The sequence below is a fragment of the Pyrus communis genome, chromosome 6 (genome assembly GCF_963583255.1).
Source record: "Pyrus communis chromosome 6, drPyrComm1.1, whole genome shotgun sequence".
NCBI lineage: Eukaryota > Viridiplantae > Streptophyta > Magnoliopsida > Rosales > Rosaceae > Pyrus > Pyrus communis.
In genome coordinates this window covers 19,798,362-19,941,255 of record NC_084808.1, presented here as the reverse complement: position 1 = coordinate 19,941,255, position 142,894 = coordinate 19,798,362, and the positions used below count along the sequence as shown (strand labels likewise).

General features: G+C 37.4%; 12 protein-coding genes and 1 pseudogene across 13 annotated transcripts; 11 read left to right on the top strand and 2 right to left on the bottom strand.

The window, feature by feature from the left end:
• Positions 1–2,057: 2,057 nt before the first annotated feature.
• On the top strand, positions 2,058–6,853 carry LOC137737647 (sucrose synthase 2-like). Of its 2 annotated transcripts, XM_068477187.1 has the most exons (15): positions 2,058–2,204; positions 2,305–2,437; positions 2,670–2,821; positions 2,974–3,166; positions 3,392–3,510; positions 3,606–3,822; positions 3,985–4,080; positions 4,178–4,351; positions 4,547–4,663; positions 4,771–4,937; positions 5,186–5,410; positions 5,564–5,885; positions 5,965–6,209; positions 6,291–6,429; positions 6,677–6,853. In XM_068477187.1, the coding sequence occupies exons 1-15, from the start codon at positions 2,140–2,142 to the stop codon at positions 6,713–6,715; spliced, it is 2,403 nt and encodes an 800-aa protein (XP_068333288.1). In that variant the 5' UTR covers positions 2,058–2,139; the 3' UTR covers positions 6,716–6,853. The 2 variants fall into 2 exon arrangements, with proteins under 2 accessions (XP_068333288.1, XP_068333289.1); XM_068477188.1 differs by lacking the exons at positions 2,058–2,204; positions 2,305–2,437 and having other exon boundaries at positions 2,796–2,823; positions 2,973–3,166.
• Positions 6,854–15,330: 8,477 nt separating this feature from the next.
• LOC137737689 (probable acyl-CoA dehydrogenase IBR3) lies at positions 15,331–21,875 on the top strand. Its single transcript, XM_068477235.1, has 17 exons — positions 15,331–15,981; positions 16,082–16,216; positions 16,424–16,564; positions 16,703–16,834; positions 16,988–17,173; positions 17,391–17,468; positions 17,582–17,692; positions 17,957–18,055; positions 18,165–18,282; positions 18,952–19,220; positions 19,331–19,525; positions 19,814–19,956; positions 20,189–20,273; positions 20,351–20,560; positions 20,814–20,966; positions 21,182–21,286; positions 21,459–21,875. The coding sequence occupies exons 1-17, from the start codon at positions 15,871–15,873 to the stop codon at positions 21,648–21,650; spliced, it is 2,463 nt and encodes an 820-aa protein (XP_068333336.1). The 5' UTR covers positions 15,331–15,870; the 3' UTR covers positions 21,651–21,875.
• Positions 21,876–24,731: 2,856 nt separating this feature from the next.
• LOC137737954 (putative pectinesterase/pectinesterase inhibitor 28) lies at positions 24,732–27,064 on the top strand. Its single transcript, XM_068477543.1, has 2 exons — positions 24,732–25,940; positions 26,171–27,064. Exons 1-2 carry the CDS (start codon positions 24,929–24,931, stop codon positions 26,866–26,868), a joined length of 1,710 nt encoding a protein of 569 aa, XP_068333644.1. The 5' UTR covers positions 24,732–24,928; the 3' UTR covers positions 26,869–27,064.
• Positions 27,065–30,821: 3,757 nt separating this feature from the next.
• On the top strand, positions 30,822–33,033 carry LOC137737876 (probable pectinesterase/pectinesterase inhibitor 21). Its single transcript, XM_068477449.1, has 2 exons — positions 30,822–32,011; positions 32,192–33,033. Exons 1-2 carry the CDS (start codon positions 30,982–30,984, stop codon positions 32,878–32,880), a joined length of 1,719 nt encoding a protein of 572 aa, XP_068333550.1. The 5' UTR covers positions 30,822–30,981; the 3' UTR covers positions 32,881–33,033.
• Positions 33,034–49,747: 16,714 nt separating this feature from the next.
• LOC137738390 (probable pectinesterase/pectinesterase inhibitor 21) lies at positions 49,748–52,261 on the top strand. The gene is made up of 2 exons (XM_068478024.1): positions 49,748–50,808; positions 51,243–52,261. The coding sequence occupies exons 1-2, from the start codon at positions 49,770–49,772 to the stop codon at positions 51,938–51,940; spliced, it is 1,737 nt and encodes a 578-aa protein (XP_068334125.1). The 5' UTR covers positions 49,748–49,769; the 3' UTR covers positions 51,941–52,261.
• A 5,668-nt stretch (positions 52,262–57,929) lies between these two features.
• Positions 57,930–62,388, top strand: LOC137738225 (condensin-2 complex subunit H2-like). Its single transcript, XM_068477858.1, has 11 exons — positions 57,930–58,370; positions 58,455–58,554; positions 59,136–59,245; positions 59,322–59,464; positions 59,554–59,989; positions 60,084–60,259; positions 60,334–60,498; positions 60,584–60,679; positions 61,260–61,361; positions 61,498–61,656; positions 61,802–62,388. Exons 1-11 carry the CDS (start codon positions 58,169–58,171, stop codon positions 62,183–62,185), a joined length of 2,073 nt encoding a protein of 690 aa, XP_068333959.1. The 5' UTR covers positions 57,930–58,168; the 3' UTR covers positions 62,186–62,388.
• A 2,959-nt stretch (positions 62,389–65,347) lies between these two features.
• On the bottom strand, positions 65,348–67,259 carry LOC137738028 (RING-H2 finger protein ATL2-like). The gene has a single exon (XM_068477630.1). The coding sequence runs from the start codon at positions 67,036–67,038 to the stop codon at positions 66,148–66,150; it is 891 nt and encodes a 296-aa protein (XP_068333731.1). The 5' UTR covers positions 67,039–67,259; the 3' UTR covers positions 65,348–66,147.
• A 3,393-nt stretch (positions 67,260–70,652) lies between these two features.
• On the top strand, positions 70,653–71,550 carry LOC137738443 (uncharacterized). The gene is made up of 2 exons (XM_068478078.1): positions 70,653–70,824; positions 70,918–71,550. The coding sequence occupies exons 1-2, from the start codon at positions 70,738–70,740 to the stop codon at positions 71,389–71,391; spliced, it is 561 nt and encodes a 186-aa protein (XP_068334179.1). The 5' UTR covers positions 70,653–70,737; the 3' UTR covers positions 71,392–71,550.
• A 4,603-nt stretch (positions 71,551–76,153) lies between these two features.
• LOC137737738 (uncharacterized) lies at positions 76,154–78,900 on the top strand. The gene is made up of 3 exons (XM_068477289.1): positions 76,154–76,903; positions 78,118–78,359; positions 78,447–78,900. The coding sequence occupies exons 1-3, from the start codon at positions 76,421–76,423 to the stop codon at positions 78,694–78,696; spliced, it is 975 nt and encodes a 324-aa protein (XP_068333390.1). The 5' UTR covers positions 76,154–76,420; the 3' UTR covers positions 78,697–78,900.
• Positions 78,901–95,567: 16,667 nt separating this feature from the next.
• LOC137738442 (uncharacterized) lies at positions 95,568–96,478 on the top strand. The gene is made up of 2 exons (XM_068478077.1): positions 95,568–95,729; positions 95,829–96,478. Exons 1-2 carry the CDS (start codon positions 95,643–95,645, stop codon positions 96,309–96,311), a joined length of 570 nt encoding a protein of 189 aa, XP_068334178.1. The 5' UTR covers positions 95,568–95,642; the 3' UTR covers positions 96,312–96,478.
• A 3,177-nt stretch (positions 96,479–99,655) lies between these two features.
• Positions 99,656–105,451, top strand: LOC137738441 (probable U3 small nucleolar RNA-associated protein 7). Its single transcript, XM_068478076.1, has 9 exons — positions 99,656–99,784; positions 100,028–100,101; positions 100,328–100,393; positions 100,471–100,560; positions 100,760–100,892; positions 101,586–101,704; positions 102,771–102,838; positions 103,614–103,662; positions 104,291–105,451. The coding sequence occupies exons 2-9, from the start codon at positions 100,051–100,053 to the stop codon at positions 105,332–105,334; spliced, it is 1,620 nt and encodes a 539-aa protein (XP_068334177.1). The 5' UTR covers positions 99,656–99,784; positions 100,028–100,050; the 3' UTR covers positions 105,335–105,451.
• A 228-nt stretch (positions 105,452–105,679) lies between these two features.
• LOC137738440 (lipoamide acyltransferase component of branched-chain alpha-keto acid dehydrogenase complex, mitochondrial-like) lies at positions 105,680–107,916 on the bottom strand (annotated as a pseudogene).
• An 18,174-nt stretch (positions 107,917–126,090) lies between these two features.
• On the top strand, positions 126,091–128,109 carry LOC137736428 (protein DETOXIFICATION 55-like). The gene is made up of 2 exons (XM_068475696.1): positions 126,091–126,223; positions 126,316–128,109. Exons 1-2 carry the CDS (start codon positions 126,176–126,178, stop codon positions 127,822–127,824), a joined length of 1,557 nt encoding a protein of 518 aa, XP_068331797.1. The 5' UTR covers positions 126,091–126,175; the 3' UTR covers positions 127,825–128,109.
• The last annotated feature ends 14,785 nt before the right edge of the window (positions 128,110–142,894 follow it).

Genomic DNA, 142,894 nt, shown 5'->3' with positions numbered 1-142,894 from the left:
CAAATCTAAGCAAATGTTAGATGGGCAAGCCATTTTCAGAAATGATGAAGGAAGTCATATAAAATCTCAGAAGCGCAAGAAAGGGAAATTTCTATAGGCAACAATTTTCTGAGTGTTTCTGAACAAAATTGATATCTCTATTAAGGGAGAGGCAACATGGCCACTTATTCAAAAATCGCAGAGATACCGAATTTTGAATTTCAAAAGCTGGATTTCCCTGCATGACGTCTGTCAACATTTCTCAGACGCAATCTCAGCTCTTGGATATCACGTGCAATTTTATCAAAGATCTCTGATAAAGTTGAAAACGCGTGAATCTTACTGTTCTAATTACACCACAGTTGCTGACAAGAGTAAAGACACAGCACTACTACCTGTTATTGGGAAATCCCTACATATGTTAACCTCTGTCCTCCATGGCAAGGTAGAATTGAAAAATATCTAACTCTTCCTCATCTCCAAGAATGCATCTTTGACAAAGTATCTCGAAATACTCAGTTTTCTTCCTCTCCGAAAATACCTCTACAAACAAGTCACAATAGAGCAAGAGTATCTCATATCATTAGGGACGAGAGCAAGAGTATCTTATATCATGCAATCTCTATGTACTTTCTTTTGCCCTTGCACTTACCTGCTAAGACAAGGACAGAGAAAACAATATATCGGAACCTTCACTCAAACTTTCACTGCCACCAAGAAGTGATGGGCCATTCAAATGCACGGTTTGCATTTAACTCCTACATCAGCGAGCAACTACTACAAGAGAAGATGCCACACATGCATGGGGAAAAACTAGGGAACATACCACTTCTGCAAGATGAACAAATAAGGTAAGTGAAAATGATACATTGAAGCATGTGGAGACAAACACAACAAACACATGTCAGTTCATCCCCGACAAAGCCCAAGATGAAGCTCCTCATGGTCCAATTTCATTCAAGATCAAGCCTAGATGGCATTTGAAGAAATCACAAGTCCGATTTAAGATCAAGTGTCCACCACCGTTGAATCAAATTCAGCTCTAGATAAAATAGATAAATTCAAACCTTTGGAGGAAGTCTAGCAGAAGGCCCTCCAACCCAGTTCAAGAACAAGCCTGTGGAAAGTTAACAATAAGTAAAACACTTCATTCGGCAACTATCACCACTAAGAGACTAAAGTAGCAGGATCAATGATCAGCCTAAAGAATTTGAAATCAGGGGGAGCATCAAAAAATAGATCAAGATTTTAATGAGGCAACTAATGTCGATATGTGGGTATTCAAGGGGGAGTGTTGAAAATAATAGTGGGTAATGAATGTCCACATAGAAACTGAAGACATTGGGTAGATTTTCAATGCCCATAAAAATTAATCTTAACTTAGGAGATGAAGGAAGATCATATTGTCAAAGATGTGTGATTGGAGTTGCTCTATAAATAGAGCACTCCGTATGCTTTCAATACAGAGCAGAGAGAGAAAGAAAGGAGGGAAGAGAAAGAAAGAGAGGAAGAGGAGATGAGAGAATAAATAGAGTTATCTTTGTACTCCTATTATTCCAAATTATAATGAAAGCACCACTGCTGCCCGAGGATGTACTCCAGTCACACTGACTGTAGATAAACCTCGTAAATTTTGTGTCTTGTTTTATTTATTCCACTACACACACACCGTCGATTTTACAACATTGTGATAATTTTACACAAGGCATATAAATGCTGTTTTTATTCCCGGTCAAATGATTCGGGTGGTTTTTTTGTACCCGACAAACCCAAAAATTACGTTAGAGCCCGTAATTTCATAAGGCCCAAATGCAGCCCAGTTCACAGCCATAGAGATCTCCGCCTCGACGCCAAAAACTTCCGTTATGATTTCAAATCGCGAGGGAGGAAGCGTCAGGACTCCTCCAGAGGCATGCATGCAGCCGCTGAAACCCCGCCAGGTGCCCCTTCACATTTATCATCCTTTCACTCTTCTCTCTCTGATCACAGCAAAACAATGGCCGTTTTTGTTTCCTTCCTCCCCTCTCGCTTTCCTCTTTCCCTATTTATATTTGCTCTGCGCCCCTCCTCTCCTCCTCACCTTCGCTTTCACATCTCTCCCTTTTCTGATTTGCTCCGCCGTCAACCTCTTTTGTCTCGCCGGAGCCTCTAGCCTCAGCCATGCGCAACACCATTCAGGAAACCCTCGCTGCTCACCGCAATGAGCTCGTTTCTCTTCTCTCCAGGTACATCTTTCTCACCCTCACATTGCATTTCAAATGGAGGGTTCTTTGGGTTGGAATTGAGTGGGGTTTTGAGAAAGTTGAGGTTTTGTTGTGTTGGAAGGTATGTTGCTCGAGGAAATGGGATTCTGCAACCCCATCAAATGATAAACGAGCTCGAAAGCGTGATCATGGAGGATGAAGGCATGCAGAAGCTCAAAGATAGCTCCTTCAGCAAAGTCTTACAGTCTGCTCAGGTCAATTTCTTACAATTTTTTTTTTTTTTTTTTTTTTTCTTTTTGGGTCCTTTTAGGATGTTGCTCTAGTATCTGTTTGTTTGCTGAGAAATTGACAAATAAATGTTGCAATTTGAAGTTACAATTTTTCATTATTTGGGACCAAGAAAGCTGAAATCTTCATTCTGCATGGCTAGTGAAAGTTGCATTTGCTGTTCTGGTTTTCTGAGTTTGGTCTTTGCTTGTTATCTAGGAAGCAATTGTTCTGGCTCCTTTCGTGGCTTTTGCCCTTCGTCCAAGGCCTGGTGTTTGGGAGTATGTTCGAGTTAATGAGTATGAACTCAGTGTGGATCATTTGAGTGTTGCTGAATACCTTCGGTTCAAGGAAGAGCTTATGGACGGAGAGTAAGGGATCTCCTGTCTTAATCCTTGTTACTGAATTTTGTAATTTATGCCGAGTCTTTCAACTTACTTATCTGGAGAACTAGACAGTTTTTATTTCTTCTTTCAGTTCAATTATACATTAATGCAGTCTTGAAATGAAATCATTGTCCTAGGTGCAACGATAAGTATGTGCTTGAACTTGATCTGGAGCCATTTAATGCATCATTCCCTCGACCAACCCGCTCGTCATCAATTGGAAATGGGGTTCAATTCCTTAACCGCCACTTGTCTTCAGTTATGTTCCGTAACAAAGAAAGTTTGGAGCCTCTTCTCGATTTTCTTCGTACACACAAACATGATGGACATGTAAGTTTGAGTTTGCTATGGGCTTTGCATGAATGAACATTCCACTTTTTCAGTCATCATGCTAATTCTTTTGGCCCCTTGGTTTATTTTACTGGTCGTGCATGTTTTCTCTTGCATTCAGATTTAGTGCAAGAGCTAAAGCCATATTTGAAGTAATATGACAATAAGGTTGTGAAATACTCGTACCTTTGGACTGAATGATATTAGTTGTAAAATTTTGTGTAGGCAATGATGCTAAACGATCGGATTCAGAGCATACCCAGACTTCAGTCTGCTTTAGCAAAGGCAGAGGAATATCTTTCTAAGTTCCCGCCAACTACACCATATTCTGAATTTGAATTTGAGTGAGCGAATGATCTAATTCAACACTTTCCACTCCTTAGAGGGATAATATGATTGCTTTAGATGGTACCTTTAATCTTCTTTACATTGTGTGCAGCTTACAAGGAATGGGATTTGAGAGAGGGTGGGGTGACACAGCACAACGGGTGTCAGAGATGGTGCATCTTCTCTTGGAAATTCTTCAGGCTCCAGATCCCTCTACCCTGGAAAATTTTCTTGGGAGGATCCCTATGGTGTTCAATGTTGTCATAGTGTCGCCACACGGCTACTTTGGCCAAGCTAACGTCTTGGGTTTGCCCGACACTGGAGGGCAGGTATTGCTTACTTCTGACTATTTAACATCCATTTGTTTGTTTTGGGTTCCTCCTTTCCTACATCTTTATATATGTCTGCTAGAATATCAATAGGTCCAATAGTTTACGAATCTTCTTGTCCTAAAACCATGAAAATGTTTTATCTTTTATTACTGATGGCAGGTCGTTTATATACTGGATCAAGTGCGTGCCCTGGAGAGTGAGATGCTTCTTAGAATACAAAATCAAGGATTGGATGTTATTCCAAAAATTCTGATTGTAAGTTTGCTTAACCGAAAGTTCATGCTATATTAGTTGACATAAGGTGTTGTGTATATTTTATACGGTGTCCTGTCCTTTCACTTCATGATTGTAGGTTACCCGACTGATACCGGATGCAAAAGGGACAACATGCAACCAAAGATTGGAAAGAGTCAGTGGTACAGAATACACACATATCTTGCGGGTACCTTTCAGGACTGAGAATGGGATACTGCGGAAATGGATTTCAAGGTTTGATGTGTGGCCTTACTTGGAGACCTTTGCAGAGGTAAGCAGTCAAAAGTATATAACTTGTTTTCTTTTTCTTTTTGGGTGTGCTCTTGTTTAATCTCCCCTTATTCCTTTTTCTGTCCCCTTTTTCACTGCTCGAGTACTTCACTTTTATGATGCACACTGTTGGGTTCTTAATAACTACTTACGGGTTATATAACATACTCTTTTTCTCGTATTGTGCGATTTCTAGGATGCCTCGAATGAAATTGCCGCTGAGTTGCAAGGTGTTCCAGATCTAATCATTGGAAACTATAGTGATGGAAATCTTGTTGCAACTCTGTTATCTTATAAACTGGGAATCACACAGGTGAATTTTAGTTTTTTATTCATTATTTCAGATGCAAGACAAAGATTGGTGGAATAACAGTGTGCATATATTGGAGTTAACTTGTCAAAACTGAATGCTCCATGTAGTGCAACATTGCTCATGCATTGGAGAAAACAAAGTACCCAGATTCTGATATATTTTGGAAGAAGCATGAGGATAAGTACCATTTTTCAAGTCAATTCACAGCCGATCTCATTGCAATGAACAATGCAGATTTCATAATCACCAGTACATACCAAGAGATTGCTGGAAGGTTTGATTGTTCGTCTAGTTCTTTGGAAACATGAATTCACTATATTGTTCGTCTAGTTCTTTTTAATCTACGACCTAGTTTATCACTTGAAATGTAGTCATACGATGTAAGTTTCATTTATGGTTAACAAGTTCAAAGGCTTATCTGTCACAATGAAGTTGCAGCACGTGGCCCATTATTCTTCTCCCTGGATTCTAGTCACTTTTGTTTCTTGCACTAAACATTAATATTCTTGTTCATTATCTCAGCAAGAATAACGTTGGACAGTATGAGAGCCACACTGCCTTCACTCTTCCTGGGCTGTATCGAGTTGTTCATGGAATTGATGTTTTTGATCCCAAGTTTAATATCGTCTCCCCAGGAGCAGATATGTGTATATACTTTCCATGTTCTGACAAGGAAAAAAGGCTTACTGGTCTACATGGGTCAATTGAAGAACTCTTATATGGTGCTGAGCAGAACGACGAGCATATGTGAGTACCTTCTAATGTTAAGTAAAGAACTTCTGAAAAACAATTTAAGCCTCTTTTGAGTGGCATTGAGATTTTATAGATATCAGGGTTGCAACTTACATGTACTTCATTTTCATCACTCAATCATCTGATACTCTTTTGATGGTGATGCAGTGGGCTGTTGAGTGATAGATCAAAGCCTATTGTCTTTTCCATGGCAAGACTTGATAGAGTGAAAAATTTAACTGGACTTGTTGAGTGCTATGCTAAGAGCGCCAAGCTACGAGAAATGGTAAACCTTGTTGTGGTTGGTGGTTACTTGGATGTCAAGAACTCTAGGGATAGAGAAGAAATTGCAGAGGTTGAAAAAATGCATGACCTCATTAAGAAATACAACTTGAGTGGTCAGTTCCGATGGATAGCAGCACAGATGAACCGTGCTCGTAATGGTGAGCTCTACCGCTACATTGCAGACACAAAAGGCGTCTTTGTGCAGGTATGTGAAGTAGATATATGATGGTTTGTTCTAGTATTAAAATTCCATTTTTTTTAACCCATCTTCTTATCCTTTTCAGCCTGCTTTCTATGAAGCTTTTGGCCTCACCGTCGTGGAAGCCATGACCTGTGGCCTTCCTACTTTTGCAACTTGTCATGGTGGCCCTGCTGAGATCATTGAGCACGGTTCCTCTGGGTTCCATGTTGATCCGTATAACCCTGATCAAGTGGCTGAACTTCTGATTGACTTCTTTGATCAGTGCCAGAAGGATCCTGGCCACTGGGAAAAGATATCTCAAGCGGGACTTAAACGAATTTATGAAAGGTTTCATATGTTTTTGGCAGACTTTTGAAAAGACAATCTTTGTCAACCTCAGTGTAATTAATCTCAAGCTCAATTCTGTAGGTACACTTGGAAGATATATTCAGAGAGGCTGCTCACATTAGCTGGGGTTTATGGCTTCTGGAAGCATGTGTCTAAGCTTGAGAGGCGAGAGACAAGGCGATATCTGGAGATGTTTTACATTCTCAAGTACCGAAATCTGGTTAGTAATCTGATAATATCCTTCCTAGTATTACTTCATGCACAAAATGGCACTGGCATTCCATGGATTCCGTATAACTCATGAATTAGTTTTATTTAATAGTATAACTGAAAAAAAACTTATGAATTGATTAATTACTGCACCTTGCAGATTCGACTCTTATATGGTTAAAGAGAGTTGATTGAATTGAAATGGTAGACATCTCTTTCCTTGATATGCTGCTGACCGCATTTTGATCATCTTTCAGGTGAAGTCCATTCCGCTGGCCGTTGAAGAGCAGCATTGAACTGTAATATGTGCCAATGAAGCTGTCTGTCTGCTTGTTATCGCTTCAGTATGCATTTGTTTCTGGTGTTGCCGATCCTGTCTAACTGCTATGGACAGGACCTTGTTATTTCTTCTCGTTTGGTTTAAGATGTTGTAATTTCCCTTGGACCTTTGTAATGTGTGGTAAAAGAAATCCGAACGTCGTGCTCTACCTTTAATAAGTTGATATTTTGGTACTGAATCTCTGGGTTATGGACTTCTGAAATTTCACTCCTTCTTGTAGCCTGACACATTCAAATCAATGTTCGTTTCATCAACATTAGATGTTTATCTTGTGAGACTACGAATTTGAATCATGTGTTGGTTAATGAAAAGCGTTTCATATTATATATAGCGAAAAACATAAAATGCTTCTAGATTATGCAAGTGCTTTTTGGATCGATGCTTTTCTGGAAAGCACTTCTAGAAAAATCACTCTAAAAGGTGTTCATGAACAAACGTATAAAAATAGTCTCAAACGGCCTAGAAGGATAATAGAAACATCTTTCTGATTAACAATCTTTTGATTCAAAATATTGAAAATTCCTGTTTATTTTTAACGATCAAATTACACATACATCCAAATTATTAGACTAAATTTGGAGAGAGGTTAAGTTAAGTTATTTATTTATTTTAGAGAGAGGGGCAAAACTTATCTATATAGCAGAAATATCAGGATCGTTTTCTTAATTACTTTTTACATTTATAATTTTACCCTTCTATAATTATAATTAAAAAATAATTCTCTATCTCCTTATTTGTACTGCTCCTTTTTCTCTTCTCCGTTTTCTTTTTCATCCTTTACCTCTTTCTTCTCCTTCCTACCCTTTCTCTCCTTCTCTCTTTATCTTAACAACTTAACACTTTTAGTTCTAAATAAAATTAAGAATTAAAACAAACAATGAAAAATGCAAAAACGAAACATGAAGAATTAAAATTTTAAAAGAAAAATTCTATCAGCTAACACCCTAACCTTGGCAGGCTCCTATGACCCAACCCCACCATCGACCACCCCACGCTCTTTTTATTTATTTTTTAGGTATTTGTCGAATTCTCACGAACTTATAATGAGCTGTCAATTTTTTCATGAACATTAATTTTAGCTTATTACCCTCATACTTTTATAATCGCCATCTCCTAAACTTTCATTTTAGCCAATTACCCTTCTAAATTTTTATAATTAAGTGTTGACCTTGACCAATACTTAAAGGGTCGACTTTCATGCTTATTTATTATTGTTTAAAAAGGGAGATAAGAGGTTGACAATAAAAAGGGGGATAACGAGTTGACAATGACATCGTACTGATTTTAATGTCTTTTAATATAAGATCTGGTGGGATCATGGGATTTTGAGGTTGTCCTTGTTTAGGTTTTTTTGGGCCAACGAGGTTGTCCTTGTTGAGTTGCACTGCATTGTCTTATTTGGTGTGTGAGGGTCATGGAATCGTGGAATTAGCAAAGGTTTCACGTTTTTGTTTTTTTTTTTTTTTTGGAAAAGCATACTTTAGTTTTCATTTTTCATCCAGACTGTTTTCATAATATTGGATCCTCTGAGATTGAAGCAAAGGATAATAAGTTCATAATTTTTATCCGTCCATAATTCAAAAAAAAATTAGTAACACCTTACAAGTTTGGACGAAGGGGAATTTGCGAATAGCAAACTCTCTACACTTCTCAATCCCAATGGTATCAGCCAATGGAACACGGCACAAGTCCCCAAATTTCTGTCAAGATTTGGTCACTTACATCGAGGACTTGAATTGAACACTGGGGTTTTTCGTTACGTAAATTCTTCTTTTGAGGGTCTCATCGTGAAAACTGGATTTTTGGGTTGCCGCCGGTGGGCTGGGCTGCGGTAGGGTGGATATTTTTCTGTCTGTTTTTGTCTTTTTATTTTTTATTTTTTTCAATTTTATTTAGAAGTGTTATGTTGGGAGTTGATCGTAATTGACCCTTTTATCACAATGGTGAAAAAATATTATGCCCTTGCATGATGGTATGAATTCGAACTTCGTCGGTGACTAACTTAACATTTAAGGAACTAACGCTATAGTTGGGAGTTGATCACATAGATAGACGTCAATATTCAAAATATGACGTATAATGTGATAATACATCAAATCATTATAACAGTAGAGCCCACCCTACTGGTAAAATGTCCCTTTTTGACGTAATATACCCAAATCGGTATATCCTTTTTTTCAAATGATAACTTTTATTAAATTCTAATAGAAACGTTTACATCTTCAGTAAAAATATTAAATAAAAACTCCGGACCAAGAGCATCCTAACAGAAAGCACCTCCATGCGAGGCAACATATGAGGTTATAGCATGAGCAACAACATTTCCATTTCGCTTGACAAACACAAACCTCACCCCTCCTAATTGAGACGCCAAATGACCAATATCATGGATAAAACACTCCAAAGTAGCATCTACCGCATACTCCCCATTAAGCATACTAATTATCACCTAAGAGTTAGACTCAATCTCCACTTCATCACAACCCATCTCAATACATACCATTTAGTGCCGCACGAATCGCAACTGCTTCTGCCATTGCCGCATTATTGAAAAATAGGCCTCCTTCCCCCACCTTCCGCTTGCTGCAATCCAACAAAGTCCCTCATAACCCACCTATATCCTCCTTTGAGTGTCTTCCCACATCGTGCACCGTCATAGTTAATCTTAAGCACACCATAATTTGGCCACCTCCATCGAACTGATTGTCTAACAAAGATAGCTCCATCCCCATCCTCACAACGGACAACAACTTGCTTTTTAGAATTATGGCATGCTCTTAATTCAATAATTTGCTACCTCACCAAATTAATCCCCTTCATGGGATTAGTTAACACTCCTTTAAACACCATCTCATTTCGACTCTTCCAAATTCTCCAACTAACAAAAACACACTCCTGTAAAAGCTCCTCTTGTCTATCTTCGTCACGAAATCAAGCATATAACCCTTGCCAAGACTCACGAAAATCTTGCCTCGAGATAGACTTCATGTCTAGCTACAAAGAGCAGCAGTACCATAACACACGGCTAAACTCGCATTCAAAAAACAAATGTTGCTCTGTCTCCTCCGCTGCTTCACACATAACACATGAACTGTCCACTCGCATCCATCGTCGGAGAAGATTAACCTGCACTGCTAAGGATTTGTTGAAGCAGCGCCAAATAAAAAACTTCATTTTATTTGGCACTACCAACCTCCAAACATCCTGTCAACAACAGTCAACCTCGTCTTGCCGACTACTACCCCTTGTTCCTTTCCTACCAAGTTCCCCATTTTTCTACATCTCCATGGCAACTCCATACCCCGTACGAATGGTATAATCCCCATTTCTAGAATAGTGCCATATGACTCTATCCTTACACCCCGCTAAAGTTATTGGTAAACCAAGAATAAGATTGCCCTCCTCCTCCTCAAAACTGTTGGAAATTCAAATCAAAACAGGTTGCTATTGTTGAAAATCAATGTCAAAGTTAGGCATTGAAAGTTAGGCAATGTTAGGTATGGTTGAATAAAAATTATTAGGTGCAATTAATGTGTTTTGTGTGGTAATAAATAATCTTAGTTTAATCATTTGGTTTGCTATAAATACCCAAGTTCTCAAGCATTGTAAATCATCCCATCCAAATCCCACTTCCAATTGTGAAGAAGCTTGTAAGCTTTCTTATTCCAATAGTTTGTAAACCTTTTTCATATATCAAAGTCCAAGTGTTTTGCCAAAGCTTGTTGCTTCCCTCCTTTCTCTATTTCTTTCTTTGTCCAATTTTATTTGAGAGTGCAAAGTGAAAGAGGTGTGATAGAGTTTGTAAACTTATCACCCACATATTTTGGTATTGAGTTAGTAAACTGTCAAATACCAACAATTGGTATCAGAGCCAGAATACCATTCTGGCAGGTGCAGCAGTTATGACGTCCAACTTAGTGCAACTCCAAGTTCCCACATTGAAGAAAGAAAATTATGAAAGATGGTGCATCCAATTCAAAGCATTGTTTGGATCACAGGAGCTATGGGAAGTTGTCAGTAGTGGGTATGTTGTACCCACTGCCGAGCAAGAAGCCGTATATACTGCGGATCAAAGGAACACTCTCAAGGACTTACGAAAGAATGACCAAAAGGCGCTGTATCTTCTATACCAGGGTTTGGAAGATTCAACGTTCGAGAAGGTTGCAGAAGCAACAACGAGCAAGCAAGTATGGGATACACTCAGTACAATCTACAAAGGAGTAGATCGAGTCAAGAAAGTGAGGTTACAATCACTTCGAGCAGATTTTGAAACTGCTCATATGAATGAAGGGGAGAGCATCTCCGACTATCACTCAAGGCTCATTGTGATAGTAAATCAGATGAGGAGAAATGGCGAGAGACTCGATGAAGTACGAGTTGTGGAGAAGATACTCCGGTCACTCACATCTAAGTTTGAGCATGTGGTGACTGCCATTGAGGAATCCAAGGATTTGGAGGTGATGAACGCAGAAGAGCTACTAGGATCCCTCCTAGTTCACGAGCAACGCATTCAGAAGAATGCAAGCCCCACAACGCTAGAGCAAGCTTTGGAGTCAACGTTGAATATTGACAAACCAAATAAAGGTCGTGGGCAGTGGAACTCACGTCGTGGGAGCTCATCCAACCGTAGCCGAGGACGAGCCCGAGGAAGAGGTCGAGGCTATGCACAAAATCAAGGTCAGTCTCAGGAGTGGAGATCTACTCGAGGAAAGGCGCATATCCAGTGTCACAACTGTAAGCAATATGGACATTATGCCAATGAATGTTCACATAAAAATGGTGAGCATGTCAACATGGCAGAATCAAGTGGAAATACTGATGAAGAACTTACAGTCTTACTAGCACACCATGATTCCAGTAGCCAACAAGATATTTGGTATTTGGACTCTGGTGCAAGCAATCACATGTGTGGAAAGAAGGAGTTTTTTGCCGAACTCAAAGAAGGGGCCTATGGATCTGTAAGTCTTGGTGACTCCTCAAAGTTGCCAGTTGAAGGCAAAGGGAAGATCAAGATCATCCAGAAGGATGGAAGAGAAGAATACATCTCCGATACCTACTACATACCAGGTATGAAGAGCAACATTCTGAGCATTGGTCAACTGCTCCAGAAAGGGTACATTATACATATGGAGAACATGCTTCTCACTCTCAGGAATGCAAGGAGAAAGCTTATTGCACGTGTTCGAATGTCAAAGAACCGGATGTTTCCGTTAAATTTGAACACAAAGATTGGAAGCTGCAACATCGGTGTAATGGAAGATGAGTCATGGAAATGGCATCTTCGATTTGGCCATCTTAATTTCAATGGCCTAAAGTTGCTGTCAAGTGGAAGAATGGTTCGTGGTCTACCCCAGATTGAAGCCACACGCCAAGTATGTGAAGGTTGTGTGCTTGGCAAGCAAGCACGACTATCGTTCCCTGTTGGTGATACATGGAGAGCAAAGGCACCACTGCAGTTGGTGCACACAGATATATGTGGTCCATTGGATCCCATGTCTTATGGAGGTAATAGGTATTTTATTACCTTCATTGATGATTTCAGTAGAAAGACTTGGGTCTATTTTCTCAAGGAGAAGTCAGCTGCCCTAAAAATTTTCAAGGAGTTCAAGGCACTCACAGAGGCAGAAAGTAACCACAAGCTTGTGGCTGTGAGATCAGATAGAGGTGGAGAGTACACCTCCAATGCTTTCCAAGCATACTGCAAGGAGCAAGGAATTAGGCATCAACTTACTGCTGCCTATACCCCACAGCAAAATGGGATAGCCGAAAGAAAGAATCGAACCATCCTTGACATGACAAGGTCCATGCTTAAGGAGAAGAATTTGCCAAAAGAGTTATGGGCAGAAGCTGTAGCTTGTTCGATTTATTTGTTGAATCGATGTCCAACAAAGAGTGTCAAGAGGATGACACCACAAGAGGCTTGGAGTGGATACAAGCCGAATGTTACACACCTAAGAATTTTTGGGTGTGTTGCATATGCTCAAGTTCCAGAAGCCAAGAGGAGGAAACTTGATGATAGAGGTGAGAAGTGTGTGTTTGTGGGCTATAGTGAAGAGTCCAAGGCATACAAGCTCTACAACCCACTAACTGGCAAACTAGTGGTTAGTAGAGATGTCATCTTCAGTGAGGAAGAGACATGGACGTGGAACAACAAAGAAGTCAGTAAAGAGAAGATCGTCTCCACTGATTTTGAAGAACCAGAAGTTGTACCACCGATTGAGCAACAGCCGGCTCAAACAATCACAACAACTCCAGTGCACAGAATTGCAAGGAGTGGTCCTACATCTAGTGAGGAAAGCAGCTCCTCAACTCCAGTGAGGTTAAGGAGTCTCACAGAGATTTATGGACAAGAAGAAGAAGAAGAAACCAACCTTTTCTGCTTGTATGCAGACCACGAGCCTTTCTCATTCAATGAAGCTGTGGAAGAAGATTGTTGGAAGAAATCCATGGAAGAAGAGATCCATGCCATCGAGAAGAATGACACTTGGGAGCTGACAAAGCTCCCACCAAATCAGAAGGCTATTGGTGTCAAGTGGGTTTACAAGATCAAACGCACTGCAGATGGGAGTGTGGATCGATACAAATCAAGGCTTGTAGCAAAGGGCTACAAACAGAAGTATGGAGTGGACTATGATGAAGTCTATGCTCCAGTTGCGAGACTTGACACGGTAAGATTGCTAATCTCTCTTGCCGCACATCATAAATGGAAAATTTATCAACTAGATGTCAAGTCAGCCTTCCTTAATGGAGTACTTGAGGAAGAAGTGTACGTGGAACAACCGGAAGGCTTCCAAGTACAAGGAGAAGAAGATAAGGTGTATCGTTTGAAGAAGGCTTTGTACGGCCTCAAGCAAGCACCACGAGCTTGGAACTCAAGGATCGACAACTACCTTCACCAAAATGGATTTCAGAAATGTCCATACGAGCATTCAGTTTACATGAAGAATGGTGAAAAAGGGGAGTTCTTAATTATTTGTCTCTATGTAGATGATTTATTGTTTACAGGAAACAATGAGGCAATGTTCCATGAGTTCAAGCAATCCATGTTCAGTGAATTCGAGATGACTGACAATGGATTAATGTCATACTTTCTTGGCATAGAAGTGAAGCAAGAAAGTGATGGTATCTACATCTCTCAACAAAGGTACATGAGAGACATATTGAAGAAGTTCAATATGGACAAGTGCAACACTGTTAATACCCCAGTCGCAACTGGATTGAAGCTGTCCAAAGGAGGAGAGGGTGAGTTTGTAAACTCAACAGTGTACAAAAGCCTCGTTGGAAGCCTAAGGTACCTTACAATCACAAGACCTGATATAGTTTATGGTGTTGGACTCGTGAGTCGATACATGGAAACACCAAGGGAGTCTCATTGGCTGGCCGCCAAGAGAATTTTGAGGTACATAAGAGGTACTCTAAACTATGGTCTATTTTATAATTTTGGTGAAGATGCAAAATTATTTGGTTATTCAGATAGTGATTGGGGAGGTGACCAAGATGAAAGGAAAAGCACAACTGGCTATGTGTTTTTTCTAGGATCAACAGCTTTCTCATGGACTTCAAAGAAGCAATCAATTGTTGCTTTGTCATCATGTGAAGCCGAGTATGTTGCTGTAGCCTCAACCGTGTGTGAGGCAATTTGGTTAAGAAATCTGTTGAAGTCAGTGTGTCATCCACAAGTGGAATCGACTGTGATTCACGTAGATAATGTGTCTGCAATCAAACTTGCAAAGAATCCTGTTCAACATGGAAGGAGCAAACACATTGATACCAGGTTCCATTTTCTAAGGGACCATGTGAAGCAAAAGAAAATTGAACTTGTCTACTGTCACACCAAGGAACAAGTGGCAGACATCTTCACAAAGCCATTGCCAATTGAAACATTCCGGCTACTGCGTGAAATGCTAGGAATGAAGGCGTTTTGATTTGAGGAGGTGTGTTGGAAATTCAAATCAAAACAGGTTGCTATTGTTGAAAATCAATGTCAAAGTTAGGCATTGAAAGTTAGGCAATGTTAGGTATGGTTGAATAAAAATTATTAGGTGCAATTAATGTGTTTTGTGTGGTAATAAATAATCTTAGTTTAATCATTTGGTTTGCTATAAATACCCAAGTTCTCAAGCATTGTAAATCATCCCATCCAAATCCCACTTCCAATTGTGAAGAAGCTTGTAAGCTTTCTTATTCCAATAGTTTGTAAACCTTTTTCATATATCAAAGTCCAAGTGTTTTGCCAAAGCTTGTTGCTTCCCTCTTTTCTCTATTTCTTTCTTTGTCCAATTTTATTTGAGAGTGCAAAGTGAAAGAGGTGTGATAGAGTTTGTAAACTTATCACCCACATATTTTGGTATTGAGTTAGTAAACTGTCAAATACCAACAAAAACACCGTCGAATCAAGTCTACCTTCCAAGCCCCCACCTCTGAATCAATCAACTCCCTCACCATCACAGGCATCTCATTATGTTTCGATCGAACTCTATAAGTGTGAGGCCGTGGAAGCCAAGGGTCATGGCTAACTCGAATACACCTACCATCGCCAACCCGCCATGTCATACCTCCCTCTAGTACCCTCCTCCCCTGAATGATGCCCTTCCACCCCCACGAGGACCTTCTACCCAACTTGGCCTCCATAAACAACCGATCCAGAAAATATTTTGCTTAAAGAATTTGTCCTGACAAGGTACTAGAATTATGCAATATTCGCCGCCCAATCTTCGCTAAATAAGCTCTGTTAAAAGACAATACGTCCTTAAACCCAAGCCCTCCCATCTTCTTCCTTCTTTTTCATTTTCTCCCAAGAGATCCAATGCATTGCCATTTCTGTCCTTTCTTCCTTATTTCGGTATATCCTTTTCTCCCTCGCGTTTCGTCCATAGTGCCACGCGCCCACTAAATTCAACGCACCTCGTAAAACGGCCACGTGCATAAATCCCTGAAAACCAGGGGCGAGTACCTTAATTCTGTACTGGAGAGTGTAAATTTTCCTGGTCCTCTGATGTAATCATCGTTGAATTTTGCGAGGCAAATGACAGCGGCCAGAGCCAGAGCAGACGAAGAAAAAGAAGACTGAAACGACACCATTTAATTCGAAGGGTTTGAACTTTGTTCGAAATGGATCATGGCCGTACGCCTCTCGATTTCGACCTCAACGCCTTGCTATCCTACGCCTCCGCCAACGTTCATGGCTTTCCCCCCTCTTCCTCCAATTTCACTGTCTCTAAGGTTCTCTCTCTCTCCCTCTCTCTATATATAGGTGTATATATGTATTGTGTGCATGCATTTTCTGGATTTTGATTTCGGATTGTGAATTACGAAATGATAGTTCGGGCATGGACAATCGAATCCGACTTATAAGATAGAGGCAGGATCGGGGGCGTCTCTGAAACGCTACGTTTTGAGGAAGAAGCCGCCGGGGAAGCTGCTCCAGTCTGCTCATGCCGTCGAGAGAGAGTTCCAGGTCAGCTTTCCTCTTCTCTCCTTGTTATTTTCTGACTCAACAATCCTATCTGCTCTGTTTGGTTGGCTAGATAGAAATTGTAGGAAACGTAGTTTTTTTTGTGTGACTGATGTTCCTTAGTAATCAAAATTAAAGAATTTATGTTAGATGATTTGCTGTTGGCTGAAAAAGGGTTCATTTTTTAATCCTTTCTGTTTCGAATTACAGGTTCTTCAGGCATTGGGTACTCATACACTGGTTCCTGTTCCTAAAGTTTATTGTTTGTGTACCGATTCAAGTGTTATCGGAACCCCCTTTTACATCATGGAGTTTCTGGAAGGGCGCATTTTTCTCGACGCCAAGCTTCCGGTACCAATTTACTCTGTCAAGTTAACTTAATGTTCGTATTAAATTGGTGTTATAGATTTAGTGGCGGTTCATTTTTTTGTTTTGCCCTATTTAAATTTGATTATTTGATTATAATTTGTTAAATTTGCTTTTGATCAGGGTGTAGCACCTGAGAGGAGGAGGCTACTTTACCAAGCAACTGCAAGAGCTTTAGCATCCCTACATTCTGCTGATGTTGATGCCATTGGTCTAGGAAAATATGGGCATCGTAACAACTATTGTAAACGGCAGGTGCATAAATGTTTTTTTCTGAATCGAATGCGAAGATTTACTTTATATGCTTGTATAGTTGTTTTGAAACCTAATATATGCTTAAAGGAGCTGTATATCAATATTAGTTTTCCTATAACTTGGAGGGGATTACGAATCCTACGCTTTTCTTAGGTAGAGAGGTGGGCAAAGCAATATATTGCCTCAACTGGTGAGGGCAAGCCCAAGAGAAATCCGAAGATGTTTGAGCTGATTGATTGGTTACAGCAGAATATTCCTCTTGAAGATTCTTCTGGGGCAGCAGCGGGCTTAGTTCATGGGGACTTTCGCATTGATAATCTCGTGTTTCATCCTATTGAGGTTTGGTACTTCGAGAGCCTTATTCATTTGTGTGCCTACATGGAGATACAAATACACGTGCTTGTTTGTGTTCTTGAAGTCAAATATAGAGACCATTTCCTTATCAATCTACTTCTTTTCTAGACTCTAAATCTTTTGAGGATGATGCATTTCAATCATCAAAAGTTATGTCCAGTGACAAAAGACAAACTCTCTCTAATTAACTCTTACTGTGCAGGATCGAGTGATTGGCATTCTCGACTGGGAATTATCTACTCTTGGAAATCAAATGTGTGATGTTGCTCATAGCTGTTTGGTACTTGACCAATTTTCAAACTTAACCCTTTGGCTTGCGGATAGTAGAATAATTGTATTATCATGGGCATTTTCCTTTTTAATGATTTAATTACTACTTTCAATCCTTTGCAGCCTTACATCGTGGACATTGTGGCTGAAGTTGGTGAAGGTTTGGAACACACTGGGGTTCCAGAAGGGATTCCTTCTCAGGCAGAGTATGTAGCAGAATACTGTTCTTCATCGGTAAGTAAACAGGACAATAGCATGGAAGACAGTAACGCATGTGCTCTTTTTCGTACTCTAGCTAACTTACATTTTCTTTGTTTTTGGTAATTTATGTATTTATGAGAATTATAGCATGCATAAGTGGTTGTCAAAGGCGTTAAGAATAATATAGATAGGTGTTAATGCTGATACTTGCGCAATAGATTGTTCTTTGGGTAGTTTATTTTCTGTTTTTAATTAATTCTATGTAGTGAGACTTACAATGGAAATGTGGCAATGCAGGGAAAGCCATGGCCTTTTGCTGAGTGGAAGTTCTATGTTGCCTTTTCTTTATTTCGCGGGGCATCAATTTTTGCAGGGATATATAGTAGATGGATTATGGTAACTTCTAAAGCATTTGTTTGACATTGAATTTTTAGTTCAGTGCAAAACACTTTTGTCAAGGGATGTTGAAAAAAAGGAGTTAAGTGATAGGTGCATTCCAATGCAGGGTAATGCTTCTGGAGGAGAGAGTGCCCAGTATGCTGGGGACGGAGCAAATTTTATGATAGACTATGCATGGAAATTTATTGGACGAGAATCTGTGCTTCCCAAAAATCCTTCATCAGGTAGCTATGCCATCTAACAATTTTGTGTTCCTTGAAATCAATGTATTAAAAGCGTGAGGCGTGGGCGAGGTGTCCGAGGGATAGCCCAACCTAGGCGTGAGGCGAAGCCTCGCGGGACCTAAATTTTTATATATATACACTAAGCATACACATATATTATATTAAAAAAAAATTATTAATCAATAATCACCATGAGCACACACATATATTATAAATACATATACACATGTATATACATATATTATATTATATATATATATATATATAATAGAGGATGAAAAGTACAATGAGCACACATATAACACTGCACGCAGACAGCACACACATCCATTATATAAAAAAAATTAAAATCAGAATAAAAGGCAGAGAGACGATAGTGCAAGGAATAGGTATGAGGCAGTTAAAAGCCTACCCAAAATTTGGGTTTGGGAGTTAAAAAAAAAAATCCCTTGAGGCGCGCCTAGGCGGCTCCGGCGCCTTCCGCCCACTCCCTCAAAACAGAGGCGGCAACCCTCAAGCCCAGCCTCACAGGGTGCCTAGGCGCGTCCTGAGGCGAGCCTTTTAAAACATTGCTTGAAATATATGTTTTCTATATATGGATCAATTTTTTTATCAGTCTTCAAACATAATGACTTGCAAGAGTATTGACATACCAAATTGTGGCCTAAGGTGCTTTCGTTGCTCAAGACTACTTGAAAAGATTTGGACAAGAGAGTGATGATCAAGGATTTTCAAAAGGGGGAGGGAGGTTTGTCCCTAGTAAAAGGGTTATGGAATTGAGAAACAGGTTGATAAAGTTCATGGAAGATCACATTTATCCCATGGAACAAGAATTCTACAAACTTGCTGAGTCTAGCTCACGTTGGACGGTTCATCCAGGGGAGGAGAGGTTAAAGGAGCTAGCAAAGAAAGAAGGTCTCTGGAACTTATTTATACCTGTACGTGTTTGCTGTTCACTTTTCCAAGTTTGGCAACTAGTTTATTGTATAATGCAGAATAATTATCTTTCCAATGGACATAATTGGTTTCTACCTTTGTACTCGTGAAGTTTGATAGTGCTGCCAGGGCCAGAAAATTAATTTTTGATGGAAGCAATCATCTTCTATCAGAGAATTCCTCCAATCGCTTATTGGGCGCAGGTCTTACAAACCTTGAATATGGATATCTTTGTGAGATCATGGGTCGTTCAGTTTGGGCTCCGCAAGTGTTCAATTGTGGTGCACCTGACACGGGAAATATGGAGGTATGAAAGCTTTTAGATTACCAACTGCTTACAAGTGACGGACAAGTGTTACCACCGTTTTTCTATCTGGAAAAGCATCTCTTGATCCTAATGAGGTCATTGTCTAGAGGATGATTTCGGGAAAGATTAATAAGTGCTTTCTTTTTCGGGATTGCTTAGTTTAATGATATGCAGATGAACATATTTTAATAGTGCAACGGTTAAACTTTATATACTCTCTTGTGAAACATGTCTGGCCTTTTGCATGATTTATTTAATGATCTGTTCTACACTTAACTTTTGCATTAGGTATTGTTGCGCTATGGCAGCAAGGAGCAGCTACTTGAATGGCTTGTTCCATTGCTTGAGGGGAAAATCCGGTCAGGATTTGCAATGACGGAACCCCAAGTTGCATCCTCTGATGCAACCAATATTGAGTGTTCTATTAAAAGGTGAGTTTAAGCAGCATCTATGGTGATGGCAGTGTCCTCCTTCTCAAAATCATTGAAATCAACATAGCAGCTTTTATGAAATTATACAGGAAATGCATCTCAAATCACAACATTTTCATCCAAGCTTCTTCACAGTTACTTGCAATCACTGGATGTAATATATTCCATTTCCTTTAAGTTTCTGCCGGATATATATTTAATATTTTCGTTTGGCTCTGAGTTTTATGTACAGACAAGGAGATTCATGCATCATCAACGGAAAGAAATGGTGGACAAGTGGGGCTATGGATCCGAGGTGTAGAGTTCTTATAGTCATGGTTAGTTCTTGTATGCCATTTAATTATTCGTTTTCATTGTTAATTTTATTAATGAAGGTTATCTGAATACTATGTAGGGGAAAACCGACTTCAATGCTTCCATGCATAAGCAGCAATCTATGATCTTAGTGGATATTCGAACTCCAGGTGTACACATAAAGAGACCACTTACGGTTTTTGGCTTTGATGATGCACCTCATGGGCATGCAGAAGTATTATTTGAGAATGTACGTGTCCCAGAAAAAAATATTCTACTGGGAGAAGGACGCGGGTTTGAAATCGCACAGGTATTGTTCTTCATTGCTGTTTGATCAGATACAGTGTCCTTTTAGGAGCTTATGGCATTTGTAGCACCACATGCTGATGTGTAACCATGAATTAGTTTCATTTCTGAGATGCCTTTCTTGAATTAAGAGATGATTCTTAGCTTCAGATAATAGGTGGCCAGATATTGGTTTTGTGACTGAACGTGTCATGGGTTCACTGTGTAGTATCTTTGAATTGCTTTAGTTATTAACGATAACTTAAAAATTCTTGCAGGGTAGACTAGGCCCAGGAAGGTTACACCATTGCATGAGACTGATAGGAGCTGCTGAGCGTGGGATGCAGCTAATGGCTCAAAGGGCTCTTAGTAGAAAAGTGTTCGGAAAGTTGATTGCTGAACAAGGCTCATTTCGTTCAGACATTGCAAAGGTATGATGATTTTGCACCCTTTAATAGTGTAACTGAGAAAACTTTCGTTTCTATTAATAGAGACTAATTATGCAACTGAGATAAATCAGACTTCAAGCCTTTCCAGCCATTTAAATGATTTAAGAAGTGATCCGAGATGAATTTTTAGATTCATCTCTTAGACACTTGTTATAAGAATGTCGGCACTCTTTCCTAATCGGCATTCTGTGTTTCAGTGTCGAATTGAGCTAGAGAAAGCCAGATTGTTGGTTCTGGAGGCAGCTGACCAGCTTGATAGACTTGGAAACAAAAAGGCCCGAGGAACTATAGCAATGGCAAAGGTACGTACGTTCTGTAAAATTTGAACTTGGGGGGGGGGGGGGGGGGGGGGTGGGGGGTTGCGGGGTGGGGCGCATTGGTTTGGTGTAGTGTTCTGTTCTTTTAACTGTCAAGCAAAATGCATGTATATAAACCAATGTGTATTTGTTTCTAATTTTGTGTCACCTGGAGCAGGTGGCAGCCCCAAACATGGCGCTTAAGGTACTTGACATGGCAATGCAAGTGCACGGTGGCGCTGGCTTGTCTTCCGACACTTGTCTGGCGCATCTTTGGGCCACAGCAAGAACGTTGAGAATCGCAGATGGTCCAGATGAAGTCCACTTGGGTACCATTGCCAAGTTAGAACTACGGAGAGCCAAACTCTGAATTTTTCAGAGCAAACTTTCAACTAAACAAGATCTTTTCGTCTTTCATAGTCGAGTGCGTGCAAGTCGTGTGCTTCGCCCGAAAGCACTTTTTCCCAATAGACACTGTTTCAAACATATAGTTGATATATAGGATCAATAATGTACTCCTTTTTACATGTGCAGGAGTAATAATCTTGTAGATGACAAAATAAACCAAAAACATTGAATACAAAGAAAAACCATTCAATCTTGATTCTTCTGTCGTATGTTGTCCAATTACCAGTACTGTTTCTCCTATTAAGTAAATCCTACGAATTTTCTTTTACCAGTTAATAAAACAGCTTCATTTCACCTTTATGGTTAAGATAACAAGCGATATTATTGGTAAAAGTTAGATTAAGAGGATGGGAATGGTTTGAACTCAAAACGTAGTGATTGAAGTGGAATTCTTGTTCACCACTAAGTAAGAAGCCTTTGTTTTTACTATCTTGTAGGGGAACAAATACGGAAGAAAAATATGATGATTATTACACACATCAGGAAAAAAAAAAAAAAATTGGTGGTTCAATTGATCTCAACCCACCAGGCAATGATGGGCTGACAGTGCACCAGCTCGTTATCCTTCCACCATTGAGAGCGGGAGGTTGTCGTTGCTCTGTGAAGCCAGCCTCACGCGCTGCCCTCCACTATAGGGGTTAAATGACTTGAGCCTTCGCCCAAGTCACATGACCCAACTCCCAACTTGAAACGGGCAAGCCAGCAACATGCACATGGCCAGCCCTACCAAGTGAGTCGAGCCATTGTTCCACCAATCTAATGCCCTCACTTGAGTCACAGGCTAACGCTACTTAGCTCGGCGAACTTAAACCCACATAACAAGGTTAATGAATTATCCCTTTGTTTTTATTGGGGTCGATGTGGGACAGAGTACAACAAAAAACCAGGTTCCAGTTGGCTATCCATTTTTGCCCAAGTGTGATGCATAAAATTGCTTCCTCAAGAGCTCATAAATCAATTGTGAAACTACACGTCTTGTTTGCATTTCCCCTTCGTAAAGATTTATTTGGAGTACATATCTATTCCATTTTCCTTTCTCCCAGACCAAGTGATATTAGTATTTTTCACCATCTTTATAATTATCATTTCAAATTTCAGGTGATGATTATAGTGTCAAGATTTCAAAATGAGAGTCGGCATTTCACTACTAATTAAACCGACGTTGTCCCTATCTTACCGCATAAACAACATGGTAGGTGTTCGATTTTTATCTTAAAGGCCTTCGGTACAATCAGGAGTGGAACCATTCATTCTGTATTATAATTTAGAAGAACTATATTAATTTGTGAACAAAGAAAACTAGATATCTGATAGATGCAAAACGTAACGGCGCAAAAATAAAATAAAAATCCATGCACAAACAGAAAGCAAAGCATTTTTCACCCATGGATCATTTGTTCAGAAAATCAAAACCCACATATGTAACATGGAGTACCTTAAATAATCTCCACTGAGCTCTTGTCCTCCTCTGTGAGTAAAGCTTTGAGAAGGCAGAGTGGGATAGCAAGCAAGAGAACCACCAAATGCTGAATAAAATGTAACAGGACAAACAAATAAATTGTGACATGATGAAATATGTCAAATGAACAAAACAAATTAACCTCAACTCTCAGAAACTAAAGAGATACCTAAGTAGTCGTTGCATATACGCCAGTGCTCGGTCGTACGATGATCAGGGAAGGTACATGTTGGAATTTATAGAAATCCTGTCCTCGTTCCTGAATCTTACTAAAGACTACTTGGCATGCATGCAATGGTTAATCCCCTGAGGGTGGTAAAATGTCTCAGCCCATCTGGAAGTGTTATTAAGCCTTAACGTTGTAAGGCTTGGCAGTGTTATTAAGCCTTAAAGTTGTAAGGCTTGGCAGTGTTATTAAGCCTTAAAGTTGTAAGCCTTAAGGTTCTGTGTTCTCCTTGAAAGTGTTATTAAGCCTTAAAGTTGTAAGGCTTGGCAGCTTCTCTAGTATTTCATTGGTCGCCCTCGAGATGACAATTCCTCAATGATACCTTGGTGACTGGTGAGGTTTGGGTAGTTGTAGAGCTCTTTCGGTAATCCTGCGGTTGGACAATACAGCTTAAGTTTGTATGCATGCTGGCAGCTTGATACTATTTGCGTAACCTGCTCTGCACAACTAATCACGTCAGAATTGGAGAGCTCTAGAGATTGGATGCGGTTAAGTTTTCACATAAAATGAATCCCACATTGGGCTACTTTTCACATTGTCTATTGGTTTTATGATAGAACCTCGATTTTCTTCAATTTTTTTTTTTCTTATTTTGCATCATTGGCGATTATCATTCTATACACTAAGAGGAAAGAGGAATCCGTCTCATCTTATGGTTAACAAAGTTTATTTATAGCATTTTTTTTAGCAGTTCCCATAAATTTCCAACAATAGCAATATATCAAACAATTAATCTAGTAAGTTTAACCTTGATTTCATTAGATGTCTTGTTAGAAGATCTTTTAATGTACTTCAATTTGATAAAAAGACAAACAAATTTACTATAAACAACTCTAATTTCAGATCGCTACTCATCTTTGGCAAATAAATTATACGTATATCAAGAAACTAGGGTATCTGCTAAACTTAGTTATGCAAGCTAATCAAAATCTCAAATGTCTGAAGAAAGCGCGTACACATGCATGTTAATGTTATCCAATTACATATCCCATTCTTGTCTGTAACTAGCTAGCCAAATGTAAATTTTTGTAGCTCTATGGCAGTCCACGATTAAAGGAGATAAAGAGTTAAATATTACCATTAACCAGAGAAAAAGTGGATAACGTACTCGGACAATATAATTAGGCGCTAATTAGCCATTACCAAGTGTTATTAAGTGTGCCCTATTTTGGACAATATCCATACTTGGAAGCATGATTGACGACCATGCATCTATGTTGTCCGGATTCAGAGATTGAGTAATCTCCTACCTTACCATTTTTAACAGAATTAACTGACACTCAGATATTTGTGGTTTAGGGTTCCTTATAAATTCCACCACCATCCTACCATTCCAAACAAAACCAGAGCCACAGGGGCACCGAAAACGCTTCCCTCGAACAAGAAAAGCCCCGACAGCGCTCTGTAGCTCACTAGAAAAAGAAAAAATAATTATAAAAAAAGAAAGACCTTTCTTCTTCAATTAATTTTTTTTCTTTCTCGATCATACGGGCGTTTCTAGCACTGTTTTTTTTTCTTTTCTTTTTTGGTATTACTTTAATTTACATCACTCAAGATGGCAGCTAGTGAAGCAAAGAAGAAGAAGATAGCCATCATCGCCGTATTGGTTGTACTTCTGGTGGCGATGATAGTGGCGGTGACGGTGGGTGTCAAAATGGCCAAAAAGGGCAACAAGAAGCCTGCCAAGGTTGGTGCGAAGAAAAAGGCCATCGAGACCATATGCCAGCCCACCACCTACAAAGAAACCTGCCAAAGCAGCCTCGAAAAGGAGGCAGGTGACACCACCGACCCAAAGGACCTGATCAAGGCCGGGTTCAAGGTGGCGGCGGACAAAGTTAACGAGGTGATCAAGAATTCGAACACCTTGAAAGAGCATGCCAAGGATCCAATGACCAGCCAGGCTCTCGGCGTGTGCAAGGAATTGTTGGAAACCGCAGTTGAAGATCTCCTCGGCGCGGTTGATAAGATGGGGCCATTCGATGCTAGCAAGATCGATGACTACCTTGCAGATCTCAAGGTGTGGCTGAGCGCCGCCGTCAATCACCAGGCAACCTGCCTTGACGCGTTTAAAGACACCAAGGGCGAGGCCGGCGAGAAAATGAAGGGCTTTTTGAAGACAGCGCAAGAACTCACCAGCAATGGACTTGCCATGGTCTCGGAAATCTCTCGTCTCGTCGGTTCTCCTAAATTGAACTCTCACCGTCGCCTCATGTCCTCGTCAAAAGGCGGGCAGAGAAATAGGAATTATAAGCCAGTGCCAGGGTGGATGAGTGATCGCGATCTGGATCTCTTGACTGCCACTCCGGAGAGCTTGAAGCCCAACGTGGTTGTGGCTAAGGATGGGACTGGCAAGTACAAGACCATCAACGAGGCCTTGAAGGAGGTCCCACAGAAGAGCAAGGAGGCCTTTGTGATTTATATTAAGAAGGGAGTGTACGAAGAGACTGTCATCGTTGACAAGCAAATGACCAATGTTGTGATGATTGGTGACGGTCCAACCATGACCAGGATCAGCGGAAGCAAGAGCCACGCGGATGGTATCACAACCATGAAGACCGCAACCTTTGGTACGTAACACTTAACCTATTCATTCACCAAATTATTAACGGATGTTACACTACAAAAAAAAATCTGACAATAGCCATTAACACGTCACAGAGGTGGGATAAAATTACGAACATATTAGTAACCCTAGTGGTCAGTTTATATTGGTTACTGGATGGGGTTGAATTACGATTAACTATGCATTCTAACTCTACCTCATTTTCTCACCCTCGTCAACACTTCGTTCGTGCAGCCGCACTTGGAAACTATTTCGTTGCCAAGGGAATTGGGTTCGAGAACACAGCAGGACACGTAAAGCACCAAGCCGTGGCACTGCGTGTGCAATCCGACTTCTCCATCTTCTTCAACTGCCACATGGACGCATACCAAGACACCCTCTACACCCAAACCTACCGCCAATTCTACCGCGACTGCACCATCACTGGTACAGTAGACTTCATCTTCGGTGATGGGGTGGCTTTGTTCCAAAACTGCAAGATGGTGGTGAGAAAGCCAGGGGAAACACAGGCTTGCATGGTGACAGCACAAGGCAGGACCGACCACAACGAGATCACCGGCATTTTCCTCCAAAACTGCACCATCACCGGTGAGCCAGATTACATGGCTGTGAAGGATAAGAACAAGGCATACTTGGGGAGGCCATGGAAGAACTTTGCAAGGGTAGTTGTGATGCAGTCATCGATTGACGAAGCCATTGCACCTGAAGGGTGGACAGAATGGTCTGGTGAAGAATACCACCAAAACTGCTTCTTTGGTGAGTACGGAAACACGGGTCCTAGGGCGGACGTGACCCAAAGGGTCAAATGGTCAACTGTCAAGAGGCTCACTCCTGATCAAGCTGCGGCTTTCACCCCTGCTAGGGTGTTTGAGGGTGATAAGTGGGTAAAGCCCAGTGGGGTTCCATATGTTCCTGGCATGATGCCCGTGTAATTCCCATGTGAAAAGCTTGGGACGCCAATTTTTTCATATGAAAATCTTACAAGACCAATTTTTCATATATAAAACAAAAGACAAATTTACATCATAGAGTATATCGTCTTGTGATTTTGTGGAACACCTTTTAATCTCATTGCAATTCATTTGTCTTCACATACGAATCTGAGTTATGAAATCATTTTTTTAAACAAAGGGGATGGATACGGCCTTTTTCTATTTTATAGAGATCCTGTGACAAGTATATGAGACCCTCTTTCACGTAGTCTTCCAAAAAAGAAAGCAAAAAAATTATTTTGGACAAGTATTGATGTCATAAAGCGAAACCTACAGCAACAATTCAAGCAAACTTTAAAACACACTCATTGTCAATCAACAAAAATCTTCATCACTTTTACAATATATCATTCAATAACAACCAAAACAACAACAAATTTTATTTCACTAAGTGAGATCAGCCGTATGAATCCTAAAACGCCACCGCGCTTGGTTTTGCTCCAAGTCTTTCATGAGTTCCAAGTACTCCGTATCTTTTCTTAAAGTCTTTGTCTAAATCCTCCTAGGTCTTCCTCTAACCCTTTTGCGCTGAGTCTCTGTCTCATAATCGCATTTTGTAACTATACCATATGTAGGTCTTGGTTGCTCGTGTCCAAACCACTTTAACTGATTTTCTCTCATCTTATCTTCAATTGCAGCCATTCCTAATTGACCTCAGATATCCTCGTTCTTAATCTTGTCATTTCCCTTGTGTCTACACATCCAACGAAACATTTTAATCTCTGCTACACTCATTTTTTGCACGCTTTGATATTAGACCGCCCAACATTTCGTGTTATAAAGCATTTCTAGTCTTATTATCGTCTTATAAAATTTCTCCTTGAGCTTAGTGGCATGCGATGATCGTACAACACACCTAATGCACTCTTCCACTTCATCCATCAAGCTTGTATTTTATGGTTGAGATCTAAATCCAATTCCTTTCTTTTATTTTTTATTTGCAAGATAGATACATGATAACGAAAGTGTTCACTTTTTAGTACTTTCTAGTCTCCAATCCTCAACCCTATTTCATTTGGACCCCCATTCTACTGAACTTGCACTCCATATAGTTTGTCTTTGACCTACTTAGGTGAAAACCTTTAGATTCCAATACTTTCCGTCAAAGATTAAGTTTCGCATTTACTCCCTCCTACGTCTCGTCTATCAACACTATATCATCTGTGAAAAGTACACACCAAGGAATATCATCTTGAATATGTCTCGTTAACTCATCTATTACCAACGCAAAAGGGTAAGACTTAAAGGTGAGCCTTGGTGTAATCCTATGGTTATGAGAAAGCTTTCAGTTTGTCCTTTTTGAGTTCTTATCGCAATCCTTGCTCCATCATACATGTCATTTATTGCATGTGTATATGTTACTCACATCATACTCATTTCTTCTCTAGAATCCGCTAAAGGATATCTTTTAGAACCCTACCATCTACTTTTTCCAAATCTAGAACAACCACGCGAAAGTCCTTTTGCATATCTCTAAATCACTCCATCGATCTCTATAAGAGATAGATTGCCTTCATAGTTGAGCGCCTTGACATAAACCCAAATTGATCTGAAACTCGTGTTTCTTGGCTCAATCTATGCCCAATTACTCTCCCACAAAGCTTTATTGTATGACCCATTAACTTAACACCCCTATAAATAACAACCAAAAGAACTTCAAAATAAAAACCATCATCAAATAACCAAAACTTAATTCAATTGAGAGATAGTATAATTAAAAACAATTTTAGATAGAGGTGGCATTTTGGACCCAACCAGTTAACCCGACCCAACCCAACCCGGTAAAATCAATATTTGGGTGGAAGCTTAACAGGTCGGGCTATTAATGGATGAACTCGCTAATCATCCGTTATTTTATAGGTTATTTCGGGTTCACCCGCGAACCCATTAACACCTGTTAATTGAGGGTGTTTATGTAATTTCATTAAAGAAAAACTAATCCCTATTTCCTTCTCAAATCCGTTCTCTTCCTGTCCTTCTCCGAGCAAACTACAACATCCGTGCAGTTCTGCAAAAACCTAGCTCAGGACCCCCAACCATTATTCTCATTCTTCGTGGTTTTGTACCACACAGTTCCACAGTCGTGTTCTCCCAGTAGCTGAAGCATCACAATTCGACCGATGGCCAGGAAGCACCTGTTGAACACCAAGAGAAAGCATCCGTGCGATTCTCAGGTCGGTAGAACTCCCATTTTTCATTTTCATCCATTTATATCATATTTCCTTTTCAATTATATAAAAATTGAAATTTATGAGTTATTTGATGTTTGGAGGTTTTTTTATAGAGTAGGATTCTCTCCCCTCTCTTATATTAATTTTTTATAGAGAGGGAAAGACAAAATAGAGAATGTGAGAGGAGAGAATGGAAATTTTTTATTATGTACATTCACAGGGATGAAGAGAGTGGTTATGTTGGATTTTTGGATCAGCGAGCCTGTTGGGGGCCCACTCTAAAAACACCGATAATATCCCCAACTTTATCACATGCCCAATTTGTCAAGTGTGAGCTTTTATCATAAAATGCCTCGATATTAGTTAGAGTGAGGTAATCATATTTAAATCCATTATTTTCTTTTGCACCCACCGATGTGGGATTCCAACACTCCCCGTCACGTGTAACCTTCACATGTGGAGATCCACACATCGGCAATTGAAACTCAGAGGTCGGCTCTATGTTAAGAGTGCAAACTTGTTTTCTATGGAACTCAAAGGCTGGCTCTATGTTAAGAGTCATGGCTTGTTTCCTTCTTGGTGACAAGATCGTTGGCTTGCATGGGCCCGAACTTGGCTCTGATACCATGTTGGAATTTTGTTAGATCGACGGGCCCGGGAGACCCCACTATAACAACACCGATACTATTCCCAACTTTATCACCTGCCCAATCCGTCAGGTGTGAGATTTTATTATAAAAGGTCTCGATATTAATTAAAGTGAGATAATTATATTTAAATCCATTATTTTCTTTTGCACCCACCAATGTGGGATTCCAATAGGTTATGGAGTAGGTGCTCAACTGGTCCCTATCTTGGCTCTGCAGCAAGACGGGGCTCAAACATGAGGGGTGGAAACCGCAATCAACAATATGGTTGGCAGCAGTTAACGTTTAGTCTGATCATTATAATTTATTATGACATGCACCTCCTTGGTCCAAGGGATATGAGCTCGATGGTTTAGCAAGTGTGATCCCCAGGGTTCAAAGAGAAGCATCATTGAACCGCTGCTAAATAATTTCTACAAGATGTGATTGATTCATATGCAAAATATTCTCAAACCAGAGTTACGTTCTAACTTCTAACTTATACCCGTTAATCTGTTACTTAGAAACAATATGCAGAAAAGCGGGAAATTGTCGTACGAATTGTGTTTGAGTTACTTCTGCAAAAGAATATAAAATAAAAATAAAAATAAAAAATGTTAACGGTTGTTAACGGGTTAAAAGGGTAACCTGTTAAGTTTAACAGGTTGAATTTGGACGACCCGTTAGCTTAATGGGTTGAGTTTGGATGACCCGTTAGCTGAACGAGTAGGGTTAAAACCAATCTAAACCCAATAAAACCGACCCGTTTGCATATCTAGTTTTAGACCCGGTGATGGAGCTCGCACGGAAAAAATGAAAAAAAAAAAAACTATTTACCAAACATTTGTTTTTTTTGAACAAAAGTTAGCTTTTTTTAGCCATGTATCAATTGGTAATCCACTTTTGAAGGAGTCATTGTTACGCATTACCAATCATTTGTATGCCCCAAATTTGAAAATAAAAAAGAAAATGAACGACCTTTGAGACCAATGATCTCTCCACCTCACATTTCCTAACAGAAGCAACCGTCATTCAGAGCTACTACCCTTATAAATACCTCATGACTCCACACTTTGGAAAGCAGGGGACACAAAAAGTAGTATTATTCAGTGCCCCAATAAGTGACCCCAACAGCTCTACAGCAACTCACCTGAAAAAGAAATCTTCCTTGTTTCTTTTTCGCCACCAGAATCTACATAAAAAATAAAAAAATATATTAGTTAGATTTTTAGTTATTTATATATATTAATTCAAACATGGGCGGAGCAGATGGATCTAACAAGAAGAAAAAGTTCGCCATCATTGGCGCCTCTGCCCTGATTCTGGTGGCAATGGTAGTTGCTGTAACTGTTGGGGTCACAGTATCACGCCGCGGCGGAGGGTCATCCGACGGCCACACCTCCACGTCCACAAAGGCGATCCAGGCCATTTGCCAGCCCACCGACTATAAGAAGACATGCGAGGAAAGCCTGTCAGGCGCGGCCGGTAACGTCACCGATCCCAAAGAGTTGATCAAAGTAGGGTTCCAAGTCACCATGGACATGCTCCGCGGCGTCATCGAGAAGTCCACCACGTTGAAGGATTTGGCTAAGGACCCAAGCACCGGAGATGCACTCCAAAACTGCAAGGAGCTCCTGGAGTACGCCATCGATGACTTAGGTGACTCGTTTGACAGGATTGGGGCCTTCGACATGAGCAAGCTCGATCTTTACGTGGAGGATCTCAAAGTGTGGCTCAGCGCTGCCATGACATACGAGCAGACTTGCTTGGATGGGTTCGAGAATACCACTGGTGATGCCGGTCAGAAGATGAGGGAGTTCTTGAAGACATCGCAGGAGCTCACCAACAACGGCCTCGCCATGGTCGACCAAGTTTCCACGATGTTCGGGGCTCTTAATGTCAAATCCGGCCGCAGACTCCTTGAGGCTACAGCTGGAACTGTTGCGAAGAAGTTCCAGAAGGCTAAGGTCATTCCTGCTTGGATTGATAATCGAAGGCTCGACCTCGCTACCGCCACTCCTCAGACGCTGAAACCCGATGTGGTGGTGGCCAAAAAAGGGGGTGGTAAGTACACGACTGTCAACGAAGCCTTGAAGGATATCCCCAAGGACAACGCAGTGAAGGTCTTTGTGATTTATGTTAAGGAGGGAGTGTATGAGGAGCATGTCCTGTTTGATAAGCACATGACCAATGTCATGCTTATAGGAGATGGCCCCACTAAGACCATTATTACCGGTAGAAAGAACTTTGCAGAGGGTACCAAGACAATGCAGACTGCCACAGTCGGTAAGTCAATTTTTTTCCTCTCTAATCAGACATAATGTTATTATCAAACTATAAATTAAGACATTCAATCTGACGTGCATGCTATATTGCCATATTTTGTACGAGGTCATTCAAACATGATTCTACTTTTATCAATAGTTTAGATTCAGAGTCTGGTTGGTATGTACGTTATATATGTAGGTGTTGTGGGAGACTACTTCATTGCCAAGGACATTGGATTTGAGAACACAGCCGGAGCTGTCGGACACCAAGCCGTGGCTCTACGTGTACAGTCAGACTTGTCCATCTTCTACAACTGCAAGATGGATGGGTACCAAGACACCCTATACACCCAAACTCACAGGCAATTCTACCGCGACTGCACCATCAGTGGAACCATCGACTTCATCTTTGGTGATGCTGCCGCTGTGTTCCAAAACTGCAAGATGATCGTCAGGAAGCCACTCGAGAACCAGGCCTGCATGGTGACTGCCCACGGTAGACTGGACAGACGTTCTCCCTCGGGTATCATCCTCCAAAACTGCACCATCTCTGGCGAACCAGGCTACGAGAAGGACCTGAACAAGGCATACTTGGGCAGGCCATGGAAGAACTACGCAAGAGCAATCGTCATGCAGTCCCAGATCGATGACGTGATCGCTCCAGAAGGGTGGATGGAATGGATTGGATCAAACAATCACCAATCTTGCTGGTTCGGTGAGTTTGGCAACAGGGGACTCGGTGCCGACCAGACCAAGAGGGCGACATGGCGTGGAATTAAGAAGCTTACCGCTCAGCACGCCGCGGACTTCACCGCTGGGAGGTTCGTGTTCGGTGATAGATGGATTCAGCCTAGCGGTGTGCCCTATGTCGCTGGCATGATGCCGTAAGTGTAGATATATAGAGCCGTTAGAGATTAATCTTATATTTTTAAATAAAGACAAAAAAATTGTACTATTCTTATATGTAATAAATCAATTATAGCATTGTAATCGAAAAATCAAAAATTAAATTAATTATAGCGTATATACTTTGATAACGTACTGTCAAGGCTTTTGCATGAGTTGTTAATTATACCATTGATACCATTGATTAGTTTGCATTCTTGATTAAGGATATTCCTTGATAATATTAAGGATAATATAATATGAGTATACCTTAAATCCTTCAAACCCCTAATCCTTGACCCTACAACCACGAGAATATTTCAGTGTACCCGTAACACGAGCACATACAATATGCATAATGACATATGGCGTATTGCCCCGTATTCCGAACACATTGTAAAATTTCTCTACAACCAGTGTCACTCGTACACAGTACTCCTCTGCCCATGGGCGAAACAACTCTTCCAAACACCCAGTACTCATCATAATAGAGCACTACAAAATTTCTTCTTCCAACTTGAAATTATAAAAATGTCCACCGAGTCCAAAATAAGAAAATAAATAAAACAGTAGTGGGTGTAACCATGCCACACCGGCTAGATCGAATGTACTGTTGGAGTTTGACAAGAATGAGAAGAAGAAAATATGCGCCTGAAAAACTAACTCGAGCTAGTCTCACCCAAGAATTCCCCTCTGTTAAATGAAATGATATTGATATTGGAGGTACAACTCCTCTCTCTTTACACCAATAAACAAGGTTGCGCATTGTGCATCAGCACCCTTCTTCTGTACATATATTGGAGCTCTCTCTTGACTCAATGATCGGCTCCATTTTGGGAAGTCCTAACCACTTCTACATTGGAGGAGATCTATTATTCTCCTACATCGATGCTTAAGAACTCAGAGGTTAACTTTCTCATTGTGAGTCCTAACTTTCGTTTACATTGGGATACTGTTGCCCACTGGTGAGTACCCAACATATTAACCAAATATTACATATTAAATTTTGGATAATGTTAGGGAGATCAAATTTTTAAACCAAATAATGTGTCATCAATAGAAAATAAGCATGTTAACCAACATTTAAGTAATAATTCAATTGTCAATATGTACATCATTTGGTTTACAAAATTTAGTTTTGAAATTTGGTCTCCTAGCATTACCCTTAATTTTTTATAACAACTAGGACATTAATTTAACACTCTCTCTTATTGTCTAATTTGCTACCAAAAAAAAAAAAAGGAAAAAAAAGGGAGAAATGTTAAGGAGACTATCTCTAAGTAGAACTCTCCATAGACTCTCCACCACTTTACAGTTTATTATTAATTTTTGTGTCAACATTATAAAACTTTATGTCATAAACATGAGATGAGAGACAGTCCATAGAGAGTCTCCATAGCATTTCTCAAAAAAATTAATAAATAAATAAAAAAAATTAAAAAAAAAAAAAAACAATTCGCCGACAAACTATTTTGGTTGGCTACGCTCAGAATTTGTCGGGGTGTATATACAGTGACAAAAAATTACATTGCGAGATTTGTGCAAAAAGTGCCTCCCTAAGGATTTAGATTGCGAGTATTTAGTCGTTAGAGTAGGCTTTTGTCAACGAAAAGCTTCGTCGTTGTAACAACCCGTCCCGGTTTTGACAAATCAAAAAAGGGTAACTTCGTAATTTCACTTTGGGTGGGATTTTTTATTGTTGGTTTTGTTTTTGGGTCCTAATAGGTGTGCCAAGGGGCCCACCCCTGAATTTTGGTCCCCCAGGCCCAACACCTCTCTCTCCCTCACCTTCCCCGAGTTCACCCCTTCACTCTCTCCCTCTCTTGGACGAACTCTCTCACTCCCCCTGATCGACACACACGCACACCAACCTTCGAACCCACACCCCACAGACACCAACCCTTAAACCTAGGACCTTCTCTCTTTCTTTCTCTCTCTCTCTCTCTCTCTCTCTCTCTCTCTCTCCATCACGTCCGGGAAGCTCCAGGGCACCCAGAGGACACCCAACCCCGGTCTAGTGAGCCGTGGGTGTGCGAGCTCAAGTTCGGCCACCTTTGGCTGTTTCACAGTGAATGTAACAAACACTCCCTCTCATCTCTACCTTTATTTTGGGTGTTAGATCGTAGGTTAGTTTGGTCAATCGTCGTTCACTAGAGCTAGGGAGGCTTTGACCTTAGTTCCCGAAGAGAAATGGGTCTTCGACCCACACCCGGAGCTCAAGCCCATTAAGCCTAGAGCTTTTGGGTGGGCCTTCAAGCCCAACCCATGTTTAAACCCTTAGTCCACCAAACCCTTTCGGAACCAAGCCCTTAGGGTCGTATAGAATTGGGTCTTCGAGCCGTTGCATCCGAGCCTAACCCATTGAAATCCCAACCCATAACCCTTTTACCCTAGGCCGGGCTATCCAGCTCAGGCTTGTTGAACCCAAACCCAGAGAGAGACAGGCCCTTGGGGCATCCAACTTTGGCCTCTGGGACAGGTCCTTGGGGCATCCAACTTGGGCCTCCGGCCCGATAACCTCAAACCCAAAACCTTATTAGACCCTAGGCCTTTGGGCCATAGAACCGGCCTACTAACCCTCAGCCGGACCCATTAACCCGATCTGACGATTGACTTAGTCAATGCTGACCATTGACTTTGACCGTTAACGTTGACTTTTGTTGACTTTTAATAGAGTTTTTGTTCCCAAATTCAATCGTTTTAATAGAATTTTATTAATTGGACCCTTTATGTGCTTAGGGGCAATTATTTGTGGCTTTTCCATCTTCGCTAGTTTGCGTGGCTCTTCAGCGGTGAAGTATCTGTGAGTGGACCCCTTCCAAAATGTATATTTTAATAGTAGAAATGCATACATGAAAAGCATGATTTAATGGTTACGTTTCATGAAACGTTTTATGAGTAAATTAGATTTACACTTTATGATTATCATGCTTTGCTGAGAATATTTTGGAATACCATACTTTATCAAACTTATGTTCTTTGTAGTATATATGATGGATGACTATATGCTATGAAGATGCTTGTGAGATATATGTATTTATGTTGGAAAGATTATATTCAACGTTTTGTGATTATCTAGTGGTCACTATTCTATGCAGATGCTTTTTGAGATATATGTATTTATGTTGGAAAGATTATATTCATCGTTTTGTGATTATCTAGTGGTCACCATTCCACCTTCGGGCGATGATACTTATATTGCCTTCGGGCGGGCGTGTGTAGGGCACTGTTCTGTGTGTATGGGAGATGATACTTATATTGCCTTCGGGCAAGCGTGTGTAGGCACTGTTCTGTGCATATGGGCGATGCTGGTACCGCTAGTTAGCACATTATATACGAGATGTGTCTTACGAAAGGTTTTATGGCATGCTAGGGTTTTCGGCAAATCTATCACCTATTATGCTATGAGTTTTCATAAAACTTTGGGGGATATTATGTTGATAACTGTTTCAGTATTATATATATATATATATATATATATATATATATATGGGATAGGATCAATGGACAAACATTTTGACAAATATTTTTACACTCTTTTTAAACCTTTAGATCACATGACATCCAAGGGCTCTTATTATTCATTAAATGACATGGATGCTTATGTGAATTTTAACTAACATTAAAGAAAAAATAAAATGAAAAGTCATAAAATCTGAAATGAATTAAAAATAAAATTAACTAGGAAGAAACCCCATGAGCGTGCAAATAAAATGAAAAGCCATAAAATCTGAAAGGAATTAAAATAAAATTAAATGAGAAGAAACCCTATGAGCGTGCAAACAAGAAAGGAGTAGAACTCCATTGCATCTTCTCTTTGCCGATGGGTCTGCAACCTCTGCAATCCTTTACCATCGCAAGAAGCCGCTGAAGAGTCAATCTTTGTTGTTGACCTTCAACAGCAGCCATAGCTGCACCAGCTTCCTTTCCCAATATTGCAACGCTAGACTGCAGCTCCTGAAGCTTGGCTTCAGCAGCTTCTAGTTTCATGATAATATCAACATTACCTGCAGAATCCCGTACTTTGGCCTGGCGTCTGGAAACATCTATAGCCTATCCCGATGCAAGTTAGTATATATAGACAAATCTGAAGGAGTAATAAAAAACCAAATTACAAATTACGACAAAGCTTCAAGTGATGGAGTTCTACTTCTTTCTCTTTGCACGCTCATAGGGTTTCTTCCCATTTAATTTTATTTTCAATTCCTTTCAGATTTTATGGTTTTTCATTTTATTTTTTTCTTTAGTGTTAGTTAAAATCTACATAAGCATCCATATCATTTAATGAATAAATAAGAGCTCTTGGATGTCATGTGATCTAAAGGCTTAAAAAGAGTGTAAAAATATTTGTCAAAATGTTTGTCCCTTGATCCTATCCCTATACATATCAACTTGGTCCACTCATGTTTGTTTTGCACCCCATCATGACTTAGAATTGAGGCGCATAATCCCAGTGTCAAGCCACTCTCGCATCGGCATCTTCGAGTCATCTCGGTGTAGGACCCACTCCTTTGTTCATTCAATTTTATATTATTTCTTTTTAGTGTTCTAGATTAGTTGTATACTCTAAACACGTTCCCCATTTGCATATTAATTATATTTAAATTTATAAGTCTTATTTCTTTCTAGTTCTCATGCATCCAAATATGGCTTTGTCACCTTCGGGTGCCAGCCAGCATATGCCTACCCTGATGTTTGGGAGAATATCAGGGTTGGGCGCATGTCAGCCATCACGTGCGACAGTTCAATTTTGTCGTCTAGGTCTTGACAAATCGATTTGTCGCTAAAGGAAAATTAGCGGACGAAATTAAATTCGCCAGGAAAATTTCTGGGATCTAAAAAAAAAATTAAAAAAAATCCATGATTGAAACAAAAAAAACTAGATCATTTAATTGACAAATGAAACAAAGTTGAATTTCATACATAAGAAACTGATATGTATGCCAAAACATAAACAAAGTTTACAAAGTGTTATAATGACCTAAAGGATCTTGAGAGTCTCTTTCCATTTGAAATGCAGCATGACACATCGCTTTAGAGTCATATGAAATGGAGCACGAGCATGATACATCGCTTTACGAAACCTGAAATATATGCACAACAATCAATTGAATGAAAAATTTGTCTCAATCCCAAATGACAAATACTAAGGGAATTCTCTCAAAAGTGACTCTCTAAAAACTTTCTATCATCTCACAGTTTAACATTATGCCAATATTATAAATCACTGTGCTAAAAATATGAAATTGCAGAAAGTCTATAGAGAGCTTCACTTTTTAGATAATCCTTTTAGCATTTCTCCACCCAAATTATTTTCTAGATCATGAAACTAATCGACTTGCCATAAGTTCCTCATTTACAAAGCTTTATATAGGTATTCTTACAAAAAAAAAAAAAATGCTAATCTTATCACATTTTTCATACCATATTTGTATTATCTTTCTAATAGAGATGTGACCCACGTTATGTTGGTGGTCTAACTCTATTAGAAAGATAGTACAAATATGGTAGAAAAATATGATTAAATGTAACATTACCCTATAAAAAATGAAAACAACAAATTAATTATGTTGAAGAACGAGAAACTATGATGGTAGTACCTTTACATCAAGCCAAGTATTTGCAATGAACTTCCACAATGTCACAGGAGCAAGGATTTGGTGCTTTTGAGTTGGCACTGAAAGCAATCGTTCCAAAACTCGAGAATATGAAATAAAGGAAGCATTTTCAAGCCTGGGTTGACGTAGCTAGGTTTCTCTTTTCATGTTTTCTAACAAAGAGAATGATAATGTTAGGGAGATTAAATTTTTAAACTTAATTTACAAACTAAATGATGTGTCACCAATAAGAAATAAACGTAAGAGTATGAGTATATATGATTCTTACAAGTCTTGGGATAATTGATATTATAAAGAAGTCTAAATCATGTTGACAAGAGTTAATCCAATCATATTGGTATATTGAGGATTCTTGTGTTTGCTCGTTTAGGACTCATACTAATACAAGGAATGCAGTCTTGTATTCCTTGTAGGATTGTTATAGGGCAATTCATGTCTTGTAGTATAAAACCAAAAGCCCCTACTCTCACAAAAATACGCTCTTATTGTTTCAATTACCTATAACTTGAAGAGCATTGAGTTTTGCAGAGAGGAGAAGGTTGTGTGTAGATTCGTCCTTGTCTTCTTCATCCATGAACATGTCTGTGTTAAACTTAGAAACACAGCAACTTTTCAAATCAATTTCATATCTCAGGCCTTACGGGAAGGCTTTGTTATATACACTACAACATACAAACTTTACAATTTAAAATACAAGTGACTGCACGCCACACATGCAGCAGCACCATCTGCTGTCTTCTGACAGCACACATAGGAAAGACTTCGTTATCAGTCTGCAGGTATGTATTGTTGAGAATACTTCAGTATTTGTATATATAGAACATACTTGACACAACGGTTGTGATTTAGTTGGTTAATTCTTGTGTTCTTGGCTAGTGTATTAATCTTTTAAGTCTAGTTTACTCTTACATGTAGTATCAGAGCCAATGGATTTTTCAATTAAGTTCAATCGCAAATTGGTTCTTCAATCAACAAAACTAATTGCGAACTAAGTTAAAGAAGAAGTCTGTTTATTGGTTTTATAGGACAAAGTAAAAGTAGCGATTTATTGTATTTAAATTTTTTTTTCACCATTTCTGATCCAATAGGGAAGATACTCTTGTTCTTCAATATGGGAAAGAGTGATCTTATTCTTGCTTGCTTCTTAGGAGATCAATAAAGTGATTCAGCAAAACACATTTATCTTAAACATCATAGTTCTAATTTTGAAAATTATTGTTTTCGCTGTGTTCATTATGATGTCAGCAAATTGAGGTAAATGTGGTTTCTTAATCTTTATATGAATAAAGATGTATTCTGATCAACTAATTATGTTGTTAAAAACGATAGAACGAAGATCGTGTTATCTTTCTGATTCTTCATATTGATATTGACTCATTCGTTGTTTTATTGTTTTCTATTTTAATTGAAACTGAAATATGTATCTGCATTGACAGTTGTCTCTTCACTGATGAGTTGTTTAATCCATATATGCTTTTCATTCATGATGAAACATCTATATATATGATCAAGTTGGTTCATATCAGTGTGTATTAAGTGAAAGTAGATTGAAATCAAGAACTTTTGATTCTCCTTTTGAGATTTCAATTTTGAACTTGTCTGTCATTTCACTTAATCTTGCAAGTGTGCCTACTCTGATTGGGGAAGTAATTACAAGAAGTGGAGGCGAGACATTGGTTTATTGTTGTCTCTCAATGATATGGGGTCCATGGGAATCTGGAGTGATGGCAATCAGCACGGATGGGTCTCGATCATTGATGGATAATTTGTTTCGTTGATTTGGGGTCGAGACATCTCGATTAGGTCAACGAATATGGGTCCAGTGATGCACTCAGGTAATTCAATCCACTATTTCATGCATGGTTAATTGTTCTTTTATATGCATGATTATAGTGTGATGAGTTAGAGCATGATGAAATAGGGCTTTTGTTATTTTGAGTATGCTTGTTTATACATACATACATACATACATACATACATACATACATGCATATATATATTATGAAGGCATGATTAAACTCAAAATCCTTATATAGATGCCAACTTGTGATTTATGTATAAGATGTTTGAAATCATCTTTTGCTGCATATAAAAATAAATAAAAAATAAAAAATAAATTGTGTAGCATTTGGTTTATATATACTCGTCTATTTTTAGTAAAGAGTCTATGGTTATGATTAAATTGGTCTTGGTGAAGGATAAAACTTGTTCATATACAGCACCTATTGTTCTCTTTTGTCTGTTTGGTGTTGGGACATATATGATGAATCTCAATTGGGGATGGAATCATTTTGACTGCACGTGTACTCCATAAATTGATATTGTCTGAATGAATTTTGGCAAGAATATATGCTCAATGACTAAGTGGTTCTAAATATTAAACTAATGGAATTTGGATGGCATTATTTCTATTTATGATACATAAACTAGGTGCATCAGTATTGGTTCGAGTATCATGTAGGGAATTTCTTGCTAATTGAACATATATATGTGAAATATGTTTTGGGTAGAATCGTTATTGTGCATATATGGTGGATCTGCATACATTGGTGTAATTTAGGATTTATTTTGTAATGATCTTATTTTCATTAGTTGAACCAAATTAGATTTGGTGGCAATATACATTGATCTTAGCCTTAAAAATTTACTTGTATGATTATATAGGTCAAGCTATAAATTTTGAGAATTAGCTTGTGTCATCCATATACAGGGATGATAAACAAATTAGCTTCTGTGAGCAGTTGTCTATATTTTTGTACAACACAAATTGACCTTGCCGAATGCATATTGATTTAATTTATGAATTCATAAGAAAGCATGTGCTTATTGTATTGTGAAAATCATGGAGTTTAAGATGCATGCTTATTGTAAATGTATATTTGTGATTTCATTTATAACACATGCTTTCGCTGTTATGTTTTGGTTGAAATCACAAATAGGGAGGAAGATGAACTTTGAGGTCTCCAAAAGAAATAATGGTCTTGATTATCTCATTTTAATCAAGACATATTGTTGTGATATATATCCAGACATTATCAAGATTTGGTTGATCTTGCTCGATGGATATTGAACTAGATATTGAACTAGTCAAGATCAAATTGAATGAAAAAATATTGTGCTTGCTATTCTAATTTTGATTGTTGTTGAAACTGGTGATTTTGGATTTATGTGAGTGAAGTTTTTTCGAATGGATTGTGACTATCTTTTGATACATAGATTGTTTGCATAATGGTTTAGGTGTATATGACTAAACTGAGATTAAGCACTTGGGGAGGAATCGAGAACCAATTGGTTCATATCTCCGGTTTCTTTATTGGCTGTGTAGTACATTATGCTTATGCTTAAGTGAGAGAATCATATGTTTGAATGTAAGCATAAGGCTATTTAGGCCGGCCATTATAATTCATTTGGATGCTTGAAAACCAGTTTATGGTTTTATTGAAGCAATTGGTTGAATTATTTGTGTTACTTAATTTGTTTAAGTAATGAGAATGATCCTATTATGTTCGATTAGCTTTCAAAAGGAAACGAATTTGGTTTCCATATGGATTCTAATTAGTCATTCATTGTATTGGAATGATTTTTAACTTGGTTGTGTTAAGTATGGTCTAGATAAGTGGGAGCAAATTGGTTCACATAATTACAGAGTGCAAATTAAGTATGTTGTGATTTTTGAGTTAATTTTGCGATGTAACAGAAAAGATTCTTAAATTCAATACTTTAAAATGCATAGGTAAGTTGTATGTGAGGTTAAGCTTATGTTATCCAAAAGATTTGGTGATTACTGCTATGAATGTGATAAAGAAGTTGATTGGATCATAATTGTGCTATTCATACAATTATGAATAATTTTAAGTTGACAGCCTACTGTCAAGAATGTTTGGTATTTTTTATATCAATTTTGGGCTATATGAGTGGGAGTAGACGTCTTGGTTTACTCTTGAGCTTAGATACATTTCTATGAACATGAACTGGACATTGTGATTTGTAAGTTAAATCTGTATTTTGTGTTGCAGAGGTAATTATAAATTCATTGTTTTGGTTTGTGTCTATGTACTAGTGTGTTGTTGAAAGACTTATGTGATCACCTTTATAATAATTTGAAATGATTATCTGTTATGATGAATCATACTCAAGTGGGAGAATGTAAGAGTATGAGTATGATTCTTACAAGTCTTGGGATAATTGATATTATAAAGAAGTCTAAATCATGTTGACAAGAGTTAATCCAATCATATTGGTATATTGAGGACTCTTGTTTTTGCTCGTTTATAGGACTCATACTGATACAAGGAATGCAGTCTTGTATTCCTTGTAGGATTGTTATAGGGCAATCCAAGTCTTGTAGTATAAAACCACAAGCCCTTGCTCTCACAAAAATATGCTCTTATTGTTCCAATTATCCCTAACTTAAAGAGCATTGAGTTTTGCAAAGAGGAGAAGGTTGTGTGTAGATTTGTCCATGGCTTCTTGATCCATGAACATGTCTATGTTAAACTTAGAAACACAGCAGCTTTTCAAATCAATTTCATATCTCAGGCCTTACGAGAAGGCTTTGTTACACTACAACATACAAACTTTACAATTTAAAATACCAGTGACTGCGCGCCACACATGCAACAGCACCATCTGCTGTCTTCTGACAGCACACATGGAAAAGACTTCGTTAGCAGTTTGCAGGTATGTATTGTTGAGAATACTTTAGTATTTGTATATATAGAACATACTTGACGCAACGGTTGTGATTTAGTTGGTTAATCCTTCTGTTCTTGGCTAGTGTATTAATCTTTTAAGTCTAGTTCACCCTTACAATAAACACTTCAATCTAATCATCAACAACCATGTCATTTGATTTGTAAATATGGTTTAAAAAATTTGGTCTCCCTAACATAACCCTAAGGGAAACATACCCAACCTAATGTCAACAAGATATGACTTGGACTAATATGGAAAACATACCCAAACCCAAGTCTGGTTGCTCCCTCCATAAAACTACAATATAAATCAATATCCATGAATAAGCATTAGCCAGGACAAGTTACATTACATTCTCATGGCAATTTAACCTAGAGATTCAAAAAACAAAATATAAAGGCAATTTAAGAGGCAGCATCCAAGTGATGATAATATCCTATGAAACGGGAAAGCATTCACATTCACAAGGCACAAAGACAAGCTTACCAGAAAATAGGTGGAAGGTCTGCATAAAGTTGAACTCAAGATAATAGCTCAGGAAGTACTTTTTCCACTTAATTAACCTACCAGCAGCAAACACAGACTAAGATTAATATTAAACCAAACACCGAAATAGTGTCATTCAAGGAAAGATCTCGTCCCTCAACCAAACTCAAAGAATCAGTAAGCATGTGTATTAGCTAATTAAATGTTCAAATTCGTTGAATTGGTTCAAGAACCAAAATTAAGGGTCCTCCAAATCAAAATCCACCTGTAATCGGAGAAGGTGCAGAGACCCAGTGGAGACTGAAAACTGCAGAGAAATGAAAGGAAAACTTTACTGGTGCAGCGCCAACTGCAAGGAAGACAGAGCATAGAGGGACATGAGGGAGTGACATCGCGGAGGAACTCCGACGGAGAGAAGAACGGTGAAGATGGTGGAAGAACTCGCGATGAAGAGCCACGGAGATGACAATTCGACTGAGAAAGCAAAGGGATTTGGTACACTAGTGCGTTCAGACTTCAAAGGCTAATAGGGAATCTTTGGGAGGAAAAGAAAAAAACCTGGAGGGTATTAATAGCGCCTTTTTTTTTTTTCAGAACATCTAACGACAGCCCTAAAGACTTGTGGCTTGGAGTTCCTCAAAACGAAGTAAGTTTAGTCGTTGTTTGTCGTTTCCTAGCGATCAAGACAATTAATTTCGTTGGCAAAAATATTTTTTGTATTGGTTGTTGATCTTCATTAGATTGTGAAATTCGCTCTTTAGCAATGCCTTTAACAACTTTTTTCCTTCCTTTTTTTTTTTCTTCTCCTCTTCTTCTTTATTGGAAGTAGTCCAGTGGTTTATTAAGGTTTCCTGAATATTAAGATAGGTTACGGTAAAATTGGACAATAAGGGTTAGGGCAACTACTTAAGTATGTTTCTTTTGGGTATTGTCGTTCTCTAAAGGGTTAATAGTCAGTTCTCTTTTCTTGTGATCAGTAACAATTTGTTTAGGAGTCTAATCTAAGTTGTCAACTCCTTAATTCAAGGAGCTGTTGTTTATCTTCCCTAAGCCGCATGTTATGGCTTAAATCAAGGAGAGTCAATCTCCTTATATATTGTTGTACAATTGTAATGAAGTCATAATGAAAAATACAAAACAATCTTTGGAAGTCAATATGGTATCAGAGCAGGAAAATTAACTTGCTTTTGCTTTACTACTATCCGAGCGTGTTTAATCTCCAAAATGGCTGAAGATAATCTTTTTGGGTCTGAAGCTGAAAGTTCACCGGTTCTTTTCTTCGTGAATTTGCCTGAGGTGGATGTCAACCCAAATCAAAGATTAAGTTCAATCTTGTTGAATGAGTTTAATTACTTGCCTTGGTCGAGAGTAGTATCTTTTGCCCTAGGTGGAAGGTCCAAGTTAGGATTCATAAATGGAAGCATCGAAGTTCCTGATGCTTCCTCACCAACTTATGAATCCTGGCTTAGCAAGGATCAGCTAGTTATGTCGTGGCTCCTGAATTCCATAGAATGTAAACTAGTTGAAATATTCAGTTACTCTGAATTATCACACCAGCTATGGGAGACTGTCAAGGAAATGTATGGCAATCAGAACAATGTTGCACGCGTTTTCCAATTAAAAAAGGACATCTCCAACCTGCAACAAGAAGGTAAGCCCCTTGTACAACTTCTAGGTAGCATGAAGAGCATGTGGAATGAGTTGGAAATATATCGTCCTCATATAACCAATGCAGTTTTGCTACGAAAGAGGGCGGAAGAAGACAAGATATTTCAACTCTTGTCCAGTCTTGACTCAGAATATGAAGACCTACGAAGCCACATACTCATGAACACTGAACTTCCTTCCTTTACCAATGTATGTGCAACAATTCAACGTGAAGAAGTAAGGAGGAAGGTCATGAACATTGGTACAAAGGCCAATGTAACTGAAGCAAGGGCCTATCTAACCAACAAGAGGAAGTACAAAGGGAAGCATCCAAATTTGAAATACTAACATTGCAACTACACTGGTCATGTTAAGGAGACATGCTGAATTTTGCATCCAGAATTAAAGCCTGATTTCATGAAGGACAACAAGGGTTTACAGAGGTTGAACCGTACTACACATCGAGCTAACCATGCGTCTGCTTCCACCTTCAATGGGTCTGACACATTCAAGAACTTCACAGCAAATCTAGCTGCACTTATAAATGAGTTTACATCGTATCTTTAGAGCAAGAAAGGAAGGGTTGGAAGTGTCCGAATAGACAGCGTTGAAGACGGAAACTCGACAGCTTTGCTAGGCAAGTTTGAGGGTTTCTTGGCAGACACGGAACACATACCACAATAAGCCCTTAATGTAAATATGTTGCATGATTTTTGGGTTGTAGATTCGGGTGTCACTGACCATATAACCAACCATGTGTCTAAGTTTCATAAGTTTGAAAAATTATCAAAACCTTCTCAAGTTTCAATTGCAAATGGTGAGAATGCAAAGGTTTTAGGAAAGGGAAAAATCAACTTAATGTCTGATGAAATTGAGTCGGTTGCCTTATATGTTACATCCTTTCCATTCCAACTCCTATCTGTGGGAAAAATCACCAATACCTTGAATTGTTTAGCCATATTCTCTCCTCACAATGTCATTTTTCAGGACTGTGCCACCAAGAAGATCATTGGTGAAGGGTTTTATCTAGATGGTCTCTATTACAAAAGGGATATAAGTGCTATAATCCCCAACTGAGGAGATTGATTGTGTCTAAAGATGTTCAATTTTGAAACTACAAGTCAAGGGGAGTGTATCTTTGATTTTTTTTCCTCTACCAAGAATCGAATTTGATGCTTCAACAAATAGAGGTCCCAGCCATGTCAACATTGATGCATCACTCACTAAAAGTAGCAATGAAGGCACTCACTCTGATGGTACAATGGTGACAATCAAGATGATCTTCACGGTGTGGCTCAAGACATGAACGAGTGTGAGACAACCCTCATGGCCCCACGACGCAATCCAATGCATGACAGACAACCTCCCACAAGGTTTCAAGACTTCGTCACCTACAAACCCAAGCATCCAATCTCCAATTGTGTGTCGTACCAAAATGTGACTCACTCTCATGCTGCATTCTTAAGCACCATTTCAAGTTACAGTGAGCCTCAGAATTTCCATGAGGCTACCAACAAAGATGTGTGGAAAAAAGCAATGCGAGAAGGACTTTAAGCTCTAGACCAACACAAAACCTGGAGTATCACCAAACTTCCAAAAGGAAAAATGGCAGTGGGTTGTAAATGGATTTATAAGATCAAATTCGATTCAGATGGGTCAATTGAAAGGCATAAAGCAAGGTTGGTGGCTTGGGGTTTTACTCAAACATTCGAGGTCGATTACAAAGAAACATTTGCACCTGTTGTAAAAATGAACTCAGTTAGGGTTCTATTGTTCGTGGCTGTTAATAAGGGATGGTCCATGTACCAAATGGACGTGAAGAATGCATTCTTGCATGGTGATCTCGAAGAGGAAATCTATATGAAATTGCCACCAGGGCACCCTTAAAGCAATGAGCCTGATTTAGTGTGCAAATTGCACAAATCAATTTATGGACTAAAACAATCTCTTCGAGCTTGGTATGCCAAGCTAAGCTCAGTTCTCACTAGTGTTGGTTTCAAAGAAGCAATGCCAATTCATCATTATTTGTTCGCACTGGAGCTGTGGGCAAATTGGTTGTGTTGATCTATGTTGATGACTTAATAATTACAGGTGATAATGCTGAAGAGATCTTCAAACTCAAACAGTCACTCAGACAAAGGTTTGCAATTAAAGACCTAGGGGTATTGAAGTATTTCCTTGGCTTAGAGATGGCAACTTCTCACAAAAGACTATTTCTTAATCAAAGAAAGTATGTCATGGATTTGCTCAAGGAAGCTAACATGAGTGATGCTAAACCTGCCATTACTCCTCTTGATAGCAAGATCAAACCTAGCTTGGAGGGCACGCCACTCACCAATGTAAGCTATTATTAGAGACTTGTTGGTAAGTTAATTTACCTAACAATCACTAGACCTGACATCACATATTCAATGAGTATCATAAGCCAATTCATGCACTCTTCCACAATCAATCATTTGAACCTTGTTAAAAGGATCTTACGCTACTTAAAATGGTATGTGGGTCATGACATCATCATGAAGAATGAGAACACATAAATCATGGGGTATTGCTATGCCGATTGGGTAGGAAACGCAATCGATCGTAAGTCCACAACTGGCTACTGTACCTTTATCGGTGGAAACTTGGTCACCTGGAAGAGTAAAAAGCAAACTGTCATCGCAAGATCAAGCGCTAAAGCTAAGTATCGTGCAATGGCCTCAACTGCGTGTGAGCTGATATGGCTAAAGGGTCTTTTGTGTGACCTAGGTGTGTTTACAACTTTCCCTATGTCCTTATTTTGTGACAATCAAGTAGCCATGCATATAGCATCAAACCCAGTGTTTCACGAAAGGACGAAACACATTGAAGGTGACTGTCATTATGTTCAGGAACAAGTACAGTCGCAAGTGATTTAGACCCATTATACAAGAAGCTTCGATCAACTGGCCGACATCTTCACAAAACCCTTACCTTCGCATTAGTTTCAATGACTTCTGTCCAAGCTTGGATCCATAAAACTTCTGGATCCAGCTTGAGGGGGAGTATTGGAAGTAGTCTAGTGGTTTATTAGGGTTTCCTGAATATTAAGATGGGTTACGGTAAAACTAGACAATAAGGGTTAGAGCAACTACTCAAGTATGTTTCTTCTGGGTATTGTCGTTCTTTAAGGGGTTAATAGTCGGTTCTCTTTTCTTGTGATCAGTAACAATTTGTGTAGGAGTCTAATCTAAGTTGTCAACTCCTTAATTCAAGGAGCTGTTGTTTATCTTCCCTAAGCCTCATGTTATGGCTTAAATCAAGGAGAGTCAATCTCCTTATATATTGTTGTACAATTGTAATGAAGTCATAATGAAAAATACAAAACAATCTTTGAAAGTCAATATTCTTCATAAGTTGAAGGTGCAAACATGGGAATGGGATGAACGCATACACTTCTGTCGTTTCCTTCACTGCCCTTGTTGCCCTTGATTTTTCTTTTCACATAAGGGAGTTGTTCTCTTCTTTTCTTCTTGACATGAGAGAGATTTTCCTTAATTTCTTCTCTCTTTGTTCATACTTGAGGTTCTAATTGAGGATGAGCCATGTGTCCTCCTGGTGTTGCTATATAACTTCTTTTTCTTCAAGCTGGTAACGAAACATGTTACTTTTGTTTTACACGTTTCTGACTCATGTCTTCTCTTTTTTCCTCTTTCGAACTCTGCTGATACCATGATAAAATTTTAACAAAAAAAAGAAGAAGAAGAAGAAGAAAAGAAGCTCAATGGTCCACTTCTTCAATGGAGTCCAGACTTGTTCTTTCATAGATTGAAAAGATGCATATTATTCTCCCGCACTCTTTTCGCAACTCTACATTTTTTTGTAAGTCTGAAGAAGGCTTCCTTGTAACTTCAAACCTTTTCATTTATTTGGGAGGAAAACAAACCGTCTCATTTGAATCACACAATTAGATATATATTTGTGGAAACACACCTCTCTCGCCGATGTTAAATAAATAGAGTAGCTCATAGATGTTTTCTAACTATATATTAATATTATAACAAGAACTAGAATCCTATATATTCACACCAATTCGAATTCCTTTTCCGACGGTTTAGATTAATACAAAATTACTAATACAATTGAAACATCAAACTAATTAAGCTAGATACAATCTTTCCAGTAGTCGTTGGTAGTCCACGATTGGAGGAGTTAATAAGCCACTCTTAAAACACATATCAATTATCCCTTTATAATTAAGGGTCCGCAAATAGCTTAATTAATTTGGAGGTTCCCAAATTTGGAAAACATTAGGGACCCCTGATAATTTTATCGTGACTTGCAACTCTCCCGCCCCAGGTTCCTTAACAGAATTACCAGCCACTATAAAAAATATAAAAATAAACTCCCATGCAGTATAAAAAATAACAAAAGAAACATGTTACGTACGTAAACGTTAATTACCAAAGACCTGTAAATTTCTTCAACATGAACGCTGAACATAATAAGAAGAAGAAGTTCGCCATCATCGGCGTTTCATCTGTGATTCTAGTAGCCATGGTGGTTGCCGTAACGGTTGGGGTAACCGCAAAAAACAAAGGAGGAGGAGGGCACAAAAACTCGGACGGCGGGCATGTCACCACGTCGACAAAAGCAATAAAGGCTATATGCCAGCCGACGGATTATAAGGAAACCTGCGAGAGGAGTCTGGAATCGGCTGCTGGCAACAGCACGGAGCCGAAGGACCTCATCAAGGCAGGTTTCAACGTTACCATGGACAAACTTCGGGCCATCATAAAAAACTCCACCACATTGCAAGAACTGGCCAAGGACGAAAGTACAAACCAAGCTCTAGAAAATTGCAAGGAGCTCTTGGAGTATGCCATCGACGATATCACGACATCTTTCCAAAAATTGGGTCCTTTCGACATCAGCAAGATCGACGATTACGCGGAAGATCTCAAGGTCTGGCTTAGCGCGGCTATTACTTACCAACAAACATGCTTGGACGGGTTTCAGAACACCAAAGGTGACGCCGGCGAAAAGATGAAGCATTTCTTGAACACCACGCAACAGCTCACCAGCAACGGACTTGCCATGGTGACCGAAATTACGTCCGTGCTTGGGTCTCTGAATTTGAAAGCAAACCGGCGTCGTTTGCTGGCAGGGGGAGGGGGTGGAGGTAATGCGAAGAATGCTCCAAAGGTTATTCCTACGTGGATCAACAATAAGCGTAGCCTCGACGTGTCTACCGCGACTCCACAGTCGATTAAACCAGACGCGGTGGTGGCTAAGGATGGGAGCGGACAGTACGAGACTATTGGTGAAGCTGTGAAGATGATCCCGAAGAACAATGCGGACAAGACGTTTGTGATTTATGTGAAGGAGGGAGTGTACAGTGAGTATGTCATGATTGACAAGTATATGACCAACGTCATGTTGATTGGGGATGGCGCTACTAAGACCAAGGTCACCGGTAGCAAAAACTTCGCTGCGGGAGTCCAAACTTTTCAGACTGCAACAGTTGGTAAGTATTTGAGCGAAGTCTCTTACAAACTTCATTCTCTTTTGGACATGTATATGTGGCATGTGTAATATAGGTTTTCACAATATGACAATATAACAGACATACTAGCATAACATAGCGTAAATTATATGTAGCTGTTTGAGACTTTGAGAGATTATTTCGTTGTAAAGGACGACATAGGACTAGAGAATGACCCGAATTCATACATGAATCATGATGTTCTTATGATTAATTATGACTTGCTTATGAATCGTGATTGTTCAAGGGCCCTTGAGAATTCAGCTGAACTCATACATAACATTGTACATTAGAAAACTACATATGATTTATACTTATGTATTATAACTTTAATCATGACCAATATTTAGTATTAACAGTTTTGACAATATATAACACGTTAATAATTAACTAGTTGACATTCCATTGATATGCAGTTGTAGTTGGGGACTACTTCATTGCTAAGGACATAGGGATTGAGAACTCAGCAGGAGCCGAAGGGCACCAAGCCGTGGCTCTGCGAGTGCAGTCGGACTTGTCCATCTTCTACCGCTGCCAAATGGACGGGTACCAAGACACTCTCTACACTCAAACCCACCGGCAATTCTACCGCGACTGCACCATCAGCGGCACAATCGACTTTATCTTTGGAGACGCTGCCGTAGTGTTCCAGAACTGCAAGATGATCGTAAGAAAACCAATGGACAACCAAGCTTGCATGGTCACAGCCCAAGGGAGAATTGACCGGCGTCAGCCCTCGGGTATCATCCTCCAAAACTGCACCATCTCCGGGGACCCGGAGTACATTCCCGTGAAGGACAAGAACAAGTCGTACCTGGGGAGGCCGTGGAAGAACCTAGCTAGGACCGTCGTTATGCAGTCGCAGATTGATGGCATCATTGCTCCGGAAGGGTGGATGGAGTGGACGGGTTCGAACAATCATCAAAGTTGCTGGTTTGGCGAATACAGAAACAGAGGGCCTGGCTCCGACATGAGCAAGAGGGTGAAGTGGAGCGGTATCAAGAATCTTGGCGCCGACCAGGCTGTCGCTTTCACCTCCGGTAAATTTGTTGAGGGTGATAAGTGGATCAAGCCCAGCGGTGTGCCTTACGTTGCTGGCATGGTTTCCGTTTAGGGTTTTAGACAAAGAGTTTAGTGGCCTCTTTTATATTTTCAACATTCCGAAAGGATAGGAAAAGAATAACACATATGACTAATAATCTTATTCTTTATGTATGATTGTTGTAGATATTGTTAATCGTGTGGCTATCCGCAAGTATATTTGGAGCCCATATATGTGTAATATTAGATATTTAGAGGAGTCTTAGTTTCTGTAAATTGACCTTAGATGTTTATATCCATGGTCGTCCGAATACACTCAATTCTTCTAATTTTCTTCATTCACATTCTGTCCTATTTTTGTAACAATTACAATTTGTAATCAGGAAATATAAGAAATTGGCATTTTATGATCTTGAGTAGTTATGATACTATGTTTTTTTCGAGTATTTATCAAATATAACCAAAAATTCACCCTTAATTTCAAAAATGTAACTTTTTATATAAAAAAAAAATTCAAATATATCCAAAATTCCACTTAAATAGACATAAATATCCTCAAATTTAACAATCAAATAAATTAAAGGCTTTTTAGCCACCATTGCCTCAAATTCCGGTCTAACTTCACATTCGCTTCTACACTCCACCACCATAACCCCTATCCCCTTTGACCCCCTCATCATGGACATTGAGCGCCGCCTCAGTTACTGCAAGTGAGAGCAGCAAAATTTCAATCAGGCCTTCAACGCCTTAGTTCTTCCCATGACTCGAGTCTCAGCCCTCGTCGCCAATTCATGGACGCAGAAACTCTTTCCGAATCACGTCAATTCTCTATAATCTTCGAACCCAATTGGAAAAGGAAAATTTTAAGAAAGAACCACTAAATTTATCTCAGGGTGCGAAAATTTGGATTGGAAGGTGGAGGTTTTGGATTGTGAGAGAATAAGGGTTTAGGTAGGTTAAGGCTTTTGATTTGGGCATGTCTGTTGGATTTACCCACCAAATGAAGAAGACGACTTCTTCTTTTAATTTTTTTATTTATAATTTTTATTTTTATAAAAATAGTTTTTAAAGTTAATCCACATTTCATTATATGATTGTATTTGTGAGCCCTATGTGGCGCCACATCATTGTAATAACAGAGCGATTAACAGATTTTTCTCGAAAAGACTAAAATGATCACAATGGACAAATTCAAAGAAAGACTAAAATGATTCATGATAGACAAATTCCAGGACACTATTATTGATTTTTATTGTTAAGCACTAGACTAAGGAGTTATGTAAATGTTACGAACCATTTTGGCTAAAAAATCTTTAATTTATTTGATTGTTAAATTTGAGGGTATTTGGGTCTATTTCAGTGAAGTTTTGGATATATTTGAAAGTTTTTATAAAAAGTGACATTTTTAAAATTAAGAGTTAATTTTTGGTTATATTGATAAATACCCATTTGTTTCCCTATCTAATGTGAAAGAGTAAACTTTTAATGTAATTATGATACTAGTTTTAGGTTTTTATGACTTTAATTAATTTGTTGTTGGTGCAATATCAAGCTTTCTATATGTTAATGGTATATTGCAATATAGTTAAGAGTAAAAGTACAATTGAAGAGTTTTGGATTCCCTAATATAACATTACCGTTACATATGATGTGAGGAAACTTAAGAATATTGAGAGTTTTGGATTCTCTAATGTAACATTACCTTTACATATGATATGAGGAAACTTAAGAATATTAAGAAAATTTTCAAAAACAACAAAGTCTTATTCTACTAAGTAGGGTCCGCTGTATAAATCATTGAATGTTACTGCACCTAAATTTTCGTCAAGTTTTCCGTTAGTTCCAAGTATTCCATATCTTTCCTTAAAATCTCTTTCCAAGTCTTCCTCTACTATTTTTTTCCCTAAGCATCTATCTCATAATCGCATTCCCTAATCGAAGTATATGTAGGTATTCGGTTCATATGTCCAAACCACCTTAACCAATTTTCTCTCATCGTATCTTCAATTGCGGCAACTCCTACTTTACCTTGGATATGTTTATTCTTAATCTTGTCTCTTTGCCCACACATCCAAGTCTAACAAAACATTCTTATCTCCGCTACACTAATTCTTTTGCACATGTTGATACTTAAATGCCTAACATTCTGTATCGTAAGGTATTGTTGACCTTATTGATGTGCTTTAAAATTTTCCATTGAGACTTATTGCCAATGACAGAAATTATTCTTATAGAAGTTGTGAAGGTGGGTTTTTATTTATTTATTTATTTATTTATTTTATACACAAGATAATGTTATTGGCTTAAATTGATAGTTGTTGAGGGGAGAAGAATCGATAGGAATCGAACTTGCACAAGGATGCATAAACATCATTGTTTTCCACCATTGTGATAAAGCATCATCTGCTGTGAAGGTTTTTGTTTGGCAAACATAACAATATTATGAAATATAATGTGTTAATTAATCAATAAATGAGAGGTGATATTTAGCAAATATACTAGTGGTGGTGGTGGCAGCGGTTGTGACTGAGGGTTTGAAAGACAAAGTCTCACATTAGAGAAGGAACTTTGCAAGGGCTTATAAGGTGTTAGTTCATTCCTCATATGTCAATATGGTGGAACATCAAATTTATTCATGGTATTAGTGTAGGTTGACTAACATGTGAAGTCCAAAAACTACACGTGTTTTATGTCACTTGATTTGCATTGTTCACATGCTAAGTTTGAACATTGTCATACATAAAGAGGCATGTTGGCGGTGAAGATGATGGTTGGGATCATGTGATGGCAAGGTAGTGATGGTCATGATCATGGGAATAGCGATGGTGGTGGGTGTGTAGCGGAAATGACACCCAACATCTGCAACTAGTTGAAAAAGGGTGGGAGCATCATATAAAATAAGCAGCACAAGCTAGGGGTGGGCATGTCCTAAGCCGGGTCCAAATTTGGAATAACCAAACTGAACCCCTTTGGAAATGAAATAGGGCGGAGGGGAAGGGGCAGGACGGGGCATTATATTTAAAAAAATGGAACTAGACCTAACTCGGCTCGTTTGAAACAGGTCAGTTCCAATGGGTCCACAAGTCCATTTCCTGATGCGGAGAATTCTCTAAAGGCAACGTTGAGTAATGCTTGTGTTTATGTTCTACTTCCTCATAACAAATTCCTAACTAGAACAAAATGCAAAAAAACTCAAATCTAGAATTTGTATCCACCTAAGTTCCTAACTAGGACCAAATGCAGAAAAAACCCAAATTAGAGAAAATAATATTAAAAAAAAAATCCAAAATCAGACTCAAATCAGTAAACAGTGAACCTTTAATGAACTCGACAATCTTTTTAAAGTCTCATAGGCTCAAACCAAGCAAACCAAGATCGACGGAGATGGTGGTCAGGTGGTGGGTCAGAGGTACCTCGATCGACAAGAAATAGGCTAAGACTAGAGTGGAAGATGCTTCAGATGCGGCTTAAGATTTTTACACCACTAGAGGGTGCTGCAAGGGCAAAACATTTACCAGCAAAAATTCTGACTGTTGCTCATTGCTGATATTCCTGTGGCAAAGGGCATTTCTGCAGCAACCACCACTACTCTTGTCAAGATTGTAGTCGTAGCTCATGTTGCCAGCTTAGAGAATGGGTCAACATGGTGGTCATGTGGTGGGTGGGAGGGACCTCAATAGACGGGATGGGGACGAAGAGTCGAGAGAGAGACATAGACTGGATCAGGTGGTGAGTTCGAGAATTTTGGATATTAGAGTTGGGAGAGACTGAGACTGAGAGAGAGAACATATTGATATTTATTTGATATGTGTGAGAAATCACAAATCAATGATGGAAACAGTTCGACCCAAAGGCCCGTTTCCTCAAATTTTTAGACTCGCGCGCCCTGCTAATTACGTGGATTCGTCCCACCCCACTTGATTTGTGTTTAAAATTTAAACTCACTTCAAACCCGCCCCGACCTGCAAGGACCCGTCTCGACCAACGAGTCGAGGGCCATTTTGCCCACCCATAGCACAAGCTGCAACCACCAGAAACAAACACCATTGTGTCACATCAGCAACAACAACATGAGGAAAGAACAAACCCCCAAGATGATGGCAACAAAAAATACCCTAACTATCAATGTGGACATTTCATACCCGCAAAATAGACTTTTAGCATCAGAATTGGTAATTTTCAGAAAGCTCAACCTAAGTCTAATAATGGACTTAATTAAGATAAGAAACACCACATCAAATTGACAATAATTCTTGAATCTATATTTCGCTCTCTCCAAATTTCGCACGTAAAATTGACTTATTAGAATCAAAATGTGAATAAGTTACTAGATAATACCATATCACAGCAGGGATGGTGGTACTTCCATTGAAACCTTGACATGTGTCCTCTATTTTTATATTAGATTTGAAATTCAGTTTATGTCTCTCAAAAACTAAAATAAAAAAATCGCTTGTATCTGCAATCACTTGCACTACAGAGACTCAGAAGAGTGGTTGCTTGCAGTACAACAACATCCGCAATCAACAAGTAGGCCCCTTCTTCTTCCTAAATCTAACAACTGCGGTGACGAATTCCCGGTTGTAGTGCAAGCGCTTGTAGACGTAGCCTTTGGGCTTCTTCTTGTCTTGCTCGGCGACCTTTGGGGTCTGACCCCTAACTTTCCTGGCACGTGCGAGCAACCGGCTGTGAACCTTACCCATGGCTGATTGCAGATGCAGCTGCTATTTGTTGGTAGAGAGATTGAGAACGACAGGGCGTATATATGTGTCTGTTTATCATTTTTTGTTTAACAAACGATAATATCTACACTAGGGGGTGTGAAGTGAGCTAAGTCTTACAAATGTGGTTCAATTTCAACTTAAAATCGAATTTAAGACCTCTCATTTATAAGTGAAGATGAATTACCATAGTATTAAGTGACATCGTTTTTATGTTTCTTCCTTTTTCATAATTTTTAATTTCAAACTAAAAATGGGAGTATCATAAGTGAGATTGTACTACTGTACCATACCATAATTTCTCCATAATGGATGACAATTTTAAACCATCTCTAACTCTTAGGTTAAAATTCAAAATTTTTAACCCCAAAAATTTAGATTTTAACTTAGAAACAGTTTTTCTCCTCTAATCCTTCTAGGTTAAATTTTTAGCCCGATATGATTAAAGAATGAATTTATGATCATTTTTTTTTCTTAAAGTAACTTAAAAAAAAAATGTAGACTATCATAATTTAATTTTATGAATATTTTAACCAAAAAATATTTTGATTCCAACAAACATTGAAAAATCACTAAACCGACATCATGAAACTCGATGGACACTACGAAATAATATGAAACACATAAATAATTTTTTTTAATTACTTTAGCCATTGAATATAAATTTGGACTGTTAGATATATTTTTTTACCATTAAATTTGATCATATTAGATGTTAGCCATTGAATTCAATGAATACAAATGTAAAACTACAAAAAATACATATATATAGTGCCCCACTAACCTAAATTTACTCCAAAAATAAGTTTTGAATTAAAGCTTATATTTACCCTAAGGGTTAAAGTAAGTTTGGGTAAGTTTGGAACTTAAAATTTGAATTTTATTAAAATGACTGGAGTAGTTCTTCTTAAGGAAATAAGTGTTTGATATATATAATTTTTTTTTGGTCAAAAGTTTTTGATATTTGATAGGGCTTGATTTGACGAAATTGACGTTAAAAAGTAGGCTCGTGCACGTCACCTTATCAAATTAAGAAATAAATTTGGGTAGTTACATGTAACTTTTATAGTTTTAATGGTAAAATATACCAAAGTGAAAAAGTTGAGGTATCACTTGTGTAATTTTTGTTTTATTATTTTCAAGTGCATGGCAACATAGTAATGTTAGGTAGATTAAATTTTTTTTATTCAATTTGTAAATTAAATGATGTAATTGTAGATTATTAGATTATTAATTTAAGTGTTAATTAAGGTGATTATTTTTTATTAGATTTAAAAAATTTAACCAACACAGTATTATTCGCACTACAATTACAGAAGGAGCGGGAAACGGCCATAAAAACTTTTTGAATCTCTCTCTCTCCGCTCTGCTCGCTCTATCCATCTTCCTGCCGAAACCAAGCTCACGAATTGCAGGCACAGAGAAAATCCTTGAATTTCCGTCATTCACACGCTATCATTTCCAATTTCGACTCAAATTCGCCGCTTTCCGAAAACCCCCAAATTGAAAAACCCTAGTCTCCACCAAATGTGAATCCGGCACCTCCACAATGCTCCAATGCCCAATCCAACTCACAGGAGATGACTAACACGAGAGACGAACCAAGTGGAAGCGGCAGCGGAGGTGGCGGTGGCGGATTTCATAGAGTGCAAGCAGAGCGTGACCTGGAATGCAATTGGGAACTCGATCTCGCACAGAAACTCGAAGAGTATTTACTCAAGATTTGCTCCGGTGAAATACCCACCGAAGCAGAAGGCCATGTCGCTATTAATTTCGCCGAAGGTGCTCCTTTTACTTCAAACTACTGTTTTTGTTTTAAATTTATTTACGTTCGGAATTGTTTGTGACAATTTTTGTTTGGTGTAGCTGCGCTGCTGCTTCAAGGTTCGGTCCAAGTGTATAGCCGGAAGGTGGAGTATCTGTACTCGTTGGTTTTGCGTGCTTTGGAGTTCCTTTCCCAGAAAGGGTTGGTGTTTCTTTCCCCTTTCTTTTTAAAATTTTAAGATGTTGTAAACTTATTTTATTTCTTTTCTTTTTTCATAAATATTATGATATTATCTGAGTAAAGGTTTGTACTTTGTGTTATGGATCCAGATATGTGCATTTGTGTGTCTGTTATTTCAAAAAGTTATTTTATTTCAGTTCCTGTGACTATAAGCAAAGAAGATAATTAAAATAGAAGGTAAAAGTGAACAATAGGCTGCGTAGGACTGACATCGGAAGAAGCACTATGAAACTATAAATCTAAACTAAGATAATAAATGTAAGAGGAGATACTGGATAGGAGAAAAGAATTAAAAAGTTTCATATAATAATCAGGTTGTGTTAAGTCTTGTAATAATTAAGGTAAGTCATTAACCTGGTGTTGAGTTTCTGTTGTGTCTAAAGTTTTCCGCTCCTAGGAAAAGATAGTGATGATGTTGATGATCATATCATCACTTTTAGGTGTAAGCTCTACGTTGCACCATAAACTGTGCTTTGGAATTGCTTCTTGTCTCTCTCTCTCTCTCTCATTAGTTTTCTTATTTTACTGTGTCTTTTACATAGGCAGCATGAACAATCTGAAAGAACATCTGTTCGGCCTGAAGAAGGTGGGAGTTCCCATGCTGCTTCTGATGAAGAAAATGATATGTTTTGGGGCTTAGATGACATTGCAGGTAGCCATTACTGTCTTATTCTGTATGGAGGTATAATTGTGCAATTGTCATCCACTGAAATCAATTTGCTTTGCAGTTGAAACAAAGAATTGCTTAGATAGTCCATTGGGCAGAGATGCTCCTCTGAATCCCTTTGTGAAGCCCCCAGCAAATCTAGTTGTACTCGAAGGTGATTGCCTAGATACTACTGGTGATTTCGGAGAATTAGAGTCATATCTGGTACCGTAGTTTCTTCCATCTATTAGTTTTTCGGATAGTTTGCTCAATGTATGTATCTAAGTCGTTTGGTTACAAAAATATATTTGCAGCTTGCCACCAATGATCTATACCAGGATTTCATTTTATTAGATCCATGTGATGCAGTAGCAGTAAATGATTATTTGTGTGTGGATGGAGTTGGTAAAGGACCAAATAGTGCTTATAGGGTCACCTCAGAACGAAAAAGTCATCAGACTCCCAGACGTTCAGGTGGAACTGCATGTAGGTCATCTCTCCATAAGGGGAAGGATCCTAATATGATTCAATCTCCTATTGCCGGTTGCAGTTTTGAGGCAAACAATTGTAATATTGGGCTTGATCTTCCTGCCTGCAATGATTTTGGCGATGGTACTCAGGGATTTGATATGGATGATAGATATTCAGAGCCCAGGGACTTGGATGGTTCCGATGATGATGATGATGATCCATGGAAGCCACTGAATCCCCATGAACCTGGGAATTTGAAAGTGAAACCTTTTAGGAAAGGTTGTTTTCGAATGTTAGTTTCTTTGAAGTTACATTTGTAAATTATTATGTGCCTAACACCATGCTTCTCTTTCATTATGTTTTCCACTAGCAGTCAAAGCTTCTAAAAGGAAATGGTTCAATTGTACTAAGCTGGCCTCTATTATTACACTGTTTCCACCTGCAAAATTGTACGGTACTATTAGTCCAGAGCTCACAGAAATGTGGGAGATTCGACGTCATGCCGAGGAAAGACAAAAGGGGTCCCAATCTCTTCCATTATTTGAAAAGGTTTGTGTTACAGAACTTTGTGTAGATGTTCGTTTTTTTTTGGTTGGTTGGTGAAATTGCTTTCTCATTTGCAGCTACGGGAATCACTTGTTAATGGAAGACAAGAATCCTTTGATGCCTTTTGCAATCCTATGGATGGAAATGAGGATACCGAATGTGATAACGAGATCCCTGATTTTGGGCAAACAGATGCTGACTTGCCAGAATTCATGGATGATGTAACTCATCACAATGATTTGGTTAGACTGCACAGATAATTGATTATTACATGACTTAAAATGAAATGGGAACATTTTTTATTGCTAATCTATTGGTATTATACAGAATGAGGGCGGTGGTTCTCACTTTGGTAATGATGAACCATTTGATGACGATCCAAATCCTCATGCAAGCCTGGAAGATTTCTGTCGCTCTCACTTGGTTAGTATACATTTCTAACTTTGTTTCTGGGTTTTGGCAGTAGTGAAATGTTGAGCTGCTATATATATCTTGTTAACTGGATTTCAGAAGAGGTTGGGCATATTTAGTCAATGGATTTCTGGGTTATATTTTAATTGGCAACAGAAATTTGATAGTTTGATCTGCAGCACCATTCAATACTCTAATCCACATAGAACACTTTGTAATTGAGGCCAAGAGTCTGAAGCAAAGTGCATTTTTGTAAATACAGTCTTACTTCATAGGTTTATTAGGATGGATTCTTTATTTCAGCATGTTAGGAAGGATGCATATTCTCATTAGGATGGTTTTCTTTGTGTACTCTGAAAAGTATCTTTTAGAAGACATGAAAGTAGTTTTTAAGGCATCTCAGGTGAATAGATCATGGAAGAAAGAGCCCAGCTCATATTTTTTTTGCTCGCAACGTGTTTTGTCTAATTTGTTTTTCTTTTGCCCCTTTTCTTTCACCTTTGGGAAAAACTATATGGTCTTTTTCCTTCTATTATGTACTTGGGTAAATAACTGCAACTTTTTGGATGGCTACCTATGTTCCTTCTTGTAGGACTCTCTCCTTGCTAGCATAGCTGAAACCGAGAAACAAACTGAACTAGCTGCTCGTGTTTCAACATGGAAACAGAAAATTGAGTACAACTTGGAAGAGCAAGTAGGTTCCATCTCTTTTGCTTCCTTTCTGTGTGTCAACGCTTCTCTTATGGAAAAGTATATCAGAAGCTGTATTACATGTTTTCTTCTTGTTTTTCCTCCACTGGTTCAATAAAAGAGTGCTATGTTTTTCTTAGGAATCACACCCTGCTTTTGATATTCATGACTATGGAGAAAGAATTCTTGATAGACTATCCTTCGAACCAGACAATGAGAATGTCTTGTCATTTACTGATGTTGTAAAAGGTCAGCAAAAATATGATGTCGCTCGGAGTTTTTCTGCGCTCCTGCAACTGGTATTTCTCTTGTACATATAAGCACATGTTCTGTTTGATTTAGTTGGTGGTGCTAAACCCCGATCTGTATTAGCTCAGATTTTATTTGTAGCTTTCTGGGTGTTAATTTAACAACTGAGTTATTATTTAATATTAAAATTTTCAGGTGAACAATGGAGATGTTGAGTTGGATAGGAGTGGCGTTGCTGGTGAGTCCGTTTGTTACACAGCTGTGAATCCCTTTCGTGTTTGGTTCCTTAGGCATGACAAGAGAGGAGAGGAGACTGGATTTCGGTTGTCAAGAAAGAGAGTTAAGTCTCCCTTGAGGAAAGCATCTCGAAAAGTGGACAACGGAAACACTGAGACTGAGAAATCTCCCTCGGTCAAGTCATCTTCCAAGGCGCATAAATCAACAAGGACATCTCCTCTTATAAATGGCAAGTTACCTATGAAAGTTGGAAACGTTGGTGGCAAACGGTGCACTCCTGAAGCCAAGAGGAGAAGAAAGTCTCGATTTGTTGAACCGGTTAACCTACAATCTGCAGGTTGACGCAAAATGTCATTAGCAAGTTTATCTATCACGGAGGCCATTCAACGCATTGCTGGACATCTGAAATCAACTGAAAATCAACCCTAATCTATGCATTTGTAGTTAACAAACAGTGAATGGTAGCAAACTGTAATATATATTTAACGTTATTATCCAATGTACACATTAGTATTGAGATATCTGTAACACCATGTATCATTATCGATGGGGAACTACCTTGTTTCAAGGACAAATCTCCTAAGTCCACCAAGAGCATGTTTTGCTTTTCTTGTTTTTGAAACCAACGTCAAAAGAACATAGCTTTTTCTGGACCGGAAACATGTGACACAATCAAGGACCTGTAGTGCTGGCTTTGTTCAGATTACTTTGTCTTAACATCCTTTGAAAGTTAATCTGAATCTTATGGTGCAAGTTCAAAATGCACACTGCACATAAATTTCAGCATTAAACGTAGACAATGTGGAGCACTATTGGATTCATAAATCATTTTGAGGAGTGTTAGAGTCAATTGCATGCGCACATATGAGTGGGCATATTTTAAATAAAATAAAATTAATAATTAAGGAGAGTGGACTCTTTAAAAAATTTAATGATGATGAGAATCAAATACATTTTATATTTTTTATTAAGGAAAACTAATGAAAAAGGTTTAAAAATTTTGAGTTTTAATGATAAGAATAAAATAAAAGGTAAACTAAATAGTACCAGGATTAATTTTTTAATGTAAAAATGTAATTTTTTGTTAAAGTGAACAATATCGTGAGCTTTTCGTTAAAACTCTATTTTTATTACTCGAAAAGCTCTCTAATAATCCATCAATAATTTCCTAGATCAGTTCCAAACAGGCTCGACTTTTCATATTTGGAATTACCCTCTTCATCGACAAATGTGAACTTTTAACTTTGATAAATGAGATATGGCATTTGTAATTTTATATTTTTAGTAAACAATGATGGGGTCATGTACACAGCAAATTTTACATCATGGAAAATAATAGGATCACATTCACGGTAAATTCTACATCATGTGACGTTAAAATATATGACAATCGTTTCTGAATGAAAAACATGAAATAGAAATACAAGTAGAGTAACCCAAATTGTACGTAACTTAAATAAGGTCTAACATCAAGTACATAATAAGGTCTACGACCCCATGAACACGGTATAGCAATGTGACTAAAAGAAAATCTGATTGAGTACGTAATCTGGGCAGCTTAGCTTGGTTTTTCCAACAACTACGACGTTACTTGATCCATTTCTCATGCATCACCGCTAACAAAGCGTGTGCCGTGTGGAGAAAGCCAACACGACTTGTTTTTTAGGAGACTAGGTCAAAACCATAAACAGTAAACCCTATGTATTTTCGCGTTGTGTTTTGATTTGGAGCTCTCGGGGACCTGGAAATCGTTTCATCTTTTATTTTTCGAATACGGATTTTGGTACTTTTTTTTAGTATTTACACTTTAAATTGATAGAATAATTTACAATGAATTGATCTAACATGCGTCATGGTGATTTGAATTTGAGTGAAAAAAAGGTGAGCACACTAATCTAATCAACTAAGCTAAGATCAAGTTTGCATATTTTTATATAACTTAAAATAAGTTAAAAAAAAAAACTTGTTTATAAGGGTAATACCATTTTAATTGTTTCATATTTTTTTTTCTTCTTCTTCTTCGTGTTTTTTTTTTTTTTTTTTTTTTTTTGGTGAAGAAGGCATTTTCTTCTTTGACGCATACTTGTGACCGAAATTTCCTCTGAGTCTCAATCAATCCACAGATCCCAGAAAATAAACGAAATATTATCCATCTTACTTCAAGTCATCTATTTATAGAAAGAAAAAACAAGAGAAATTCATTCCATTTCCAAAGAATTCACAACCAAAAATGAAATTGGAGTTGATAACTCATAAATTTAATGTTGAAGATAGAGATGTAAAGGTGAATGATTTTGTGTTTTAAGAGGCTTAGATATAAAGGAAACGCGTTCTTTATAGGTAGAAACGTAACAACTTATTCATTAGAATATTGACCACATACTATTTTTGTCTATGGTTGAAATTAAGGTTTAAAGAAAAGTGAGTGATTTATACACTTTTTTTCTAGATCTATGCACTCTAAAGTATGAATTATCATTGTTACTTAGTATTACGGTCTAGTGGTGTTACTTTTCATTTATAAGTGAAAGGTCTTAGGTTTAATTCTAGCCAAATGTAAATTCAAACTACATTATTACTAACCCATTATGAGACTAAACCTATCCCCCCCTTAATTCTCTTAGTGTAAATAATATCGTTTGTTAAAAAAAATACAAATTATCGTTCATTTTAAAAAAAATTATGAAATTTTTTTATAAAATACTAATTTAACATGAAAATTTGAAGAAGTTTTTGTAAGAATGTGATGATAAAGTTCTACATCCGTAAGAGACTAAATCATGCAAATGCTTATAAGAGATTGAGTTATCCCTCGAATTATCATTTTAAGAAACCTCAATAATACTCGTCATGGAGTTAATTCAAGTTCTTACCTGAAATATTGTCAAACAAAAAGAAAAGAATATTCAAGCAAAAAATAATGGTGAATAACACGTTGCAAATAACATCGCGGGGCAGGCTGCAGCAGCTGCCACTGGTGACGGTGGCCTTACAAAGCTGTCATTTATTATTTTCCTCTCCATCGGCTGCGAAGGCTCTATGATTTTCCACGTGGTTTTTTTTCATAAGAAGATGTTTCAATTCTTCACCAACCAAAATTTTAAATTTTTATTTAATAGACATTCTCATATGGCCAGCTAATATGAGAAATTTATATATGAAATTGAAGTGTTCATCGTGCACATGTTGTGAGTACATTTTTACGTGATTGGTATTTGTTAACATACCAAATAAGATACATACATATATATATATTATTATACATACTTAGTGAGAAAAATAAACATAAATTATACACCTGATTACGAGACATAGTTACATATGCAAATATTGTACACCTAATGCCAAGACATAGTAATGAAAAAAATGATAAGACAGTGTGACAATATAATCACAAACATCATTCAACATGGGGTTATGACAAAACAATCCCAAAAATTATACGACAAAGGAGTTCTGAAAGATCCTAATGGAAACAGCCAAATTTCTGCCAGAACCAAATCGTTTCTCTGTTTGTTACCCACTCAACACCATTCATTTGAAATTCCAAAACACCCCAAAATTCTTCTTTCATTCTAATTTTTGTACCAATAGATTTGTATAATTACAAAACAAGACAAAACCGAAAGAAAAAAGAGATATTCGGCGGTTTGTCTTTTGAACTTGTATAGATGTTAATTTTTTTCCTGAACTTTAATTTTAGCTAATTACCCTTTTGAACTTCTATAATTAGCCACTTTCTCCTGAACTTTAACTTTAGCCGATTACCCTTTAAAATTTTATAAAACGCCAATTTCCTCCTAGCGTTAGATTTTAGATTTTTCATCTAATTTTCATCTATCCAATTTCCATTCTTTTTTCCCCATATAGTTGTCGTTTGTCCACTTGATCAAAATGGATAAAAAAATTAGATGAAAATTTTAAAATTTAACGTCAAGGAAAAAATTAACTATTTATAAAAATTCAGAAAGATAATCGATTAAAATTAAGATTCAAAGAAGAAATTGACAATTTATAAAAATTCTAAAAAGTAATCGATTAAAATTAAAATTCAATAAAAAAATTAACAGCTTTTTATAATTTAGGAAACGAATACCCAGAAAAAAAAAACATCAATGTAATGGAAAGGAAAAAAATATTATATATACACGTCCAAAAACAGCGCGAATTCCACTGCTCCTCTATCCTGCCACGTATAAATTTAATTTCCACATTTGCCCCGATTCTGTCAACGCTGACTGACGGATAGTCGCCGGATGTCTCCGCCCCCAATTTCGATAAAATTACAGCCACGTCACCATTTTTTACTCTCTCCGAGTGCACTCGCTGGTCCCTAGTCGTCCACCGAGTTCGATATCCGACCCCGCCACCGAACTGGAACTCCCCCCGTTTCCTCCCGAAGGCGAAACGCCGCCGTTCCGTTTTTCCCTATTTAGCATTGTCCTAAACGACAACATCCGACTCATCGGGGACCTAAATGATTGAGCCGCCGGCGATTCGCCGCATCCCGAGCCCTCCCCCTTCCCAAAACTCTCGTTCCTTCTCGGAATCACGATGTTCGACGGCTTTCTCCGCCCCCCAGGCGACGCCGACTCGGAATTACAACACTCCGAGCACAAATAGGAGCTCGGACCCGGCTCGTCCGGTTCGCAGACATTCAGAACCACGTCGGCCCGGGTTTCGGACTCCGGGCCCGGTTCCACGATGGCCCGGCAGAGGGGACACGTGGAGTGAGATTGGAACCACATATCAATACACTCGGTATGGAAGCTGTGCTTACACTTGGGAAGCAAACGCCCCGTTTCGTCGTCCTCGAATTCCGACAAGCAGACGGCGCACTCCAAAATGGGCTGCTGCCGAAACGGCGCCATTTGACTCGATTTGGACGAGTAAACGAATACAGGGAGGGAATTAAGGATGGAGGCGTCGAGGCTGCTGGTGGGGACGGCGGAGAGGGCAGCCGCGTCCTCGTGAAAGACAATATGGGTGCGGCGGTTCCGGCGATTGCGGCGGACATGGGGGCGAGGGCGGCGCAGGAGGTACCAACGCGCGTAGAGGTGGAGGCAGAGCATGAGGATGACGACGAAGAAGAGGATGACGATGGCGCAGAGCATGATCTTGCCGCTGAGCTCGTAGCCCTTGTAGGGCTGCGTCGGGGCGGCGTCGAGATGGTCGGCGTGCGGGCGGCGGTCCATGGTTGGAGTGCAGGGAAGGTGTTTGATAATGTCTGAGAGAAGGATATAGAAAGAAAGAAGATGAGAGATATTGGATGTGGAGAATATTAATAAAGAGGGGCAAAGTGAGGAGTGGGAGAGTGAGAGGAAGGTTCATGGTGGTTTCGTTTCAGTGGGTAATGGGTATGGACTATGGAGTGGGAATGTGTGTTACTGATGCTCTCTATTTTCCTACTAATTACAGAAATAGAGCAAGACACAGAACCCGCGTCTTGTACCATATTCTGTCTCGATTTTCAGACGCCAAAGAGGGGTTGACGCGGAATTGAGCGAAATTACTGTCTTGCCCTTGTCTGCTACCTACGTTTCTCATTTTTGATTCATTTTCTTGTCTGCTTCTGGGAATTTCCCTCCCTGCCCTTTCACAAAATCAATCGATCAATCAATCAATCAATTTTTACCAAAAGAATAAACTGATCAATCAATCAATCATTTATTTACTTTTATAATAAGATTTGTATAGTTTTGGGTATTATTTTAGAAATGGTAAAAAAAATGGCTCAATCAGTGGAGCAACCAACCACAGCAAATAAACAAGGATACAAATTCAAGAAAATAGGCACATAGCGCTTTACTGTAGTGGTAGAAATCAATTATGTTATGCATTATGATACAAATTCAATCATCATCGTTCTCTTTTCCCTTATCAATTAACAATGACCACAATGGTAGAAGTGAGTTAAGCTCTTGCATGATGGTATGGGTTCAAACCATATTATAGTACAAGAGTTGGTCTCACTTAGTGTTTTTGATGTTGTATATGGATTTTTGGACAAAAGAGCTTCTCCCTATGTGGAGATAAATTTGACTTGCAAAATGATCTTGCTAATCGTTACTAATCTCTAGTCAATAATGAATAATTTTGACGAGAAAACTTGGAATTTTTACCAGTTAACGTGTTATAATAGAAATTAACAACACATATAATGTTTATGGACTTAAATATGATATTGATCAACAAATTATACACGTAGTTGTGTGACAATTGCATTCAAAAAACCAATATTGATCAACAAATTATATACGTAGTTGTGTGACAATTGCATTAAAAAATCACTAGAGGGGCTAATACTTGGGGGCGTTTGGCCCATAGCGCATTAAAGAATTTTAGGCCTTTAAGCAAAGAAACAATATGGTAAACTGGGCGGGCCTATTGAAGACGAGTGAGACAAATACTAAACATGAAGCATGAAGCATGAACCTTGCTAGCTTGTTGGGCTTTAGCAACTGTTTTCTTTTGTTCCTAAAAACATGACAAACATAATTCACCATAAAAACAAAAAACAACATCACATAGTTTCCTCAACTTGAAAACAAAAAGATGGCTTTGTCAACCGGTAAGTAAAGGAGATTTGAAGGTCCTCATTGATGCCATAAATGAGGATGCTTGGTAGATGGTGTTATATTTAATTTGTTTTTGGTAACGGGGTTGAATAGTAAAGTACTAGCTTGTACACTCACGATAAGAGTTTGATTATTACACTCACTTAAAGTACAAAAATTGGACGTAAAATTCTTGTACTAAGATCTTCACATGGTAATAAATGATAAACCATATATTGGCATCCAAATTTCACAAATATATCGATCTCACCGAACAAGTGCAGCAACATGCGTGGAGTTGAAAAGCACATGACCAATTTGGTCGATCATTCAATGTCATTAGTCGTGAGAGCTACTTGACAAAGGTTGAGTGGGGTTTGCTCTTCAATCTTTATTTTTATTTCAATTTGCGTGCATTAAATTAAAATAGCAAAGATTGTATGGAGGTCATGTGATTTGGTTTCCGTTGATTAATCAAAGTTTTAAACTAAACACGTGATGAAGTGGATCTCCAAGATGATAAGGTGAGACCATAAGTAGCTAGCTTCTATTAATTTATTGTGAAAATATGACTTTAGGCCTTCAAACTCAATTTTCTTCATATAAAATCCTACATATCTTTTTTACTCAAAGAAAACCCAATGACTAGGATCCACATAAACAAATTCATTAACTTCATATTAATTCACACATTTTACATTTTTCACATGCCTAAAATACCCCTATTACATACTTGATGTAGACAATTAATTGTAAGGAAATAGTAAATGATTTTGCAACAAGAAAAAAAAAGACATTAATGTGAAAAATTTATTGCATATTAATTTTTTAGAAAGGTTTTGAATTTTCATAAAACTATTCGATTTAGTTTTTTCACCCTATTCTTGAATACTTTTGAATTTATCCGTTTTTATTAATATATTAGAACATTGTATTTCATTATCTACATGCACATTAATTTACCTACAACAATTATACCATGGGTGTAATATAATATCTCTTTTTTACAATGATGCAAAATAATATACCAACAACAAAACATGCCTAACATATGTACTAATTACATGGAAAATAATTTACCTATATTAAAAAGGAATGTAGTTCGATGCATAAAATTAAAAATACTATGTTATACCCATGTTTATAAAACAATAAAACGTGTCTAACATATCTAACAATACATGGAAAATAATTTACCTACAAGTTAGAGAAATGTTATTTGGTTGGGTGTAGCATAAATTTTTTTAATAATTGGAAAAATTAAATATAACTAGGTCGTGTAATTTTTTTTATATAATTAGAACAAATTAATTTACCTACCTACTCTTTGAAATGTTCATTTCTAATGATGCAAAATGTTCATTACCTAACTACAAATTAATTTCCAATAATTTACCTACACCAATTATACCATGGGTGTAGGTACCAACAACTAAACTTGCCTAACATAAGTACTTGTACATGGAAAATAATTTACCTATAACAAAAGAAATGCAGTTTGATGTATAAAATCAACAATATTATGTTCCACTCATGTTTATACAACAACAAAACGTGTCTAACATATATAACAATACATAGAAAATAATTTACCTACAAGTTAGAGGAATGTTATTTGATTCAAAATATATAATATAGGTGTAGTATTTTTTTTTAAATAATTGGAACAATCTAATTTACCTACCAATTAATATGGATAAAATTGCTACAAAATATATCACGAAAAAAAAAAAAAAAAAAAAAACTACTTTTCTAGTTTAACATAGATACGGTTAATGCAAACACTTTTTTTCATTTTATTTCACTTGTTCTACTACTTTTAATTTGGCATAAATTTAGGAATTTGAAAAAGGGACCATAAAGTATGAGTGGCATGAGTGTAAATAAATTGCATTAATAGGTCAATAGTGTTCCTATATGTTTGCAAATTTTAAATTAGGGCTTAAACTGGATCTTTAAAGATAGATGGGTTTTTATCTATAAATAATGAATTGTAAGGGCCAAAATCTAAAGCACCCTAATTTATTCTACTTAAGAAAAGCAGGGATTATCTGAAAAATGAGATCTTTTTTTTTTTAATTTGTTGTCGCTTTTTTATTTTAGCACAATGTTTAATACGGATAAAACTTGGAATTTGCACATAGCATTTAATGGGATTCCTTCCAATACCCACCGGCCATTACTTCCCGCTGAGCCCCAAAGCCTCCCACCCTACCCACTCCCCCAACTTCCCTTCTTCTCCCTCCCTCCCTCCCTCCCTCCATGCCTCCTTCTGCTTTCCCACAAAGAAGGAACCCCAAAAGCACTTAAAAACAGCCAAAAAAGCCAGAGAGAAAAATGTCCAGCAAGTCACCAATCTTTCCGATGCCACAACCCCAACACTTCAGCGACTATGGCTTCGACCCCCAAGTCGACTACTTTCAGGTCCCATTTCTTTCTTCTCTCCTCTCTCTCTACACTCTCACTCTGCAATAAATTTTGATCTGACCCGTTTCTTTTCATGTCAAAAAAATGAAGGTTTCGGAGGAAGCAAGGAGGCACAAGCGGGAGACGACGAGATCCATAGACTCCAAACACTTCAAGCTCCAAAAGCCCATCTCAAAAGAAAAGCCACACCACAACAAAACCAAGAAGAAGCGCTGGTGGAAAAGCGCTCTGCATTTCTTCAAATGGAACAAGGTGACACCCCACCACCACCACCGCCGTGTCTCCGCCATACGCGGCGGCGATGAAGATGTCCAACACCAGGCCAGGGCCAAAGCCTTCCGGGGATCGATTTCTGGGCCGGTTTATATCACTGAGAGCAGAAGCGGGTCGTGCGCTCCTTGCCTGAGTACTACCCGGCCGTCGTCTTGGCCGCTCGCCGGGACTATGTCTCCGGCGAGTAAGGATGAGATGGGCATTCCTTACCTGAACCTGAGGGAGCTCAACATGGAGCAGCAGCAAAAGAGGAACTCTACCTCTGCCGTGCCTATATATTTGGTTACTTAATTAGTATTTCAGGTGTCTACATTTAATTAAGGGGTTTTTGAACCTTAGTTCTTCCAAAAGATTACAAGTTAAAAAAAAAAAAATATAGTACTAGATTACATATTCAATTTAATCTTTTGAAGTGTACTTTTATTAAAATTTGTATTCATTTTTTTGTTATTTAATGTGTATTTTTATTTAATCTCTCCACATTAAATTTTAATTTTATTAATATGCACATATTTAATTCTTTAATTTAAGGGGGTTTTGATACAGATGCCTAGATTTTAAAATTTTGAGATTAAACATTTATGCCTTTTAGAGTTTTGAATAAACATTTTCTTACAATTTAGGTGTCACATGGATTAGAAGTAGCATTTTTTATAATTTAAATTACCCAAACTGCCATTATATAAATATACCTTTTAATTCCTAAATAATACATCAAAACTCCTAAAATCTTGTAGATAAATATTGTAGAATTTAATTCCAATAAAAAGTCTTTCAAAATACCCATGAATGCAACTTGCCATTATATTTAATATACCTTTTGGTATGTTTGTTTTCTTTTTTGTATGTATTTAGTACGTTTATATTTATTTTAAAAAAAAAACATATTTGGTATATATATTTCCTCTTGATTAAACATATATTTCTCTTTAGTACATATTTGGTACGTTATTTTATATATTTTCTTGGTACGTATTTGATATGTTCATATTTATTTTTTGTATGTATTTGGTACATTTATATATTATTTTGGTACGTTTATATTTATTTTAAAAAAAAACATATTTGGTAAGTTACTTTATATATCTTCTTAGTATGTATTCGGTACGTTTAAATATATTATATGAACGTACTAGCCTCAAGCCTCCGAAAATAGAGAATACATCTAATTATCTCACATGATATCAATGTAAAATAGTGAAAACAAACACTAATTGAAATGGATAAGTCCATTCAAAATTCAAAAATGGGGATCATAGAATTCTAACGTGGGAGAAGAAACCATACAGCTCAAATGTGGGAGAAGAAACTGGCTTTCTAAAAAAATGCCACATACAAAAATATATCAACCTTAAAGGATAATAATTAACATTTTAAATTAAAAAAAAAACACAATAATTACATGTAATCTAAATAAATATAAAAACACTGACATGGCTATCATTTAGGCGTCCTAATCAAATTTCAAAATAGAACCAATATTTAATCTAAAGAGTATTAGAAAAGTGCAGGGATTCTAATTTTCCCTTAATTTAATTAGGGATGGTTCGGTATGGGATACCATACCGAAACTAGTATCCCGAATCCCAAACCGAAATTTTTCGGGACGGGAATTTGAAGACCAATCCCAAACCAAATTTTCGGGAATCCCAAATTTCGGGAATCCCGAAATATTTTCGGGATTTTGGAACAAATCGGGAATCCCAAATTGAAATATGAAATTATGAATTGTTCTTCAAATATATAATTCAATAACACATTCATGAACTAGGAATTTCATTTCATTCACACTACCATTTAATTGAACACTGGCATGCTTGACTCTTTTTATCATAGTCAAAATTCAAATTAATTAAACTCTTTTTGCAATCTGTTGAGAGACAAAAGAATCAAGCCTTCTGAAATCATCAGCCATGGCAGCAACAATAATAAAATCCACATGAATATCAAACAGAACATGAAAAATATGCAAGGTGTAGGGCATTCTAGGTTGCTGAGCATGAATTAGAAACTACTAGCATCAATTATAAAAGAATAATATATATATAATAATTAATATTATATATTTTCGGTTTGGTATGGGATTCCCGAAATAGCGAGAAGCCAATCCCGAATCCCATACCGAAATTTTGGGATTGGTTCGGGAATTTCGGTTTGGGAATTTTTTGGTTTGGGATCGGGATTTTTTTGGTTCGGTTCGGGATTTTCGGGAATTTTTTCCACCCCTAAATTTAATTACATTGTTAGTCTTTTGGAGAGCCTATATATTTTACTAATTGCTTTTCTTTGGATTAATTAAGCGGGATGCTAAATGGGGTTGGATTTGTTTGTCCGTTTTTGTTTTTTGCAAACTGCAAAGGCGTTTGAACTTTGATCCTTTGGAGGAGAGCTAGATCCTCCTTTTGGTGTTTGTTGTTGCTCGTTCTTATCTTTTGTTTTGTCTATTAACTGTTAGTCACTTGGTGATGGAAAAAGTTGTTTGTTGGTTGAGAAACCCTAATAGGACTTTCTCAAAAGTGGAGCTGTCCATGATAGCTTCACAAATTTTATGCCACTCAATAACTTCACGTGACCAAAACTTGTAAGGGTAATGCGCAAAAATGGTGATGCATATCTTTTGACCAGGGCAATAATGTGCAAGCTCAACGGCAATGTGACCAAAACGTCATATGCCAACTGCCAATCAGAAGGAGCAGATGATGAAAGGGGATATAAGGGAATGATAAGTCGGTTTCATGGAGCTACCGATTCCTGTTTGGTTTGACACATTGTGGAAGATCCGAAGGCCCTGCTGTTTGGGATCACTGGAGGCTACTGCTGCCCACACGCGCCGCTGAGCTAATGAGGTTGTGGGTATTTCAGTTATTTATTTATTTAAGTGGGCCTTAATAGTGGGTTTAGATACAAAGTCTATTCTTTATGCTTCATTGATAGAGCCCAAATATTTTGTGGTGTGAAAAAAAAAAGAGGTAGGCCTGTTTCAACACCATCCACCTTAGTATACACGTGGCCACAACTGAGGAAAAATTAAAAAACTCTCAATTTTGTATGTAGTGGATTGCTCTGATAAATAGGGTACTGCATATTCAATTTTTTGCGTTCTAATTCAAAGTTCAAACCCATTGCGTTAAATAGGGTATTCATGTTCAACCTACTGCGTTCCGGCCCAAACATTGTGCATATAATTGATTGCTCTAGTAGATAAGTCACTGTGGGGTTTGCTTTTCGCTTCTTGAGAAAGCATTTGGTTTTCCTTGATCTATTTGGAATTTCCACATCATTTTAGAGTTAGTCTCTCTCTTATGTGTTGCACCCTGGTGAACCTCAACAAGAATTTTTACCTTTCTCTTTTGTTTGTGAGCAAGCATTGGAATTACATGTCAGTTTAATAAGTTTAAATTTATTTTTATTTTCAAATTGAAAAGCACTCACGCTAAATGGAACCGTACCCGTGGCAAATGAAAATGTACCAATTCTAAATTAAAATGTACCCAATTACGAAACCATATAAAAATGAATATTTCATCATTTTGGTATAATTAAAAAAAATATATTCATAGATGATACTCTAGATAAAATTTTTTTTTTTTTTTTTTTTGGTAGATAAGTAAAGTATGTAACAACTTTTAGGAACTGAAGATAAATCTTAATTATTGTAGATAATGCTAAATTAGAAGGATAAATCATTTTGAATTAACAAAAAGACTAATGAATGTTGATTGGTGTCACAAATGTCCAATAAAGGAAATTCAAAACTCAAGGTGTGTATCAAAATAAACAAAGTAAATGGAGATCATTGACATATTCCGTAATATATGACCTTAGTTCCATGTGGAGGGGGATTCTCTTATTTCTTATTTCTCTTTCTTTTAATTTTTATTTGAACGATTACGATTAAACCACGTTAATATATTATATTAATTTTTTTTACAAAAACACTAAGATAAAAAATAAAATATAAGAGAAAAAGAGAAAAATGAGTGAAAATAGGAAAAGAAAGAATCATGCTCTGCTTCGTGTACACAGCCGATTCTGGGCTCTGATGTTCTGTGCAACAATTATTAGCTAGGAAAATAAATCTTCTGAGTTCTGGGTCCCACTCCCATAATCCGATTCTCTCAAAAGCGAGGGGAGAGAGGCCATTTCGTGAAACACATTTAACCCGTATTTCGCTCCTTTAGTTCAGTGGGCTCTGATGGTCGTCGTACCGAACCCTAACTAGTATACTGACGGTTTCGTCCTTTTATTTAAGTTATTTAGTATTCATCTTCATTTATAAATAAAAAGTTTTAAGCTCGATTCTTATTAAAAGTAGATTTAAATCATATTATTGTTAACATATTATGAGGCTAAATCCACTGTCTTTATTTTATTATAGATAATATCGTTTATTAAAAAAAAAATCCTTGTTATTTATCACCATAAGTTTTTATTTTATGATTACTCCTCGAACATTTATAAATATTTCCTCACCATCAGATTTTCACATTTTCATTCTCTATTTGCATACAACTCGTGAAACTATCTGTATATCTCTGTATGGTATCGACTCATTTAACATGTTGTCATGTAAGAAATGTAGACCGAATAATGGATGCATGTTGAGTACAATGGTGAAGCATCTACTATTCCTAAAAGTTCAAGAGGTAATTTAATTACTAAATTAAAGTTTATATTTAGCTTGCCACTTTGCACTATGGTATTGTTATCTTGGCAGCCAAACTACCACACCTCTTTATTGGAACCACCATCACTATCACCAACTCATTGCTCTTGTCACCGTTATCGTTGTCATCACCTACACTATCATGTTAATTTCTGTCATTATATGCAATTATCTCACACTTGCACTTCTAATATTTCTGAGCAAGTAGGTATATCCGCAATAGCATAATCTATTGTTCGGTTAGAAAATGTACAAGTTGCGTTTCCATACTTTCTGCATTCAGTTCTAGCTAATTTTGTGGCCTTTGATTGACCTGAAAAACGTACATGGATCCTTAAATGTCGTCCATATTTAATTATTTAGACTTTAATTTCTAATCATGTTGGCTAATTCTCAAAATAAAGAAACTAACTGTTTCTAGTGATGGAGAAAAAGGGAAAGCATCTTCCATTTACAAGCTAGTTGTTTTCACGTGAAAGTTCACCTCCCTTCTCTATCTTATCTTCGTACAGATTCTCAGTTACTATCAGACCATATCTGCTGCTTTCCTTCTATAAAAAGACACCAAAACACCCAAACACTAATCACTCGCTGATAACTATTACAAAAGAGAGAGAGAGAGAGAGAGAGAGAGCGAGAGAGAGAGAGAGATCGATGATCATGGAGTCGGAGGGAATAGAGCACCGAACAGTCCAAGTGAACGGCATCAACATGCACGTCGCCGAGAAAGGGCATGGCCCACTCATCCTCTTCATCCACGGCTTCCCCGATCTCTGGTACTCCTGGCGCCACCAAATCCTCGCCCTCTCAGCCCTCGGCTACCGCACCGTCGCCCCCGACTTACGCGGGTACGGCGACACTGATGCCCCCGCCTCCCCCTCCAGCTACACCTGCCTCCACGTGGTTGGAGACCTCGTGGCGCTCCTGGACACCATCGCACCCGATCAGGAGCAGGTGTTCGTGGTGGCCCACGACTGGGGCTCCATCATCGCTTGGTACCTCTGCCTGTTCCGGCCCGACCGGGTCAAAGCCTTGGTCAGCTTGAGCGTGGCGTTCTCGCCGCGAAACCCTCAGAGGAAGATCATCAAGTCCCTTCAAGCTGTTTATGGCGATGACTATTACATTTGCAGATTTCAGGTTTGGCATTTTATATATTTTTTTGGGGATTTTTTGAGCCCCATGAAATTCTATCCGTACTTTACTGTCGAATTTTTTTTTTATTGTTTTTATTTTATTTTTAGGTCAACGTTAACATCAGTCCCTAATGGTAAATTTGATTACAATTTAATCATCTTTCAATTGCCTCTCGACTTTGCTTTTCTAATGTTTTAAAGCGTGCCATCAAGTTTCTTACAATTTTCTTTGTCCACTAGAATAATTTGAATAAACCAAAAAAAAATGTACAAAAACATTGAAGGATTTAATGGTACGAAACATATTCGCATGTTTTTAAAATATTAGAGGGAAACAGGTTTAATGGACAATTCATGGGGGTAATGGGAATTACAAAAAAAATTCCTTGACTTATATCATGAAATGAGAAATGTAAGAGTTAGACCAAAAAAGAAAAGACTAGTAAGATTCACTTTCAATTTTTTTAATTTAATTGAACCTTAAGGTTTGCTTTTGCTTATTAGTTTAATCTCTACAAGCTACAACATATTGCATTTGCCTGTTACACTATTCCAGTGATTATTTTAAAGAGCTTAGTTTTCTACACCATCTGGACAGATTGAAAACGACCACCTGTGTAATGAATCTAAATCCCAAAGTATTTTTGTTTTTGTTTTTTTTTTTTTTTAAAGTAGGATTTGGCGTCAATATATTGTTTGATTGCAATTTCTACCTTTCAAAAGCAAATATTTGAGTCTGTTTTTGCTCATCCTCTACCAGCCCAAGTTAACCGTTATTCTTCTTTATAATTGTGACATAATCCTGCCCTGTGTCATCAAGATTAAGTTTGGTTAAGCTATACATTTCATTAAATCTTTATGAAAAAAATAATCAACTTTGTTATAAGCTGAAATTGCTATGAATGTTCTCTTCTCATAGACTGTGAATCTGAACTAATAATCAAACTGGGTTTGTTCGAAAACACTATTGTTTGTTTTTGGAGAGAAAGGTAATACCAGCACAACATAATTACAAGAAATGAGGCTCAACTACAATATATGCACATCTGAAATATGGACCACCACAGGAAAACAGAGAGAAGCCCAAAAAACAGACTTTTGTGCCCAAACAAAACACCAAAACAAGAAGATAGTATCTCTGTAATTTCGAAATGCCATACTCGCATAATATCAATTGCAATTTTTTCTTATGACTAGACAAATTACTCATATTTGTAGGAGCCAGGAGTGATAGAAGCTGAGTTTGCTCAGATGGGTACTACAAGAATTTTGAAGGAGTTTCTAACATATAGGAACCCTGGTCCACTTTTCCTGCCTAAAGGCAAAGGATTTGGACGTCCCACAGATGCTCCTATTGTCTTGCCAAGTTGGTTGTCTGAGGATGAAGTTAACTACTATGCCACTAAATTTGAGAAGACGGGCTTCACCGGCGGCATAAACTACTATCGGAACTTGGACCTGTACGTAATTTTCTTCGAACTTTGTATGGCTGATGAATCTAGTAATCATTCTTGTTTTAATTAACATCTTGTGCATGAACAATGCAGCAATTGGGAACTGACTACAGCATGGACTGGTGCTCAAGTGAAAGTTCCGGTTAAGTTTATTGTTGGAGACCAGGACCTAGTTTATAACTCTCCCGGTGCCAAGGACTTCATACACAAAGGCGGGTTCAAGAAATATGCGCCGCTTCTGGAACAAGTAGTTGTAATGGAAGGAGTTGCCCATTTTTTGCAACAAGAAAAGCCTGATGAAATCAACACACACATTCACGACTTCTTCCAGAAATTCCATTAGCCACATCTACTTGTATCGACGCTAGCTACTGCCTACTGGTGTTTCGATTAAGCATTTTTTGCCTCTGACTTTTGAGCTACATTGTAGTAAACATCATCATGTAACTTTTGTCAACTGGTTTGTTTATGTTATTGTACCATGTATTTTTAAAATAGCTTCGACATTTTTTTATACAAGCGATACTTTTGAGGGAGTTAATAACCATGCAATAGTGTGTATCTTGATGAAGTCCTGACTTTTTGCTTGGTTCACGAAGCTGTGACTAAGGTAAAAACCAAACTTATATTATAGAGGTAGTTTATGCACCACTTTCTCATTTTCTCACTAACCTGATAAAATGTGTAAAGTGATTCAATGTGAAACGTTGGGGTGTAGTATGAAAAACTGAAATCTTGTGAATCATTTTAAACTAATTATAAATCGCGATGATGCATGTAAAATGTACTTGGTCCTAAAAACATGCCTTGAACATAAATGAATGAATATGAAAATTATTAATAATAACAAATCAGAAAAACACTTCAAATTCAATAATCATTGAGATACACACACACATATATGTGACACTTACTTTTCTATCTTTTTTAGAGATACTCGTCTCTAAAAAAATTGTTTGTGGCCCATCCACGAAACATCATGCTTATAATCAGAATCATTAATATATAAAACATTATGTAAAATCAAAAGTCAATAAAAATAGATATTTAGAAATTGAATTGTATAAAGCATATTGTCTAAATTGGCAAAAATATTACAAACCATCTATCTATTTGCTACAGTTTGATTGACTAAACGATCATAGTTTTAATTGATTTTTTTTTTCTTTTGTAGAAATAATTTTTATGCCTTGTTTTATAATATGAATACTTTTGATGATAAACAATACCGGTAATGGATCGGCCTGACCGCCATCAAACCCTATGATCATATCTTTCATTTAACTTGAACCCAATCATAGGAGGATTAGGTTATCAGAGATGAACCCCCAGTAAGCAAATATATGAGACATAAGTAATACACACAAAAGTATAGTGTGCGATAGTTCTGTTATCAGAGATGAACTCTAAAAAGGTGCATTTATACTAGTCGAGTTAGAGACATTTTAGGATATGGAATACTCCCAAATGATATCTAGAAGGAGATATTGTAAAACAATGAAGACAAGAAAATAGATGTTGATAAACAATAAAACACAAAGAGATGGATGAGGAAATAATATCTGACTAGTCGGAATTGTATTTATAATCTTTAGATTGACGAGGTTTTTTGAATAAACCAAAGAAACGCTCCATTCTCTCTCCAATTTCTTGTGAAACCCTGAAACAAAAGAAAGCCTTAGGTCTAGTTCCAATGTTGTCAACTCCTTGCTTCGATTTGGGGTCAGTGGCAAACCTCCTCGCCTCCACTCTACATCTCTCTCACCACACCATCTCTCTGTTTCTTCCTTCCTTCTCTCCCTTTGCCCCTTTGTCTCTCCTCCCACCTTGCAATCTCTTTAATTCATTTTCCCCTTTCCCTACGCATGCATGTCCTCCTCCCTTCCGTCACCCATCTGCCTCTACTTCTCTCTCCCCACTTGCCGCCATTCCATCTCATGTGGCCATTCTTCTTCTGTTTCCCAGTTCAATTTTTTTCTTCAGCTTTTCTCATTTTTTCTTCATTTGTTCAGCTCGCCTTCCTTGCCCAATCTCTTCCCTTTTTCCCACCATTTGGAAGCGACATTTAGTAATCGTTGGTGGGTCGAATCCTCCCATTGACACAATAGCTACTTCATGCGGCAAGTTCGATATAGCACACCTTGAGGACGAATTTCGATGGTCATATTGCCCGAGAAAAGGATCTGGCACTTGCACAGCCTTAGGTGGCGATATCTGTTGAATTCAGCTCAGTTGGCGTTCAGCAAATACTGCCCCAAGACTTAGGGCTGGTTTGGTATTACTGTGCTTTGAAAAAAAGCTGCTTCTCCTGTGCTGAGCAACAGAGTGTTTGGTAAACTTTTTTGTAAAAGTGCTTTTGAAAAAAAAAAAAGCAGTAATATAGTGTTTGGTAAACTTTTATGTAAAACAGATATGAAAAAAAGCTGGGTTTTCAAAGCAGGGTTTTGCAGCTTCTTGTTTTTGGCTTTTTTTCACCCAAAACTGTGAAAAAAAGCTGAAGCTGAATGTTTACCAAACATAAAAAGAGCTCCTAGCTTTTTTTGATACTAGCGTTTTTCAGAATCACCTCAGTACCAAACCAGGCCTTACTCGTATGTCATGTGGCTATGCAACCATGTACTGCCTGATTTGACGCTCAAACTGCATTGGGGGACTGGATTTGACAGCCTCGTCGTCTCGACCATTGGGATATGGCTTTCACGCTGCCCGAGGCAACAAGATTAGTTAATTATGCCGCATTAAGAGTTCTAACATAGCAGCTCGTCACCATGTGACCCCAAATTTAGCGAAGACCACCTTAGGTAACTGGATCCGATGGAAGTGTCATCCTACACAATGAGATCTCGTGTACCATCGATGATTTTATGTGGTCTTGATCTTCTACGATGACCCATTGTTGTCGCAATACGAATCTATTGCGCCTATTGTCCTTGTGACATATTTGTATCAATGGTCATTGTAATTTTTTGTGCATGTGGTAGATGTTTAGGTGTTTACTCAATTGTTTGAGCATATTCACTCTAAATCAATTTCTTGATCACTAGAACATTGTATCCAATTGGAACCGATGTATCCATGTGTAATGTTTAATGAAATGTCACTTTATCACTAATCAGAAGAAAAAAAAATATTGACAAGGATGCTGAGATTGAGATTGGATCATTTTAGTAGTGTGTTAATGACAATTTAGCATTGTCCAAAATAAAAACCAAGTGAGATTTGAATACCTCATGGAGAATTTCATCATGTTCATTTGTGTCACTGGTGAAATTCTTCTATACAAAGGAGTGAAGAGGTTTCAAATTTGACTTTTTGCACAAGAAAATTTACGGTACGAAAACTTAGATCACGTAAGGTGGCGACACTACTTAATAATTTAGCCAAAACCTTGTGTAATTAGTCTCACCCGGCAAGAGTTAGTCTCACTTAGTGTTTTTGGTGTCGTATGTGGATTTTTGGACAAAAGAGCTTCTCCTTGCGTGGAGATAAATTTGACTTGCAAAATGATCTTGTTAATCGTTACTAATCTCTACTCAATAATGAATAATTTTGATGAGAAAACTTGAAGTTTTTACCAGTTAACGTGTTATATTAGAAATTGACAACACATATGATGTTTATGGACTTAAATAATATTGATCAACAAATTATATACGTATGTGCCAACACATATGGTGTTTATGGACTTAAATAATATTGATCAACAAATTATATACGTATGTGTGACAATTGTATTAAAAAAAATCAAATATTGATCAACAAATTATATATGTAGTTATGTGACAATTGCATTAAAAAATCACTAGAGGGGCTAATACTTGGAGTGTTTAGCCCATAGCGCATCAAAAAATTTTAGGCCCTTAAGCAAACAGATAATATGTTAAATTGGGCGGGCCTATTGAAGACAAGTGAGACAAATACTAAACATGAAGCATGAAGCAAGAACCCTGCTAGCTTGTTGGGCTTTAGCAACTGTTTTCTTTTGTTCCTAAAAACATGACAAACATAATTCACCAAAAAAAAAAGAAAAAACATCACATAGTTTCCTCAACATGAAAACAAAAGGATGGCTTTGCCAAGCGGTAAGTAAAGGAGATTTGAAGGTCCTCATTTATGCCATAAATGTAGGATCGTCTTCTGCTTGACACCTCCTTACATTTAACATACTATTCAGAAGTTATTGTATATATTTCAGTGAACTTCATTTTGCAATATTATTGAAAAGCAGACTTTGTTGTTGATATTTTGGCTTATGTGAGACATTCCTCTTGAGATACGATAACTTGGGCCCACTCCTCGCATAAATGGCTTGAGTTGCTTGGTTGTGGATGTAAACAAAAAAATTCTATAAGGAATGAAACGAGAACACATTTACAAAGTAAATTTGTAGGGTTACAATCTCTATTTATAATTTTCCTCTGATTCAATCTTCAAATTTGATGTAGATGCATAGATTGCTAGTCCAAGGGTCGCGATGACTTGATCTTAAATGAACGATTGACCGATTGCTTCAAGTTTTGAGCTTGAAACAATGCGTGGATACTCTTCACCTTTAGGTTTGCGTATGACCTGCGGCAAAGGTGATGTTGATGTGGGATTTAGTTGATTCAAGGGTCTTGACAACTTGATCTTGAATCACACGTCGTTACGAGTTTTGAGCTTGCAAAAAAGTCTTGAAGGAATCGGCACGAGTGCTTGTAGATTCTCTAAGGGAATGCTTCGGCTTTGATCGAAAGAAAGATTTGGCTTTGGTTGTGCGTTCTTTAAAGAGAGCTTTGACAGCGTATTAGTCTTCAAAGAGTTGGCAGAGGTTCTCCTTTTGTGAGAATTTCGACCATTCAATGTAGAAATTGTCGACCTTATGCTTGTCTTGGGACCTTATATTTATAGACTTCTAAAGCCATGCCTTTGGGTGAATTTGACTTTGATTTGTGTCTTGATTCGTCCATGGGAGAATTTAGACATGTTTTGTGTCTTGTTTTAGCCACTTTCCCTTATCTTGGCCAAATTATATAGGGCTTGTTGCCTATTTTGTGCGTAATCGTCTATTCTTGCTTGTTTTTGTGTAGATTCTTTAGCTTTCTTTTCGGTTTTGAGAGATTTTGGACCCTTTGCTTTCCTCCCCTATGCTGAGTTTTAGGAAGGTTTTGTACTTCCTTTGCTTGATTTGTGCTACATGTCATTGATGACTTGTCTATTTATGATGAGTCATATGCCACACGGAGCCTTGTGATGCATCATTTGCATGCAACAAAATTTACATGTCTACAAATGCCCCCACTTCAAGGCGCGTTGTAGGCATGTGCTTGTCACATGTAGGAAACGTGTTTTGAAGTCCTGCAATGTGAATGTTTTAACTCAAGGGTTATCGAGACTTGATCTTGAGTTAGTTTGCTTCTTTAAGGGCCGTAGAGACTAATTTCTTGAATGAAACCTTTCTTCAAGGGCCTAAGGCGTATTTATTGGACGAAACATTTCTTCAAGGGCAGTTGAGGCTTGGTCTTGAATGAAATGGAAATTGTCTTCAAGGGCCGTTGAGGCTTGGTCTTGAGTGAAAATGAAATTTTTCTTCAAGGGCCGTAGAGGCTTGATTTTGAATGAAGTGAAAATTTTCTTCAAGGGCCATAGAGGCTTGATCTTAGAAGAAAAATTGAAAATGGATAAATCGGCACATAGTTATTGTGCCTATTGATTTTCCATAATTTTTTTGACAAAATACATTTGGTGTATTTTGAGGCTTGGATTTTCCCTTGTGGTTGTGGGAAAAATGCTTTTCCTTCCTTAAGTAGGACCCTCCTTCAATTTTGGCAATGAGGGTGATTTCCTTCAAAGTGTTGGAAAGTTTTGGTGATTTCCTTCAAGGTTTTGGAAAGTCTTGGTGATTTCCTTCCAAATTTTGGAAAACTTTGATGAATTCCTTCAAGGTTTTGGGAAGCTTTAATGCTTGTCCTTGGGTAAGTAGGATTTGCATTTTTTTTCCTTTCCCTTTCCATTTTTTCGGCCAATGGGTGTTTTCCCCTCTGATTTGGGAAACTTGAAGACTTGTCCTTGCTTTGGGGGGATTACCTTTTGTATTTTGGTAAGGAAAAGTACTTTCCTTTGATGTTTTGGAAATTTTGAAGCCCTTTCATTATTTCTCTGTTTCCTTTTCTTTTCTTTTGCTGATGTTTTTTTGTTACAGGAAAAACAACATTCTTCCCTTTATTGCTGTGAATCACCTTGCCCTTTTTGCTTGGAATTTGCTTCCTTATTGCAGCCGGAATGTGCTTCCTTGTTTTGATTTTCCTTTTGCTATTTGGTATGTATTCTCCTTATAGCATTAGGAAGCAATTGACCCCTATTTATAGGACAATTGGGTGTGTGTTTTTTGGCACAAAACTTGTTGTGCATTGCTTGCATAATTGTTGCGGTGTTGCGTAGTATGATTGCATAGTATTTTGGTTTTCTTTGCTACTGTAGCGTGCTTTGAATGATTGTCTTGTACCTGCCTTCTTTGCCGTGCTGCTCAAGCTTTGTGGCTGATTTCTTTTCGTCGTTATGACTTTGATATCGTCATCCTTCAATGCTCATGAGGTTTGTCTTGCATGTCATTTGCTTTAGTGAAGCAAATTTTTTTTTTCTTCTTGCCGTCCCACCTTATGCTTATGTTGTTTTTAATTTCTTTTTTTATTTTTTTCATTGCAGCCATGGTAATTTTCAAGCGCGTTAAGAGCAATACCATCACTATTCTTGCAAAGGAAAGCGATTCACAAGAGAAGGGAATGACATTGAAACTTTGTGCGCCGTTTACTAGCCCTAAGGCGCTTGTACTTCCTGCAAAAGATAACTTGATGCATATCACGTCATGGTCTTTTGAAGTATCTTAGGAGTTGACAAATTTTGGTTGATCAAATACGAAGCATATGTACGTCGAGGATTTTTATCTTGAACCCTTTGCACCATGTTCATGACAATTCACCGGCTTCGCTTGAGCTTCTTGGAGATCGTATCCGTAGTGAGTTATGACTTCGAATATCACATTGTCGACTATTGGAGAAGTCGTCTTTGCTGAGTTTTACTGGGAGTGGCTTTAAGATGTCTTGAGTCAATCCAAAGATGTGCTTACCAACGTGGCCCTTTATCACGTTGTATACGATCTTTGTTTAGTTATGATCGTCATCATTTCGTCTTTCGTGCATTCTTTGAGCATTGATGTTCAGCGACCAACACACTTCACATGGCTTAAGGGGAAATGTAGATTTCACTTTGGGATCTCTATAAGATAGGAGGCTTGTCGATCTAGGGTAAATTTTATGATAAGGTTGTTCCTAGTGTGGAGGAGTTTTCTCATCGCAATAGTCGATGATTGCTTGTGTGTTGCTGCTATTTGTTTTGGGCGTATCACAAGCTTTCCCAAAAGGCTTAGGGCAAGTCAGGCGTGATGGTATCTTCATAGATCCAATTTTGGTATTAGGATGCCATGAAGTACAAGAAGCGTTCGAAGAAAAGTGGCCATAACATGACCACTAAGCCAAAGGGAGACTTAGACCCATTAGGTGCCATTGGTTCAGCTAGGCATAATTCTTTTGCTGAGTTGAAAACGGTTGAGGATCTTGGCGTAACGTCAGAGCATATGGAAGAATCTTACCTAGACGCTTTCTTAGCTTGTTGGCTTTGTAAGTTTGTTTTCCCCAAAGATGACGTCAACTTTATTCATCCCGGAATCTTCAAAGTTACTAGCTAGATGGCTGCAGGTGAATCTTTTGGCCTTTCTATCCCAGTCTTAGCTAATATTTATGATGGCTTGAGCATTGTTTCGAACTTAGCGAGCACTGAAGATCGTGCTGAGGTACTTCCCTACCACTATGTGTATGGTTGGTTAGTGAGCACTTTGGCACTCATTTTTCTTCGTTGACTTTAGACAAGTCGGAGCATTCTTCACTAACTTTAGTCAAGCTGGAGCTTTTGATGACAAAGTACTCTGGTGTGCTTTCTACGAAGAGCGTTGATGATTTGTAAGTGCAAGTGTTGTTTAGAAGCTATTAAGGTTTGAGAATGGATTATCTGGCAAGGGTTGGCTCAGAGCTGCGAGGCTTCATAGATGATTCAAACATTCGTTTCTTAAACTTGTCTTATCTTACAAGTCTTCGCTTGAAGTTTGTTTCTTTGCGGTAAAGTGACCGATGTATTGTTCAGCCGTTTAGTCCTCACTATTTCAGCATGTAGTTTGGTTTTGTCCAACACGTGCCACGCAAGCTGAAGGAAAATGCACAGTCGGAATCCTTGCAAATCGTGTATATGCATTAAGGGTCTTGTACCCGTGCATGCATAAATGCTTCTATCACCCTACTGGCCAAAGATGAGTTTAAGAGTAATCCAGTGACCTGTGCCTACGTAGGTTGGTGGTCAAAGATACACCAAGAAGACTTGAGGATAGTAAGTGGCACAAATTCTTCACAATCATCTTGAAAGGCACATGAATATTCTACAATTGGAATCACTCCAAAATTCATCCATTTGATCATGTTTTGCTCCAGAGGAAGTCGAATATCCTATGTTGAAAATATAAAGCAAATTATCAAAATTATACCAAAATAATCAATAAATTAATACTAAGAATAGGGTAAAAAATATAATATAATATTGACTCACTAAGAATAGGGTAAAAAATATAATATAATATTGACTCATTAGAGTCCGATGTGTTGTCCTATATGCCCAAAGTGTTTCGCTTATTCTTTCATATCAGTCTCTTTTTGTTCGGTCGATTACCTTCTTCAGGAGGTTACACAACGTTTTGTTGAATGCTTCCGTGAGACCGTTGGCTGGAGCATGATACATGGAAGACTTGTGCTACTTGAACCTGTATTTCTCGCAGAGCTCATCCATGAGTCAATTGGATAACTGTTTTCCATTATTTGTGATGATGTAGTGAGGCACACCATATAGGTGGATGATATGTTCCTTGATGAAACAGACGACAGTTTCCTTCTTGACTTCCCTCAGGGGTACAGCTTCAGCCCACTTGGAGAAGTAGTTTGTTGCGGCTAAGATGTAAGCTTCTCCTTCAGATGATTTTGGTGTGATTGGTCATGCAACGTCCAATCCCCATACATCGAACGACCATGAAGCAACTGTGGAGTGTAAAGGCTCAGGCGGTTGATGTACAAAGTTTGCGTGAAATTGGCAGGCTTGACATGTTTTGGCGTACTTTAGGCAGTCATTTACCATGCTTGGCCAGTAATAACCCATTCTCTTGAGCTGGAAGTGCAGTTTTGGTCCAGACTGATAGGCTTCGAATACATCTGAGTGTGCTTCTTCCATGGCTTGATTGGTTTCTTTCTCACCTAGGCATCTTCGAAGTACTCATTCAAAAGAGCATCGATAGAGTGTTTCAGGCTTAACTAACGATGCACGACGATGGTAGGGTCAAGGCTGGACATTTCTTTGTCGTCTTTATACTCTATTAGCAGTTGGTAGTACTCCTCGATCTCGTCCGCACTTAGTAGTGCACTTGCAAAGATAGGCTTCAGTTCCTCGCTTGTGCCTAAGTTGAGCTCTTTGAGATCATCAATTGTGGCTTCCTTGAGCTGTGTGGCATAGTAATGATGTCTTTCTCGGTGATTTCATCTTCTTTATCTTATGATGTGGAAGACATCTTGGACTTTCTCTTCAATGTCATCCTTTTAGGCTTGTTGGCGTGACGATTGGCCAATGTAGATGATGGTGCACCTTTTTACCTTTAGTTGTCCTTTTACGTCAACTTCCAAGGTTGCTTAGCGCTTCATCCTTGAAAGAATCATGCTTCAAACATCATCCTTTGCTACTAGATCGTCGAGCTTTTCTTTTTTTGGCGTTGTCTTCTTTTTTCTAGAAGGCTGCTTAGTTTTTTCAAGTCTTTCCAAGGTTGACCATTGTGGATGAGAGCTAGTCGTGTTGCTTTGTTTCTTAGCTTTTGACAACTTTTCAAAAACAGAGCTTTAGGGTGTTGGCGTGTTAAGCCACTTGAACACGAAAGTTCAGTCTTGACTACCACTGCGATCAAGGGTCGAAATTCTGGGTTTTGAATGATTCAGCCTATCAAAAACTGAAGTTTGAGGGGTGGGTTTAGGCTCCTCTTGATTTTGTTCAACATTCACGCTGACGTGTTGAGCGCTAATGTTTTTCGCTTTGCTTGAAATCTTCACATGTGTATTTGGTGTGAAGCCAAGTCTAGCTTTCTTGTTGTCAACTTCGTAACCATGCTCATTTAACTTCTTTTAAGTCTTGGTGAGGTCACGTTCTTTGTCGTTAATAATGTTTGCATTCTTCTTTCGAAGATTTGAAGATGAGGCAAAATCGTACCCAGCCATTGACATAAGTTTATAGGCGTTTGGGTCGAAACTTTCTTTAGTCCTCTTGGTTGGAAGAGAGCTTTATGAAACCTTGTGGTGGTTTTGAAACTTTAGAATTGCCTAGCTATGTCAAAGGTAAAACTGCATTTGTCTTGAGAAGCTTTACATCGTCTTTGTGCAACTGTGTGTCGTCTTTGCTTGTTTCAGTTTCGAATAGAGATTGCCCATTCTTTTTTCTTGACTTTAGGATGTATCGAAAGACGGCTATGTTTGGTCCTTTTGAGGGCATCACACTCCCTTTGATTGTTGTGGGCTTAGCAGGCTCATCGTCAATTTTGCTTGAAGATGGCACGACTTCCCCTTCTTGTTTCTTGGGCATGACTTGCCACTCTTGTTTCTTAGGTGCGGCTTTGCCTGTGGACTTGATTTCTTTTGGAAGAGCTTCGGGCACCATGTCTTCATCCATGTAGAACTTGGCATCTGCGAAGTGTGATTTGACCTCGGTGAACAGCTTGGTGTCGCCTTGTATCACATTTACTCATTCTCGATAGAACTTTAAGCATTGATGAAGGGTAGACGACACTACTCCATTCTCGTGGATCCAAGGTCATCCTAAGAGCAAGTTGTAGGAAGTTCTTGCATCAATCACATAGAATAGCTTGCTTGATTTGAGTTCGCCAATGGTTATCTCCACTCAGATCATGCTCATTGCTCTTTGTCCTCATTGATTAAAACCTTGGATTAGGAGGCAGCTTCAGGATAGTTTATCCACCTTAATGCCGATTGTGGTCATTGTTAACTTTGGCATAATTTTTATGACCGACCTAGTGTCCACCTTTCTTCATCGTCGGTATATGCATTTTGGTTGCTTGCCCCCAATGATGGTTATGTAGAAGGTGCCGTGTAGCTTGAGCATGGATGATAATGGTCAAGTGTCCCTTGAAGAGGCATATGATCAAAGGATCCAACCACAATTGTGGTAGTGAGTGTTACAGCTATGTTTTCAAGGTCAAGTTCAACTTAACTTCATGAGCTCCTTGAGGATGAATCACTTGCCAACAGGATGACTCATGATGATAATTGTAGTACCTAGGATCGTTAATGCGATTTATTTCTTAGGGGCACTTCCATGCAGGTAACTCAATTACCTTTTTTTCCAACAAGTCGTCTAGCATTGCAGCCATATCAGAGTCAGGAAAAAGGTACATCTTCTGTTCTAGTTCCCTCAAGGTGTTTTGTACTTATCTTAAGTGCAAGAATGCTCACCTTTCATCTCTTTTGTTTTGCTTTTGGAGGAGATCTTGACAGGTGCGGCGAAGGTCTTAATGGGGGTAGTACAAATGACAAAAGCTTCATTAGAGGGCTTTTTCCTAGTCTTGTCTACCTTTAAAGTAAACACCTTATCCTTTTTGAAGTCAGTGATCGACTCTTTCTTCCCATGATTGGCAATACTCAACTTCATGTCATGGGATCGAGTTGCCAATTCTTCAAAAGTCCTTGGTTTTATGCTGTAAAAGATGAAATGTAGCCTCCAGTGCATGCCTTGAACCCACATTTCAATGGCGGATGTTTCAAAAAGTCAATCTTTGTAATCCAGACTTAATGAACACTATCTATTGATGTAGTCAATGACAATTTCATTCTTCCACTGCTTCGTACTCATCAGCTTTAACATGTTTATGGTGTGGCAAAATGCTATAGAAATGATTGAGGAATTCCCTTTCAAGCTGGTCTTAGCAGTTGATAGACTCAGGCTTGAGGTTGGTGTACCAGTCAAAGGCATTACCTTTTAACGAGTGCATGAATTGCTTGACCATGTAGTCTCCCTCTATCCCAACATTGTTGCATGTTTCAATCAAATGGGCAATATGTTGTTTAGGATTACCCTTTCCATTGAATTGCGTGAATTTGGGTGGCTGATAATCTCTTGGCATCCTCAAGGCGTCAATCCTTTTAGAGTATGGCTTTGAGTACATCACTGAATCATGCGAGCTTCCTTCATATTGCACCTTGATCATGCTTATGATCATCTCTTGCAGCTGTTGGATAGAAAAAGATCCCATGAGTGTCGCAACTCAGTCCACCTTTAGCTTTTCCTCAGCTTTGTCCATTAGAGGCACCTCATTTTCGTCAGTTTCCTCCTTTGGTGGATCAACCTTCGGGTCAGCTTTCTCGTTGTGTTGCACCTTTAGACGGCTGACAAATGTAGCAATCTACAAGTCCTTTTCCTCCATGGTCCTTGTTAGCCTTGCAATTGCTTTGCTCATTTGTGCCAGCTGCTCTTCGATTGAAGTTGTACTAGTAGTCATGACTTGCATGGATATGGGATACAAACTGCTGCTTGAGTCGGCATCTGATAGGGTTAAAAGCACACCACAAAATAGCACACAAATGTCCTATTTATTTTCTTGATAAACACTAAGATTTGTTAATTGTAGCATATGAAAATAAGGGTCTTTCCCACAGAAGATTGTTTTAACCAACTACTTAAAGTGTCACAAAAATTGGGTTACTGTCCCTACTAACCAGCCACCAAAAAAATAATTATTAGACTGACTTATACTTATTTAAAATCTACGAAATTTTATATGCAGACACTAGACACACAGAGCTACACTGATACAAATTTTTGAGATTTTTTGGAGTTGATTTTCTATTTAAATTAAATCGAACAAAAACAGAACAGAAACAGATTTTAAGTAGTTCACAAATCAAGAAAAATGAGTTAGGGGAATTGCTATCCACCACCAAATAATCATACAAACATGTTATGTTTCATTCAAATTCCTTTTATTTCAGGATGAAGATGCTCAAGTTGGCATAATGTTAGAACTCAACCTATTACTCTTTCTTATGTAGTATGTTAAGAGAATGGCGTTTTTAACTTAACGTTGTCCTTAGCATGCAATCTAGAATGATGTGTTCATAGATTTAACAAGTAGAAATCATTAAGAACGAAAAGAGTTTGAATCATCATAAGGCATCGTAAGTACTAGCATTATCTTACTTATCCTAGAAATTGATTTACATGTTAATCGCAATTAACAAGTACTACTCTAGAACATATGTAGGTCCTCATTCGACAAGGGCAAGCACACACATATTCATAGCATTAGAATCCTAGATATGCTTACTAAGTATGCATCTGTAGAAAACACATAAAGAATTCATCAATGAGACAAATAGTGAACCAATTTTCATCCATTCATAAAAGTAATTCAAACGAAATGTCATAACAAACTTGCAATCATATTCGGGCTTCAAAACAGCCCCTAACTACTAAAAATTAGTTACACATAATCCTTAAATAAAACCAAAAGAAAGACATGAGTTTGAGAAGATAAAACCGAAAGAAGAGAATGCCAAGATTTCCTCATTCCTCTCCTTCCTTCCCCAACACTGCTGCCCTGTTTTTTTTTCCTTTCTTTCCGCTGCAACCTGCATCCTTCTTTTTTTCTTTCTTTTCTATTTTTTTCTCCCCTTTGCCGCTACAACCTGCAACCTTTTTGTTCTTGCTTGCTGCCCCATTTTCTTTTCCATAACTCACCCCACTAACAGCCATTTAGTGATGACAATAAGTGAGAGGAAATGGTAAAACAATTGTAACTCTTTAGGTGGCCTTTATGCCCATTACTCCCCTTTAATTTTCCATTTCCTCTGATATTTGAATAGGTGTCAGCTGGCTTGTTCTTGGCTGCATTAGTTTTGGCTGCTAGATTTATTGGATTTATTGCTTTCAATGCTTTCTTGTCAGTTACAAACTGCCCAGCCTCTTGGGAACCTTTCAGTGTTAAAACGACCATAACTTCTTCTAGAAACATGATAATAGCAATCCGTGAAATGCTCCATAAAATAGACATCCGTAACTTTCCAAACATCAAGGCTCATTCTCTAATTCATTTTGAGTTGTCCGTAACTTGCTTCCAAAGTGAGTTGATCTGCACAGGCAGTTTTAACGAATTTGTTACTTAAAATTCCACTTGTGCTATTTTTCTTTTCTTTGCTTGACAAATCCCACAAAACAAAAAAACAAAGTAAATAGCTCAAAAATATAAGGAACTAACTAAGAAAAGACAAGTGAATTAGATGTAAAATATATATAAACATTAGCTTATCAGCATCGGAAGTCAACGACTCGAAGTACCTTCTCGGGCTTTCTTCCCTTAGAGCCTTTAGGGAGGCCAGGGTGATCACGGGCTCGTGCCTCGAGTGCTTTTACTCCTTCGGCAAAGTTGATGTAGGGGTGGAAGGCACAACAAAAAGAGATCTTGCCTTGCTTCTAGTTGTGATGCCCAAAGTGCCACCACTTGCGGCAATGATGTTGTTGTTCTTCGCGTTGGTTGCGGGAAAAGCTTGATCCTTTCTTGATGCCATGTATGTTTCTTGTGGATTTGAAGACAGAGATGAGAGGCAGAGAGGTCCCATTGGGCGTGCCAAATTTGTAAACACAAAAATTCTGTAACGAATGAAACAAGAACACGTGTACAAAGTATATTTGTATTGATGAATTTGTAGGGTTACAACCTCTGTTTATAATTTTCCTTTGATTCAATCTTCAAATTTGATGTAGATGTGTAGGTTGTTGATCCAAGGGTCGCGATGACTTGATCTCAAATGAACGATTGAACAAATTGCTTCACGTTTTAAGCTTGAAACAATGCGTGGATAGTCTTCACCTCTAGGTTTGCATATGACCTGTGGCAAAGGTGATGTTGATGTGGGATTTTGTTGATTCAAGGGACTTGATGACTTGATCTTAAATCAAACGTCATTACAAGTTTTGAGTTTGCAACAAAGTCTTGAAGGAATCGGCACGAGTACTTGTAGATTCTCCAAGGGAATGCTTCGGCTTTGGTTATGCATTCTTTGAAGAGAGCTTTGGTAGCGTATTAGTCTTCAAATATTTGACACAAGGTTATCCTTTTGTGAGAATTTCGGCCCTTCAATGTAGAAATTATCGACCTTATGCTTGTCTTGGGAACTTGTATTTATAGACTTCTAAAGCCATGCTTTTGGGTGAATTTGACTTCGACTTGTGTCTTGATTCGTCCATGGGAGAATTTAGGCATGTTCTGTGTCTTGTTTCAACCACTTTCCCTTATCTTGGCCAAATTATTTAGGGCTTGTTGCTTATGTTGTGCGCAATCTTCAATTCTTACTTGTTTTTGTGAAGATATTTAGCTTTCTTTTCGGTTTTGAGAGATTTTGGACCCCTTGCCGACTTTGAAGGAGATTTCCTCCCCTTTACCTAGTTTTGGGAAGGTTTTGTACTTCCTTTGCTTGATTTGTGCCATATGTCATTGATGACTTGTTCATTTGTGATGAGTCATATGCCATGTGGAATTTTGTGACACATCATTTGCATGCAACGAAATTTACATGTCTACAGTGGAAGCTCTCTGATTTTTCTTGCCCCAGTGGCTTTGCCTCGTAACTTTAATTTTCATCTTAAAATAACATGAAAACAAAAGAAAAGAAAGAGGATGCTTAGTAGGTTGTGTTATATTTAATTCTTTTTTAATAGCGGGATTGAATAGTAAAGTACTAACTTTTACACTCAAAGTTTGATTATTACATCCACCTGAAGTACAAAAATTGGACGATAAACTTCTTGTACTAAGATCTTCACATGGAAATAAATCATAAACCATATATTGCCATCCAAATTTCACAAATATATCGATCTCCCCAAACAAGCGCAGCAACATGCATGGAGTTGAAAAGCACATGACCAATTTGGTCGATCAGTCAAAGTCATTAGTCGTGAGAGCTACTTGGCAAAGGTTGAGTGGGGTTTGTTCTTCAATCTTCATTTTTATTTCAATTTGCGTGCATTAAAATAGCAAAGATTGTAGTGGTCATGTGATTTGGTTTCCGTTGATTAATCAAAGTACTAAACTAAACACATGATGTAGTGGATCTCCAAGGACCAAGTTGATCAGGTGTAGGGAAGATAACGGTTCGGTTTAAGTATAGAAATGTTATATTCATCATCATAATCATGAAAATTAATAATATTTATAATCGCAAATTAACCATTGGGTATTAACCATAATCATACCCACTGTGTAACAGATTACCTATCGATTAACGGTTATATGCATCTTCGTCAATATAAAAATCAGTTGACGCATGATAATTTAGTAAATATTAATATTGTCACTAAATATTTGATGTATAAGATGATTTAATGAATGGATCTTGTGGAGCATAAAAATTACAGCTAAACATTGATAATGTTGGCTGATCTTTGATATATCCTATAAGTACCATTGAATTCTCATAGATTTTGATTCATATCAAAACTTTTGAACTTTTCTACAAAGTGCAACTCACACAATGCAATTTTTGTATTCTCAAGGTAATAGATTCGGTGAATAATGAATACATACATATTATTTAATACTTTAATATTATATATAATTATATTATATATTGTTCAGTTCGGATTTGGGAACGGATACGGATTGGGGACCCGTGTAACCATATTCAAAATCATAATCGAATAATATTCACGGTTTTTCCCCATACCCAAAATATATCCGAGTTTTCATATCCAAATCCAATATATTTGAACGATTATCTACAGTTATCAAGTTTAACGGTTAGAATTGTTATTCCTAATAAGATGAGACCATAAGTACCTAGCTTCTATTAATTTATTCAACTTAAATAAAGCAGAGATTATCTGAAAAAAAGAAAAAGAAAAAAAAAAGACTTTATATAAATTTTTTGTCAGTTTTTTATTTTTGGCATAATGTTTAATACAGATGGAACTTGGAACGTGCGCGTAGCATTCAGTGGGGTTCCAATACGGCAATACCCAAAGGCCATTACTTCCCCTTCGCCCCAAAACCTCCTACTCTTCCCACTCCCCCAACTTCCCTTCTCCCTCCCTCCCTACCCCACTCTGCTTTCCCACAAAGAAGGAACCCCAAAAGCACTGAAAAAACAGCCAAAAAAACCAGAGAGAAAAATGTCCAACAAGTCACCAATCTTTCCGATGCCACAACCCCAACACTTCAGCGACTACGGCTTCGACCCCCAAGTCGACTACTTTCAGGTCCCATTTCTTTCTTCTCTCCTCTCTCTCTCTCTCTCACTGTGCAACCAATTTTATTTTTTGATCTGACCCATTTCTTTTCATGTAAAAAAAATGAAGGTTTTGGAGGAAGCAAGGAGGCACAAGCGGGAGACGACGAGATCCATAGACTCCAAACACTTCAAGCTCCAAAAGCGCTTCTCAAAAGACGACTCCAGAAAGCCCCACCACAACAAAACCAAGAAGAAGCGCTGGTGGAAAAGCGCTCTGCTTTTCTTCAAATGGAACAAGCTGACACCTCACCACCACCACCACCACCACGTCTCCGCCATCCGCGGCGGCGATGAAGATGTTCACCAGGCCAGGGCCAAAGCCTTCCGGGGATCGATTTCTGAGCCGATTTATATCACTGAGAGCAGAAGCGGGTTGTGCACTCCTTGCCTGAGTAATAGCTGGCCGTCGTCTAGGCCGCTTGCCGGGACTATGTTTCCGGCGAGTAAGGATGAGATGGGCATTCCTTACCTGAACCTGAGGGAGCTTAACATGGAGCAGCAGCGACAGAGGAACTCCATCTCTGCCGTGCCTATATATTTGGTTACTTAATTAGTATTTCAGGTGTTTACATTCGTTTTTGAACATTAGTTCTTGCAAAAGATTAAAAGTTTTTAAAAAAATTGGTAATGGATTACATATTCAATTTAATCATTTGAAGTGTACTTTTATAAAAATTTATATTCATTTTTTGTTATTTAATGTGTATTTTTATTTAATTTCTCCACATTAAATTTTAATTATATTAATATGCACATATTTAGTTCTTTAATTTAATTACATTGTTAGTCTTTTGGAGAGCCTATATATTTTACTAATTGCTTTTCTTTGGATTGATTAAGCGGGATGCTCAATGGGGTTGGATTTGTTTGTCCGTTTTTAGTTTTTGCAAACTGCAAAGGCGTTTGATCCTTTGGAGATCATGAATTTTATGCCACTCAATGACTTAATGGGACAAAACTTGTAAGGGTAATACGCAAAAATGATGATGGATATTTTTTTGACCAGGGCAATAAGATGTACAAGCTCAATGGCTTAATGTGACCAAAACATGATATGCCAACTGCCAAGCAGAAGGAGCAGATGATGAAAGGGGATATAAGGGAATGATGAGTCGGTTTCATGGAGCTACCCATTTGTGTTTGGTTTTACACATTGTGGAAGATTCGAAGGCCCTGCTGTTGGCTGCTCATCATCTCGCACGTTATGCTCTCTCTTGTCAATGCGAGTGATTTTGGTCGAGGAATCTCCCGATATTCTTCTTGATGTTTTGTTGTCTGATTGTAGCTGTTAAAGTTGGTGGTTTTTGTTGGAAACCTGTGTTATGTGGGACTGCCAGTCCCACATTGCCCATACACCTTTTACAACAACTTTTTATAAGTGAGTTCACTCACTTATAGTTTGAATTGAATTGGGGCAAAGCCATAGACCTTGGGCCTTAGAGTAGGAGGGTTTGGGTGTATATATTAAATGTCAAAGATGGGCCTTGGGGCTCGGATGGACGAAAAGCACAAGTTACGTTTTTGATTTTTTGGATTCAGTTTTTTCCAAAAGGATAAAACTGATTGAACAGTTACGTTCAGTTTTTAAATTGATTGAACAGTTGCTTTCGGTTTTCTTTTTTAAAAAACTGATAAGCCAAAACGGTTGGAGAAGTTCAAATTATGCCATTATATATATGGCAATAAAATCAGAAACAAGTATCAATTTTTTCCAGATTCATTCCTCCATATTTCACTGAGAACCACAACCAATTCGCCAAGAATCCAAGTTCGAGTGCAAGAACTTGGATTAGATAGTTGTATCCTGCAAGATAGACGTCCAAGGACTGCTGCACTGGTGTAGAGACGAATTTATGTCTTAGGAGATTGCTTCTGCAAGCCTCTATCTGCAAGAAACAAGTCAGTGATTTGTGACTTTATATATAATCTCATTAAGTGTTTATGTTCTAATATATTGTGTTTGTCGTTGAGTTTTTACATTTGAAATAAAACTGTGCAAATTGTTATATAATATACACTTGACGTTTGATTGGTTCTAACAGTTTTCTTTCCCAGCCCGCTTTGTACTGTGCTACTGTTTTCCTCTTCCTAATCGATAAATATGCTGTTGCCTTGAATAAAAATTTGAAAAGCACAAAGCGAAGAGAAAGAAACAAAACGCAACGCTCCAAAATAAGGAGCGGCGGGCAACAAACAAACAACCACATCTCACGATCCACTTGTCATTTGGTCCGCTCCCCTCTCTGCGATCTTCTCTACAACCTAACCTGCTCACCACGTCATTTCGCTATCCGTATTACCGTTTTATTTTGTATTAAGGGAAAAGCAAAGAAGACTTTTTTAAAGTAAAATTTTACATAGATTATTTTGTTATATTACAGTTTAACATTAATTTCTGTAGATATTATAAAATATTGTATAAAAACTTCTCACATCTTCATATCACTATCACGTCCACACTGCGCACATGGCTACGTCACTATCACGTGACGACCAGCATGCCTCGATTTATGTCGGGGTGTGTCATAGTACGTTAAGAGAAAATAGGATTAAGAATAACATAAATGTACCAATACACAATGTGTAAAAAATAAAGTGTACCAAAATAAAAATAATGTACCAATATTAACAATATGTATCAAATCAAACATACCAAAATAAAAATAATGTACCAATATTAACAATATATATCAAATAAAAAAAAACCAAAATTGCAAATAAACGTACCAATTAATGATTTTTGTAAATTCAAACATACCCGCAGATAATATATACCTAATGTATTGTACCTAACAATAATTAGTCAACAACTATACTTAAAACAACAGCCAAAAAAACTATAATTTCACAAAAAAAATTGAAAAAAAATACACGGAGCTTTTATGTTGATCACCAACTATTTGAAAAAGAAAAAACCATTTGGAAAAGAAATAATATTAAATGTTTGCATAACCAAAAAAAATAAAAAATTATGATCGAAAAAACATTTTTGGAAGAAGAAAAAATATAGTTTAATTACTAATATCTCTACTAAATAATGAAAAGTGCATCATGCGGATAAAATTATAAATTAAAAAATTATTTTAATTTTAAAAAATAGAGGTGACTATCAGTCAAAACACTTTAATCAAATTTAAAAAAAACACAGATGTTTAATCAAATGATATAGAAAAACTGTAGAGCATTCTAATTTAACTAAAATCTTGTGAATTATTTTAAAACTGATGGTGCAAAATGTATTTGATTCTAAAAACATGCATCGGACATAATGAATATGAAAATGACTAATAAACAGATTAATATAAGAGTTTTCTACATATAAATCCTTAGTAACAACACACTTGAAAAACAGTTCAAACTCACTGATCGTTGGAAGATACATATACACTTATTTTACTTTTTTTGATATACTCGGTGCCACAAAAGCAGCTTGTGGCCCATTCAAAAAACTTCGTGCTTATAATTGGAATTATTAATATATAAATCATTATGTAAACATCATTGCTACGAAAAGTTAATAAAATATGAGATTATTTAGATATCTAATTGTACAAAACAAATTGTCTAATTCGGCAAAAATATTACAAACCATTTATTTGTTTGCTATAGTCTAATTAACTAAATGATCCTAACTTTAATTAATTTTTTTTCACAAAATATTTTGTAACATGAACAATGCAGATTATAATAAACGCTATTAGTAATGGATCGGCCGGATCGCTGTCAAGCCCTATGATCATATTCTTCATTTAACTTACACGGGTTTGCAAGTTTGGACCGAGCCCATGGCCTCTCCCTCTCTCCTGCCAAACCCTAGCCTTTTTTATTTTTTTGTCATAATATAAATTTTGTTAGATGATATGTGAGATTAACTATCGACGAGATTCAAACGCACGAAGATACTCAACTCTTTTCCGGTACTGTGCTAAAAGGCCACGTCTAAACCCGAGCCTACGGTTGCTTAGTTCTCCGTCAGCTTCTTGGTTCCCGGAATCGGAATCCTGTCTTCCACTCGTTCTAAAGGTAAACTGCACACCCCTTGTTCGACTTATGTCTCAACGAAATATTTTGCTTATTGTTATATATAAGATTATCACAAGTAATTTACGTATCAGTCATCTCCTCTCCAGCAGCAGAAATTTACGTATAAGTTTATGAAATGCAGTCTGTGTATTTGGTGTCTTTTGTCTGTGTATGTCCTTAAAAATATGATGTTTAAGTTGGATTGCATTACTGATCAAGTTTCTGGGAATTTTGTGTTTTCAGGATAGGAGCCTGGATTGGCCAAGATGGGTGTGAAACAAGATGAGGGCAATAATGTGCCTCCAACCAAGAAATCCGTACGCTTTAATTTCTGTGTATAACATATGATAACTTTTCTAGCAGTCTCTTGACATCTTCTTGAGGTCTTTTATGATCATTCAGGCAATCTGAGTTGTAATATTGCCTTTTGTGTGCATGTCTCCAACATCTAACTCGTCAGACTGAGAGTTTTAAGTTTAACACTAGGGCTCTTATGCATTGCTTTCTGTTACAAAAATAAATGGGAAGTATCTTAAATTGCAGGACAATATAACTGATGAACTCGAGATAAAAATGAACAAGTTTCTTAGAGGCAAAGCTAATTTGGAGGTATGGCATTGAGAATTAGAGTTTTCATGCGAACTTGTTTAGTTTTCACTGCATCATTGCTTTCCCAACGTCTTCAGGCCTTGCAAGATAAAAAGTTGAAGGGTCAACTTACTGTTCGAGAAGAATTATATGGGAAATCTGCACAAGCTGCTGCCAAAACCGAGAAGGTGAATTTTTGTTTAGTGTGATATCCAGTTTGGGTTGCACAATGACAACCCCCGATATAAGTTTTTGTGTCTTCATTGACCATTGCTTGACCTGAACATGCTACCAAAAACATCGTCCTGTTTTTTTATTAATTTTTTTTGTACATGTGATGAAGTATGTGATTTTTGTTGTTGTTTTCATTTGTGATCAAATTATCAGTGGCTTCTACCAAGTGAGGGAGGCTATTTGGAGGCTGAAGGCACGGAGAAGACATGGAGGATCAAACAAGAATCAATTGCTCGTGAAGTAGATATATCAAGCTCAAGGAATCAATTTGATATTATCTTACCAGGTTGACACCTAACACTACCTTTATTTATTGTAAAGTCACTCAGAAACTTAAAAGTGACGCTTTACTGTTTTGCTTATTGTAGTTAAAAGGACGTTGTATATCCATGGTTTTGTTGCCTTCTGATATCAGTAATGCAAATGCCGATTTAGCTGGCCTAACCAAACTTCATTGTGTGAAATAAAAAACAAAACTGTATATTAGCTATAAAGCAGTAAGAATCCTTTGTGAGGTTGAAATATTGGTTCATGCTGTTCAGTTGCTGAGAGATGAAGGATAAATCATTATCACATATGTTACTTATGGTACACATGTTTTAATTAATGGGGAATTTGTAACATCACTTGGCTGCATGCCACTTGTTATAATGTGTCCTCAAATATGTAGTAATTTAATGCATTGCGTCACGCTGTATAGGTGCTACCGTCTTTTGTTATTGCAATCTCTGTCTATTGATTGTAATGATGTTTCATATAAGTTCATTGTAAATAAAATTTTTTAGCAATGCACCTCCTGAAATACTATCAACATTTAGTGTAAGCAGAATCCTTTTCCCGAATAGTGTAAGCAGAGTTCAGACATATTGACACCGAAGCTCTTAAGTATTCAATATTCATTGAAGTGTCTAGATTAACTTTCCTGGCCTGCCTAATCTTGCTCTAATGTTTATCCCTGAATCTTAACTATTATCTGCAGATCTCGGACCGTACACGCTGGATTTCACCTCAAGTGGTCGCCATATGGCAGTTGGTGGACGCAAGGGCCATCTGGCTATTGTAGACATGAAGACTATGGGGCTGATTAAAGAATTTCAGGTATTTCATGCAGTATGAGTGCACATAAAGTAGCCAAGCTGTTGTTTTCAGTCTGATGCTGTGACCTTGTTTTAGCCAAAATTGTTTGTCCCTTGCGACATTGATTTGGACGTGCTGCTCGCAGACACGTTCACATGTCCTAGTCTTCATGTGTCAAGTTTGAATATACTCGTAATGAGTTAGTGCCTTTGATACGATGCCAGCTTTATAACTAAATGTATGAGTCTTAATTGTATGCTGAAAAGAATTTACTGAGTTATATGGAAGAGATAATTGAAAGGAATCATGCAAGCACAGTTTTATCTTTCAATTGCTACGCTGTGTTCTATCCTTTTGCCATTTCTAGTGCAAGAATTTAACTAAGAAAATCTCGAAGTTTACATGCGAATGTAAGTTTCCACTGTTCAGGGTAGTCCTTTTAGATGGATTAATGTTACTGCAGTCAATTTTGTAAAACGGTGTCCTGGATATACATTTTGGGCCGTTGGTGTGAAGCATTCTTTCTATGTTCCTTAAAGCGAAATTGGGACTTATATACTACCCGCAAAAGTAGTTTAAATCAACCATCCAGACTATGCTCTGTATGACAATGTGGCACCTCCATCTGATTCCATATACATCTCAGTTAAATTATGTCAAAAGGCAAACATGTGGCCACTTTTTCAAGGGATGTCTTTGTGGCTCAAGATTTATAGAGTAAGCATTTGATATTTATTTTTCCTTTTCTCTTTTCTCTCAAACATCATTGGCTCACTAAAATATCTGATGTGATGATAACATCCTTGAAAATGGGCCCACATGTTTTGAACAAAACCTGATTTGATATAAATTATGAACTGTGGAGGGTGGCCACACAGTTGTGACTGGATTTTGAGACCACGTTTTGAAGTGCTAGTTATGAATTTTTTTTGGGGTGGTAAATGTGCACAGCCTAAAAGTTCAGGTTGTATCAGTTCAATTTTGTTTTCTTTTTTCTAATGAGATGGTGGAATGCTGGGTACTTCTTTTTCATACTTCAGGGTTTTGACTGGAACCTTGGGCTGATTAACTGACTGTTGATGTTCAGGTTAGAGAAACAGTGCGGGATGTGGTGTTCTTGCACAATGATTTATTCTTTGCTGCAGCACAGAAAAGGTATAAAACCTTTTGCAGTGCTTGTGTAAGTGCTGTCTGCTTGGCAATATTTTGATAGTTACAGGGCAGATTATGCAATTTTATTTTGTGTTGAAACGTTCTGTTGCATGCCTCTGATATTGCTCAGCATTAATAGCTCCGTTGCGTCCAGTGGACTTAAAGTTTGTTGCTTTTTATTAATTATTTTACTTTTATTTGATATGCGACCAGCACTTGTTAAGTGTTTACAAGAACCAGCTGGATAAGCCAAAACTCTTTGCATTTGCAAGATAATGACAGTTTTGTGTTATAAGGATGGACCAAAATAGATGGATTTGTTAGCATTATTTATGGGTGGATATGGAAATAATGTTGGATCGAGTTAGTTTTCGGTTCGTATTTGTCATCAGTTACTATAGAGCTCAGGCTGTCTTCTTTATCTGCATTATTACTGGACTGCTATTTGCAAAGCAGCAGTTGATGTTTCATGGTTTCAAATTTGTTGTCTTGTTTCTTTAGTAATTATTGTGTAATGTAAAATGTCTAGAGAGTTCATTTTTACGACACTTGTAAACTGCAAGGGGCTCATTGTCTGTAGTTTGTGCGGTTGTTCTCTCTCTTAATAAAATCTAAGTTCTTAAAGAAAATAGGTAGCTTATAAGCAATAATCTCGTCTTGGATTCTATGCCACTTTATCTTCTGTTTAACTTAAATTCCTGTGTTTGATGATACTGTGTTACGACTTCTTGTTTTGTTTTATTATATTCAGTATGGCTAACACTCTCATGACTGGCAGGTATCCCTATATTTATAACCGGGATGGCACAGAACTTCATTGCTTAAAGGTTAGCATATTGCATTAAATAGATCGTGTTGCACTTATGCTGTTGTGGGTATCATCTTTTGGGTTAAGTGTATTGGCAGACCAGTTACCACACACAACTAGCAGAATGTAATCTGCTTATGTGTCAATTGCTTCCTGTTAATGAGAAGCGTCTACATTAAATACTGCTATCCAGGTAAACCATAAACACTTAGGCTCGTTTGGAAGTGTTTTTAAAATGATTGAAAGCAGTTTTGGTGAAAATGCTTCCTAGAAAAGCACTTGAAGTATTGGTCCTTCTTCTAGGAAGCACTTCAAGTGCTTTTGGAACCCAAAAACATTTTCTCTAAAAGTGCTTTCAATGAATTTTGCACTTCCAAATGAGCCCTTAAGCAGGTCAAACATGCTTAAGCAGTACCAAATGGCACATCCATAATTTGGGCCGAATTTTATGACATTTATCTGGACTTAATGTGTGCGCATCCTCTAGGATTTCAATCTCTGTGAATCCTTGTTGGTCGTTTCTCGTATACGTTCAGCTCATTCCTTTTGTTTGCTCTAAATCTTCACACGTGAAAGAGTTCCTTGTGCTGACTAAATCGAGATGCATAAACATGGAACTAAGGTTATCTGCATTTCTTATCATGTAGGAACATGGTGCAGTTTTAAGGCTTCAATTCTTGAAAAACCACTTCCTTTTGGCATCAATAAACAATTTTGGGCAGCTTCATTATCAGGATGTGACAATGGGTGAGATGGTAGGTAGTTACAGGACAGGCATAGGCCGTACTGATGCGATGCAGGTGAACCCCTATAATGGGGTTGTTGCTTTGGGTCAATCACTTGGTACAGTTTCCATGTGGAAGCCTACAAGCTCTGCGCCTCTACTTAGACTTCTATGTCACAAGGGACCCGTCTCAGCAATCGCATTCCACCCTAATGGCCATCTCATGGCGACAGCTGGGAAAGAGAGGAAAATTAAGCTTTGGGACTTGAGGAAACTTGGGGATGAACCGCTCCAAACCTTACCGGGCAATGCAAAGACGTTGGATTTTAGTCAGAAGGGTCTTTTAGCTTGTCAGCTGGGAAATGGATCATCTGTACAAATCTTGAGAGATTTGGATGGGAATCAGACGTACAAGACATACATGAATCATGGAATGGTTAAAGGTTTCCAAATAGAAAAGCTGTTGTTTCGACCTTATGAAGATGTTTTAGGCATAGGGCACTGTATGGGATGGTCCAGTATTCTGATTCCTGGTGCGGGGGAACCCAATTTTGATACCTTGGTGGCAAATCCATTTGAAACGTCTAAACAAAGAAGAGAGAGTGAAGTGCACTCTTTACTTGATAAGCTCCCGGCTGAGACGATTATGCTGGATCCTGCAAAGATCGGCACATTGAAGCCTGAGAGGAAGAAAGAGAAACCAACAAAGCAAGAAAAAGTGGCCGGGATTGAAGCTGCTGTTGAAGTTGTGAAGGGCATTAAACTGAAGAAGAAAACAAAGGGGAGGAGTAAGCCGAGTAAGAGGACGATAAAGAAAAAGGAGTTAATTGCAAAAGCAAAGAGTCCTTTCTTAGCGCAAGAAATGAAAGAGGAAGAACAAGTAGCTAGAAAGAAGCAGAAAACGATTGAATATGTGGAGCCACCAACATCGTTGCTGCGGTTTGTCCGCAAGAAAGCAACTGCATGATTGTGCTAATTTAATTATAGATTTTTAAGCTCTTGTATTGAACTCTGGAACTGTGAGCACTATATTGGATCGGGACGGATTCAGGATTTTAAGCCATTTTTTTCTTTCATCCGAAGCTTGAAGCTATTAACCATCTTGGATTCTTACAAATGATTGAGCAAAGAAGAGAGAAGTGCAAGAAAGCTTTAGAGAGAGAAGCAAGAAATATGAAGTTTCAGAATTCTCATTAACCGCCACAGTTATTACACTCAAGCTTATATAGAGCTTCCTAATACTTAGCTTATCAAGTATGCTACCGTACAACCAATACAGTCAATATAAGTGGACTAATACACTGTTGACACATGTCCAAGTTTGTTATTTCAATCCTGTTATTACCACACCACCCCCCCCTCTTTTCTCTCTCAATCTTAACCGGGTACCAAGTTTAAGATTGCTGCAATGTTGAACAAACACAGGACCATGAAGACCCTTAGTAAAAATGTCAGCAACTTGCCCCTTGTTTGGAATGTATTGAACCATAAGATCTCCTTTTTGAACCTTCTCACGAACAAAATGGAAATCGGTGTCAAGGTGTTTGATGCGAGAATGAAATACAGGATTTGTACTGAGTGCAATAGTAGAGAGATTATCAGTGTAAAACTGGTGGTGAGGGAAGATAAACATGTAAGTCTAGCGAGATTGATCGAAGCCAACATGCATCTGCAGCACAATGAGTAAGGAATTTGTATTCTGCCTCGGTAGATCTCCGAGATACTGAAGATTGCTTTTTGGATTGCCATGAAATTGGATTATCACCAAAGAACACCACATAACCAGTAATGGATCTCCATGTGTTGATATGAGCAACCCACTTCAAGTAAGATTAAATTAATGCTAGCAAGTTTTCCAGCACGCACATAAAAGACTATGCTCGAGTAGAAACATTGCTGCATCCAACAGATGATAATTGCTATGGACTGTACAAAGTACAAACCTTTGAGGATGACCTCGATTGACTCTTCATTGAAGCTACTATTCATCAACGGATATTTGTTCATGGCCACTGAGAGAGTCTTTATCTATAATGGAAGGAAAGTGTGCTTGACATTTGAATCGGTATTATTACTTTGGAAAGAATTTTTCAGCTCCACAAGTGCATCACACTTTATATCCTCAACATAATGAAAATGTAGAACTTTTGCAGCCATGCTCATTGATTGAACCGTTCTTCGCTGAAATCCCCTGAAAGAACAGACTACAGTTAACTCGCTGCATACATCACTCTGTCTTGAATAAAACCACTAAAAACAAATATTATCTATGATATTCTAGCACTGCACAAACATTAACAGCTACAACTCATTAACCAATATTATCTGACATAAGTTCAGCCATGGATCATACCAATGATTCATTAATGAATAAAGGAGGCGTTCCAAGTTCATGTTTGCATGCTATATTACCTCAGGGTAACTGTCTTATCGTCATAATTCCATCACGATTCAGCTTAAGTATGTGCGTAACTATCTTCTCCTCCCAAAGCTTTCTCGGGACTAGCACTCAAGGAGACAGAAGGAACTTCAATGATTCCCTTCTGGGCAGCATATTTGATGACATCTTCTTTTAACACTCTCCCACCTTTACCAGTTCCACAGACTTCATTCATGTCTATATCAAATTGCCTTGCAAGGTTCCGAACAGGAGGTGTCAATAAAACTCCACCTATGTTATGTGTGTTCAGCTCAGAATCTAGCAACTTAGTGTCTTCCAAACTCTCACAAATCTGCTTTGGAACCTGAGATTCCTCAACGGCCATCTTTAAAAGAATTTCTCCAACCGAAGATTTCATTTAAACTCTAAAGCATAAATAAGAGTTTCAAATTAGGATTCAAAGAAACATGAGCTAATCCACCAAAGAGAAATGCTTTGTCGCTAAATTTCTGGAACAAGTTCAATTTCTAAAAGAACAATTGTTTTCACTATAACGCTGCGGACCTCTCTCCACTATTCCTAAAACTCTAGGATGTAAGGTGTAAAAATATTCTGACCTTGATGATGTCACCTGGAACATAGAGAAGCTGAGAAACTTTCCCCAGATAACGGCTTGTTATTTCGATGGTTGCTTTGTCACTTTGCACTTCACAAAGTGGCTGAAATTTGTCAACTTGATCCCCCTGCTAAAATCACAAATTAAACCTCTAATTCCTTACTCTCTTCAAAACAACCTCAGATACTCATACTAATTGACGCTCCAATTGTACGGAAAACTAGTAAGTCAGTTTCTTTCAACGAGACCGCCCAATGTGCAGGCCTGCCAAAACTTCCCACACAAATCTAACAAACCTTGCGCAAGTACGTGGATCAACAATATAAACAGATACAAATGTATGTGTGTATATATTGCATAGGATATGATAATGCAAAAACGTATAGGAGGAATTACAGACCTCCCGCACAAACCATTTGAGGAGCTTGCATTCGGCAATGCCTTCACCGGTTTGAGCCAATGGTACATCAACTATACCATTACCATTACCCCCTGCTGCAACATCAGCCATTGCCTCACTTGAAAACCACCTCCCATTCACATTATTCGTAATTCTACACTACAAAATGTTGGAAATTCAAATCAAAACAGGTTGTAAAATGTTGCTGCTAGCTATTGTTGAAAATCAATGTCAAAGTTAGGCATGAAAAGTTAGGCAATGTTAGGTATGGTTGAATAAAAATTATTAGGTGCAATTAATGTGTTTTATGTGGTAATAAATAATCTTAGTTTAATCATTTGGTTTGCTATAAATACCCAAGTTCTCAAGCATTGTAAATCATCCCATCCGAATCCCACTTCCAATTGTGAAGAAGCTTGTAAGCTTTCTTATTCCAACAGTTTGTAAACCTTTTTCATATATCAAAGTCCAAGTGTTTTGCCAAAGCTTGTTGCTTCCCTCCTTTCTCTATTTCTTTCTTTGTCCAATTTTATTTGAGAGTGCAAAGTGAAAGAGGTGTGATAGAGTTTGTAAACTTATCACCCACATATTTTGGTATTGAGTTAGTAAACTGTAAAATACCAACAATTGGTATCAGAGCCAGAATACCATTCTGGCAGGAGCAGCAGTTATGGCGTCCAACTTAGTGCAACTCCAAGTTCCCACATTAAAGAAAGAAAATTATGAAAGATGGTGCATCCAATTCAAAGCATTGTTTGGATCACAGGAGCTATGGGAAGTTGTCAGTAGTGGGTATGTTGTACCCACTGCCGAGCAAGAAGCCGTATATACTGCGGATCAAAGGAACACTCTCAAGGACTTACGAAAGAAGGACCAAAAGGCGCTGTATCTTCTATACCAGGGTTTGGAAGATTCAACGTTCGAGAAGGTTGCAGAAGCAACAACGAGCAAGCAAGTATGGGATACACTCAGTACAATCTACAAAGGAGTAGATCGAGTCAAGAAAGTGAGGTTACAATCACTTCGAGCAGATTTTGAAACTGCTCATATGAATGAAGGGGAGAGCATCTCCGACTATCACTCAAGGCTCATTGTGATAGTAAATCAGATGAGGAGAAATGGCGAGAGACTCGATGAAGTACGAGTTGTGGAGAAGATACTCCGGTCACTCACATCTAAGTTTGAGCATGTGGTGACTGCCATTGAGGAATCCAAGGATTTGGAGGTGATGAGCGCAGAAGAGCTACTAGGATCCCTCCTAGTTCACGAGCAACGCATTCAGAAGAATGCAAGCCCCACAACGCTAGAGCAAGCTTTGGAGTCAAAGTTGAATATTGACAAACCAAATAAAGGTCGTGGGCAGTGGAACTCACGTCGTGGGAGCTCATCCAACCGTAGCCGAGGACGAGCCCGAGGAAGAGGTCGAGGCTATGCACAAAATCAAGGTCAGTCTCAGGAGTGGAGATCTACTCGAGGAAAGGCGCATATCCAGTGTCACAACTGTAAGCAATATGGACATTATGCCAATGAATGTTCACATAAAAATGGTGAGCATGTCAACATGGCAGAATCAAGTGGAAATACTGATGAAGAACTTACAGTCTTACTAGCACACCATGATTCCAGTAGCCAACAAGATGTTTGGTATTTGGACTCTGGTGCAAGCAATCACATGTGTGGAAAGAATGAGTTTTTTGCCGAACTCAAAAAAAGGGCCTATGGATCTGTAAGTCTTGGTGACTCCTCAAAGTTGCCAGTTGAAGGAAAAGGGAAGATCAAGATCATCCAGAAGGATGGAAGAGAAGAATACATCTCCGATACCTACTGCATACCAGGTATGAAAAGCAACATTCTGAGCATTGGTCAACTGCTCCATAAAGGGTACATTATACATATGGAGAACATGCTTCTCACTCTCAGGAATGCAAGGAGAAAGCTTATTGCACGTGTTCGAATGTCAAAGAACCCGTTGAATTTGAACACAAAGATTGGAAGCTGCAACATCGGTGTAATGGAAGATGAGTCATGGAAATGGCATCTTCGATTTGGCCATCTTAATTTCAATGGCCTAAAGTTGCTGTCAAGTGGAGGAATGGTTCGTGGTCTACCCCAGATTGAAGCCACACGCCAAGTATGTGAAGGTTGTGTGCTTGGCAAGCAAGCACGACTATCGTTCCCTGTTGGTGATACATGGAGAGCAAAGGCACCACTGCAGTTGGTGCACACAGATATATGTGGTCCATTGGATCCCATGTCTTATGGAGGTAATAGGTATTTTATTACCTTCATTGATGATTTCAGTAGAAAGACTTGGGTCTATTTTCTCAAGGAGAAGTCAGCTGCCCTAAAAATTTTCAAGGAGTTCAAGGCACTCATAGAGGCAGAAAGTAACCACAAGCTTGTGGCTGTGAGATCAGATAGAGGTGGAGAGTACACCTCCAATGCTTTCCAAGCATACTGCAAGGAGCAAGGAATTAGGCATCAACTTACTGCTGCCTATACCCCACAGCAAAATGGGATAGCCGAAAGAAAGAATCGAACCATCCTTGACATGACAAGGTCCATGCTTAAGGAGAAGAATTTGCCAAAAGAGTTATGGGCAGAAGCTGTAGCTTGTTCGATTTATTTGTTGAATCGATGTCCAACAAAGAGTGTCAAGAGGATGACACCACAAGAGGCTTGGAGTGGATACAAGCCGAATGTTACACACCTAAGAATTTTTGGGTGTGTTGCATATGCTCAAGTTCCAGAAGCCAAGAGGAGGAAACTTGATGATAGAGGTGAGAAGTGTGTGTTTGTGGGCTATAGTGAAGAGTCCAAGGCATACAAGCTCTACAACCCACTAACTGGCAAACTAGTGGATGTCATCTTCAGTGAGGAAGAGACATGGACGTGGAACAACAAAGAAGTCAGTAAAGAGAAGATCGTCTCCACTGATTTTGAAGAACCAGAAGTTGTACCACCGATTGAGCAACAGCCTGCTCAAACAATCACAACAACTCCAGTGCACAGAATTGCAAGGAGTGGTCCTACATCTAGTGAGGAAAGCAGCTCCTCAACTCCAGTGAGGTTAAGGAGTCTCACAGAGATTTATGGACAAGAAGAAGAAGAAGAAACCAACCTTTTCTGCTTGTATGCAGACCACGAGCCTTTCTCATTCAATGAAGCTGTGGAAGAAGATTGTTGGAAGAAAGCCATGGAAGAAGAGATCCATGCCATCGAGAAGAATGACACTTGGGAGCTGACAAAGCTCCCACCAAATCAGAAGGCTATTGGTGTCAAGTGGGTTTACAAGATCAAACGCACTGCAGATGGGAGTGTGGATCGATACAAATCAAGGCTTGTAGCAAATGGCTACAAACAGAAGTATGGAGTGGACTATGATGAAGTCTATGCTCCAGTTGCGAGACTTGACACGGTAAGATTGCTAATCTCTCTTGCCGCACATCATAAATGGAAAATTTATCAACTAGATGTCAAGTCAGCCTTCCTTAATGGAGTACTTGAGGAAGAAGTGTACGTGGAACAACCGGAAGGCTTCCAAGTACAAGGAGAAGAAGATAAGGTTTATCGTTTGAAGAAGGCTTTGTACGGCCTCAAGCAAGCACCACGAGCTTGGAACTCAAGGATCGACAACTACCTTCACCAAAATGGATTTCAGAAATGTCCATACGAGCATTCAGTTTACATGAAGAATGGTGAAAAAGGGGAGTTCTTAATTATTTGTCTCTATGTAGATGATTTATTGTTTACAGGAAACAATGAGGCAATGTTCCATGAGTTCAAGCAATCCATGTTCAGTGAATTCGAGATGACTGACAATGGATTAATGTCATACTTTCTTGGCATAGAAGTGAAGCAAGAAAGTGATGGTATCTACAGCTCTCAACAAAGGTACATGAGAGACATATTGAAGAAGTTCAATATGGACAAGTGCAACACTGTCAATACCCCAGTCGCAACTGGATTGAAGCTGTCCAAAGGAGGAGAGGGTGAGTTTGTAAACTCAACAGTGTACAAAAGCCTCGTTGGAAGCCTAAGGTACCTTACAATCACAAGACCTGATATAGTTTATGGTGTTGGACTCGTGAGTCGATACATGGAAACACCAAGGGAGTCTCATTGGCTGGCCGCCAAGAGAATTTTGAGGTACATAAGAGGTACTCTAAACTATGGTCTATTTTATAATTTTGGTGAAGATGCAAAATTATTTGGTTATTCAGATAGTGATTGGGGAGGTGACCAAGATGAAAGGAAAAGCACAACTGGCTATGTGTTTTTTCTAGGATCAACAGCTTTCTCATGGACTTCAAAGAAGCAATCAATTGTTGCTTTGTCATCATGTGAAGCCGAGTATGTTGTTGTAGCCTCAACCGTGTGTGAGGCAATTTGGTTAAGAAATCTGTTGAAGTCAGTGTGTCATCCACAAGTGGAATCGACTGTGATTCATGTAGATAACGTGTCTGCAATCAAACTTGCAAAGAATCCTGTTCAACATGGAAGGAGCAAGCACATTGATACCAGGTTCCATTTTCTAAGGGACCATGTGAAGCAAAAGACAATTGAACTTGTCTACTGTCACACCAAGGAACAAGTGGCAGACATCTTCACAAAGCCATTGCCAATTGAAACATTCCGGCTACTGCGTGAAATGCTAGGAATGAAGGCGTTTTGATTTGAGGAGGTGTGTTGGAAATTCAAATCAAAACAGGTTGTAAAATGTTGCTGCTAGCTATTGTTGAAAATCAATGTCAAAGTTAGGCATGGAAAGTTAGGCAATGTTAGGTATGGTTGAATAAAAATTATTAGGTGCAATTAATGTGTTTTGTGTGGTAATAAATAATCTTAGTTTAATCATTTGGTTTGCTATAAATACCCAAGTTCTCAAGCATTGTAAATCATCCCATCCGAATCCCACTTCCAATTGTGAAGAAGCTTGTAAGCTTTCTTATTCCAACAGTTTGTAAACCTTTTTCATATATCAAAGTCCAAGTGTTTTGCCAAAGCTTGTTGCTTCCCTCCTTTCTCTATTTCTTTCTTTGTCCAATTTTATTTGAGAGTGCAAAGTGAAAGAGGTGTGATAGAGTTTGTAAACTTATCACCCACATATTTTGGTATTGAGTTAGTAAACTGTAAAATACCAACACAAAATTCGCAAATTGCTAAATTTATGAATAAACCATACAGAATAAATTTAACAAATTTACCAAAAAATTCGAAAAAGAACCAATTGTGCATGTAAATTTGAACAATTCTCTCAACTTTTATTATTGACCAACCATTTAATCAGAACCAAGATTAAATAGCGAGAGACTTCCATTGGATATCTGATCGGCGAAGCGGAACCAGGTGGACGCGGCAGTAGAGAATGAAACGAGCTCGAAAGTGGAGACTCGAAACAGAGAGTTGTGGAATGAATGCACCGCCAAAGGTGACGGAGCTGAAGAGGTGTACGGAGAAATCCACCGGTCACCGTTGACCAGAGGCCACTTGTGCCAGACCCGCCTAGCGATCATCCTCCTTTCTGGATTAGTTAATTACAATGATTTTTGAAGTAAAGTATCGGAGTGAGCTCTGAGCTCTAATCTATGAGTGACTGTATATAGGTTACGACGAGGAGAATGATGATTATGATGATTGGTTCGTCCAGCTCTGCAGTTCTGGATTTGGATATTTTAAATTACTTGTTCATATAATTCAACGATGGTTGGTTGCTGCATCAGCAGATAAGCTTTGCATTCACCCATGCCATTCCGTCTATTGCAGCCAAGTGCAGGATCAACATCGCCTCAACAGCTGACGCGTTCGCGAGCTTTTCTGATCTGCTTAACCATTTCGTTTTTTAGATTTTATTTTCACTTTTTCTAAAATTGAAATCTTATTTGATAGTTACATTATTATTCATTTAGTTTTATAAATTTTATTTTTACTTTTACTAAATTTAGAAATTAAAATTAAAATCTTATTTAGTAATTACAGTACTTTCATTTTTCACTTTTTATTTTTATTTTTTATTAAAATTATATTTTAATTGTAACCATCACATCCTTAATTTTACGATTTTATTCATTTTTGATAAAATACTTTCAATATTTTATTAATTTAGTTTGGCCTGTAGGGCCGCACATCGCAAACTTTCCTCTCCATTGTTGTCATGTGTCTCTTTTCTCCCCACTTTCTTCCCTCATTGCCGCGTCCCTCTCTCTTTCAAACTCTCATTTTTTTTTAACTCACAAACTTGTTGCCACCTTACTCCCACTTACTAATTTCATTATTTAAAAAAAAAAAAAACTCCCTCTCTTCCGTGTCTCCGATTTTCTCGGCCCATCTATCATTTGCCACTCACTCTCTCTCTATCTTTACATTCTCTTTGTCTCAGCTCCTTCTCATCTCCCTCGACGAGTTCTCGTCGATTCCGACTAAGGTAAGGTCCGAGAACACAAGATTTAACTTCTCTCATCAAAATTATGGATGTGTGACTCAGTTCAGGCGTTTTGTTGAAGGGTTAACGTTGAAATAACTCGGAAGAAGAAATTCTACAGTTTTTCCAGCAAGGGTCCGTGATCATCTAACCACCTTTAGAACATTTTTCTGACCAACAACGACATTAACTTGGCCCCACTTTGGTTTGGCTTGCTGGTTTTTCCATCATCCAATCCACAAAAAAATCGAATGAAAGCTGGCGAAAAAGAAGTGAACACTAAGCTGAGGAACGAAGCTTCGTGTTTGTTTTTCTTCAAACCCCCAATCTGTTTTCACTCGCCGCTACTAACGGGGTCTCGGTTGATTTCCCTTTTTGTTCCTTACATTTCTAGCTTCAAATGGACTTTTGAATCATTGATTTTGGTTGAGTATCAAGCTCAAAATAAGCTCTGGAAGTCAGCCCTACAATCTGCAAAAACTACAAATTTCGTGAAGAAGGCGCGTGAGGGCAAGTGGGCAGCCAATGCGAGTGGCGCATGCTGTGCGTGGTTGCTAGTGCAGCCACCCTATGAGGGCGTGTGAAGGAACCCGAGGTCCTTCCTTAGGTTTCTCGACGTGCCAAATCCGAATCCGCCTTCTGTTTTCCAAAATTTGATCGTTTTAAAATAGTTTCTTTTATTAGCCGAACTTTGTATGAAAACACGTTTATTTGTTAGTACGTTATATATTTACATAAATGGTCTCGTTTCTAGGTGAAACGCTTCACAAGGATCTTTGATGCCCATAAGGAGGGTTCGACTCGACGACATGATTTGTGAGTTGGTATTTTCTTTGATATATACATATATTTGTTTAGTTTCCATATATACATGTAATAATGAATTTTCCATATGTCTGCCTTAATTAAATTTACGGCTATGAAAAATATTATGTTGACTAGAATTATCAAATCACTGTAGCATGACTATATTTTCATCGCTTGCTGCATAGGTGTTAGTATTCGTCCCGGGCCAGGGCCAGGCTTCACATGTATGTTCACATCACATCGCTCGCTCACTTTGGATCCATTGTAGGTGTCAGTCATGTCCTAAGTTGCAATAGGCAACTAGGATTCATATTTGATGCGTATAACATCAGTCTTCACGTGATTGTAGTACTAGAGCGTATATATTGTGATTTCACCCAGTCCTGTTCATGTCAGAATTTCTCTTAGTGAACTCGTGTGTTAGCATAGATTGATGAGTACTTGATTTTACTAATGAGAACTTGATTTTCTTATGTTGCAGTTAAGATATTATGATTTGAATGTTCCTTGAATTATTGTTGAAATACCTTTGATTTCATACTTATACGTAGTATGATTTTCTGGAAACTATACTTGTTTTACGGCGAGGGGTTATAATGTTTTCAAAAAGGTTTTTATAAAACTTTAGTTTTAGTCCCACTCACCCTTATTTTTCGCCCCTCCAGGTTTAGTGGCTAAGCTTCAGTGTCGACGAGAATTCTTGGCAAACTTTGGTATAGGTGATTACCTTCGATAGTATAATTCAAATCCTAATTTGTTATACTTTACTTATACTCTAACATCACGTGTGAAATGAGTTCATTCCCGCTCACAAGTGCACTCTTATATTTAGGCACTTTTAGGTTTTAAATTTATTCACATTTTCCACATCACTACACTTTATGGCTTCGTCACCCTCCTGGTGTCAACCAACACAGCTCGATTCGAAGTCCAAGTGGACATCCTGGGTCCAGATGTGTCATTAATTTTTAGTTTTCAATTTAAAAAAAAATCACAATTAAAAATAAAGTGGTTGTCAAACACCCCGTTCGTTTTCCATATTTTGGTTTTTCTTTTCTGATTTTTGCTAAAACATATTGAACAAAATAAACGGAGGCTTATTCAATTTTTAATGGATTTATAAATCCATGAATTTTTATGGAGTTCAATTGATTTGTAGAGATTTCATGTAAAATTTCGGTTACCACATCCATAAGCTGCATATTCAGTTTTTCAAAAACTACCAAACTGATAAGGTAGCGGAACATTATAACGTCCATTACAGGGGAATACATCTCCTCGTAATCAACCCAGGGCAAAACCACAAAGCCCAAAAGAGAGCTAGAGAGAGTAGCCCAATCCAACACTACACTAACAATGTGAATAGGCTTATTATAAATGTCAAAATACTATGTGCTCATTTGGATGTGTTACGCTATAAAGCGCTTTTATCACTAGCGTTTTTTTATTGTAGCATTTTTCAGTAGCGCTTTTATAAGGAAGTAGTTTATTGTTTGGCATGCAACTTTTGTATTGTATAGAAGCGCTTTTGATATTAAATAGAGTGTTTGGTTGTCAAATGAAAGGGCTCTTTCATTAATAATTCTCAATAACTTTTGCATAAATATTTTTTGTATATAATTAGCATACGACTTGATTAAAATTGTTGATGAAAATTCAATTAAAAATAGTAATGATCATTAACAAAATGATATGTACTTATTGAAAATATATGTTTGTTTCTTAAAAAAAAATAAGACACGTTATAGTTGCATGACAATCAAAAGTGAAATAACTATTACACAACAATCAAATGTGAAATAACTATTAACTAGATATAAGAAGATTAGCAATTCTTTCTAGTTCAACATCTAACTCTCACCTATGAGTAAAATTTTCATCAACAATCTCTTCATCACTATGATCTTCCTCATGTCCAGCCGAAGTAGCTCCTCATCATCATCGCAGGGTTGGAATTCTTGATCTGTCATGGAACGATTCCTAATAAAATTGTGTAAAGTCATTGAAGCAACAAGAATTTGTACTTGTTTTTCAAAAGGGAAGTTACGCATGAGACGAATCATTGTCAACCTATTTTTTCAAACACCAAAAGTCTTTCTATGGTGCATCTTAGGAATGAATGTCTCTGATTAAATATCTCTTTGTTCCCTCTTGGCTAACTTCCACATCGAAACTTAGGAAGTTGATATCGTCCACCCCTATAAGGTCCAATATATCCATTCATATGTGGATATCCAACATCAACTAGATAATATTTATCTATACCATAATTGAAAAGAAAAATATATTTATTTTTTATTTTATAAAATAATAAATGAATAAACACATTCATATAGGTTTAAAGTTGATTACTAACTAGAAGGGGATAAGGAAATTTCGATTATGGTCTTCTCAAGGCCTCCATGAATATACTATTGAAAATTTTGAGTAGATATTTCATTGTCCCACATGGGTCACCACCAAAAGGTTCCCTCACTTTATAAGGTTTTGTCCTTTTTAGAAAGTGATTGGAGTGATAGACCATAGAGAATAAAATTAGGCTCAACCTTGGGTTTGAACTTTAGGGTGTGCTAATTAATTGATAATTAATATATATATATATTTATCAAAAGATGGGCCTTGGGCTCTAATAGTTAAGTTCTTTAATTATTATTTTTTTAAATTAATTTTGAATTTAATTAATTAAATTTTTTTTTATTTATCAAAAGACTCATTTTTCAGATGAAGTCTGAAACGATGAAAGAACGCCACCAGAGAGCAAAGCACCCTTCTGAGAACAAGTCTCCCAACAGACGCATCACATTCTCATACCTGTTGTGAACAGACATAAATCTATTATTTATACATCTATCTGCATGACATTTAGAACACAGAAAAATCAAATTCTTCTTCTACAATCCAAAACCTTTTTACTGAAAGAACCACAAAGAAATTCGCCAGAAGTCTAGTTTTCGAGTTCTGAAATCCTGACTTAGATTATTGAATCCTGGTGAGGCATCCATAGATATACAAATACTAAGTAGGGACGAAATTTCTGTTTCAACGACGTTGTAGTACACAAGCCTTGATCTTCAGTTTGCATGTTTGAATATTATTTCATTTTGTTCATATTCTGTTAAATTATCAATTCGCATTTATTATTTATTAGCATATAACTTTATCATTGATTGTTGATATTTATCTAACATATACGAGAATCATGAGTAGCACCCTCCCATCCAGCCCTAGACAAATGTAAAACACATATTGAAATCACATACAATCATAACATTTTGAGTTGTGTTTTCTTTTCTACCAATATATGGTACTTGCATTTCTCTAGGCACCACAACTGGGACATGTTCGGTCAATTGACCCTATGAAACCTTTAAAATATGTCAATATCGATTGTCATCCTTAATTTTATTTGAAACTCTCTTGAATTGCCGATCATGTGGGCATATAATATCGGTAGCCATGTTAGAAACAACATCTAATAGTATCCCGAACCACCTAGAGACAATCTCACCGGAGCGTTGAAACCTCTCTTGGACCATCCTATTAGTGTGCCCATGACCTAATGTGTTAATAATTTCTCACCTTCACTTTTTTCTCCCACTACTCATCACTTGTAATGATAGTTTGCTTCACAAGATCCCATCCTAAGCCAGTCTCTTTACCAACTAATGATGTCCACAATTGCCATTCTTTCTTAAGTGCAGTCCATTTGTTCTTGAGTTGTTTATGAATATACGACCTTTGAGCAAGGTCATTAAATTTCTTAATAACATTTTTTCATCCAATCCTATTAAGATGACCACTTGTTTGATTTCCAGCTAATGTCTCAACTACACAAATGCTTATAAATGTCTCAACATTTGCATCATCCCACATCGCCTTACCTTTTTTTTTCATTACTTTCCCCATGTGCATCTTGTGCATCTCTAACTATATTTTTAGACATATTTATAAAGAGAAAGAAAAAAACTATAGCATAAAATACGAGCATACACCACAACTTGTGTCCTAGCTAACAACACGAATAATTTAAATATTTCAATTGTATGTAAGCATCTGGTTTACTATCAGTATGTAAAGCAATTATTGCAGTGATAATAGGTTGTTCAATTGTTATGTAACTTAGGAAGCAATTATTTCATTACTTTGTGATTACAAGAAAGTTTCCAATGGTAATAATTTTTAGTAGTTGTTTCATCATTAAACATCTCATAGAGAAATGGTATCATGATCAAACGGCAGCAAGGTTATTGCTCTGCAAAGTTTTTTTATATTTATTTTTTTATCGAATTTGCTATGCAAAGTTTACTAATCTAAAGAGTATTCTGATTACCAAACGCGAAAGCACTATTAATCGTATTGATAGAAAACGTTAAAAATAATTCTAATAACAATATATAGTTAAAAACAACAATCATACTGGAAACAAATAATGTAGAAATACCTTTGGAAAGTTAATGAACGATCACCAAACAAAATATATATATATATATATATATATATATATATATATTAACAGATAAGAAGAGTAAGTCTGCAAAGAGAGAAGCAACATGATTTTATAATAGGATTGTGATTCTGTACCAGGGGTTTAATGTCATAAATGATAAATCAAAATCTGTTAAGACAATATACCCATCCTTGTGGAGTGAAATATTTCCAGGCTTAAGGTCGCGATATACCTTTGGAAGGTTAATGAACGATCACGAAACAAAATTATTTGTGTGTGACTACATACAAATTTAAGATAAGAAATAGCATACATACTTCCACAAAAATTTCAAGCGATGGAGACGTAGAAAGGTTTGGGGAAGATGAAGATGAAAAGATGGAGACCAAGTAGAATACTCCAGCCTCCAAAATAATATGAAAATAAAAAACCTTTTGGGTTATCGAAGTGCAACCCTAGAAAAAATAGGTGATGGTAATTTTGATTTTTTTTTTTTAAAGTGTAATGGCATTTTAGACTTTCAAATTAAAAAATAAGGATAATTTTGAAATTGAAAAAAAATTCATTAAAGAGAGCAAAGTGCTTCCCTTGTTTTCTTTGTGCAACACTTTCAAGATGAAGCACCTCCTAGGTGCTTCTTTAGAAAATGCTTCTTAGTGCGTCTACTTCTAACTAAAAGCACTTTTAAAATATTTGCCAAACGACAAGTTTTTTAAACTGAAACGTTTTTACTCATTAGGAAGCGGTTTTGGCTCTTTTAGAAGCACAACCAGACGAGCCCTATGTTGGTCTAGTTGTAGGTACAGTCTGGTTTGGTTCGATTTCACATTTAAATAGCAGTCAATGCGATTTTGTGATGCATTGTGCTTGGCTATGGCAGTGTTTCTCTACTTCGATGGTTATTTTTACCTCATTGTTGACAACAATGACGGCTCTTCATGGGAGCAATTTGGTTCTTGGCCTCATGGCTAGGGTTTAGGTTTTTTGTTCGACTTTTGTGAGTTTGACGAAGTTGTATCAACTCTTTATTTGAATATGGGAGTTTGTTGTATCTCCTTAGATGGAGGAAGACTTTATTTTCAAGATGTTGTAGCAAGAGATTTATGTTAAATTAGTTGAAAATGCACTACAAATATTAGATGAGTTGTTTATAAATCACTTGTTTATGTTTTTGTAATGGTTATGTAGCCCTTTTCAAATTTTACGTAATATTTTGTAGTTCATTTCTAATTAATTAAATTTCTATCCTAGCTAACTCTCTTAATACTTACAAATTTCTCATCCAAACATAACCTAAAAGTTTTTTTTTTCCCAACATCTTGTGCCATGACAATCATATTAAAAAAGAATGTCGTAAAAACATTGATGTCATGTTTACTTAATAAGTAAAGGGAGTGCTGGTAACCGTTGCACTAATATTTGCATTTGGACCTTTTCATTTTATCAAAATGTCATGTATCATTTTGTACACACACCAAAAAAAAAAAAAAAAAAAAAACATTTTAATGACTTTAGCTAGGGATTAAAGTTGAAAAGCATAAAATATAATTTTAAGGCATTAAATGTCTTGTATTTTGCGTTAAAAAATGACACGTGGCGTTTGATAAAGTGAAAATGTTCAAATGAAAAGGTTAGTGCGAAGGTTGCTAACATTTGGATTTCTTTAAACCTTCTTATCCTACAAAATCAGAAACACTTTGTATTGTAGGGTCCCATACTATGTAGTATGGACTATAAGTTCTGAAGACAGTTATACACTTGGTTAGCACTTGTTATACACATGGGAATGTTAGACATTAACATTAACAATGTTAGTGTGCTAATAAGGAACATGTTTATTAGGATTCATTAGCTTGAACACTCATGATAGTACTAGAAGTCTTTCTAGCTTATATGAATAAGGGTATTCACGGTGATAAGGTTAAGATCAATCAAGAATACTCAATGGAAAGCATCTTAGTTGATTACCACATTGTATGGTATATATATTAGGGTCCCTGCACTCTCTTTAATCACGCAAGCTTACAAAAACTCAAACCCCATTCTTGAGGCCTTGCATACTGAAGAGGAGAGATGCACAAGAACTCTAATCCCAACAAGCATGTCATCATCTTCAGGTGAGTGGTTAATTTGGTACTGTGTTATAATATTCAAAATTCATATTCATACATATTATATGTTTTACATGGACTACTACGAGTATTAAATGATTTGGATGCAAAGAACCACATCATCCAAATCAATTCATCTCATTCAATGCTCGTAGTATTTTATACCATGCAGTATGGAAGAATTTTCCAGTATGGTATGTCATATCCAAAATTAATGAAATATGACATCAATTGCATTATCCTGTTGGATCACTTGGTGTTGCATCCTGGTGCATTTTGGATACGAGCTATAGATACTAGTTGGACCAGAAAAGGATTTGAGTTGGGTCTTGAACTAAGATCATCGAGGCTTCTTCAATCAAACCATCGCTGAAAATGAGCTCACATTGTCACACATCGAAAGTTGAAGGTCAATTGGTTCCAAAGTTGAAGTTGATTAGACCAATGGCGTCCCACCCCATGCGTGTGGCCACGCCACGTTGTGGTGATTAGTTGCACCGTCACATGTCAAGAATCAAAAGGGTTTTCCATGCAGATAATGTTTTTCCATATGCGCTAATAAGCTATTGCACAAATACAAAACTCTCCATCAGCTCTTTAGCAAATGCACTTTTTATGATTTATGCACATTATTTTCTCGTTTCTTATACATCTTTTGTTATTTTCATTCAAATCGAATGAATTTAAAAAATTAATAAACATACATAAACATGAGTCTAACCAAAATTTTATTTATTAATTCATCATACAAGGGTATGATGAAGCTTAACTTTTGTATGAAGTGAGTATATGATAAGTTACTAACTTGATCGAAATGAAGTATGAGATATCATGCTCTTCCGTTCTCAATATTGCATTGTATGTTTAGGTTGTATGTTTAGGTAGAAGGGGTAGCATTCAACTTGTAAGTCATCAAATTCAAACCCTTGATGTGTCACCTAAGTAAGATGGTATATATGCATGTGCTGGGTTGAGGTCAGTTTAAGTTTACTTAGTTTTCCAAGATGGTCTTTATTTGCCAACATTGTCATTAAATATTTGCAAGCAAAAGCCATATATTATATATGTGGGGGCAAGCAATGTCAACTATATATATGATGATGTAGTCGAATAGTTGCCTATATTTGCTTAGTTCTTGGACATATATATCCTTTATTCGTTCAATTTTGACGGGACGAACTGGAATATATATAGTTGATGATTTGATGGAAAATACCTTAAACATACATATGTGCATGCAATCTGTCACTCATGCAGGGCAGGTGAGAGAATAGAATTTGTTGTTTGAGTTCTTCCAAACTATACCAGCGAGCAGCTTGGGACCAAAGATAGAGTGTTATACGAACAAAGGTCACAAAAACTATGAGAGAGAGCATTGGATATCCTATATTTTTCCCTAACAAGTAACAACCACCCCATAAGATTGGTTGAATATTGGATAAGAATATTTTAAGGTAAAAGATCCCATCCAAGATCTACCAATTGTGGACCTGAAAAAAATCCCATCTTTCGAAAATAAGTGATTGAAATGCAATCTGTCGACACGAATATTATTGAAGGTGGGTGTAATAATTGTAAATGGAAGAAAGTATTGCTTTAATTAGTCATTAGGTGTAACTAAACGCACATGCGTGGTTCCATGCAAGTATCACTCAAAAAATTAATTTCATTTGTGGGGATGATTCTTTATTAATGTCGATTGATTTGGTAGTAAGACAAGCATTTCAAGATGGAGAACAAGGCCATGAGATGCTTAAATCCACATATATATGTACTAAGTGAGTCCCACGTACGTACTCCAACAAAAGTGATCAATAAAAACTGGCCTCCACTTGAAATGGTTTTCCCCCGAATCAAACGTAAATTAAAAACATAGAAATCGATTTTACTCGATAGACTATTCTATATCATAGCGTTATTTTTCCAGAATTACATGTTTGAGTGATGAGAAACTCCGAGTAGTGTATCGGTACTGGGCGAATCGTCCATTCAAGTAGGTTTTACAAATGAATTGTTAATTTGACGAATATTTGATGTAAATTATATATATGTAAGAGTTCCAGTGAACTATGTTTTGTTTCTATACCTATGGTACTACTATCGCTACACGTCATCATGTTGACTATGAGTGTATCTCGATATCAGGACATTTGTTCTGAACATTATTACATAAGAATCATAAAAACTGAAAATAAAAAAGGAAACAAGTTTGTTATCTCAAGAAATAACATTGTTGGATAAAGAAACACTTGAAAGAAAGCTCAAGGTCTACGAAGGTAAGGTAGTTCTCAGTAAATGAAGCAATATATAATTTCTCCTAGAGACTGATACAAGCTAGCCCATGTTAAAAAACGCAACCCCATATATAAAAAGAATACATAAAGGAATCCTAGAGATGATCCTAGCTAACTTAAGAACGTACCTAAAAGGTTTGTTTGAGGGAAAAGCGGATCACTCTTCAAAATAAAATCTTCTTTTTTTTAATAAGTAAGCCAACTTTTTTTCCGGATAAGTAATAAGTAATAACTAAGATCCTTTTACTTTTCCTCAGTTAACTATCAAACCTAGAGCTTGCAATAGAAGAAACTAAGAGCTAGTTGATCTAGAAAGGAGGGTTGGTTGTAGAATTGTAGCAACTTTAATGAACAAGCTGTGTGCTTCAAGGAGAAACGTGTAGGTTTGGCTTGTTTGGGCTTGTTTGATAATGCATGTGACGCAAAAGAAAATGCCTCCATCACTACCTAAATTTTCTATATACTCTCTAAGTAACACATGTGCACATGAAAGCCACCTCATGCACCAATTAACTTCATTGGGGCCATGCGATACGAGATTGAAGAGGAAAGTGACCTAATTATATGTTAACAATTCATAAAAAGGTAAAAATTATGAGTTTTCTTCAAGAAATCTAATCAGAATCAAAACTAACTAAAAGTTTCTTGATGATAATTAGATGTATTAGGTTCATACCTAATCCCATTAGGCTCTTACGAGATACAATATATGCTGGTGCCCTCGTGGGAGTTATGTTTTGTATGTTTCAATTATTAGTTAATTACAAAATGCTTGCTTTAGGAAGTACGAATTTAATTAGTTGCTAAATCAATATACATGCAAGGTTTAATGACACAGAATCTTCATCTTTTTGCCTGAAAATATCATAAATTCTGAGTTTCATGGATGAAACTTATAAAATTGTGAGTACTTGTGCTTCTTCTTTTTTTTTTTTTTTTTTTGTGGACGGACGAAAGTGTATGTACCTGTGCCCAAACCTAAAGGTACATAGCGCAGCAAAGTGGACACGAACTTTAGCAAGATTCGCAAATAATGAATATATTTAATTTAGTAGAAAGACTTGAAAAGTAATATCGAAGATATTAATAATAAGAATGTAGGAAATAGAAAGACAATGACAGTCACCAAATTGCCTCACATGAAGAAGGAATCGACCAGTATAAAGACTGGAGCTTGGTTTCTATTGGGAGAGAAGGTGGATATGATCTTGTTTATTTTGAAAACTGACAAAATGTGGTTAAAACAATAGGGGCGTGGGCATGACATGAGGGCACAATTACTGCTTAAATATTCACACGGTTTAAACAAGGTTTATGTGCGCGCCTATTTTCATTCGGTCCCATGTCCCTCTACCTTTTAATGTTTGGTATTGTGTACATCAATATATATGTTGTTTAAGGAAAAGTGTTAATTGTTTTGAACTGAGTGCTAAGTCACCTTTTCAATATTTAAATATTTAGTGATTGATAAAGTATTAGGTATTGTAAATCGATAACAACATATCAACTGATCACTGATGATCTTATATTTTCAACATATAAAGCTAAAAGTGTTAAAAGTATTATCCGACGAAACATGAAAAGTTTGCATATATAGTAGTAGAAAATTTTTTGTACCTAAGAGGCCACACATGCTCTCCCTATCACTTAATTCAATTTGTCTAAGTGTTTGACTCAAGTGAGGCCAAATTAACGCGTTAGGTGGATCCTCCCCTAGATGTTATAGAATCATGAGAAAAAATTATGGTAACATAAGTCATTTGGTGTATTATACGTATTGTGATAAGGTTAGACGATACGATTAATATTTATCATTTGTAAAGCATATTAATATAACAAAAATAAATAAATCCACATAGTTGATAGAACAACAACTCCATGTAGCCGTATTCTTGGTATACCAAAAAATTGATGACAAAAGCATTGTAAAAGAGCTTTTAAGTTTTTCTTTTCTTTCTAATACAAACAATAGACTATATCATCTAAACTAGAAGGAAAATGATTTAAACTTCAATGTAAAAGAAGAGTACACGTACTCTAACCAACTTGACTAAAGTCAAATCTGAAACAACTTTTAAGTTAAAAGTGCTCTCATTCTATCAAAAAGTTGTACCTTTAGAAGGACAACTATAGGTAACTACCGGAAAACAAAAGAAAACTTGATCAAACCCTACCGGCAGAACTACCATATATCGATCCTTATAAATACCTTGCATGTATGTTCAATAATTTTGCAAGACAGTTGCCCCTCTTTCTCCGTTCACTCTCTGTCTGTCATAACACAAGGAATTAAGCAAGCAGCCTAGAAACAAGTAAAAGAGAAACAAAGGCAATGGTTGAAGCAGCAGAGCAATCCCAAAAGTACCCGACAATGGCAGAGGTAATCTTCTTCATCGCATATTATCATTAATTAATTAATATTGATTTTTTTAATTCATTTTATGAACTTTTCCAATCTTGAACATGTTCTAGGTGGTGGAAGAACTTCAGAGAATGACACATATTGGCTTCCCAATTGCGGCCATGAGTTTAGTGGGTTACCTCAAAAACATGGTCCTAGTTGTGTGCATGGGAAGGCTTGGAAGTCTTGAGCTAGCAGGTGGGGCTTTAGCCATTGGCTTCACCAATATCACTGGCTACTCAGTCCTCTCGGGCTTGGCCATGGGCATGGAGCCTCTATGCAGCCAAGCTTTTGGTTCACAAAACTTCTCCATAGCTTTCCATACTTTACAGAGAACTATTCTCTTATTGCTTCTCACTTCTCTTCTAATTGCTTTGCTTTGGTCCAATCTTGAACCTCTATTGTTCCTTCTCCATCAAAACCAAGATATAACAAGGATTGCAAGCTTGTATTGCCAATTTGCCATCCCCGATCTTGTTACCAATAGCCTTCTTCACCCCATACGTATTTTTTTACGTAGTCAAAGCACAACATGGCCACTCATGTGGTCCACTTTACTAGCAATCATTCTACACATTCCTCTCACAATCTTCTTAACCTTCACTCTTTCCCTTGGGATCAAAGGAATAGCAATTTCCACTTCTCTTACCAATTTCATAACTCTATTTTTTCTTGTGGGTTACATGGTCTATGCCCATATCACGAAAAAGCCTTTTTATTGTTTGGTTGCGGACCAATGTGAACCCACTACTAAGTATGATACATCGCAAACATTGTACCAACCATTATTACCTAAAAAAGTAGTACCACTTTCGTTGAGGAAAGTGCTAGGAGATGACGAATGGAGGATGCTAATTCGACTTGCTTTGCAAAGTTGCCTAGGAGTTTGCTTAGAATGGTGGTGGTACGAGTTCATGACAATTCTAGCCGGTTACCTTCGCAAACCTCACATTGCCCTAGCCACATCAGCCATAGTGATACAAACCACATCTCTCATGTACACATTGCCAACGACACTAAGTGCATCAGTGTCTACACGAGTAGGCAACGAGCTAGGGGCAGGCCAACCCAAAAAGGCACGTTTGGCAGCAGTGGTGGCGGTGGGGATGGCACTAATGAGCTCATTGTTGGGCTTGTTATTGACCACTCTGGGGAGAGAAGCATGGGGGAGAATTTTCACAGATGATAATGAGGTTTTGGAGCTAACAATGGGTGTGCTACCAATTGTTGGACTATGTGAGATTGCAAATTGTCCACAAACTACAAGTTGTGGAATTTTGAGAGGAAGTGCTAGGCCAGGCATTGGGGCATGGATTAACTTTTACTCATTTTACATGGTAGGTGCGCCTGTTGCAATAGTCTTGACGTTTGTTTGGAGATTAGGGTTCAAAGGGCTTTGTTATGGGCTTCTAGCAGCTCAAGTTACATGTGTGGTGTCTATATTAACAGTGGTCCATAAGACAGATTGGGAGAAAGAATGGCTCAAGACGAAAGAGTTTGTAGGAAAGAATAATCATGGAATGGCTGCATTTGCACATGCAGATGAAACAGTCAAATGTGAAGAGGGTGTTGCAAATTAGGAGATTTGAAATGTCCAAAGGATTTCGTGGGAAAAGTGTGTATGCATTTCACATGCATAGCAAATAGATGGTTGAATGTGAAGAGACTAGATGTTGGTGTTTCTAAAGAAGTAGAATATTTTGAATGCTGATTGATCGATAGAAGAACAATCGCACAAATAGTTCCCATTATTCGTTGTAATTTACGATTTGTAATGTTTTTGCGGTTGCTGTCGAGCTATTTCTAGGTGTTACTTGTTTATAGTTTTACATGTATTCTTCTTGTACTAGTCATACAAATTTATATTATCTTATAACTTTGATCTTTACATGTGTATCTGATTTTAGGGTGGAAATTAGGCTTACTAGCTACCATTATAAAATACTTAGGCTTACAATCATAGTTCAACTCTAACTTGGTCTAACTTGGCGATTCGATTGTTTCTGGTATGTCCATATTCTTTAGTTTAAATTTTTCTAAATTTTTTTTATTATCTTTATTATTACATCACATGAATTAAACTCTAAAATAATTATAACCTTAACTCATTACCTTACCCTCCTCCATGCTTGAACTAGCCTCAAGATGTTATTTAGAAAAACTACCCCTATAGCACATAAAATTTTTCATAAGTTGTTGTTGTTGTTTTTTTTTTTTTTTTTTTTTTTTTGTCAAAAAGATAAAAATTTATTAAAGTCGAATGACAAGGTTTATATCAACTGCAAGAATATTAAATAAAAAATTCAAACCAATCTCATTCCAAAGGAACTTGCCACCATGCTAGGTAGCAAACGAAACCATCTCGTGAGTAGCCAAGTTACCTTCCCGGGAAGCGAACCCAAACTTAACAAAATCAAAATGCATAGCTAAAGAATCTTGCATCCCTTTCCATCTATCTATTAATCATACGAATCAAAGATTGGGAGTCAGACTCGACCTCCACCGCTGTTTCTGTAAAATATCAATGCTGCCCTCACGGCAGCAGCCTCAGCAGCAATGGCAGAACAAAAAATAAATTTCCCCACACCCCCAGCTCGCTTTAAAATCCCAGCAAAGTCTCTTAACAGCCACCCCAAACCACCCAACCTCGTCTTTGACTTCCAAGCACCATCGCAATTAATTTTCAAGGTTCCAAATTCCGGCTTCTTCCAACTTCCCTGCACGCCCTTGCCGACGGAATACTTCCAGGATGACGCGGTCCCTGGTTATCAATCTTAACCATCACATCTCTGAACTCACTCACCTGCCCCCTCCACAACTCCGAAGCCTCCGTTGGATTCTTCATAAGTTGTTAGATAATTACAGATACTAACTAATCACTCGCAATTTACTTTATGCACTCCCTGCTTTTTACGTAGTCTCTAAATTAAGTAACTAAATAAAATCAGGAGACATAATAATAAAACAGTGCAGATAAAAGATGAATGCAGACATCAGTCCTTAGATAACTTAGTTTTTTTTTTTTTTTTAACAAACGATATTATCTACACAGTTAATAATATTTTTTTTTTTTAACAAACGATATTATCTACACGGTTAATAATAAAGCGCTACCTACAAAGAAGAAAATACTTCTAGATGCAGCCAAACCATCCCAATATAAACCATTTCACCTCTCCACAAATCTTGTTAGAGTTCGATTAGTTTGGGCTTTTAATCCTCGAAGTCCAAATTGGCGAAGAAGATGGGCCTATGGTAGAGACCTTATTTTCCTACGTAACGTTTTTTTACATTAAAAGAAAGGTGACAACGGTAGGATTTCCTTGAAAAAACTCTCCCCTATGAGAGAAATTATCTTCCCTCGTTGACCCCTGTCTTTAGACTCGGCATTAATCTCTCTGTAGTCTTTTCTCTCTGTTTTCCTCCTTGCTTCCTATCTCATAACTATCTTCATCCTTTGATTGTGGCCACTCTTATCTCTGGTGAGTCTTTACATTTATGGTTGTGGTTGTGTTCGTCAGCTCACTTTGTCAGAGTAAAGTCTTTGTAGGGTTCATGGCTTACAACTCAAGCTCAGATTTTTAAGCGACAGTTGTTGTTCAGAGTCAAGGGTGGTGGTTTTATTTCTTGTGGTTATTGTGCATGGCAAAGAACTATGAGAAGGAATTTCAATGTTTGTGGAGTCTCGTAGTAGTGTTTCCTTAACAATAGTTGCAAGATCATTAAACCGTGTTGCAGTCTTTTTCTTGCGGTGTCTTTAGTAGGCTAAGGATCACTTTTATTGTATTTCGGATAAGATTGTAATTGTGAAGTTGTGTATGTTTTTTTTTTTTTTTTTTTTTTTACCAATGTAACCTCTTGGTTAAATTTGACATGCATGACCTATTGGCGTTTGTAATAAAGTTTCATTTGAAATCTCAAAGGGAAAAAAAAAATAGTGGCATACCACGTCAACCAAATAAAGTCATGCCACGGTTAGAACGAGAATAAAAATATTAATTTTTGATTATTGAGTTTTTTGTGTTTACTGAAGTAATCATATGTTAATATTTGCGAAAATTATGAACCAAATCAAGAAGAGGGGGTTAGTGATCTGATTTCTTTTTCTATTACTCCATTTTTTTAATTTCCTGATTCCTTCTCTCATTTTAATTAAATAAACAGGTCATCATTGTTTCTTTCTTTTTTGTTTTTGGATGAATATTTTCCTATTCAGCTACCTTTCAAGTCTCAACCGAATAAATGTCGCTTTTTCCTTTTTCCCCTTTTTCTGTTTAATGGCAGGCAAACTGATGAAGACGATGGTGACTGGTTTGCAGAGCTTGCACAAACACTGGGTCGGGGGCTGCTTTTAGGGTTTTTTTTTTTTTTGGGTCAATAAAATGATTAAAGGGTAAATTATATTTTACCATCTCATGTTTGAGATTTATTGTAACCTCATACAATATCTTCAAAATATTTCACTTTCATACATCAAGTACTATTTTATTTTAATATAATACATCCGTTACATTTTTAATCCAATGATCCGTTAAGAGTTGACGTGGCAGTCACATTTGTGCCACGTGGCTGCCAAATTTGTGCCATGTGGTAAAAAAATAATTTTTTATACATTAAAAATATTATAATAATTTACCCTATTAATAAAAATAAAAAAATAAAAAAAACCAGAAACCCAATTTCCTCTCGACCACCTCCCTCTCCTCCACTCTCTTCACCTCCCATCCAAAAACCCACCCCACCTCCTCCTCCACCTCCACCTCCCCCGCAACCCCCCCTCCCAAGAAACCACCCACCAATCATAAACTATCAGCTCAGACATGCATAATGAAGCAAGAAAAACAAAAACCCTTACTTTCCTTATCTTAATCCATCAAACAAAGCAAAAGCAACACCAATTTCACAGCTTTACCAAAAAATCAGAAACTCAACAAGCTAAAATCCCTAACTCTTCAAATTTCTACATTATTGATGGCGACCCAAACCACAACATGTGAATTTTAGCTTGTTGGGGTTTGCTCCGACATCTACGATGAGGGTGACGGTGTGTGCAAGATAACTGCAGGTCATCGATCTAACCAAAAAACAATGAGCGCTTCAAGCGTGACTGAGGGAGGCAAAGTAATCGAGGAGGACAATGCCTCGAAATGGCGTCATTGCTAACTTCAGTCGATAAAACAACGCTGCTGGCGGTGGAGATTTTATCTGGGGTGGGACCAGCGACGTTGAAGCTCCAGTCGATTCGAAGCGGCGGGTTGGAGGCCGTGACGGGATCCGGAGAAAGTGGGGTCGAGAGATGCGGCCTTGGGTTCGCTGGTTTAGAGTTTTTGAATGGCGCAACAATGGCAGCCATTGATGAGATCTCCCTCGTGCAAGAAAAGTGTATTTTTTTCTCATTAATTTCTTCTCGTAGCAACGTCGCCGGAGAGGATCATCGGTGTTCGTCATGCTGCCTGTGGATTCCTTGAGGTCACGGGGCGTGGTCCAGAGGCCCAAGGCCATGGTTCAATTGTTGAAGAGGGAGGTGGGGGTAGGTTTTTGGATGGGAGAGGAGGTGAAGAGAGTGGAGGAAAGGGAGATGGTCGAGGGGAATGGGTTTCTGGGTTTTCAGTGTTTTTTTTTTAATTTTTTTATTTATTTTTTAATAGGGTAAAGTATTATAATATTTTAAAGGGTAAATTACAAAAAAAACTACCTCAACTATTGGGTCATTAACAGTTTCATAACACGCCTTTAAAAAGTTTCAATGTCATATCTTATCTTTCAAATTTGTTGCAATGTCATACCTTCCATCAGTTGTCAGTCAATTCACTCTATTAAATGTTGACGTGGCGTGTGATGTGGCACACTTTCTATTAAAAAACTAAAAAAAAAATCCTTTAATATTTTTTAAATATTAAAATAAAATTAAAAAAAAACCCCTCACCCCCTGCAACCCAGAAAGAAAGAAGAAGAAGAAGAAGAAGAAGAAGCAGAGGGAAAAAAAAAAAAAAAAAAAAAAGAAGCCCCAAGTTCGTCTTCCCCCACCCTATTCTCCCCTCATCCCCTGTAACCCAGAAAGAAAGAAAGAAAGAAAGAAGAAGAAGAAGAAGAAGAAGAAGAAGAAAAAAAAAAAAAGCCACAAGTTCATCTTCCCCCACCCCATTATCCCCTCACCCCTTGTAACCCAGAAAGAAAGAAAGAAGAAGAAGAAGAAGAAGAAGAAAAAAGAACCCAAGTTCGTCTTCCCCCCACCCCCTGCAACCCAGAAAAGAAGAAGAAGAAGAAAATGTAACGGATGTATTATTTTGAAATAAAATAGTACTTGAGGTATGAAAGTGAAATGTTTTAAAGATGTTGTATGAGGTTGCAATAGACCCCAACCTAAGGTGGTAAAGTGTAATTTACCTTCTTTTTTTTTTTTTTTTCTAAGGTAAAGTACAAAAAACTACCTCAACTATTGGTGTCACGATACTTTCATACCTCATCTTACTAATTTGTGTCAATGTTAGACTTCCGTCAGTTTTTCTGTTAAATGCTGACGTGGCCAGAAACAAGACCCATTTTTATTATAAAAAAAAAATAAATATTAAAAAAAATTAAAAAATTAAAAAATTTAAATAAATAAAAAACAAAAAACCAAAAAGAAAACCCATCAACCTATGTCCCCCCTCCCCGAAAACCCAGATCCTCTTCTCTGAGTTCTCCCCCATCGAACCCTCTATCTCCTCTCTCTCTCTCTCGCCTCTTTCTCTTCTCTCTCCCTGCAACCTGCATCCCTAAAATCCCAAACTCAGAAACCATTCCCACCCGAGTCATCACCGCTGGCAAGTTTTCAATCCTCTGAGCCGATGATCGCCGATTAACCCCAAACCCTTCCCCGCCATTCCCGTTGGCGTCGGAGCTTTCATTCTGGCACCACAGGTGCTTCTGGTTCCCCCATTTCAAATACCACGGCAAGTTGAAATTGTGCAGAGGCTTCGCCCTCTCAGAACCCATCGCTATGGACTTCATCTCCACTATTTCCTCCTCATTCGCCCTGCCTATATACACCATTTATCGGAAACTCAGACCAAAGAGAGCCACTCTCAAATCACAACTCTCTCTCTCTGTTTCTCACGCCTCCTCTAATTTTCTCTAAAAATCTCAAAATTTTCTGGGAAAAACAGAGAGTTTTTCTATTAGGATTGTTGTTGTTGTTGTTTTGTTTTTCTCTCGCAAATCGTTGGAGGGGCAAACTCTGAGGGCGAGGAGGAGAAGGGAATGTTGTTGTGGAGGTTGTGGCAAGAGTTAGGGTTTGGGGGCGATCAGGGGTCGTGGCTGTCATCGCTAGAGTCAACGATAGAGGTAGGGTTGTCGTCAGCGGATCGGAGAGGAAGGTTGAGGAGGACGGGTGGGAATGATTTCGGGGTTTTGGGATTTTAGGGATGCAAGTTGCAGGGAGAGAGAATAGAGAGAGAAAAAGAGGAGAGAGAGGAGAGAGAGGGTTTGGTGGGAGAGAACTCAAATAAGGGGATCTGGGCTTTTGGGGAGGGGGACACGGGTTTATGGGTTTTTTTTGGTTTTTTTGTTTTTTTATAAATTTTAAATATTTAATTAATTTTTTAATTTAAAAAATGGGTTCTGTCTCTGGCCACGTCTGCATTTAACAGAAAAAGTAACAGAAAAACTGACGGATGTCTGACATTGGCACAAATTCGTAAGATGAGGTATGACATTTTCAATTTTAAAAGATGAGGTATGAAAGTGTCGTGACACCAATAGTTGAGGTAGTTTTTTGTACTTTACCCTTTTTTTATAATAGTGTAAATTATTATAATATTTTAAATGAATAAAAAATTATTTTTTAACACGTGATACAAATTTGGCAACCACATGGCACAAATGTGAAAGTGAAATGTTTTAAAGATGTTGTATGAGGTTGCAATAAACCTCAAACCTAATGTGGTAAAGTGTAATTTACCTTTTTATTTTTATTTTTTATAATAGTGTAAATTATTATAATATTTTAAATGAATAAAAAAATCATTTTTTTAACACATGATACAAATTTGGCAACCACATGGCACAAATGTGGCAGTCACGTCAACTCTTAACGGATCAATGGATGGAAAATGTAACGGATGTATTATTTTGAAATAATATAGTACTTGAGGTATAAAAAATAAATGTTTTAAAGATATTGAATGAGGTTGCAATAGATCTCAAACCTGAGGTGGTAAAATATAATTTACCCATGATTAAAATGAAGAAGCTGCTTTAGGGTTTTGCTTTCTATTATGCGGGCCATCATAATGGTTCATTGAAACAACCATTGAAAACCACATAAAGGTAAACTTGACACTTGACGGTGGAGGTAGCTAGGAATGTAATCAAATGCTGTCCTTCCTGAAGGTGTTGGAATAATTAAGAAAAGAAAGATGCAAACCCTAGCATGAGTCCACAGTATATAACTGGAAAATTTTGAACCTATATTAACTTCATCGAGTTTGTTTTCAAAAAATTATTATCATAATGACAATGTTCAAAATATTCTTTTTTTTTTATTTATTTATTTGATTCAGAAAAATGTCAATCCTATCAACTTTGTTTATGTTGGGGATTCCAAGAATAACCTAAGATTTAATAGAATAAATAATTTTTTATCAAGAGAATGAAGATTCGAATTCGGGATTTATTCCACTATCGATAAAATAACTTCTTCTAGCCCAAGAATTTGGGCAAAAATTAGGGATATATAAGAGATGCACAATGTTATATTTATAAATTAGAAGAAATTAAAACAAGAAATGTGCTTGACTGAAAACTTGTTCCCAAACAAATAAAGTGTTTTCACCAAAACCTCAAAAAAAATTGTGATTACAATCATGTTTGGCAAAATAATTTTAAAATGTTTATGTGTTCAAGTTCTTTTTCAAGAAGAATTGTATTTTTATTAAATTTCGTAGTGCTTCCAATAGAATTGATGTTACTAGAAGTGCTTATGAGTAGAAATTATTTCAAAACAAGGTTGAAGAATAAGGGAAATGATTTTTGCACACCTCATTTCTCTTCATGCACACCTTATTTATTTAATCAAAGCACAAGTCTTTAGTTGGCTATACTTTCCTAGACACTGTATAAAACGTGTTGTAACATTTAGTCTTCAACTTCATTAGTCCAAAGTTTTAGGTCTAAGTGCAGAAGACTTGGTTTGCACGGCAACATCATTTAAGCTCATTTCGTGGACTTCTTAGGGTAAAAATCATATGCATTCATTTAGGAAGTCGTGTTTATGTGTTGAGTTTATTTGGAGTGTGAGATTAAATCTGTTTAGTTTTTATAGGAAAGTATATTTGAGTTATTCGAGAGAAAAACAAATGATAGTGATATTCACACACCCATTTTACCGTCCACATACCTTTGTTAATTTTTAGTCATTGATCACGTTAAATTAATTCTATCCGAAATCTGAAAATTGAGAGAAGTGTGTTAGAAGTAAATTTAAGTGTGTGAATAATACTACCCAAAACAAATTATCAAATTATCTTTTATTGTTGTCCTACTTCTTAGGCTTCAATTTCCCTTTAAATAACTAAGTCTGTATTGTGGTGCCCGGTATCAAAGCAACTTTGGTCATGGTTGGCTTGTCAATTTGGTACTTCTAGACCCTTTTATGATTCACTAACATGTTTTGGGACGTGTTTGTGTAAGCTTTTTTCTCGTCAATTACATAATCTTTGAATTTTTCTGGGCTTTTTTACCATTTCTCTTATGGAAGCACATAATAAGTCTATTTTTGGGAACCAAACAATTTCTTTACATCACTTATGCATGTCCATTAAATATAGGATTGTTATGTTGGGACGTTTATTCCTGGATCTCAAAGTTTGGATACGTATGTAATTTGTTATATGTGTATTCAACCTATCCTTCGTAAGGCACCTTGTATACATCCCGTGCTTTGGTCTCTACTTGGGTTTCCTTGGCTTAAGCTTAACATGGATGGCTTGTCTAAAGAAAATCATGGTAATGCTGCTTGTGCGGGAGTTTTTAGGGATTGACATGGTCAATTTCTTGGAGGATTTTGTCAAGGTATTGGTCATCAGAATTCTTCGTATACGGAGCTATAAAAAAATATTATTGGTGTCGAATTTTCTTATCAGTGGGGTTGGCATATACTTTAGTTAATGATTCTTTTAGTGTTCTTGCTTGTCTTTGTTACTTATGATGATTTTGCTCCTCCTTGGGTTCTTCATGCCCAATTGTTCACTTGTTTGTCTCGAATCCGAGGGATGGATTTTTGTTGCTCTCACATTTATCAGGAAGAAAATGTGGTTACTGATAGTTTTGCTAGTATGGGCTTATCTTCCTCAAACTTGGTCTGGCATGACTCGCCTCTGTCGACAATTCTTACTTATTTGCATTCGAATATCGTTGGCTTACCTCGTTTCCATTTTTCAGATTAGCATGCATCACAACTTTTAGGTTAATCCCACTTTCATAATGTGTGCTTTTCTTTTTCTTGGTAACAGTTCGTTTTTGGTGTTTTCAACGTTTTTGCAGGTTTATACATTTTAGGATTTGCTTTAGAGAGGTTAGATTTTATGTCTCCCTCCCTCTTTTCTTGTATTTTCCTCTTCTTTTTTTTCAATTGCTTTGTATAATGAGGGTAAGGTTTTATGCCCCTCCCTGACTAGGTGTAATTTTCTTTTTTGATTCAATAAAATTTCCCTACCGTCGAGGTTTCTTTATAAAAATAAAAAAATAAAAAAAATAAAAAACTTTTACATATTTTAAGAATATGTGAGATGCATGTTAAGAGTAAAAATATGTTTTCTTATAGGTTAGATTTTGAGAACAGTCTTTGTGAGACTTTAGAAATCTAGCAATCATCATATCATCCATTTGTGTGAAACAAAGTTGTGTGCATACTTTGCTTGTGAGGAAGATCATATGCATTCATCAGTGTTTATCCAAGAGAAGCCAAAGTAAGGGCGGCGTGCTACAAGAACTAAAGTATAAGAGATGACTTCAAATGTAGTAAATGTTCAGGCAGGAAATCTCACTAGGAGGGGTCCCTGGCTCGAGCACACAACTCCCCAAGGAGTTGGCACCTTGGTTGGTTGTCGGGCTCCTGCTTGTTGAGATGCTGCAAGAGGAGGACAAAGTTAGTTCTAAAAGGTGCCTTCATAGGGCCTAAGGTGTAGGCTTTGAGGTTCAAAATCAAAGCTAACTAAGTGCTTCGGCGTGCCACTGCCATCTCAGTATGACAAATGTAGAACAAGTATGTTTAAGCCAATTACTTGCACCCAAGTTATTCTAACTTCTTGTTATCAAAGGATTGTCGTAGATGAGTTAAGTCTACATTAAGTTATTTTCTATGCCTTGAAATCAAGGACTTTTAGTTGGTTTATCTTGTATGCTTAAAGGGTGGAGGTCCAGATCTGATCAAGTCATCAGTTTAATTCACATTTAGTCTTCTTATGACAGTAAAACCACTAAGTGAACCAGATCTGAGAACTGATAGAACTTTGTTTCATCAAAAGACTGGAAATGATTTGAATATATACTGGGGAATACATCATAACACCAGATCTATTAACTTAAAAACAAAACAAAAAGGGTCGGGCAAGGTTTAAACGTCTTGTGGTCTTTTCTCTTTGTAGTTACAGGGGTTGAGTATTAAAGCAGGATGAGTGGTGAACAAGTTCACACAAGAGAATCGATACTACAGCATCTAGAAAATGTAGCAGAGTTTTTACACTAGACAAAAGATGTCTTTCTAAGGGGAGTCTAAGGCTGAAAAGGTAGATAATCTGGACAAAGCACAGCTTTCTGGGTATTTGCTTGATTGAGAGGCAAGTTGTATGTTTGTTTGTTTGATTGGTTTAGTGTCCTTGTCTCTGGGGCCTCTTCCTCTTTTATAGACGAATTAACCCGACTGTACAGTTTCTGCTCTTGCCCGAAAGCAACTGAAGGGTAATGAGTCATCAGCATTTTTACATGTTCTGCCATTTAGAAAGTACTTTTGGGCCGAGAGTAGGTGGATTTCCATTGGCTGTCATTCTTTTGTAAGTACGTACCTAGCCTTTGCATTAAATGGGGAGCCGTCATATTGTCTCGAGGTGGGTATCTGGGCTTGACTTTGGGTCTCAGGCAAAATCTCCTTTATTGAGCTCTTTTGGGCTTTCTTTCTTCAAGTCCAAAGTTAAATATTAACCTAAACAGTAAGTGCTTGCATTGTTGAGTCTTGTATAAGTTCTTTTTCCTTAGTCGATGGTGATTACCGAGTTGTATGCTTTGAAGTTTTTCTCTTCATTTGTTAAAGAGCTTTTCCCTCATGAACTTTTTTGTGTTCTCTAATTTCCTTTTGATTTGTTGTGTTTCTGTTACGTCGTAGGATTTAAACTGTGATTCAATTATTGTCAATTTGATTAGCCACACCTAAGTTTGTTACGTCGTAGGAATTGTATTACATACCATTTCAAGCTAAAAGTTATCATCCTTGCGTCTAAATACAAAGGGAAATGTTAGATGATTTTTTTATTTTTTTATTTTTTATAAATGAATGATTATATTAAAAGAGAACCAAAAGAAGCAACAAACTACAAAACAACAATGGCAACAAAGGCCAAGCTAAAAACAAAAGGAAAAAAAAACAAAAAGCTGAAGGAAAAAAAACATCAACAATCCAACCTAACAACCAGCATCAAAGGGAGAAACTACATAGGAATTCTCCATTAATGAAAAATAGGCACATTTGCAATAGACATCAAAATCTGCAAAGAACATAACCGCAAGCAAATAGAGTTCACAATGGCTTTAAAGATAGCAACGGAATGGAGGTGTTCGTTTCTGAATTTATGTTATTCCGTGCTTTCCAAATGGTATAGATAGTAGCTTGGAGGCACAACTTCTTAATGGTAACATCCAACGACTTACTCATTCAATTATTAGCAGCCCAACTGATAAACTCATGTCAATCTAAAGGAGGACAATCACAACCACACTTAGCACATGAGACCAAATACTGACACTCAAAGAACAAGTGATTGTGAGATTCATTATCAGTCAAGCAAAGAGAGCAAATAGGCGAGGCATGAAGGTTAAAGACCATTACCAGACCACAAGAGACTAGCCCATAGGACCTTCGAATGGAACTCCCTAATAGCATTCCAAGCGGGTGAGGCAGAGTAGAGCTTCTATTGGGAGACAACATCCAAGTAATTGAATCACGTTTAAACTGGATGGAAAAAAGCTGAAACATAGAAGCTCGAATATCGTATTGTAGCTTAACAATACCGTTAATGATGATTAGCTAACCTGGTTAAGTTAGTAGTCCTAGTGGATTAACACATGAACAAGTGAAGTAAATTCACCAGCAGATCGGTAGTGGAGTATTAGGTGGCATGAATGAGAGATGGCAAATTTGCAGATCACTCAGAGCCACCTGTCCCACTGTGGCGCCGGCTTTATTATATAAAGAATCTTGGACGACCCTTTGTAGTTTGTATTTTGTTTTGTTTTGTAGCGAAGGACTCTCTTGACTCTGGAGAGATAGAGCCGAGAGTGAGGGAGTCATGAGGACGTAATGACCATACAGTGAAGCAAACCCCTACAAAGGTTCCACGTCATCATCCTCGCAGTACCAACACCTGGAAAAAGCAGTCCTCTCTGTAGCTTTGAGCTAGACCTAGTTAGTGCCGCGATGCACACTTTAACCTTCTCTCCATCTCTCTAGAACTCTCTCTCTCTCTTTAGAGCTAGCTTGCTTTAACTATGCATACGAACGTGCATGATATCATCTTCTCTATCTCTATCTTTTTCAACAATTCCATCCATCTGCTTTGTGTGTGTTTTTGTGGATGGAAGACTCAAGCTCAGGCTCAAAGTCAGCTAGCAGAGCAATTTTCATACACCCGAACAACACATGACAACAGACTCGTTCCATATAAGTTCTACTCGCTAGGTTTGCATTCACAAGGAAAAAACTGGCCAACATCAAAACACCTGTTTGTTTATCTCTTCGAGGCTTATTTACTGCAAAAGCTTAAAGCAACCTTCCCCTACCATTTTGGAACTGAACATATAATCTTTTTTCTCTTGCTTCAAGACGATCCAGCTGGTTTAACTTTAACTAGTCTTTTTACTGCAATAAGTACTTCATATTCATTAGCTTTAAGTAATCAGTTAACCCTCAATCCAAATCCAATTATTATTTGAAGAATAGCATTACATGGTTGGGGATCTATGAGTGTGTTTATGTAGAAGATAGAAGTTTATTTTTAGTTATTATTGTATTTTAAACTTGTAATTACATTTTACACCCTACATATTTGGGTTAATTTTCAAAATAGTCCACAAAGTATCAATTTTTTTTATATTACACCCTAAGGTAATGAAATTCTATCAATTTGTGCCTTTAATTTGCTTAATTGTACGATAATTCATTAAACTATGAACATGGTGTGCTTGAGATCCTTATATGGGCTAAATTGTAAGCCCTATTTGCACTATATTAACAAAAATAAACTCTTAAATTAAATCAATGATTACACATTTAAAGCGTGAATACAATTTTAGAACATCAAGGTGAAATGTGAGAAAACTAAAACCTCATGATCTGTTTTGAAAATCTCAAAACTGAATGGGTTAGATATAGTTAAATTATTAGTCATTTCATGGGTTGAACTATCAAATTATTAATTACTATCCCATCCCTTGATGACATACTTTATGCTTATATGAATCCCACACTAATGTTACATAAGTCACTGTTTATATTCATCTACATCTAGATTTTTATTCAAGAGAATTTTTAGTTGTTGTCTATATAACATTTTTTTAATCCATTCGTTATTTATATGGTTCGATGCAAGGCAAAAGATGGGTCAACTAAACGTGGGAAAAGTACAAAAAAATAACTTGACAATAATGGGGACCAAAATATCAGCATGAGTAATTCAAAAGAGGAGTAAAAGTGTCAATGTTTAAATGATGGGGACCAAAATGATACTAAATCGAAAGTAGAGAGATGCATAGTGGATTTTATTAATCTTAACAAAAACCATGAGCAGTCTAATTATTCATTCATCAATCAAAACATGTATGGTATTGGTATCATGGAAAGCCTATTCGCATGGGAGTTAGGGCATGCAAACATGCTTGTGATATAACATATATATATATATTTATGTGTGTGTGTGTGTGTGTGTGTGTGTGTGTGTGTGTGTGAGTGTGTGTATTTTATAGATGTGGGTCTTGCTAATTAATCTTATCTTCTAATAATGTGATAGTAACATTAATTAGCTGTATAATTTTGCTGGGATTGATATATCGTCAGGCTGATGAGCTTATATGTGAAAAAAAAATTATTAAAAATATTAACATGCAATTTAGTCAACCCAACTTTTCTTAAGATACCATCAAATCGAACATGTTTGTTCTGCACTTTTTCCCGATGATAACTAAATTGTTTTCCAATCTTATTTTATATCAGATAAGTTGAAAGCAACTAATTAAGAAGTCAGAAATGTGTTATATTTTTCTTGTACATACTTCTTAGTTCTTACCTAGCAACAAATGAATTAATATCTTGATATGCCTAAGCAACTATATATGGCTGCATGCGATTAAGTGTTGAAAGGAATGAGTGAGAATGCGACTTTTATATAACGGGAATGTTATTATGGTGATATCTCAAATTAATCAAGCAATCTTATGCTTTTCAAGCCAATGATGTCCTTTCATGTATGGTATCATGGAAAGCCTATTCGCAGGACTTTAGAACTCTAAATATTCTGTTACATATATAAAGTCCTTCTCGAATGTGGGAGTAGAGTCCATTAACCCTCCAATAAAAGCAACGTGTGTCTCCCTTGGCTAGTACAGAATACATACATCGTAAAAATAATTATTCATTGTTAAACTGTGAAAGTACTATTGAGAATGGAGTACAAATGCAATAAATAATTAGTAGCTCAAAGTATAAACGGATACATACAAAAAGGAAATGAGGATAGGAAACAATGAATAGGGAAGGTCGCTATCAAACTCGACCTTTGCAGTTTGTTTATAACAAAATGGATATGGAATGCAAAGCAGATCAACACAAATTAATGGAGAATTGCAGCCGCTCCAGGAGTACTGGCCCTCTTTTTTTTTTTCCTTTTTTTTTCTGTTTTTTTTTTTTTTTTTTGTTCGGGTGGGGATGATGTATAGTTCATTCAAAACCTTCTGCACTGATGGAAATTATCTAAATTGTCTTGCCAAGATTTATTGGCAGTATTGCTATCGTCACTCGTCTATAATAACTCACCATAAATATCGACCTAGATAATTATGCTTGATGAGCGGGAGTTACGGTGCTTGTGAATATTCGTCTATACAGCTAGCTAGCTGTTGATCTAGTGATATTTATCTTCTAAATACTTTAAGATGTCTCAAATTTAAAACTTATAAAGATGTTGATGAAAGTTCTACTGACAATACATAATACAAAAGCATCGAAAGCCATTCTTTACGATATGCATGGATTAGGAAGCATCAAAATTGGTGTTTTTATATACAATGTCATATCTGTTTTAAAGATATGATTTGCATTTTTATATAATTTATAGAATCATTATGCTTGATCAACAGATGTCATTGTGTTTGCATATACAATCAAACTATTATGATCTAATATTT

What these genes read in the sequence shown, in the direction of transcription:
- LOC137737647 (XM_068477187.1), top strand. Translation starts at nt 2,140, where the DNA reads ATGCGCAACACCATTCAGGAAACCCTCGCTGCTCACCGCAATGAGCTC. An exon ending in GAGCAGAACGACGAGCATAT is followed by an intron (nt 5,411 to 5,563) that starts GTGAGTACCTTC and finishes ATGGTGATGCAG; the next exon opens with TGGGCTGTTGAGTGATAGAT. An exon ending in CTTAAACGAATTTATGAAAG is followed by an intron (nt 6,210 to 6,290) that starts GTTTCATATGTT and finishes TCAATTCTGTAG; the next exon opens with GTACACTTGGAAGATATATT.
- LOC137737689 (XM_068477235.1), top strand. Translation starts at nt 15,871, where the DNA reads ATGGATCATGGCCGTACGCCTCTCGATTTCGACCTCAACGCCTTGCTA. An exon ending in TCGTGTTTCATCCTATTGAG is followed by an intron (nt 17,174 to 17,390) that starts GTTTGGTACTTC and finishes CTTACTGTGCAG; the next exon opens with GATCGAGTGATTGGCATTCT. An exon ending in TCCCAAAAATCCTTCATCAG is followed by an intron (nt 18,283 to 18,951) that starts GTAGCTATGCCA and finishes TTGTGGCCTAAG; the next exon opens with GTGCTTTCGTTGCTCAAGAC.
- LOC137737954 (XM_068477543.1), top strand. Translation starts at nt 24,929, where the DNA reads ATGGCAGCTAGTGAAGCAAAGAAGAAGAAGATAGCCATCATCGCCGTA. An exon ending in CATGAAGACCGCAACCTTTG is followed by an intron (nt 25,941 to 26,170) that starts GTACGTAACACT and finishes TCGTTCGTGCAG; the next exon opens with CCGCACTTGGAAACTATTTC.
- LOC137737876 (XM_068477449.1), top strand. Translation starts at nt 30,982, where the DNA reads ATGGGCGGAGCAGATGGATCTAACAAGAAGAAAAAGTTCGCCATCATT. An exon ending in AATGCAGACTGCCACAGTCG is followed by an intron (nt 32,012 to 32,191) that starts GTAAGTCAATTT and finishes TTATATATGTAG; the next exon opens with GTGTTGTGGGAGACTACTTC.
- LOC137738390 (XM_068478024.1), top strand. Translation starts at nt 49,770, where the DNA reads ATGAACGCTGAACATAATAAGAAGAAGAAGTTCGCCATCATCGGCGTT. An exon ending in TTTTCAGACTGCAACAGTTG is followed by an intron (nt 50,809 to 51,242) that starts GTAAGTATTTGA and finishes ATTGATATGCAG; the next exon opens with TTGTAGTTGGGGACTACTTC.
- LOC137738225 (XM_068477858.1), top strand. Translation starts at nt 58,169, where the DNA reads ATGACTAACACGAGAGACGAACCAAGTGGAAGCGGCAGCGGAGGTGGC. An exon ending in GAGAATTAGAGTCATATCTG is followed by an intron (nt 59,465 to 59,553) that starts GTACCGTAGTTT and finishes ATATATTTGCAG; the next exon opens with CTTGCCACCAATGATCTATA. An exon ending in CTCTTCCATTATTTGAAAAG is followed by an intron (nt 60,260 to 60,333) that starts GTTTGTGTTACA and finishes TCTCATTTGCAG; the next exon opens with CTACGGGAATCACTTGTTAA.
- LOC137738028 (XM_068477630.1), bottom strand. Translation starts at nt 67,038, where the DNA reads ATGGACCGCCGCCCGCACGCCGACCATCTCGACGCCGCCCCGACGCAG.
- LOC137738443 (XM_068478078.1), top strand. Translation starts at nt 70,738, where the DNA reads ATGTCCAGCAAGTCACCAATCTTTCCGATGCCACAACCCCAACACTTC. An exon ending in CCCAAGTCGACTACTTTCAG is followed by an intron (nt 70,825 to 70,917) that starts GTCCCATTTCTT and finishes AAAAAAATGAAG; the next exon opens with GTTTCGGAGGAAGCAAGGAG.
- LOC137737738 (XM_068477289.1), top strand. Translation starts at nt 76,421, where the DNA reads ATGATCATGGAGTCGGAGGGAATAGAGCACCGAACAGTCCAAGTGAAC. An exon ending in ATTACATTTGCAGATTTCAG is followed by an intron (nt 76,904 to 78,117) that starts GTTTGGCATTTT and finishes TCATATTTGTAG; the next exon opens with GAGCCAGGAGTGATAGAAGC. An exon ending in TACTATCGGAACTTGGACCT is followed by an intron (nt 78,360 to 78,446) that starts GTACGTAATTTT and finishes TGAACAATGCAG; the next exon opens with CAATTGGGAACTGACTACAG.
- LOC137738442 (XM_068478077.1), top strand. Translation starts at nt 95,643, where the DNA reads ATGTCCAACAAGTCACCAATCTTTCCGATGCCACAACCCCAACACTTC. An exon ending in CCCAAGTCGACTACTTTCAG is followed by an intron (nt 95,730 to 95,828) that starts GTCCCATTTCTT and finishes AAAAAAATGAAG; the next exon opens with GTTTTGGAGGAAGCAAGGAG.
- LOC137738441 (XM_068478076.1), top strand. Translation starts at nt 100,051, where the DNA reads ATGGGTGTGAAACAAGATGAGGGCAATAATGTGCCTCCAACCAAGAAA. An exon ending in CTGCTGCCAAAACCGAGAAG is followed by an intron (nt 100,561 to 100,759) that starts GTGAATTTTTGT and finishes TCAAATTATCAG; the next exon opens with TGGCTTCTACCAAGTGAGGG. An exon ending in ATTTGATATTATCTTACCAG is followed by an intron (nt 100,893 to 101,585) that starts GTTGACACCTAA and finishes TATTATCTGCAG; the next exon opens with ATCTCGGACCGTACACGCTG.
- LOC137736428 (XM_068475696.1), top strand. Translation starts at nt 126,176, where the DNA reads ATGGTTGAAGCAGCAGAGCAATCCCAAAAGTACCCGACAATGGCAGAG. An exon ending in AGTACCCGACAATGGCAGAG is followed by an intron (nt 126,224 to 126,315) that starts GTAATCTTCTTC and finishes AACATGTTCTAG; the next exon opens with GTGGTGGAAGAACTTCAGAG.